The following is a 144,179-nucleotide window of genomic DNA, read 5'->3' on the forward strand; positions in this document are numbered from 1 at the left end:
GTGAAAGGCATATGTAGTTTGATTCTGAATAGAGCTGGTGTCTAAATCTGAGTTTTATCAAGATCTATCAAGTATTCTGAGTGTTGGATATTATTTAGACACATAGGAAGAAAATATGACTTCTCAGAAATGAAATGTGATTCTGAGACTGTCTTTAAACATATCAAGTGGAGAATTGAGATATTTGCCCTAATAAATTTGGCCAAGTTGTGATGCATGATGTATATATGTGTGTATGATGCATATCTACTGTAATGTTTATGCATACACAGTATGATGTAAAATAATAAAGACTAACTTTATTCAGCAATAATTGCATGCCAGATATGATTTTATAGGCTTTATAAGAATTTTATAACAACCCATGGAGCCTGTGCCATTATTATCTCCTTTCACATAGTGCAAATTGAGGCAGAAAGAGTTATTTTACCAAAAGCCAAACTAAGAAGTGGTGCACCTACAATTGAAAAACACACAGTTTGGCTCTAGAACCAATGCTCTTAACCACCATACCACATTTGCGGAACTGGCTGTCAATCAATGCTGAAGAACAGCCCAATACACCTGTCCATGCAAAATGAAGCAAAGAATGCAAAGCATTCAAGTAGCAAATCAGCTGCTGTTTCAGTCTGCATGTCATAAGGAAAATCATGACTTAGCTAAATGTAATAGGGCAAATGCTCCAATTCTCCACTTGATATGTTTAAACATAGCCTCAGAATCACTCTTCATTTCTGGGAAGCCATATTTTCTTCCTACGTATCTAAATGCCATCCAACACTCCCAGAATTCTTGATAGATCCGAGAAGTAAATAAAAACAATAATACTGGTGATTGAGACCTTACAGGAAGCTCACTTAAATGAAGACTGAAGCTGGGGGGTCTACTAGATAGCTAAGCTGATATCTACCTTTAATAAAGCAGCACAGCAGGAATTCTTTGATGCTTCATCAGAGACTTAGAAAGGAAGTAGGCACACTCTGAAGTTTGCTCAGAATATTGGTCATTATGTCCTGGGCTGACCCAAGGTAGAATTATAAAGCGAGATGAAGCCTTAACTCCTCCACCCTCTCTGTCACTGTTGTCTTCCCTCTCATTTTGTGCATTTGAAACTCTTCCTGCTATGGAAGCCTACTTTTAAGAAAGTAACTAGCATCAGGTTGCACAGAGAAGCAGTATAAGGCGGTGGATACATGTCCATGTTCTAGGTCAGACATTGCATTTAGATCCTGGTTCTACTGGTCCTCAGCTGTGTGACTGTGGGCAAGTTATTTACCTCTCTGTGCTCAATGTTTTCCTCTAAAAATGCAAAGAAAAAGAATCTTTAGTTACTTTTGGTTTGGTATACTGTTTAAATGAGATTATATACATAAAAATCTTAGAACAGCACCAGGTACACAGCAAGGGCTCAAAAAATGTTGGTTAACATAGTTACATAGTTACCAGTCATTTTCAATCGATGGTAAATTTAAGTTACTGTGTTTCTCACCCAGAAGTATATTTGCATACATTTTCTCTCTTTGAGATTAACCTGAGATTAACCTTGTTAATCTTATCTGTCCTTGAGATTTCGGTTTTTGTAAAAGGAATATCCAACATGAGGGGGAAGGTGTGAGAGCTATTTCGAGGGGATAGGAGCAACAGGCCAAGGTGTGTGACATCCCCCTCAAACTGGGAAGCTGTCTGCCTCATTACTTAAGGCCAGTTCAGTTTGTACCTCTACTCCAAGGACCAGCCCTGCTGGCAGTTGGCCCTGTTGACTTCTCCTGGGTCTTCTTGGATCACACGTTAGCAATGTGTGCTCAGAGGCTAGGATAGGAACTTGCCATCCAGCCTCAGCTACTGGCTGGACTGTCAGATAGCCCTGGGATAGCTGTAGATTCATCTGCAGATTCTTCATGGATTGAAAATGAAAATCCAGGCCAGCAGTGGCTTTCAATGGATGAATTAGGAAAGGGAATAGGTGACCACCTATGTTAATCCTTTTGCAGTTGCCTTGATGGAAAAAGTATTAGGTTCCCATGAAACATGGAAGGCACCCATTTTTCTTCCTCACCTTCCAGCAGCCTATCTGGAATGGTTGAACCAGATCATTTCCAGGGCTTTCAGCTTTGCTGTTAGTGCCATAAATGAGAGTCAATCAGTGAGGGGGGACAGAGAAAGGAAGGAGCTATCCCAGTGAGTATGCCTCAGAAATGTATGCCTGCCTGTGGATGTGCTAGGCACACTTGTAAACCAGTCTCTGAGACAAGTCTCAATCAACTTAGAAGTTTATTTTGCCAAAGTTAAGAACAAGCCTGGAAGAAAGGAACACAGAATCACAGAGACAGTCTGTGGTCTGTGTCTTTCTGCAAAGATATTTTGAGGGATTCAGTATTTAAAGGGAAAAAGTGGAGACGAAAGAGGGAGGATATGGTCACATCGCTGAATCTATGCCTTGTAGGAGAAAAGGAGCAGCTAGGGGAACAGCCAGTGATCTATTCATCTCAGTAAATTGGCACTTTACATAAAAGGTGAACCTAGTGTAGCCATCTGTGGAGATATCTGGCCTTTCATCTGATAGCTATTTGCTTAGCAACAGAAGGAAAAAGCTGTTTCTTGCTTGACTCAGCTTCCATCTTAATTTTTTTCCTTTTTGCATAGTGAATTGGGGGCCCGAAATTTCCTTCGCCTTTCACACACTGAAACCACGTGTGTGAAACTCCCTCCACATTCCTACGTGGCTTTCTGACTACCCTTTCCTCTGCAAGGATCATAATATAAAAGTATTAGGAGGCGGGAGTGAAAGAGATTTTTTTCATTCCTGGTTTCTGTTATCCACTATGCCTTGACCTTCGCTCTGTCCATGTGATCACACTACTTCCTGAACGTAGCTCATTGGGCGCGTCATCCGCGGGACTGATTCGGCCTCCCACGCGCTTCCTGAGGCCGGACCGCAGCGGGGACACCTCCTTTCAAGTCCACCAGGGGGCGCGCGAGCCTCAGGAGACGCAGGCGGTGGTTGCGGAGCTGCGGTGCTGGAGGCCAGCTGTCACTCCAGCCCAGCTGGAGATTCCTGTCGGGAATGCTTGGGATAGGACAGCTGTGAGGGAGCCCCTGGGGCATGGGAAAACCCTCGCAGTTCCAGGAAAAAATAAATAAATAAAACAGAAAACGCGTGCACAGTTTTTCTCGGTTAATCAAAGTCAAATTCCTCTTCCCACAATTGCTGCGGTGCCGGCTGGCTGGCAGGATGGAAGACTCAGGATGGCACCAATCAAAATCCGAAAAAGGCAGGGCCCAAAGTCATTCCTGGGTTTTGTTGTTTAATGTCATCAGAAGTGGGCCGTGACAGCAATCTGCCCACCACTTGCCCAATCAGGTCCTCTTGCCTTTCATGCTGAGAATAAAGCCATTTCCCCCTGCCCAGGATCCTGAGTTTGTTCTGTTTAGGCTTCAATAGTCACTGGCATCCTTCACTTGGCTCTGCATGAGAGAATAAAAACCCTGGGGTGGGAACAGGCTCATGTATCTCCTAACCATGCCCGATGTGTGCGGAGGGACCTGTTGTGGACACTGGTGGCTTTTCAACGTCGTCTCAAAGTTTACAGGTTAAAAGAGAAGGATGCGTGTGTATAAAATCATTTAAGAATAGACAGGACGGCTGTGTCTGAATCGTAGGACACCACGACCAAGGCCCCCACGCCCACCCCTAACACATACAGATGGTATTTGGAGATAAGAACTGGTATCTGGCACAGAGCGGGCTTCGGGAGTTGTCCCATCTCCCTTCTTTTCTTCTTCTGTCCACTCCATATTCACTAAGAGTGGGAAACTTGGTTTCCATCTAGAATGTGCTAGAGGATAAATAGAGCCCTCACATCCTGTATATTCATCTGTAGGAAATGACGGCTCTATTTTCAGCTGTCAATGAAAATTCCAAGCCATCCACACACAAATGTTGGAACAGGCATCTCTTTGTTTGCCAGACAATTTGTTTCTGAAAACTTTACTTCAAGGACCCTTGTTTAAACCTTCTATAACGTGCTGGATCTTTGCACACGGCTTGGAAGTGCAGATGGTGTGAGGGAAGCCATCAGCCCTGCCAGCCAGTTGAGTTCAGCAGCGAGCTGCTGGCCTCCTCCATGCCTGGAAGATGGAAAGGATCGTTTGCTGTTTGGAAAATGAAGCTGCATTCTGGGTGACATGCAGAAGACTGAGCAGGGCAGCACCGCATTGCAAGAAGGCACATAAATTACTACAAAGATAGCTCATGAGAGCTCATTAGATATTTCATTGTTATAGTATGGAAAGGAAGCATAGCTGTGTGCTGGCATACATGTTGCAATTTTAAATCCCAAGTCATAATTTTAGAAACCAATAGAACCTAATATTAACGCTAAACTACCGGGCTCTTGAAATGAGGAAACACTATTCCGATTGCCCTTTTAAAAACACAATCAGAAGGTATGTTCCTGGTAAGTTCCACCTTCATTTTGGACACTTGAAGAATCAGACTTTTACTGGCCTGGGTCACTGGGTTTCCTCTTTGAGGTGAGGAGGCCTTATTTGACTTCACTATCACATGACACAATATAAATGCATTCCACCTACCTGGCATTTCTAGGACCACCTATTTCTTTTTGTCTTCAAATGATTGTGATTTCCTTTCACAAATATTGTGCTCCATTCACCTCAATAACTTGCCCACACCTCCTTTCTATATGTACTAATTGCTGTAATCTTTCTCATCTCCATATAACTTTTTTTTCTGAAGCATTCCAACACGGATCTTTTTGAAATTATCTATACAAACCACAAAAGGCTGTGACTTCCCACAGTTTTTCTTAATTTCTGACCTTAGCAACCTACATCCTGAAAACCCCACAGACATTTATTTAACTGTTTCCCCATGCAAATAATAAGAAATGGGGGAGGAGGATGGCAGACATCTGGCTTACTCAAGAAATGATGTGTTAGTCTGGACTTAGAATATTCCCAGAGAATATTCCTGTAATCTGTATTAACTGCTCATTTGTGAATGTTCTAACCTCACAGACTCTGACACATTAGGACAAAGCCATTTGCAAGAAACTGACTTAATGGAAAGCTTCTAATGCAAGAAAGTTTAGGCCCAGGGAATGGACTTTATACACTGAGAGATGTCAGAAACACAGGGAAGCACTGGGCACCTTACAAACAAAGCAGATCGCACAACTCAATGTGCCTTCATGCTCAGAAATCTGCTACTAATAGCCTTGTAATCATTGCTGATTGAGAGATGGCAACCTCAGGGCCGAGCAAGGTTCCTGCATTCATAAAATTCTCAGCTTCTTAGCTGCTCTTCCACAATTTTGAATTCTACTGTTCATTTTAGGGTGTTCTTGGGAAAGGGTAGTGGATGGGCTAATGCGTATTGCAGTGGGCAGAAAACCAGCAAGTGTTTCTCCAATTATTTGCTTTCATAGCTTTTCTGGAATTTGGACCCAGTGCTGTGGCTTGAAAGGGTGAAAGCACATGCATGTATGTATGTGTGTATTTGTGTGTGCTGGGGATAAGGGAATATGCCCCAGTTAACGAGAGGAGCAGTGGGGCAGATCCACATCCTGTGTAACTCCCACAGGCTCCTGCTATAATGAAAGTTCCCTTCAGAGGGTTGAACACAGTGATTCCCCGAGGGATCTTGGCTGAAGTGGGTGGAAGTTCAGCGTTTCTTGTCCCACTGAATTTTTGAGCATGACAACCACATCCTGCTCCCAATACTGTGTGCTTTCCTTGATTGATCATGTCAAGATAGCCCTGCTAACATTGCGCTCCAAGCCTGGCTCGATTCTTCTTGATATAACTCCAGGAACCAAATCAGTCAAAGGCCTTCTTTCTCTAATTCTAATTCTAATTCAAGGGATTTCTCCCAACCCAACCTCTGTCTCCATCTTCTTAGTACCAAGCTCTGCCCAAAGTTGATCATTCCTGAAGAATGTGGCATGCACTTACAGCATAACAATGATTTCCTTTAGGGACTTTTGGTAATGCACCATTCATTTGGGACAGGGATGTGACAATTCTCAGGCAAATGTGGGAGTAGATGTCTATGTCATTTGTGAATATGTAGAAATAAAGAATTCATTTACGTTAACTGTCCCACCTCTGCCCCATGCCTCTCCTTCTCCATGAAGAAAAGAGAGGCAGAAGCAGAATTTAAGTAGAATTTAAAATTAAAAATAAAAAGAAGATATGTTAAAGGGTTAAAATATTAAAAGAAAACTCCTTTGAACCTCAATAAAGAAATGGCTGTTGAATCTCAGCCTCTTTTGCCCCATCTTCCTAATGGCTGTGCCCATTTATGTTGCCACACAGTCCACATATCCTGAGTAGTCCCACATCTCTATTTTTGTCTCATTTTCCTTTTGGGATAGGACTTCTATTTGCAATGTAGGGTTGCTGTATCAATAGCACATGGTTATTCACTCTAATATGGATGCTATTAACTCTAATATGAGTTAACTCTAATATGGATGCTATTTTCATAAATATTTATATTTTGTAATGAAATACATACACACCAAAAAAAAGCACACATGCAGATAATTCACAATCAAATCCTTGGGAAAGCTTCCGCCATTTGTTCAACAAGGTCAAGTGTCATTAGGAGCACAGAACAGCCAAATGTAAAATTTCTTTCCAGGAGCTTTCTGAGTGGTTGGAATAAACACAACTTAGACCATGCAAAGTTCTTAATGTATATTGGTCTGGGAACTTAAAGATGGAAACAGAGAATACATAGGGAGCTATATAACACACCAAGGGCCATTATCCACAGTAACAATAACAGTGACAACAGCAATAATAATGTACAATGCTATAAGATTATTAAAATCTATACTGCACAGAGAAGTACCTGCTTAAAGCCATTAAATATATGACAGGGTCTGTCTTCAGTGCAATATATCAAATTTGGCAATTGAAGGGTATATAAAAAATATATTTTTTGCTTTCAAAATGTGGAACAAATATATAAGGCTTTTCTGATAAACTATAAAAATTTAATCTGCACTTGGATCTAATGACATATCTTTATAATACTTCCTCTGCAGATACATTCACTTAGTTCAAACCTTAACATACAAAGTATATATGCATGTGTTTAGCCTCAGGAGAATCATATTTCCTTCCATTCATTTCTTATAAATATTATTATCCACTTGAAGTGGTTCTGATGAAGGAATTTCCTCCCTATTTTTTCAGCCTTTTCTCCCTCCTCTTAGCTAAGAAGACATCAGGAAGACACTGCCCAAAGCATTCATTCCCTGTGGCTGACTTTCAGTTTCCATTTTTGAGCCATTAAAAAAATTCTCAATGTTGCACTATCTGAGTGATTATATTAGATCATTAACATGGAAATCTTAAAATGTGGCCCTTAATGTTGTCTTTATTTGTTCCTATTTTCATCTTTCTCTTTTTCTTCTTTTTCCCTTTCTCCCTCTTTCCCTCCCTTCCTTCCTTCCTTTCTTCCTTCCTTCCTTCTTATAATTCACTGAAGTATTTTCTAGGTAGCCTTTTACTTACTACGTTCATCAAAGCTTATCTTTGTGCCCAATGTGTAAAAAGTGAAAATGTCTCTTTGAAATTCTATATTACAATATAGACAGAGAAGTTGGGCCTTGGGGGGCTTGAGTTTCACTTAAATACTATACACATGTGGTATCACACAAGGGGGAGGGGGAGGGGGAGGGAACAAACATAAACATAACAGCTACTTTTAGTCTGTCTTTACAAAAGAAAGCCTCTTCTCTCTGAAAAAGTCTTTTTGGCATCTGCTCCCGGAAACCTGCCCCAAGAACACGTTCCCCATTGCTTTGCAAGGATCTCTTTTTAAAAGCACATCCACTGTCCCCAGGAGGTCACGTAGGTTGGATTATCCTGTTCTTAGTTGAGCAACGAATAAGCACTGGATGAGTTTTCCAGGGATGAGCTGGTTGTTTCTGGGGTGGAAACATTATACGTTCCTGAAAAACAGAGCAGCAACTCAGCCTTGGAGACAAGCTGTCATGAACTTTGGGCTGTGAACATCTCCTAAGGGACCCAGGGGAGCAGTGGTCCAGGCACCAGGTAAGCTCAGCCATGCCTGGAAACCAACCCATACCTGCCCTCCTCCCAAGACCCAGAAATGCCAGAGAACTAACAGAGCTGTCGTTCTCATGCATGCGTGGCAGCCAACAAGCAGTCACTACTTCACATCACACCAGCAGCCAGGTTTCTACAGAGGACAGGAAGATCTCAAGGTGGGAAGCCCTCCACATGCCATCACATGCATGGTCTGGGAACATCTGCATGATGGAATCTTCCTGGTCCACTTGGGTTGTGGTGACTTGGGGAAGCTCTTGGGAGGGACCTGGACACTCTACCAAAGGTGGAGGTTTGTATAGAGAGTAAAGGGAAAGAAAAGAGAAAATTATAGGGGGAGAAAAGGCAGGACCAGAAACGAAGCAGGAGTCAGGAGTGTCAACAGAACTGCTGAGAGTCAGCGCAGCAAGGAAGGCAGCCCCGGAGCAAGTGCACAGGCTTGTGTCTGCTGGGAGGTGGGGACTGTGCACAGGGAGTGGGTGGAGAGTGGGTGTCGGGCGAGAGAAGGGTTGAAGTGCCCACCCTACCATCAGATTGCTGAACTGCCACCGCTAACAAGGTTTCCATCATGGCCTGGGGGGATCTTAGAGGCTGCTGACAACATAAACCAAAGTGACGGTGCTTACGGAGCCCCCAAACAGGGCCCATTGGGACTTTCATAATCAGAAGTGAAGGTCCACTAGTTTCATGAGTAATTCATCAGACTGAAGCGGAAAAAAACCCAAGTCCTCTGGAGTTTTATAGGCATTCACAAAATTTGCTTGTATATGAAAAGCCTTCATCTGGAATATTGACACATTTCTCAACTCTGCAATTGTGAAATCTGTTCAGTTTCAAAAAGCTAGAAGAAATCCTGGGGCTGATTTTCCTGCGGGGGAGGGATGGTGGCATGGGACAGGGGTTTCAATTTCCTAGAATAGCTGAGATCTGTTGCCCAAAGTTATTAATTCATTCATTTCATATCTCCAAGGTAGAAATTTAACCATGAATATTTCTAATAGAATAGCTAACTTGGGTGATCCCTTATGTAACACATGCACAGTTCTATGCTTCAATGTTTAACACAAGCCCACTTTATAAAAAGAACAAAAAAGGAAAACAAACCTACATAGTGAGATCCTGTAAGATTTTCTAAATGTATTATTTCCTGCCCCATAACCCTGAAACATGACCTATCTACTCTCATTTAACCTAATTTGAGAAGAACTCTGTGTTTGACAAGGTCAGCAATTTTCAGTTCTCATCTGATGGATGAAATTTTGACAGACAGCTCTCCAAATCATTGTCTAGATTCTCCAAATCTTATTCCTTATGAGTTATTAAAAGTTGCCCAACAAAGGCAGCTGCCCTCTACACCCACTTTTTGGTGATTTGTGAAAAGGTAAGTTCCTCTATTTAACTTCTACCCCAAAAGAGGACATTTCAGGTAAATGCCATGAGCTGGGTGAAGGAGTAGGGGTGTTGAGGCTCCCCATTTGAGCAAATGTGTTCTGGGTGAGCAGGGAGAACCTAGAGGCCACTACTCACCTGTTTTACCAAACAAATTGTTAAATCTCCTTGATATTGGAGAACTCATAGAAAACACAGGTGTGGATGAACCCAAGGATGTTGACTAGAAGAGAGAAAAAGAGGGACAATCACAAAGCAAATTTGTGGGACCAAAGTTGTTTCCATCTCTAGGAGGATTGATTTTCCACCCTCTATGGTCACTGCCGGCATCTCTAGTCCCACTCCCAGAGGTCACATTAAAATACTGGAATCTTATCATCTGTATTAGAAAAATAACTGTCAAATACAAGTTTTATTGTTTGTTAGGCTTCTAGGATTTTCTGACATGTGAAAAACAGTCAAATACATCCAAAGACAATAGTTGTGTTCCAAAATGAACTATAGAAAATTCTATCCATTATTATTCTTCAACTTGTTTTCTCTAATACCTTGAATCCCCCCAGAAGATTGCTTCTCATTGAACACTTGATTTCAACTTTAAGTTTATATCATGTATTATTTTAAACCCTATTTAAATATGTGGAGTAGCATCTCAACAACAGCTCTATGGCTCTGTTTAATAGGCAGAATGACTTGAGAAGCAAAAACAATGGAATGGTCTATGCCAAACATAGCTGTTGAGGGAGACGGGTTTGAGGATGCAATATATTTAGCCTAATTGATCAAAATCCCAAAGAAATAATTTAGTGCTCTATACTTCATAATGCTAGTGGAATACATGAGGTTACAAAATGAAAAGTCTCTGCAGAGAAAAGGTATACCTTTGAGTGCTGTGAAGACCATCTTGACAATGAAAACTTATTCAGCAAAGCTTCCTGTACCTGCAATGTTTAAAAGAAGCTATCGTAACTTCAACATGCCACAAGCACTTCAGGCTTTTCTAGAAACAAGAAACTGTCATTGCTCTTACCTTCAGATCCCAGAGGCATCCAAAGAGTAAAATGAATAATCCCTGAGAAAAAAAGATTTTAAAAAAAGTACATTTTAATTATAGTCTATTGTCCAGCAAAAGAGAAAGTACTGTTAACCTAGTGTTAAATTTGTACTACTTCTTTTTCCATCTGAGTTCATGGAATGAGTCCAGTGCATGATACTGTTCAAAGAGTTGGTTCATACCAAAGGACTCTAAATGTTATGATGTTAGGAGGATATTTTCTATTTTCCCATTTTCCTTTAGTTGAGAACTGGAGGTCCTGTTGGTTATGCTATTAGTACACCTCTTATGTCTACAATATTCCTCACATAGTTATTGTAAGAATCTGGGCTGTGGGGTGGGATAACTAGTTCCTTCCAAATGAGGCATATCATGAAGGTCATTACATATGAACTTTATAGCATGGAGACACAGCCCCAGTAGCAGAAATCAAGGTTCATATGTTCTTGGCACAAGCATCCTGAAAGCAGTATCTCGAATGCACCTCCAGCCTCTGCCTCTTCACAAGCTCACACTGGCCTCAATCCTTGGGCAGGTTTTTTCCTATCCTTACCACCTCTCCAATGGGTGAAACAGAATTAATCACTTCTTTCCTTGTCCTTTAAAGGCTTGCTAACTATACCTCTGTTATAGTTCTTCTATCAAACTGGCCTGTATTATAATTAGTTATGTGTTGCACGAGAGCAAAGAAGATGTTTTTTCATTATAGTATAATCAAGCAGATTGTGCATTCACAGGACATTCATTCTTTGGTTTTTGATGTTTCCAGAGAAGCTGCTATGTAATACACAGGATTTATTTCATTAAAATGATTATTGAGAACCTACTCTGTACCAAGGTCTCTATCAGGCATACGGGTATAGTGATGAATAAGAAAGGGGCAATCCCTGTCCTCACAAAGACAGGATTTTCATCTAGGAGATAATAGACTGCATCAAGATAATCTTAGACAAATGGGGATTTTCCTTTTACTAGTGTAATCAGGGTGTCTAGCAGAGACTGGCAAATGACACTAGGTTATAATGTAGGAGATAAAAAGCATGAGGTTCCATAGGATCAGAAGAATGTGTCCTTTCCATCTCATTGAGTTCTCATTATTACTGCTCTTTAGGGTTGAGGCTTCCTCTGGACTGAAATCCTTCCCCATTCCTACTCTTGTTTGTGTTTCTATCATTAATTTGTCCTACAGGAATAAAATCTTCCTGAAAGCGCAGCACTGTAAAACTCACCTGGAAGACATTGAGGATGGCAAATATGATATGGAACACAAGGTTGGTCCCTGGGAACACAGTGGTGAGACCAAAACCCCAAGTAAGGCCCAAGAGTGGCGTGAGAACCCCAATGCTCTTGCTGATCTGAAACAGGCTGCTCTTCTCCTGCTTGCATGGCTTGTCTCCAATGGAAGGCCTCAGGATCTTGGTGATGACCACAATAGTGATGGTTATGTTCACCACCACGATGATTAGTGCTGGGATGGCGAAAGCCAGCAGGGCCTTGGTGTCCTCCCAGTTGAGCCAACAGACATTCTTCCTCGTGTAGACTTCTCGGGGCTGGGTGGCTCCCAGCGTGATGACTGAGATGGCAAGCGGGCAACCATAGCCAAGACAGAAGGCAATGGCTTTCTGAGTGGACCTGCTTGTTTCGTGCAGAATGAAAACCAGGCGATAGAACAGCATGAGGCCCAGTGTCAGCATCCAGAAGAAGACGCTGAGGTAGAAGAAGTGGATGAAGAAGGTGGCAGCCACACAGGCTGTCTTACAGAGTATGTAGTGATTGTCCTGGATGGCAGCGACCACAATGAACCAGGTGTTGGCGATCAGAAGGGAGGCAGCAATATTCACTATGCAGGTGTGGCGCATATAGGAAGTCCGGTTCTTGGTCACTGACTTCCACACCACAGCTTCCACAACTAGACAGGCCGCCAAGCTCAAGATGGAAAAGCCCACCCCGACATAAGAAATAATATCCAGTAGTATTCCCAGGAGAGAACTAGGGTCTGGGGAGTCAGGAGACATGAGGATGGAGAATGACGTTAGGTGGTCACAGATACAGGTGACATTGTCCCCATCACCTTCTTCAACATAGCACCCATTGCTGTCCCACCCTCCTGTGTTGTCGGCAAGCCGGAAGTTCCAGAAGACACACTGTGTTTTGCCACCTGAAGGGCTGTTGTTCTTAAAAGTCATTGAAATCCTGAATGGCATAGTCATATTGTGGTTGACAGTGGTCGTCATCACTAAGCTATCTGCAAAGTTATTTTCCTGGATATCCTGGGCAAGGATGGCTTGGAGAGTTGGGAAAGCCATGGTGACAACAGATGAATCCGACTGTAACTTTTCTAGATAGCTCTTGTCAATGACCACATTGCCCCAGAGGTCAAAGTGTGGGAAAACAAACCTCTGTTGATAGGTTTTTGGGTGGCTGGACTTGATCACCATGCTGCTCATCTGCACATTAGTTCGGAAGAAGGACAAAGGAGGGCTATCTCCTGACTGCAATGCCTGGGAAAATCTTTCCACTGAATGTAGTAGCTGTGAACTCTGATTGGTCCATCGCTGTTGTAAAACCTTCCATGTGTTCAAGACAGGCTTTCCAAGGATGACATTAACCGTAGAGAGCACGTGCTGAAAGTGAAATGGTATAGGGTCAAACTAATCAAATTCTTTCAATCATAAAAAAGAAAAAAACAACACCTTCCTAAAAACTGACTGTATAAAGGTAAGAGGAAAAGAGAAGACAAAAATGAGACATCACAGGTGGTGGGGATTTATGACCTTCTTATGACAGACTTTAGCAGAGGATGGGTCCCCAAGACTGAAAGATGTCAGTAAATGTTTAGCAATGGTGACAGTGAGAGTCACAACCACTACACACCCTACTCTGTAAGGTCAATTCAGCAGGCTGGCAGGGATATTTACTATTGTATTTTATTTTAAATCTTAAGTTTGTATTTTTAGTAGAGATGGGGTTTCATCATGTTGGCCAGGCTGGTCTTGAACTCCTGACCTCAGGTGATCCATCAGCTTCGGCCTCCCAAAGTGCCTGTAATCCCAGCTACTTGGGAGGCTGTAGCAGGAGAATCGCTTGAACCTGGGAGGCAGAGATACATTTTTCCTGGTGCTCACTGCTCTCCCCGCTCCAGTCCCCTTTCTCCTCAGCACATGTCTGGTTATAGCTCTGGCCTTCCAAGACTATAGCTCCTGCTGACTGGTCCCACCTCTAAGGCTTCAGCTCTCACTGGGCTCTGTTTGCACTATTTCCTCTTTTACCTAAGGGGTGATAATGGCTTCTAAATGTTGCTGGTCTCTGAGTGCTTCACCACCCCTTGTTTATTTGTTTGTTTGTTAACCCTGTCTTTACCTCTGTAGGTATCCCTTCATTAAAGCCTCTACATTTGAACTCTTGTGGGTGAATTCTCTATCCTCCTAGAACTGCTACACTTCCAGAACCTATCCTCCCACGATTGCTTTAAAGTTCACATTTAGTGCTAGACCTTCGAGAATCTCATCTTGTATATTCTGAAAACATTTAATTCCTAGTTTTTCTGGAAAGCAAGTACAAATTTATTCCATTTTAATGAAGAAAATAAAGCAGAGATTCACTAAGAAATATTCCTAAGGTCGCAAAATGAATACTGGAAACATTTCCTAATATCCTAAAAGTTGTAGCTGGCAGAACTATCCTGAGCATTGCTCTGGAAAAGACAGAGAAGCTGCAATGGGGAGGAATTATGTTTCTTGAACACAAATTCTGAGGGGTGAAAAGGTAAGACCCAAAACTCCTGCAAAGGTTAGGCAAACTCACCATCATCGTTTCTGAATTTACTTCGGTTGGAACTGTCGAGAGCAGATCAAGGATGTTAATAATGGCTCCCAGACTCGCAGGAGAAGAGCTGATTTCATGTTCCGCTTTGTCTATGCTAATAGAAAGATCCTTCAGGTATGTAGGCAGCTTCTCATCCTGAGAGGGGCTCTTGATCAAAGTCTAGTAAAACAAAAGGCAACACAAAAAAATTTACCAGTCAGTTTAGCTATCGAATCCCACTGATCCACCCCTGGCAAAATCTCTCACATCTGTAGTTTCCTTTTTGCTCCATTTCCATCAATATGTCCTGTAAGATGATGCGCTTATCTCTGAAGCACTCCATGCACGCTCTTCAGAACAGAATATGACATAAGGCCACACACAGAAGGGGAACAAACATATGTCAACCTGATAGCTAACTGAAACAAAAAAGGGAAGCTAGATGTGATTGCTAGAGAAGTAGGTTAAGGTTGAGTGCAACGGTCACTTGGATAGTTGGCATGGAAGCACAGTTGCCACTCTTTGGTTTTCCTCATATCGGTTACCCTGCCGGCCATTAAAGTGACTGACCCTTCCAATTTTCCAGGGACTTGTCTGGTTTATACCTTTTCTGCTAGTGTAATTATTAAGAGTGCCCTCTTATATTCTCAAAATGTGTCCCGACTTGGATGATAGATTATATGGTCACCCTACCTATAATGATTACACTTCTGCTTTCTAACTCTCTCTTCCTTATATGCATAGAATAGCTCAAATTCTGTCTTTTATGAAAAGCATTTATTGAAAGTTTCAACCCAGGAAAGTTCCTTCCTCTGAATGTATAAGTATTGGTTTTATATAACATACTTTCATTTGTGGCATCTCTAGTAGTGTCATCTTGTGTTCTAATTTCAATATGGCTCTAATTAAATTATAAGCTCCTTAACAACATGAACCATGTGCTACATTTCTTTGCATTCTTCTCATTCCCATAATTCCTAACATAGTACAAGTCATATATCTCAGCACACAGTAAGTACCCAGTAAGTATATGCTGAATGGATAAATCAAAAGAAGCATGATAGAGCAGCATGATCCTTTTCCATTGAAAATGTGTGTAGGTATCTAGAATTGGGACTTGGGCTGACATCGAGTTCAGATTACAATTTCTATCTTTCTTCATTGGGAGAATTTATAGCCCTCATGCCTCATCCATCAAGGTCCAGCTCAGATGCCTTTTTTTCTTTTCAAGCAGATCTTCTTAATGTATCTTAGCCAAATTAATGTGTATGTAACTACCCAATTCGATTATATTCTTTATCAAATCAGAGACCAAGATCTGATTTGGCCCATTTACCTTGACAGCACCTATAATCATGCTTTGCACATAGTAGATATTTTAATAAATTTGGTGTGAGATAAGAGGCGAGATAGAAGTTAATTAGACAAAACACAAATAAGTATTACCCTTTTTTTTTCAATTATTTTCCTAGTGGTGAGAGGATTTGGAATTGGTTGTCTGAAGATGTCATCATTGGCTATAACATCACCAGTTGTATCACCAGAATTTTTTAAATGTAATTCATGGAATTTTAGGAGTCTAACAGCAAATCAAGTGTGGAGGTACCATTTATTTATGTTGACGGAAGGAAAGGAACTTCTCCCCTGTTACATAGCGGTAACCTCTATAGTAGGTAAGAGAGGCAGGGTAGTTGCTTCTTCAAAAGTACAAGTTATTTCCAAGTAGTGAGAAAATCTCATACCTGTAAGAGCATCAAGTCCAGCTATTTTTTTTTTTAAGAAATTGATGAAGTTTGTTTTTTTATATTGCTCCTTTTCCTGAAAGGATTATAGCAATTTTCTTGATACCAAAATTACCCAAAGGAGAGCAATAAGAGAGAGGATAATACTGCTGCCCCCTGGAGGTATGGAACACGTGGTACTGAGAAGTCAAGGTTAAGGTATCTAGCAGGTCTGAGAGCAGAACACATACTTAGTTGTCTTAGTATTTGAATCGAGGCATTTTGTTGTGTGTGTGTGCATTTCTAGGGTTACATCTCCTTTGGAAATACACAAATAAATGTAGTTTTGGAGCAACACAAAGCAGCACCAAACCCATTTTCCTAAGTGCTGAGAAATATGATCAGCCAGACAGATTGCCCCACCAAGAGCTCAGAGTGGAAGCTTTAAGGATCACCTTAGCCATCTGGAGCAGACTGTTTACTGGGGCAAAGATGCAGTCATTTCTCTTCTCCTCCCACTGGGAGCCTACACATTTGTAAGTGATGATCCCACCAATAGGACTGTCAGGGCTGCTGGGAATGTTCGAGAACCGGCATAGCTTCTGGATGACTTTCCCGGGCTCTCCGACACCTATTATGGGATCTTGGCATGTGATGTTTTCCCCTGTGTTGGAAACATTGAAATAAAAGGGATAATTGCAAGGAAGAGACAAGATAGTAGAAATACGGTCAGGCCAAGGTCGATTTTTGATGTTTGAATTCATATTTCTCTTTACTTTCAGTTACCTTTTCAGAGCCACCCAATTTCTTAATTTTGCCCCTGATTTTCCAAAGCCCCTCTCTGCTTTCCACGTGAACCTGACTTCTCTAATCTGAATTTGCTTTTCCTAATAGAATTTTATACCTTAATCTGGAGATTCTCAACTGTGTCATATTAGAATCAGTGGGGGAGCTTTTGAAAACACCAGTGTCCGGGCTAAGTAAATCAGAATCGTCAAGGCTGGGATTTAGGCATCAGCAGGTTTTTAAGCCTCCCTGGTGATTCCAGTGTGCTGTCAAAGTTGAGAATCACTGCCATAATCCAAAGACATAATTGGTAGTAGGAACACCAGGTACCCATAACCTGAATATTCTAATCTATATGTTTAAGCATTTGTTCCTTCTGGTTTCCCTTAAAGGTGATTCTATTTCATCTCTTTTTATGACCAGGCAAGGATGGGGAAATGACACTTGCTGTGGAATCTCTCACGTCCAGTGGACCCCATGTGGAATATCTCATGTCCAGTGGACCCTGACACTGATGAGACCCCTCCCTCGCCAACTTTTTTTTTTTTTAACATTAATTAAGATCTTAACCACTCTACATAAATCTTAAATAAGTAATGTTCTACAAGGAAAAAGAAGCAAAACCATATCTGGTATATAGAAAGAGGAGAAGAACAAAGATAAGTGAGTAAAATGTGTTGGCTAAGATGAGTGAGGGGGAAAAGAAGAGGTGACCTTTGTTGCACCCTGGAGGGGCTGTACTTGTGCGAGGCAAGGTCGGGGGATAGTGACTCTAAATGGTTTCCTGTTTTGGTGTCCAGGGGATAGTTGCCAACATATGAGAATGACCACAAACCATTCAGCAAACTCAAACAAGCTTGGTGATAATGATCCTTTGTCTATCACAAGTCCTATTACTGGGATGATTTAGGAGCATGAGGAGTTGCTTATGGTAGAAGCCCAGGAACATCATTTATCCCTTGCCTTAACATAAGATCCTCCCTGAAGATGACCTTATATTAAGATGATCTATCCCTCTCTGCTGCTGAGGGGAGCTCCCCAGCATGGGCTAGCATAGCAATGACTCCATAAATCATGACCTTTCACCTCAAAGATACTATGCGATGTCAAGTTGACACAGTGGTGGCAAAGGATGGGAAAGGCAGTTGCCTATTCTTGAGATCAATAGTTTTTATGTAGCCCTGTCTCAGAAATAAAAGAAAAGAAAATAAGCCATGTCCCCTGACCTCAAGTTGACACCTTCCCTTTACTGAAACTTCAGAGGATCTCAACCATGTCCAGATACTGTCCACTGCTATCTGCCTGGTGAACTCCTTAGCCTCCTGACTCAGCTGAAGTCTCATTTCACCTGCAAGGCTTTCCTGATCACTTCTTCCCCACCTGCCTTCAGCAGAGTTAAGCCACCCACAACATTTATATTTAGCTTTTACCATATTACATGTAAGAATATATATATATATATATAGAGAGAGAGAGAGAGAGACAAAATCTCTCTGTCGCCCAGGCTGGAGTGCAGTGGCACGATCTTGGCTCACTGTAACCTCCACCTCTTGGGTTCAAGCGATTCTCCTGCCTCAGCCTCCCGAGCAGCTGGGACCACAGATGCATGCTACCATGCCTGGCTAATTTTTTGTAGTTTTAGTAGAGACGAGGTTTCACCATATTAGCCAGGATGGTCTTGATCTCCTGACCTCGTGATCTGCCCATCTTGGCCTCCCAAAGTGCTGGGATTATAGGCGTGAGCCACAGCACCCAGCCAATAACATTTTTTATCACATAGATTTCTCCCCCAGGCTTGAGGTCAGGGGACATGGCTTATTTCTTTTCTTTTAAATACCCCCATGGTGAGCCTAGGGCCTACCACAGTGAGGGTATTTAACATGTTTATTGAATGGGGATGAATGAGGGAGTGAATAAATAAATAAATCCCTGCCCTGACTATAACATCTTAAAGTAATTTAAAACGTTCTTACCAGGAACCAGATTCAGCTTCATAGATGGGCTCCAGACTGAATTATTAGCAGCATTGGTAAAGTGACAATACACATCAACAGTTTTTGAACACCAGGAAACTGAGTTTGCGCTGAAATTGTGTTTGTAGCACACTTGTTTTTTGTTAACTTCTTTTTCTAAAGACAGAATTATTGAAAGAATTAAGTCACAACATGAGTCTCTAATGCACAAATTGTGTTAAGATAACCTAATATGAATAAACCTGTCCAAGCTTTCCCCAGGAATGTGCCACATTCATTTTTAACAGGTTTTACCTCTGACTCTTAGAAGTATGTAAGCCCACCTTTGCATGTGTGCTAGCCAAAACTTATCTACTCTTCATGACTCCAAGTCACACATTTTTGACATTCAGAATGACTTTTCAGCATCCCACAAATCCTTCTTTCTATCTAAATTTCATCATGCTCTGAGTATTTATCCTATTCTGCCTTTACCATATTGGTACATAGTCACCTATTCGTGAGTTTGTCTTCTCTACTTGACCACAAGCTCCTGGAGAGCAAATACCTTGTCATATTTATCTTTCCATCTCCTGGTGCTCAGCTCAGTATCTGACACATAGAAAGCACTGAATGTATGCATATTAAACACAGAATGTTGAAATGTTGCATATGTCAAAATCCAGATTGATTATATCCCTCTACCATGCAGCCTTCTTTAAAGACTACAGTGTTTATTGAGTCCCCACTTTTCTGAACTTCCACTGTTTTTTCAGTCTGTATTATTCTGTTTGGATATTTTATATTATATGCGTTGCCTTTTATGGCATGGGCCCTTCTAGATATTAAAATATGTGCCCCACTTCTTTTTTCTCCCTTTCATTGCCTACTATGGTGTCTTGCATTGAGTAACTCCTCCAGAATAGTTATTGAAAGAATGAATGAGCTTGTAAATCCCTCATAAAGTTGTCTGTGTTTTGAGATTTTGGGTTGTGAGCTCATACTGGTTGACCTTAATCTCTGGGAATCCCTGGGGATCTGGATTAAGGTCTCCATCTACCAGAGAGACTTTGATTTTTTTTTTCTTCTTTAGCTAGTTGACATAGAGTGCTACCAATGGACAACTTTAAACTTAGGTTGGCACTCATGAACCACATAGGAAATATAAATTCAAAGCCCAAACCCGGGTGATGGCAGGACAACTATATTTCTAGGGGGAAACCTTTTGTCCACCCAGAGATGAGGCCAAGGTCTCAACTCTGGCAGATGAATTTTGTTTTCCTAGCTTAGTCTTTTACTGAACATGTCATTTTTGAAGGTCTTGACATTGTGTCAATGGGGTGGGAGTGCCCAGGTGCTGTTTAGGGAGCACAGTCTTTATTTTTATGCCCTCTGGAGCCTTAAAATCCAAGGTTCTGGGTTTCTGACATTGGCAAATGCCCACAGGGAAGCTCCAGCATTAAAGCATCATTTCTATTTTATTTTCCTTTACTTTTTTGGCACTTGGTTATTTCTCATACTTTCCTACATGCTCAATTATGCCTTTAAAAGGATTTTCATGGCAGTTTTGTGGCATGCAACTTTACAGCATGGAGGAAAAGATTGTCAGAATATCTAGTCTGCCATATTCCTTAGAAGGTATCTCAATACTTTTTTCAACTTCTCCCAGTTAAAAAAAAAAAGGGTGGGGGGGGGCTCCACCATTGCAAACTCCCAAGACTGTACTACAAACCAATGAACCACCAGCCACATAGCAAAATAGAAGATAACAAAGACTCATGGGATTCTACTCTGTTAATTCTATCTCTGATACAGTCATATGTCTCTTGATCCCTATTTTAAGAGTAAATTTTTAGACTCCACATATGTGAAATAATATACTCTAACAATTCAGCAATCAGCATCTTACCAGCAGGAAGGGACAAGGAACCCATATGGAAAGTAACTTTGTAGTCTCCATCCTCCTCTATGCAGCACTTGATGTGATGGGAACCACTGCATAAAACTGTAGCTTCCAAAGGATCAACCATGATGTTCAGATCCAGAGGCAGCGGGTGAACAACGACGTCTTTGGTTGCAATACTGTATGAATTCTTATATCTAAATATGCAGTGATAGGTTCCTGAGTAGAAGACAGCAAAAATGAGACGGAATGAAATAATCGCCCTTCAGGCGATTTGCTGGGAAGGTTAAGAAGAGCCTTAATTTTCCCTCTCAAGCTTTAGTAAAGGAATACCACACCTTCCTGGACACTGGAGGAAAAAATGCTTGATTGACTCCTCTGCTGGATTCTCCATGCATTTGAAGGACTAACCAATGACCACATAAATATGCACTTACTTTCAAATAAAATTAAGCAGCTTATTCAAGGCCAAACAGACTGTTAGCGGCAAAATTGGATTTCAAACCAGGTTTTCAATTACTGCTCTAAGGCTTTTCTACCAACCGAAGGAATAAATGGGAGTTTTGGTGTGTGCAGGGGTGGGGACTTTTTTGAAAGTAATTGTTAACCTGATGGAACACTGTGGTGTTATGACGCCCCTATCTCCCATCTCTAAGTGAGCAGGCCCCTGCTCATCATGGCCCCAGAGGACAAGTCATCATTTGGGCAGCTGCCATGGAGACACACAGCAAGATTACAGGGCACCTACAGTTAAGTAAGACCCTTCAATTTTCTTTACATTGCTTCCCTTTGCCCCAGCTCTGGAAAAGTCAGAAGCAGCAGCTAACCAGAAGGCGAACAAGGAAAGAAAGGAAACTCCTTTTAATTTCTGCTGGGAGGAAGAGGGAATTTCAACTGAATATAAAATGACAGTATAGTAGATTTAGAAGAGAATATGACTTTTCAGTAACTGATTGTGGGATTGTTTAATAGATCAATGTGACTGGAAAAACTAAAATTCTTCGTGGGTTATTGGCTTTTAGTAGGAAAGAGTAATTGGACAGAGCAGGATTGAGTCAGTCTGAAAGAAAAGTACTTCCATTTCCTGACTGTATACTATACTATCAAGTCCAGCCCAAACAATAACTAGCTATTTCTACAATGTTGCCTCGGCCTTATATGAAAATATAAAGAAGACACAGGACTCACGGAATCTAGACTGATTAATCTCATAGTTAATGAAAGGCTTCAGAGTGGAGTGGCTGAGTTGGCCGCTGGAGCTAGTCAATCTGAGTTTTCATCCTGGCTCTGCCACTTGCCAGATGTATAACCTTGGGTAATTTACTTAACTTTACTGAATCCCAGTTTCCTTACCTGTAAAATGGGGTTAATAATAACAGTATCCTCTAGGTTTATTGTTCCACATGAATTAACACATTTAAATACTTTGCATAGTGCCTATCACATAGTTAAGCGCTCAATAAATATGAGCTATTATTGTAGCAGTTTTGTCTACCAATTTCTCTTTGCTTTCAAAGATTTGCATTTCCTCACAAAACAAACAGTGGATAGAGGTAAACACGAAATTAAAATGTGTTCCTTTTTTGGGAACCAGACTTATAAAATCTTTACCTAGCCATCCTAAAGCACAGTTGGGTCAAACACTCACAGGTGTCTAGTGAAAGTACTTTTAAAAACAATCCTCATAACTTCATGGCAAGAGCACAGGGTCTGGAATTAGAGACACTAGTTCCATTCCTGGCTCTACAACTTAAGTTGTTTGAGCATATTTACTTCATCTGTAAATATGGAAATAATGGCATCTTCCCTCAAAGGACAGTTGCATTAAGTGTGAAGACATATTGAATTTAAAGTGACTGGCATAGGCATGTCTCAGAGCAGACCACACACAGATGGTAACTATTATTGCGTGTTTCCAAGAGCCCAGGCAGCACAATACGGTTTCCGGCCTTCCACTCACCATTCCACTCCCTGGTCGAGGTCTTGACTGTCAGTACTGATTCTGCTCCATCAGGATACCTCCTCGTGGTATAAAATCTTTGGTATATTTTAATTCCAGCAGAAGTATTCCAATAAACCTCATCATAGTTACTCACATCACTGATGCATTTTATAGAAAAGTTTTGTCCCTCAGAAACAGAAATTGTGTCCGGGGTCATTGTTAGATTGGCTAAAAAAAGGCAAACAATACAGACAAAAGAACACTGACAACAAGTTCAATGTGTAGTATCTCTGGGGACATTAACACATGAGTGAAACTTCAGAGAGGGACAGAAAAAAAAAAAAAAAAAATGAACCATCCTGACTGTACTCATGTCAAGGTAGGATTGGTACCTTGCTGTTCCTGGGCTTTACTTGTTTCTAGGCTGTTCCTGGTGGTGCTCTGCACTGTACTCATTTCCATCACATGCCTTAGGACCTCGTGCACTTCACTTTTGTGGCTGGAATTATCTCCTGATGATTAGCAGGGTAAAAGGTTGCAAACTTAGGAGTGTCGCCTTATCCCAAGCTTCCCTCCAAGCTCCTCTGTAACATCTCAAGGGAGAACAAATGGCCAGGTTCCTCTAATAATCTCAACCTCTACTCTTTTAAAATACTTTTTAATAATACCACATTGTGTATTATTTTCTCTCTTTTAATATCTCTCCTCCATAAAAATGTGAGCCCTCAAGGGCAGACCTGTAGCCTCTGTGTCTTTGCATCTCCAGTACTCAATACTGGGTCTAGTACACAGTCAGTGCTTAATAAGTGAAAGAGTGGGCCGGGCGCGGTGGCTCACGCCTGTAATCCCAGCACTTTGGGAGGCTGAGGTGGGCGGATCACGAGGTCAGGAGATCGAGACCATCCTGGCTAACACGGTGAAATCCTGTCTCTACTAAAAACAAAAAAATTAGCCGGGCGTGTGGCGGATGCCTGTAGTCCCAGCTACTTGGGAGACTGAGGCAGGAGAATGGCGTGAATCCGGGAGGTGGAGCTTGCAGTGAGCGGAGATCGGATATCACGCCACTGGACTCCAGCCTGGGCAACAGGGCGAGACTCCGTCTCAAAAAAAAAAAAAAAAAAAAGTGAAAGAGTGAATTCTAGAACTACATTTTAAGTACAAGAATCATAGAGCGTATTGCCCAAATATAAGTTGGTTGAAAAGTAATGGCTAAGAACACAATTACTTTTGCACTAACCTAATAATTACACCTGCACTGTCTCAGGTAAACTGGGATGTATGGGTATGTTAATTGTAACTATAACTACAGTAACATAAGTCTTTATATGTAATTAATTTCACTATATATATACTCCTCTAAGAAGCTTCTCACAGGTTCATGGAAAATTACTAATCAAAAATATTAATAAGACTATTACAAACATAAAACCTTATATGAGCCTCCCACTATTTTAGTCTAACTGTCCACTTCTCTTTGAGTATATCTTTACATGGTTGATATTTCAAAACACCATTCACTTCAGTCTTCTGTAAGTCAAAAGCTTCATTTTGTGAGCCCACTGATGCTGGCCTACTTTCCCAGTCAGTGTGAAATCTTATTATTAAGAATATTATTATTATTTTCTTTTTTGAGACAGGGTCTCATTCTGTCACCCAGGTTGGCACAATCATGGCTCACTGTAGTCTCAACCTTCTGGGCTTAATTGATCCTCCTGCTTCAGCCTTCCAAGAAGCTGGGACTACAGGCACACACCACCATGCCTGGCTAATTTTATTTTTATTTATCGTTGTAGCCTCAACCTTCTGGGCTTAATTGATCCTCCTGCTTCAGCCTTCCAAGAAGCTGGGACTACAGGCACACACCACCATGCCTGGCTAATTTTATTTTTATTTTTTATTGGTAGAGACAGGGCTTTGCCATGTTGCTAGGGTTAATCTCAAACTCCTAGGCTTAAGCCATCTGCTCACCTTGGCCTCCCAAAGTGCTGGGATTACAGGCACCATGACTGGCCTAAAAATCTTATTCTTAATCATAATCCAATGACATCAGGGCTTTTCACAGTTACCATTAGAAGCTGGGATTCAAATGTTCAGACACAGCCCAAAGCCACTCAAAGAAGGTGTAATGTGTCCCTGCATTGCCCTTCCCAGCCATAGGCATCTTGAGATGGCTCTCTAAGGCTTAGCTATTTCTGTGAGTAAAAAGAAGAAGGCTCATGGAACCATGAATTTGGTCCTCTTGACTCTCTGATGAGATTCCAAATGACCAGACCAGTGATTTTCAGCAAAGGCTTAACATGTCCCTAAGACAGGTCCCAGTTTTGCGGTTAGAGGTAAAGTTATGTTAAATAATTTGGAGAAAGATTAGTTTTATCTGAAAGCATTATTTCCCTAGAAGAGCTCATGAGTATTTTGAGCAATTTGCAGTTTTCTATAGTGAGAACAGTTTTGACTATTTGAACATAACACAACTCTTTGTGTTAAAACTAGGAATGCAAAACTGTTCTACCTGTAGATATATGATTATTATATAGCTATATATTATATATTATAGATATATATTAGATAGATAGATAATGCCCACATAAACATAATCTTGATCTTTGTAAAAATGCTAAGTCACAATAGCAGAAAACAGTTAAGTATTGCTTATATCAGCCCTTTCTCTAAACTTCTTCAAAAAGGGCCTAATGATTAATCTAAATCGTTGATTTTTGTAAGACAGGTGGAAAAACAAGTTTGAATGTCCTCTTTTTACACATGGGGTGAAATCATAATGCTTTATGATATAAGGAGAAATGACAATTTTAAGAAGCCTACCTAAACAATTAATTGAGAGACTAACAAATCACTCATTCCAACGGCAAAATAACCAGAAAGAATCAGATTACTATCCCAGCACTTTGGGAGGCCGAGGTGGGCGGATCACGAGGTCAGGAGATCGAGACCATCCTGGCTAACACGGTGAAATCCCGTCTCTACTAAAAACAAAAAAATTAGCCGGGCGTGGCAGCGGGCGCCTGTAGTCCCAGCTACTCAGTAGGCTGAGGCAGGAGAATGGCGTGAACCCTGGAGGCGGAGCTTGCAGTGAGCCGAGATCGCACCACTGCACTCCAGCCTGGGCGACAGAGCGAGACTCTGTCTCAAAAAAAAAAAAAAAACAAAAACAAAAACAAAAAAAGAATCAGATTACTAAGGCTTTCTGCAGCATTGTCTCTGGAACAGGTGAAATGGGAGAGGAGGAATGAGGGAGGGTGTTGAGGGGTAGCGGGGGAGTGAGCCAGGATGTTGGAATTTAAGAATGGGAGAACCAGGTAATGAGGGAAAAGGGGAAAATTAGAGACATTATCTTCCTTACACATTCAATGATAATAGGGATAACCTGAGTGGGAAACCCTACTTCCCACTCCACCTCCTGCCTTACTCAGAGAATGCCCTGGGGTTCCTTCCTGGGAACCACTGTGTCCTACCACAACCATCCCCAATTGTTAAAACACTCCCTCTGAATTTAAATGGCAGAGAGGGAAATCCTTTTCTATCTCCCATTGTGTGATTTGCCCTAACCACACTCCCTCTCTGTCCATTATTTTACTCATAGATATTTCCATAGCTCATAGTTCATTGGCAGCACTTATTTAAGGTGGGACTTTTTCGTGGCTAAAAATTCTAGGGAGAGTCCTTACCCACAGAGATGAATGTCACTTTTATGTTTGCACTGCCTCTGGCTCCGTAGGCACTGATGAACTCGCAAGTGTAGACGACTGTTGTTCCAGACGACCCGCTTGGGCATTGGGTTCCATCAGCCTTGAGGGTGTATCTGCTGCAGCTAGAATCTATGTCTGTCTCAGGGGTTCCTGTAATGAGAAGCAAATTGTTGCCATCCCAGCTGGCTAACTCCTTTATTTAGTAGCAAAGAGGTCAAATCATTTTTTTCACAAAAGGAGTTACTATTTAAATAGATTTCTTCTCTGAATGGAGAGGAGGGGTTTATGGTGATTAGGTCTGCAGACCCTGTATCCAGGTTGCCTGGCTTCAGATTCCAAACTCCATCACTTACTAGCAAGATATTGTTGAGACAGTCACTTAACCACCTTGTGCTTCAGTTCTCCAGATATAAAATGAGGATTAATAATAGCAGTTACTTCCCAGGACCACTGTAAGGTTAAATGAGATAATATACATAAACTCTTAGAAAAGTACCTGACTGAGTCCCGCTGTAACAAAGACCATGAGTAATGGTTTTTAGAATGTGAACCATAAAAAAGAGAAGCAAGCTGTTTGGGTGTGATTTAACTGGAAGAACACATGACAGATTATTTAGAGTACTATGATCATTAAAAAGAGGAAGAAGCAATACTGGGGCACCTGATATTCACCTTATTTGAGCTTTTTTCACAGCATGTTCCCTGTTTAAATCTCTATGTTTTAGTGAAATCTTCAACTTCAACTTCATGCATTCTCAGTTACCAGCAGTTTCCCCTTCAAAATAGCTCCCTTTCCATACCCTCCTTTCCTTTCCCAGAAATACCATGCCCTCCATGCCATCTTTCCTCTTGCCTCGGGTTCTACAACACCTTGTGGCTGATTTTTCCTACTCTAGTCCCTTTACTCTCCCTCCTCCCACCTTGCCTGCAGTCATGCACTCCTAAGGCAATCTTCAAACACTATCAATTCTTCTGACAATGAAGGAAAAAGAATAAGCCTTTTGATTAGTTCCAACGTAAATGTGTCTTTTTCAGCCCTGGCTGATCAATTATATTTGACATATTTTGATCAACATGTAACTAGCTTTTCTCCCTAGACCCCAGAAAGGTTGTTTGAAACACCAAACTGATTTCCCTCTTTACTATCTTGACTAAAGTACCTCCTAGCTCACAGACACGAGTGTCTGTGCCCATCTCTAAGGCTCATCCCTCCACTTATCTTTTGAAAATCCACTTCTTCCAATTCTTCCAGGACATCCCTTCATCCTTTGCCCTTCCTCACCCTGTGTCTTTAATCTTTCCTCCCAGATTTCCTCCACTTCAACCCCCAGATACACGCAAGTCTCCCTTCCTGAAATGTTCTTTCCCCAGTCTGAATGCTCCCTAGCCACCACTGCATTTCTTCCTCTCTTCATACCACGATGCTTCTGCATTTTCCACCTCCAATTTTTCACTCCCACTTCTCATCAAGTCTTTGCAATTGGCCTTCTTCACCCTCTCCTCTACCAAAAGTGTTCCTTTAAGGCCAACAGTGGCCTCCCCTCATGCTACTTTGACTGCAGCATCCCATTCTGCTGACCCCTTCTCTCTGATTTGGCGTGCTTGAGTCCTAGATGTCTCCTGCCCCTCTTTTCTCCTCATCCCTCCTTCTGGGTCTCCCTCTCAGGCTCTTTTCCTTCATCCCCTTCTTAAGGTTGCCCCTTTCCTCATCTTTTTCTCTACCGTCTCTCCAGGCAATCTCATCTATACCTATTGCTTCTAGAATAGCCCAAATTTGGATGACTCCTACTCTATTTCTAAGAGCAGCACTCTTGTTGGAAACTTTAGAAGCAAATTCCCAAGTGTTGCTCTGACATCTGAGGTACCTTCAACTCAGTTGGTCCATTTAAGAACTCATCTTTTTTCTCCCCAGATAAAACCTGTACATCTTCCAACGTGTCCTTTCTTTGCTCTTGGCATTTTCCCAAATAAAAATTTTAAATTACTTGCATGCACTCACCTTTTACCCCTACTCAATTGTAAGAAACTTTTAGATTACTCTTCTGAAATATCTCACTATTGTCTTACCCACTCCTACCCACGGTAACTTGCTCAGGCCCCATTATCTGTTGTCTGCCCATTGCACATGATTGTAGCTGGGTCTCTATTTTCAGTTATTTGCCCCTGCAATCTATTGGCTATAAGACCTTAAAACTTATTTTTCCTAAGTTCAGCTCTCACCATCTGATGTCCTCTACTTTTGAAACCTTACCATTGCCTACAGAATACAGTAAAATCCCTCTTTGCCTGGTATATTCAATTATTCACAGTGTGATTCCAATCTGCTTCTCTTCTCTTTATCTTCTTCTATAGCTGTCTCTGAAAAATTAGATCATCTCCTGGGCCTTGAACATGCCCTGTAGCTTTGTGCCTCTATACCTGTATTCACACCTGAAATATTCTCCTTCCCTCTTCCTCCTGCTGACTCTTACTGATCCTTAAAGACCCATCTATCTCACCAAACTAATGTGCAGGACAATGATCTGTGCAAGAAGGAGTGTATAAAGAGATGTACAGAAATAATGATAGTGTGCAGTGGGTAGGTTCCATAAGAGAGAAGTCAATATATTATGTAGATTAAAGGAGGGATGTTTTAGTTGAGAGATTAGGGAAGATTTCAGAGAAGAGGAAGATTTGCTCTAGGCCTTAACAGACATTTAGGATTTTAATACATAGAAATGGGGGCTGTAGTTCTGGTATGTGGTTGTATGTGGGTTATGTGTGAGTAAATCCATACTCCTTGGAAAACTTGGCATTCCATCAAGCTGCTTCAGGGGCTGGGACTGTGTTGGGGGGTGGAAGGATAATAAACTGTGTAGGCTCCAATCCCTTCATCTTCTTCTAACCAGAGCAGCTCCACTTCGGTCTGCTTTACACATTAGATGTGCTGTCAATGACAGGCAATTTTGCCTCCCAGCAGGACATTTGGCAAGGTTTGGAGACATTTTTGGTTGTTGCAACTGAAGATGTTACTGGCATCTTGTAGGTATAGGCCAGGGATACTGCTAAATATCCTACAATGCACAGAACAGTTCCACCAGCAAAGAATTATCTGACCCAAAATGTCAATAGTGCTGAGTTGAGAAGACTTGCATTAGACAGCTATGCAAGATTCTGCTTGAAAAATGGATTCTATTGTTAACTCAGAAAACCACTGCTATAAGCAAAAACACAGAAGCAGCAGCATACAGGTCTTGTTCAGAGAACAGTAACTACTTCTGTTACGCTGAGATTCAGAGAAAGAGTGGAGAAAGGCTCCAAAGAGATGGTAAACTCAGAAAACACAAGCAGGACTTCCAAATTGGCATCATTCACATCGTGTTTCCTACAACACCCTGGGGCTCTGCAACCAGGGGCCCTGCATGGGAGGTACTGAATATAGCTAATAAGTTGGCACTTTGCTTTCTGGAGAAGAGAAGGTATGCAATTACAATTCTGTTGTTCAAAGTTAGATGACATCCCAGACCTTCCTCTATAACATGGTGGTGATGGTACCTACTTTGCAAGACTTTGGGTGGGGAGTGGAGAAAAACCAAGATGATAAATGTAAACATTGAAAACAGAGTTGAGGCCAGGTGTGGGGGCTCACACCTGTAATCCCAGCACTTTAGGAGGCCAAGATGGGTGGAGGTCAGGGGTTCGAGACCAGCTGGGCCAACATGGTGAAACCCCATCTCTACTAAAAATATAAAAATTAGCCGGGTATGGTGGCAGGCACCTATAATCCCAGCTACTCAGGAGGCTGAGACAGGAGAATCTCCTGAACCCCGGGAGTGGAGGTTGCAGTGAGTCGAGATCGTGCCACTGCACTCCAGCCTGGGTGACAAAAGCAGGGCTTTGTCTCAAAAAACAAACACACAAACAAAAAACAAAACAAAACAAAATAAAAAACAGAGTTTAATACATTGAATCTGCCACAATAACTATTTTGTGATCATGGTGATACCCTTAAAGAATACTCCTTCGCTTTTTTCCCATGTGGGAGGAAATCTTCACTGAATTTTAGTCTCTTAAAGTTAGAAATTCTGCCATTGTTGATTATTTCCTTTCTGTGTCATCCTTTTCCAGAGTGCTTTGAATATGCAACGATTTCTGAGAGGTCATTCATTCAGTTCCAAATGCTTTGGGTAAATTCTTTTGCTTGGTTGTGTTCCACAGACCTGGAAAAATGGTTGTTAGTAGAACTTGTGGAATTTGGAGAAGATAGTTGCAGAGAGGAAGCAGCAAGGGCAGGAGAAAGAAGGGCAGGGTGCCAGGGCAGAGGCTAAATTCATCAGAGAAGCCAGGTCCCCAGGCGGCCAGCCCTGAGGCAGGAAATCCATTGTTCTGCAGTCATTCATCCCGCTCTAAGCATCTGCGCCACAGACTTCCTGGTTCCTTTGCCAGAAGGCCAGGTTTTTCACCTTTCGGGGTTGAAAGCTTCTGAGCCAGTACCACAGGAATTATGCAAGGTCTTTCTTCCATCTGGCAGTTCCTTCAGGATACCTACACCTCCTCTTCCTTAGAAATCAGGGAAGTGACTGCATGTATCATGGGTTAATATTTTCAACAGTTACCACGTGCCTTTCTTCTGAGTACTTTAAAATCGAATACAAATGCTTGCAGGTGAAACTCCTTTGGAAATTACATGTGCTTAGGAAAATTTGCCTGTAAATTGATAGTTTTGTTGTTGTTGTTGTTGCTGTTGTTGTTTGAGACAGTCTCACTCTGTCACCCAGACTGTAGTGCAGTGCCATGATCTCCACTCACTGCAACGTCGGCTTCTCGGGTTCAAGTGATTCTCCTGCCTCAGCCTCCCGAGTAGCTGGGACTACAGGTGCACACCACCACACCTAGCTAATTTTTTGTATTTTTAGTAGAGATGGGGTTTCACCGTGTTAGCCAGGCTCGTCTCGAATGCTCAACCTCAGATGATCCATCTGCTTTGGCCTCTGAAAGTGCTGGGATTACAGGCGTGAGCCACCACCCCTGTTCTGATAATTTTTAAAAAATAATTTAATCTATTTAAATAGCTAAGGCTTTGTAAAATGAAGGTTCCCCACACTAATGTATTTCATGGGTAAAGCTACATTTTACATTAAAGACTTTTTCTTTACAGATAAGCACGTTATACTGTTGCTTCTTAAGAGAAGAGTTGGATCTTGCTCTATGCAGTTTCCAGGCAGAACACTGTGCAAACTCTGCCTGACTAGCTCATTCCAGTGCTGGCCCACCAGGCATGCATAATATAGTTTGGCCAAGACGACACTGGTTTTGTGAAACAAGACCTTTGGTGAGTTCTAATTCTTTCTTTCTTCTTCTTCTTTTTTTTTTTTTTTCATATTTTGACAACCTTGGATAAGTCATATAATCTGAACCTCAATTTCCTTATTTGAAAATTGGAAGTAAAATGCTTCAAATTTGTGGTCAAGCATTTAAAAAGCAGTAACATATTTTTTAAAGGGTTAATCATAAACTGTTATACAAAACAGAGTGAGTATTGCTGTTTTAATTTATTACCATTATTATTATTCATCAATATAAACTGGAGGGTAGGGAACTTTAGGTAAGACTTCAGATTGAAAACAAAAGCTAATGGGATCAGAAATCGTATGAAATGACTGAGAGACAAACAGATCTGCAGAGAGAAAGGGATAAAGCTGGAGGCACAGAGAAAATATTGAGGCATGCATAGATACAAAGGCAGAGAAGTGAGAAGGACCAGACACCAGGAGAAGACACACAGAAAGGAGAAGCTCCAAGTCAGACCTCAGTGACAAGTGACCTCATCCTTAGCTCTTCACTGAAGATGAAAGGAAAGTGAGCACAAGCTTTTCTTGTCTTTTTTTTTTTTTTTTTTTTAAGATCCAAAATGCCAGGATCCTTCTGTCTTGGGTCTTCTGCTGCTGGGATCTCATCTACAACCAAAGCATGACACTTGCGTGCATATGTTTTTGGAGTCTTGCTCTAGAGTGGCTAAGCTGGAACTGGCATCAAACTTAATGCCTTTTCACAGTCTGAAATCCAGAAAATAGCAGCCATCTGACATTTCCCCTTCCACACACCACATCTCCCATTTCTACTTGGCCAAGAGGCAAAAACCTATTTACAAAAGGGCTTATCTAACATTCTCACCTGGAATACTTATTTTTCCTTCCTGCTTCCATTCTACTTTGCTCCAATTAACATTACTCTGACTGCAGCAGTTCAAAGATACAGGATTGTTGTCACACATCACCTTCATTTCTTCATTTGCCAAAATTTGGATGGGCATAACATCTATTTTCTTCTTGCCCTCATATTCAAAAATGTCTAGTATCAGTTTGCAAACATATTCACCTGCATAAAATACATGAAATCATGCATTATTACAACATATGTATATTTTCTTAGAGGAATGGTACCCTAATCTCATGGATCATGACAGTAATGACAGTTCTTGATGAAGCATCATTTTCAAAAGCATCTGAGACTTACTCTAAAAATGCCTAAATAACCATTCAGGAATTCAGGAAGTACAGATATTTCTGATGCCACAAAGTGGCATTCTAAGGAAATAGTAGAAATCTTAGGGACTTTGCTAATCAGGAAAAAAGTATAACAATAGAAGTAGGAAAGAAAAATTGAAAAGCCTTGGAGAATTAGAAGAAGATAGATAATATTGCCATAGTATTTAACCATGTGGTAAATCAAAATCAACAACTACGTGATAGGAGCCATATGTCTATAGCCCACCTCATCATGTAGAGAAAAGGAGATGGCCCCATTGGCATCTGAGTTACAATGCAGTTATTACATTCCAGAATATGTCAGGTACCCCACTAGTCTTAGGGAAGAATTAAGCCTTATGCTTGCTTTTGTAGTTGCTTGGGGTGGGCAAGAAGACAGGAGAAAGCTGAAGGGAGGGATAATAGTGGAGAACCAGAAAATTTGGTGAGGGCAGGGAGAATGATGGATATGTTCACTCTCCTGACTGTAGTAATGATTTCACAGCTGTACATGGGTCAAGACTTTTTAAATATGTACAGTTTCTTATATATCAATTCCTTCCTCAACAAAGCTATTTTAATTTTTTTTTAAATCAATGGAAAATTAAATTAATAATAAATATTATATACTAAAACAAAATAATGAAAATAATTATATACTAAAATAAAACAAATAATGAAAATAATTAACTTTAAAATTAATTAACAATTAATACCATGGTGATATGGTTTGGCTCTGTGTCCCCTCCCAAATCTCATGTCGAATTGTAATCCCCACGTGTTCAGGGAGGGCCCTGGTGGTAGGTGATTCTCTCATGGGGGCAGTTCCCCCATGCTGTTCTCATGATAGGGAGTGAGTTCTCATGAGATCTGATGGTTTAAAATCAGATGTTTGACAATTCCCTAGACTCTCTCTCCCTCTCCTGCTGCCATGTAAGATGTGCCTTGCTTCCCCTTTGCCTTCTGCCATGAGTGTAAGTTTCCTAAGGCCTCCCCAACCATGCAGAACTGTGAGTCAATTAAACCTTTTTTCTTCATAAATTACTCAATCTCAGGTAGTTCTTTATAGCAGTATAAAAACGGACTAATACACATGGGATTAATTTTCAGTTTTGAAAGGTTGAACCAGGAGACTTCTTTGGGAAGAGAAAAACACTATCTACACGTCTACATAAAACACTATTACATATTTGCTTCTTTACAAGCTCTTCATTCCATTCCTCACACAAGTTATTGAATGGAGACCTACCTGCATCACCTGGAGTGATGTTGCGGATGATGAGCTTGGACACCGAAGTCATGTTGTTGAACACAGCAGTGTAAATCGAGAATTTACTGCTGTTCTGGATTTCCAACTGCTGTTCTTCATAGCGCCAAGACACATTGGAGGACAAAAGTTCGTTTTCACACACCAGACTGACTGTGTCCCCTTCAAAGATGATTTCTGGTGTGACAGAGAACTTAGTTTCATCTGGAAACCCGAAGAAAAGGTAATAAGATCCCAAAGCGAATAAATGTCATTGATGCTACTCACCAGACACAACTACCACAAAGCTCTCGGAGGTCTTGACAACATCTGTGGTGCTGAACTGGCTGAGGCAATGTGTCTCCTCACTCCATCCCCATGCAGCTGGTGTCTGAGCCCTGAGGAAGTGTGTCCTGCCACATACCAGGGACAGGGTTTCCTGATTGGGGTCTTTGCCCTGTGGCTCCTTAATGGCAGTAATGGAAATTTTAAAGCTATTTTCAATATTTCAAACAGTGTGGTAGAAAATTGCACATTTACTTATGAAAAAAAAAACACTAACTTAAATACCAAGTTTCTGTGCTACAGACTGGAATCATATCAACTGCTTCTTATCAATAACTGATATCTCATGCTTATTGAAAGCTCTGACCTAAGTCTTGAATGATTTAGAAATGTAAAAACAAATTAATTAATTATAATAAAGTCTGCTTGAGAAATAAGAATGTCCTAATACTCATGGACCTCTGTAGGAGTGGGAGCTTCATAGATAGTAAGTTTGGATTTGAATCCTTGTTCTGTCCCAACTGTAACTGTGTGGCCCTGAGGAACTTGCTTAGACTGGCTGAGCCTTAGTTCCCCTGTCTGGAAAACAGGAGCAGTGAGAGTTACATTTGGGAGGCAACTTGGAGAAACTGTAGCTATTATTATTGTTTTGGCAGTAAAAATCCATGGGATCACTGCCTTATCATTTCACAAATAAAAATAAAAACACAGCCAGGCATGGTGACTCATGCCTATAATCCCAACACTTTGGAAGGCTAGGTGGGAGGATTGCTTGGGGCCAGGAGTATGAGACCAGCCTGGGTGACGTAGTGAGATCCCATCTCTAAAAAAATAAATAAATAAAAAGTAAAAAATGTTAGCCGGGTATGGAGGTGTGCACCTGTGGCTCCAGCTACCCCAGAGGCTGAAGCAGGAGGATCACTTGAGCAAGGAAAATAGAGGCTGCAGAGAGCCATGATTATACTACTGCACTCCAGCCTGGATGACAGAGGGCTACACTCTGAGGCCTACTGCTCTAAAATGATGGCCCTCTATTTCTTATTGGTGCATTTTATGAATATTTAAACCTCCACTGCAATATTAGTTTTACTTTTTTAACTTAGTTTTGGATCTGTTAATTTAGAAAATACACAAACCCAGATGGCTCTGTGACCCCCTTGTGCCCCTCTTCCACACACCCCAGGTACAGTGGCATTAGTCAGATTGGGAGGCGCTGGCATAAGAGGAGGAGGTGGTACAGAACCCCCTGTGCCAGGAAGTGGAGTGTATAGCTTCCCAGAGGACATTGTAACATAAGCTAATTTCCTAGGTTTACGCATAACCGTAAATAACATGATCATATCTAAACAATTTCACTTACTGCTAGTAAGTGCTTGAAAGGAGTTGTCATCCATTTTGTAGGTCTGATTGAGGCTCTGTACAACTTGTTCATTGGCTTTATGTATTAACTCAAGTGATGGTGCTGTAGTCTTGACTTCATATGTCACAACCACACTTCCAGACCTGGACGGAGAACACTCAGTTCAGTAAAACAATAACTGACCTGGAAGAGTCTAGATATTTATGGCTTATTTGCTTAGGAAACAAAATGGCACAAACTGCCTGTTGCAGCATGAAAATCTACGGTCCTCATTGGCCAGCAGGATCTTCCAGTAGAAAGACATCATTGCATGGCATTATTTCATTTCTATATTTCTGAACTGTTTGGACTACAAACTTATCCCTTATCTTTGCTTGCAAAATTTTTGCACATGTATAGAATGAACACAAGTCTTTTTCTCTTTTTCTTTTAAACAGGTGCATCTGTAAGGGGTGAGATACTTTTTTCTCCTCTACCAAACTGCTCCTGCTGAGAATTCCACATGAACAATGCCTCTCTAGGGGGTTTACCTCCTTCACTACCATACGGATCCCAGCCATAAAGTAGAAATGACCAAATTAAAGTATTCTTACTTGAACCCTGTCACAGTCACGCCCTTGAAGCCTGGTAAAATTCCGTAACCCTTCTGGAACTGAAAAATAAAGCAAGGTGAGTGTCATATATCAAAGTCTAGAAATAGGTGTATCAAAAGATCTGAAGCAGAGTAAAAACCACATATTCCTAATCACAGTAGGTAAAATCATCTTCCATTTTGTTAACTGTAGGCATTATATTTCTGAAGAAATAATTTCTATCTATATCAGTCTGGGTCCTCCAAGAAGTAGACACTAGATGAAATGTGCAAAAAATTTACTCAGGAAAATGCCTAGGAAAGAAAACGTGGAGGGAGCAGGGAAGATAGAGAGAGCCATTAGACCCCCAAATGAAAGAGAGGGAAGGAAGGTTGGATAAAAGCACCCTAGCCCGAACCTGGAAAGGTTCAATAAAGCCTTCCAAGGAGTCCCAGTGTCTGCCAGACACAGATGTGCTGTGCCCCTTCATTGGTAGGGAGCAGCAGTGATGGTCGTGGATTTCAGAAGCAGCAGCTGCAACCCTTGCTCCATTACATGACCTGTACTTGGAGGTCTGGGAGGGGCATCCTCATGGCTGCCATACTGCAGGATTGGTTGGTGTGCCAGGTACCTAGGTGGTTGCTATGTAACTCTCTCTTTCAAAGCATATAATTTAGTGTAGTGTGTGTGTGAGAGGAGGTTCTCCTGCTGTGCAGACATATTAAATGCCAGAAATGTAAATCAAATATCCAAGAGCTCTTCTGAAGCGGCACTTCATCAAGGCACTCATGGGAGATGACAATATTTGGGTGACATGCTGGGATGAGCAGGAGGCTGCTAACAGCCTAAGGCAGGGCTCAGCTGCCAGGAGAAGGGAAGTCATTATCTCAGCCCACCTGTAATAATCTGTGACACATCCATTGGGAAGCTCTGTTCCAAATATGATAACTCCAGCAAAGTGTTTAGGTTTAGATGAGTCAATTCAATGTGAAGCACTTAAGACAGTGACTGGCAGTTAACACTGGTGGAATAGTCTCTATTTTTATGTGAATAAATTTATATCTGTCTTAGGTATGAATGCCTAGCAACCTCTAGTGTAGAGTGGTTTGAAACTCTCTGTGCTCAGCCACAGGTTTGTCTGCCCAAAAGTTAGGAGTTTCATTCATGTGGTATGTGAAGAATAGAAATGCACCAACTGGTGCTTGTAGGCTATAGGTTCTTGGGGCTTTGAATAAGTTTTAGTGAATTGATGCCACCAAATCTTATCTGAAACAGTTCCACACTGGAAAAAATTTATACTTATAGGTCAAGGTGATGCCACAGTGTCCCCTAAACATGATTTGATTTGAGCACATATTAATTCACCATCTCAGATGTAAAAGAATAATAAATCCTCATCCGTAAGTTCTGACAGATCCAAGCCACTGTTCACTGTGAATGCAATAGACTCAGTTCAGTCCAAACACTTTGTTGGTTAAGAGGTTCTTGGGGCCAAAACCTACCGCTGTTTCCAAGTCGGTCTTGTAGGACCTATAGAGGGCAGAGGAAGTGTTCATGAGGTCTTCTTGAAAGCCTACATTTAGTCTGACTCTCATGTTCAGGGTAACATCTGTTGAAAAACACAGGGCAATATTTACAAATATCATGTTAGTGTCTGAGTATATACAAACCAGAAACATTTGTAAGTTGTTTTTGTGTGTTCGTTTGAGATGGAGTCTCCCTCTGTCTCCCAGGCTGGTGTGCAACAGTGCGATCTCAGCTCACTGCAACCTCTGCCTCCCAGGTTCAAGTGATCCTCCTGCCTCAACCTCCCAAGTAGCTGAGACTATAGGCATGCACCACCACACCCAGCTAATTTTTGCATTTTTAGTAGAGGCAGGGTTTCACTGTGCTGGCCAGGCTGCTCTCAAACTCCTGACCTCAAGTGATCCACCCACATCGGACTCTCAAAGTGCTGGGATTATAGGCATGAGCCACCGCACCCAGTTGTAAACTGATGTTGAATAACCACTCAACGTGCATTTAATGAACAGTTACTTACCTTCCTGAAGCAGGCAAAAAGGTCCCTTGGTAGGCAGTTCTTTAAGGCAACTGCAATGGTGCCCTGGGAGGAAGACGTCATGCTCTTGACAAGTGAGACTGTGAAGACACCTTTCCCGAGGCCACCCATAGCCTGTCTCGCAGGAGCACCAGATTTCATTCCCAGCGGGTCTGCAGACTATCATTAACCAGAATAGCAAGGAGAGACAAGGTGGAGAAGGCAGTCACCACATTTGTACTTATAGCCTGCAGGTATTCATTCTTGAAGAAAATCCTAATCTGACTTTATATTACCTTTCTGAGAACTTCAATAGCATAAAATTGATGTTTGCATGTATGCATCACCATGCTATTAGCCATGACAATCTGAAAGATGACTGCTGTGACAGTTGAGTGATGAATGGCTAAGTCCTCTTTTAGATACTCATGCCTAATAGCTAATAGTCACCAGATGTCTATGATGATAAGTATAAGGTAGCCAGCCTCCAAGATGGCCTTTGCCCACCCCTACCACTAGGTATTCAAACCCTTTTGTAGTACCTTCTTATGTTGCACTAGGATTGGTCTATGTAATCAATAGAGTATGGCAGAAGTGATGGTATGGCACTTCTGAGATTAGGTTATTACAAACACTATAGCTTTCCTCTTGGTTGCTCTCTCTCTTTCTCTCTCTCCTCTCACTCTGGGGGTAGTTGACTGCCATGGCATGAAGGCACATCATGGAGAGGTCCACATGGCAAGGAACTGAGGTCTGCAGCCAATAGCTAGTGAGGAACTGGAGCCTGCCAACAACCACATGAGTGAGCTCAGAAATAAATTTTCCAGGCCAGGTACAGTGGCTCACTCCTGTAATCCCAGCACTTGAGAGGCCGAGGTGGGTGGATCACTTGAGCGCAGGAGTTTGAAACCAGCCTGGGCAACATAGCAAAACCCTATCCTACAAAAAATACAAAGACATTAGCTGGGCATGGTAGTGTGTCTCAGCTACTCAGGAGGCTGAGATGGAAGGACTGCTTGAGCCTGGGAGGAAGAGGCTGCAGTGAGCTGAGATTGCAACCACTGCACTCCAGCCTGGGCAACAAAGTGAGACCCTGTCTCAAAAAGAAAAGAAGAGAAAAGAAAAGAATTTTTTTTCTCATATGCCAGTTGAACTTTCATATGATGACAGCACTAGTTGATAGATTACTTACAACCTTACAAGAGACCTTGAGCCAGAACCACCCAGCTAAGCTGCTCTAAGATTTCTGAGCCTCAGAAACTGGGTCTATCTTCTAGTAAGAGAACTAAACTTTTTTTTCCCATTACCATAAAAACCCTACTTGGGACACAAAGACAAAAAGGAAGAAGTGTCTTTTTACATCACTCTCGTGGAGAAAAATAAGAGGCCTTGTCTTGATGGAAACCCCAGTGAGGAAGAATAAGCATTCTCAAATTTCAGTGAGAGCCTCTGGCCTGGGGCTGGTTCATCTCTGGGCCTATGTACCACATAAAAAAAAGGGTCAACCTTGGCATGGCAGTGAGTGACTTTCATGGCTTTAGTGCATTTTCATCTCGCAGAGTGAGCAAAAAGGACCAATGCTTCCTTTCTATGTTAAATGCAGCAGGATGTATGTTAGAGCATACCTCTATTTGTAGACTATTGTAGATATAGTTTATAGGGCAAATAAGTTTATACCTGTATGGAAGTTTATTTTTATGTTACTGTTAGTACCAATACTTGTCAATACTTCCACCTTCTACATCTTAATTCTTAACAAATATAAATACAATGATTAAAAAATCTCTCAGATAATAAATGGTTGTTATTTTATGATGCTAGGTTTTAGACTTTGTTATGCATCAATAGATAACAAATACAGAGTGCAAGTAAATTTGTGCCTTTTACATATCAAGTCAGGTGTGAACAGCCTACATGAACACTGCTCTCATGGGAGACAGTAAGAAATGTTCTGAAATCAGAGTGCTTTGAATCAGTTTCCAAAGCTGGACCAAAGTCACATCTTTGAGAGCTGTTTTTTCTGCAGATGGGTGCCCAGGAAAAGTCCCACAGAGTGACTACCCAAAGGGAAGTTATCAAATAGTTATTTCGGAAATAGGAGGGACAACACGTTCCAGTTAATTCCTTGGATACTGATGCAGCCTGTGTCCCAGCAGTGGGTGGCAGTGGGGCAGGAGAATTAGGAACAGAAGAAACTGGAGTTGCTAACAAAGAAGCTGAGTGCCCACTAGAGGTAATTTGAGGATAGGCAACAGGATCCCAGTTGTTGAAATCTCTCTCTTACTGACATGAAATTCCAGTGCTAAAGCAATTTTGTTGTTGTCTTCTGTTTTGTGAGGGAGCATTATGGGAGGAGTGGTTGAAGAACTTTTGAGTCCCACATAAAATACAAACATGCCTTAGGAGAATGGAAAAAGTTACCACCTCCAGACCACCTGCCATATCCCAGGTATTGTCCGGTGCTTTATGCACATTGTCCGGTTTTAAATATCCTCAGTTTCATTTGCCATTACTAAAAAGGGATCATAAGGCAGACTGCTGGAAAAATGAGGTGAGGGAAGGATGGAAAAAGGAAGATGGTGAAAGTTTAGATGCTTAGTCATTAGTGCCATGGTCAGTAGGCCTAACCTTCATTGCCCTGCTGCATTTAACATAGAACATACATCCTGCTGCATTTAACATAGAAAGGAAGCATTGGTTCTGTTTGCTCACTCTGCGAGATGAAAATGCACTAAAGCCATGAAAGTCACTCACTGCCATGCCAAGGTTGACCCTTCTTTTTATGTGGTACACAGGCCCAGAAATGAACCAGCCCCAGGTCAGAGGCTCTCACTGAAATTTGAGAATGCTTTTCTTCCTCACTGGGGTTTCCATCAAGACAAGGCCTCTTCTTTTTCTCCACGAGAGTGATGTAAAAGGACACTTTTTTCTTTTTGTCTTTGTGTCCTTTGGGTTTTTATGGTAATGGAAAAAAAAAGTTTAGTTCTCTAATTAGAAGATAGACTCAGTTTTTGAGGGTCACCCACCCCATTCACTTCCTCTTTTAGGCCAATTCCTCTTAGCTCTTCCCTGCTGGTCCTGAGGTCCATGAGCCTCAGGCTTCTCTGCCACATTGAAATATTCACTTTTGTCAAACCTGTTTCATAGTTCAGTAGCAGAAAAGATTCACCCCCTCTATGTGTGAATGACCAGTCTTTCTGGAAGGATAAATTAAAATTTCCAAGGTCAATTGCATTTAATTGAGAAGCTTGTTAACCCAAGTTTTTAAGATGGTGAAGCCTCTTGAAGTCATCCCATCTCTAGTAGAAAAAATTAGAGAGAGTATGTTTATATTGAACATATGGAAGGTAAACTCACAACTAAAGCTCAAGTGTCTATAATCATTAGTTGTTCAACAAAAAACTATTTTTGATACTTGGTCAGTTTTGTTTACTGGATTCATTTACTATCACCTACAAAGACACCAAAAGGTTTCTGTTAAAAAATTTGGGAAGCAAAATTGACTGAAATCTATGCAATAATTTATTCTAAAGGCAAAAGATCTGTGCTGGGTGGGAACATAGAAGGGTATTTCCTATGTATTTTCCAAAGTACCCTAGTTTGGTGAGATGTTCTATGGATAAAGAGTGGGAAACACAACAGAAGCTCACTGCTCCTGAAGGACTTATAATGCACATTGGCATCCAACTGGAAAATCACTAACTCAAGAAAATTAGTACTAATGGTAGGAATCAGTGGGAAATGGCATCCAAAAGGAGTGGTAAGGGAGCTATGACTTCGAGTAGCATATATTAAGAATCAAAAATTAAAATGCATGTACCGACATCAGGATGGACTATTTGAAATATGAGAATTCAAAAAGAATTTCAAAAACAAGAATTTTTTTCTTGCTCTCATTTTAGAATAATAAAACCCAACATCTATTAGTGCTTTCCAGTTTAAAAAGCAATTCCCTTTTATCAGATAACTGGGAGCCTTATCTCACAACTTCTACTGTATACCAGCTCTTGGGTGATGGTCTCTGGAGACATAGGGAAGCTAGCATGACATTGAAAAAGAGTTTGCAACCAGAAAGTCCAATCTATGGCCTGAAAGGTTCTACTTAATGCCTTGCTTCTGATGCAGGCATGTACCTCATTCTCGTTTCCTGACCTATAATGCCAAAGAGAAGGGTATCTGGTACTTACTAATATCCTGAACCAGTCCTTTCTATGTTCATTGATATACCAAGGGAAGAGGACACAGGGAAGAGGATCCAGTAGTTTATCTGCCCAAGGGAAGAGGACCCAGTAGTTTATCATGAAGGACCTGGCCATATCTTGGGACCACTTTATGATAAGCATCACACAAACCACCAAGCAAACCTCTGGTCACCATCTAAAATAAGAAACCTCTGGCTGTAGAGTTTACTGATAAAGGCTTCATTCAGGAAGGCTATGAAGTCATAGAATCACACATCAGTCTCGGTGAGTCATTTCACTTGCCTACTAAGTAAAAGATTGCTCTGATAGTCAGGAGCTCAGACAGTCTTTCTCAAGACATCCGATCATTTATTCTGAAGCAATGGGTCTCTTACTCACCTGTTGTCACATTTATGCTCAAAATTTGGTCAGTGTTATTCCCATGAATTGGAAAACTGAGGCTGTTCAAGTAGGCTTTGATAGGATCCAGGAAGGATGCATTTTCAAAACTGATCTCAATATTAACAGTGTATTCTTCAGCTGTAGGACTTTTCGTGGCAACTGCAATGAAAGCACATGAAGGCTGAGAAAACTTACCATGGGAGATGGAGCAAGATCATGATGGATTTTTCAGCAGTTAAAGGTAATGACAGGTACATGTGAACGGTTGGTCTATCAACCCTTGGGAATTTCTAGTGAAACCTTTCAGAGAAAAAGAAGAGTTTATCTACTCACCACCTTGGTGTCCAAGGCCAAGCACTGCTGTGTGAAGTATGGACTGTAATGAGGCAAGAGTGGAAGCAGAGAGAATAGCAGGGAGGGTCTGGAAACCATTCGGGCAAAATATGTCACAGTCAGCACTCAAAGGAGTGAGTCAGTGTTTCATCTGCAGTATGCATCCATCAACAGATGCATACTCTAAAGGTTGAACCATGCATGACTTGAAGACATCCAGGAAAAGTCACCCAGTTAATTCCCTTTGCCCTTAGCCTGTGAAAAGAGCATATATTCTTTGCTCTTCCTCTGAATTTCCAGTGTTCAGAACATGACAGGTGCTCAACAAAATTTGGAAAATTGGAAAGTAAAATAAAATAGATTTTCAGCTCTTCATTGTTTTTCCAAATTGTCTCCAGGTGGTTAACTGGCTGGCATTCAAGATGGATCTGTTCCCCAACACACAGCTACATCAGGCAGGCTAATATATATGTATATGTGTGTGTGTATGTTTATATATATTATATATAGAGTACATATATAGTATATACAGTCTATTTTATAGAACTATATATAGACTACTATGTATACTATATACAGTATATATAGCATATATAGTCTATATACAGTAGTCTATGTAGTCTATATACAGTCTATATATAGAGGCTATATAGTCTCTGTATATAGTCTATATAGAGTAGTTTGTGTATAGTCTATATACAGTACTGTATATAGTAGTCTATATAGTCTATATAGTATATCTAGCATAGTATATATCCTATATATAGTCTATATATAGTATGTTATATATAGTCTAATCTATGTTTATATATAGGCTATATAGTCTACTCTATGTTTACATGGAGACTATATATAGATAGATAGATAAAGTCTACCCTGCCTGATGTAGGTGTGTGTTGAGGAACAGATCCACCTTGACTATAGTAGTCTATATTGACTACTATATATAGAGAGAGAATACACACACACACACACACACACACACACATTCTGGGAATTGTTCTATCATAGTTTTCTATAACACACTGTTTCTGGGCCACTAATTTTAAGCTTCCCAAGAGCAGGAACTGTTTCTTTCATGCTTCTTTCACTTCTCGTAGCCTTACTTACTCCATCTGGCAAAGAGCTTACCATATTATAAATATGTGACCAATCAATTCTTGTTAAACCTGAAACTCTCCGAGTCAAGTCACAAATTCACCTCTCCGTCACTGACAGAACCTTTGGCCTAATCTTGGCTAGAATATATAACCGAAGCCATGGGCACAGTTAATACTTAATAAAGAACCTTCAAGGAATAAGAAGGTTTTACACAGATAGATTGAGAATATTTTTCTTTTTTTTTGGGACAGGGTGTCTCTCTGTCGCCCAGGCTGGAGTGTAGTGGCATGATCTTGGCTCACTGTGACCTCCACTTCCTGGGACCAAGTGATCCTCTGGCTTCAGCCTCCCGAGTAGCTGGGACCACAAGCTCATACCATCATGCCCAGCTAATTTCTGTGCTTTTTGTACAGATAGGGTTTCGCCATGTTGCCCAGGCTTGTGGGCAACATGTGATCAAGTGATCTGCCTGCCTCGGCCTCCCAAAGTGCTGAGATTACAGTCATGAGCTGCTGTGCCCAGCCATTGAAAATATTTTATCTTGTCAGTCAAATAAGGAAAAAAATAGTGAATACTTATAAAATTATTACTTTAATTACCTTGTATCTGAGAAGATGAAGTTTATTATACCATAAAGTTAAAATTCTATGTTAAAAGGGCAAAAAATTTTCCCATAATATTGTAAGATCTAAATATTCCAAGGACTCTTGGTGTGAAATACTAAAATAGAGTAAGTTTATGCTGGGAAGCTCTAACTGTTGAATGTTTATTTCAGAAAGCTGTAACATTTGTCCATTGAGCTTGGTAAACTGTTTGTCTTAGGTCTTTGGTTTTACCCATCAACCTTATTGAGAAGAATTTCATCCTGGCATCATTCAGCTTCTGCAATTAACTCAGCCTATAAAAAAGGTCTGTGCAGATTTTCCTAAAATTATGAATGGATATTAAGGTATATTTCTTATTTATAAAAATCTATTTAACAAATACAATAAAGTGACTTTTATAAGAATGCAGAAACTCAGCCTGTCACGATAGTATGGCATTGCCTAAAATTTCCTATTGACTTTTGATTCTCAAATGGTTCTGTGATGAAAACAAGTTTCCTGGAAGAATGGTTAATCTTATTTTATGTAATTCTAACTATGGACACACTATGCTGTCCACTGGGAATATTTACGAGGAGAAAGGCTGCATAATATTTACAAGTTCTGCCTTAGTGTACATTCTTTTTCCTGAAAAGTAATGCAGCAATGTTTATATCCTCCAGAGGGTTCACTACCTCCAGGATCCTCTTTGCCATGCCAGTCTACTCTCCTCTCATAAATAAAAACAGGATTTCCTGGATGGTAGCTGCCTTTTGGATGGGTGAGGTCAGTAACAAATTCATATCACATCCACTTCATTACTGGCTTTGTTGCATCCCAGGATCTGATCTCGCAAAATATCAATGCCTGCCTGAGGGTCATGTCTGGCCCTGAGCCTACTCCCTGTGCTCTTTTCAGTCACAACTGAAGAACAAGTGTGTGCATAGAAAGCACATGGTGATTCATGGACATCATCACTCCCCATTGAAACTGAGGCAGTTCTGTTCAGATTTTACAAGCAGCCGAGCCAAAGCATGAAGAACTAATAGGAAAGGCTCTTGTGACCTCAGCAAGTTTCAATCTATAGCATTCCTGCAGTTGTTAATGTGAGCACCCAGCTTCTAAGGGCCTCTTTCTTTCCCTTACTTTTTATGTTCTCCAACAGCTTCTAAAAAGAGTTTCAGAATCACCCTCAGCCTGAGTGTCACCTCTCTAGAAACCAGTACGGATGGGGAACCTCTAATAGAGAGGGAAATGCCTTCTCCTTGAAAATACTCATTCGAAACAGGCTCAGAAACACCATTGTAATTTCGCAGGCTGTTGGCTTACTCTTGGAAATCATCTACTCCAGTGATCCCCAAACTTAACTGAGGATTATACACACCTAGGGAATACACACACACACACACACACAGAGAGAGAGAGAGAGAAAGAGAGAGATTTTGGAGGCTCAGCTCATGTGAACCAACGTAAAATATATATGGGTTAGGCCCAGAAGCCTGTATTGCTGTATTTTTTTTTTTTTTCAATTTCTACTGGTGATTTTGATGATCAAGTAGGTTTGAGATCTAGTGTTCCAATCCAAATGAAGAAACCCAGAAGGGAATCTTGGAGAGCCAATATCAGCACCTAAACTTGTGTTTGGCTTTGCTTTTTGTTTTCAGACACCTCCTGCTGCTGCGCCTGTGGAGGCAAACCCTCAGGCGGTCTCCAGACATATTTGTTCACACATATTTTCCCTGTCTTGCCTCAAGGGAACTGATACTTGCTCATTCCCTCTCTTCAATGATACTGGATAAATCAGTGATGATAGTGAAAGTAACAATAATAGCAGCAGTTGCATTTATTTATCATCTATTAGGTTTTAGGGCCATGAGGACAGTATGCATATATCCATTTTGCAGATAGCAAAACTAAGTTTCAAAATGTTGAAGCCACATTGACAGTAAGTGTCAGTGCTGGGACTGGAAACATTTTTCTGACTCCAAAGACCATTTTCTTTTCATCATACCCTGCCACACCTCAGATGGAAGAAGATAATGAATGAGACCACTTTTTTTTTTTTTTTTTAATAATTTAAGTTCTGGGATACATGTGCAGAACATGCAGGTTTGTTACATAGGTAAACACGTGCCATGGTGGTTTGCTGCACCCATCAGCCTGTCATCTACATTAGGTATTTCTCCTAATGCTAACCCTCCCCTAGCCCCGACCCCCTGACTGGCCCCAGCGGGTGATGTTCCCCTCCCTGTGTCCATGTGTTCTCATTGTTCAACTCCTACTTATGAGTGAGAACATGTGGTGTTTGGTTTTCTGTTTCTGTGTTAGTTTGCTGAGAATGATGGTTTCCAGCTTCATCCACGTCCCTGCAAAGTACATGAACTCATTCTTTTTTATGACTGCATAGTATTCCACAGTGTATATGTGCCACATTTTCTTTATCCAGTCTATCATTGCCAAATGGGACCACTTTGTAAACTTTAAAGTACTATTAAAAATATGAGTTATTATTGTTAAATGTGTCTTTAGAACTTGATGTACAATTCCTAAAGTAAATTCTAAAATAGAAATCAAGTTCAAAGGCAAAATGATTAATAATGAATCAAAGAATTGTGTAAACCATTGTTTAATTCTATTCAGCATAATAAATGTCTTAAAAATTCGCATTCGAGGCCAGGCATGGTGGCTCATGCTTGTAATTCCAGCACTTTGGGAGGAAGAGGTGGATGAATCACAAAGTTAGGAGTTCGAGACCTGCCTGGCCAACACAGTGAAACCTCATCTCTACTAAAAATACAAAAATTAGCTGGGTGTGGTGGCAGGCACCTGTAATCCCAGCTACTTGGAAGGCTGAGGCAAGAGAATCACATGAACCCGGGAGGTGGAGGTTGCAGTGAGCTGAGATTGCACCACTGCACTCCAGCCTGAGAGACAGAGCTAGACTCAGTCTCATGGAAAAAAAAAAAAAAAAAAGTTCACATTCAGGAAAAATGCATTGTGATCCATTGTCATTGATACTCATGTATTTTGATATTAAGCTTTGCTCTGCTCATTTGTTTGTTCCTTGATTTAATGATTTACCTGTAATTTTACTATTTATTGAATGCCTGTTTTCTAGGCACTGCACTAGGAGCTGGAGACACAGGGTGAATAAAAGGAGCAAAGCCCTGTCTTTGAGGATCTTTCATCCTTATACTGGAGGCAAAAGATAAGTTTACATTTTAATTTAATAAAGGAAGGCAAGGAAACAGAGTGATTGGGACAACAGGGATGGCTTTTTGTTTGCTTTTATTTTTTTATTTTATTTTTATTTATTTATTTATTGGTAGAATGGTTACAAAAGACCTTTCTCAAGCAGTAAACTTTGAGCAGAGACTCAAATGAAGTAAGGGGTGAACCAGGAAGCTATCTGGAAAATGTCACTCTAGGAAGAGTAAACAGGTGTGAAAGCCATAGATAGCAACGCTCTTGGCTTGGTTTAGGAATAGCAAGAAGACGCCCTCAATCCCCCAGTACGCACTTGAAATTGGGTCATTTCTTCTCATCTGAAGCCTAGAACAGTATCATGCTCTTCTAGGCAAACAGAACGTAGAGGCTGTGGGTGAGCTTTCTTCCCTGTAATGCCCCAGGGCAACAAGATGATCACCTAAGGAGCAGCTTAGATGCTCAGGGATCAGCATGACCCACATAGCAGTGGGGTCAGAGGCTCACTCACCTCACTCCCTCAGAAGGCCCAGTTTAGGGTTAGAAATGCCAAACCCACTTGTCCCGCTCAAGCTGAGGACTTCAGAGCCTGGGAAGTGACATTCCTTGTCCTTCCCCAGACTACCAGGGACCAGGAGGAATGAGGACAGTTCATCAACTTCTGTGTGTGTGTTTTGGATGCACTCCCGTCCTCCTCTGCTCCTCAGGATGTCTGACTCCTGGGAGTTTAATGTGTTTTCTTTGCCCCTGGCATTGTTTGTCTGGATTTTTCTGGCTCACTGCTGCCTTGTGTGGAAGGTAGCCAATTCCAGGTGTCATCAGTGTCACAGACAGAGGCCTATCAGCAGGCCCAGGAGGCACAAGACAACCAGGATTTCCCCTCTCCTTTCCCATAAATCACTGCCAGCCACACAGCACTTATCTTACAGGGACATTTCTGGAAAGTTGGCCACAAACTGCAACCAAGATATTTGGGTCTTAATCACAGCTGTTTAAGCAAACAATTCTACTTTTGCCTGGAAACACTAATGGGAACTATGGTTTGTCAGAGTCAGAGCTTAAGTAGATGCATAAATTAACCTCTTGCCTGATAACTTCACCCAGGAAAAAAGAGATTGGTTGGTGTGGCTTCCTCTTGACTAAACAGACCAATACAATTTTAGCATTGATGGTTTGGCTCTCCTGCTTCTCCCTGTTGGTCTTAGTAAGTAAATATCAAAAGATACCTACTATTTTGCTTGTTTCTTGACATATTCTAGAAGGTGGCAATTTGGCAGCATTGTCTGTATGGTACTGTGTGATTGCTCTGCAGATGCAGTGAAGGGATCTTATTCTCTCTTCAGGTTTCAGAAAGAGTTGTTTACAAAGAAGAAAATCATCAGAATCCAAGGCTATGGGCTACCTGGCAGGTGTAGATGGAGGAGAAAGTGGGCAGCACTGTGTCATCAAACACCGGACTATGAAGTCTGGGGAAGAGAATTCATTCCACTAGCTAGCCACATACCCAGATCATCAAAGTTAGCCCCATCTTACCTAGTAAGATGAAGGCGGATATACCAGTCTTCCTTACTCTATAAAGCTGCTCCAAGAACCATGAAATGGGACTTCATCAGCCAACCAGGAACACAGTTTGAAAACTCTAACTCATAGCTATGAGCATGGACTTTGGAGCCAGGGAGAATCGGGGTCGAATGCCTTCTGACCTGGGCAGGTCATTGAACTCTGTGAGCCACACTTTGCTTATCTGTAAATGGAGGGTAGTATTTTCTCTGCAGGATGATTGGTAAAGAGCTGGAATTGTACATGAAAACCCCTAACAAAGTGTCTGGCATATAGTTGCCAGTAAAATAGTAATTCCGATTATCATAAATATAATGATTATATTCTACGCAGATGTGTGCTGACAGGTCAAGACATGCTAACATTAAGGGCGCGGCGCGGTGGCTCACGCCTGGAATCCCAGCACTTTGGGAGGCCAAGGTGGGTGGATCATGAGGTCAGGAGATCAAGACCATCCTGGCTAACACAGTGAAACCCTGTCTCTACTAAAACTACGAAAAATTAGCTGGGCAGGGTGGTGGGCGCCTGTTGTCCCAGCTACCTGGGAGGCTGAGGCAGGAGAATCGCTTGAACCTGGGAGGCGGAGGTTGCAGTGAGCTGAGATCGTACCATTATACTCCAGCCTAAGCAACAGAGTGAGACTCCATCTCAAACAAAAAAACAAACAAACAAAAAAGAAATGCTAACATTATTCCTATCAGGCTTCACCTTTGGGATAGTTAAACAAACAAACAAAAAAGAAAAACATTAACCAGAAAAATGTTAAAAAAGCAAAACACTCCCAATATTAAATGTCAAGCTTAAAACCAACCCCACACACCAGCCGGAGAGCGCCAGGTCTTTTATCTCACTCTACCACCACTACTGCGGCTCAGAGCACTCAGGGCCGCATGTCATCACCAGAAAGGCTACAACCATGACAACCCAAAAGTCTGTTCCTCAACCTGGGGAGTGTCCGGCATTTCCCGAACCCAGATCTAAAAGGGCCAGCACACCCAGGTTGCTAGGCCTGCAGAAAGGGCAGGATTTCCGTGCTAGCAGCCAGAGACCCAGTCTGGGAGGAACCTTACTCTGACTAAATAGATGTGAAAATGTGAACGCATCCAGGGCAGGGCTTGGACATCCTGAATCCCCCTCTCTCACTGTTTTGCCTCTCATCGGTTATTCCTTTAAAGCCAAAGAATAATCATTGGGGCTCTTCAGCACCAGGCTCCAAGACATACCCCCTTCCCAATTACTGTCAGAAACCTGGAATGGAGAACTTGGCCAGTTGATATTTGTGTTACTGCCAACCAGTAAGTAACATTCACTTTCACTCCCCCATGAAGAGTCCCCGTAAGACTAAATTTGGAGCTTAGCTGCAAACCTCCAGAACAAGCTTTTCCTTCCAACTCTGGTCTCTACCTGGGACCTCCCCAAAGCACCATCTCCCAGGTTTGTACACTCCTGCAGAGTCACAGGGATTATTGCTGTCCTTCATCCCCAAGTCACATCTGTCCAAGACCTTTTGCTGTGGTTTTCAAAATGTCTTTGGCGAGCATTTCCTCTGCTTCGTTCCCATCTTACTCCATGGCAGGGTCGCATGTCTAGACTGCCGAGCCTCCTGGCCGGTCTCCCAGGCACTAATTTCTTCATGTAATTTGTTTAGCCATAACCATCGGGATACTTTTCATTTAAGCGCATTAATCAGTCACCTCTCTGTGCCAGTCACTCAGCTGATCCAGAATCCACTTCCTGATGGAATTGTGACATGACTTGGGATCTTTCCCCCATTCTTATTTCTCTCTGCTCCCTTACAGCCACTCATTGTCCTAACAGGCAGATCCATGCTTTTTCTTACCTCTAGGTTTCATGCAGGCTTCTTTTTCCTGAGAGAATTTTGAAAGAGTTTTCCTAAAATGCTAACTCCTGTATCACAGCCTCTGTGCCCCTGCCTTCAAGTGGTACAGAATACCTTCTCTGGACCGGAGGTGGATCAGGCCCTTTCAAATGCAACACTATTTTATCAATAAATCGATTTTCTTTGTTTTAAATTTCTTTAAAAAACTATTAAAAGAAAAAATAAACACCAGATAATTCAATTAACATTTTAAAAGTAATATTAACATAACATTATTTAATCTTTCTAACAACCCTATAAGGTACTAACTCTGAGAGATATGTGTGTGTGTGTAAATGTGACATACATAGGTGATACATACAAATGTAATACATATATATATGTACTATAATACAGTCAGCCCTCTCTATCTGTGGTTCTGCATCCATGGATTCAACCAATCTCAGAGAGAAAATATTTTTTAAAAATTGTGTCTATACTGAACATGTACAGCCTTTCTTTCTTGTCACTATGACTTAAAAAGTACAGTACAACAATTATTCATATAGCATTTACATTGTACTAGGTATTATAAATAATCTAGAGATAATTTAAAATATATGCAAGGATGTACATAGGTGATATGCAAATTTATACAATTTAATATCAGGGACTTCAGCATATACACATTTTGGTATCTGAGGGGTTCCTGGAACGAATCCCCCATGGATACCAAGGGAAGGCCAACAGTATACACACACACACACACACACATGTATACACATATACACACATATGCATGCATATATATATATATATATATATACACACACACACACACCCAGACATACACATATAAATTCAAGGGGCCAGTTAGGTTATATAACTGACCAGTCACTTGGGTAGAAATTCATGGTGTGCTGAGAATAAATGTAAGTATTGATCCTATCTTTAAAGATGATTCTATTCCAAATGCTAAAGATTTTGCCCAGTGACTCAAAAAAGAAAATTCCTGACCTAATTGTTTTTCTCTTAGAACCTTTGTCTCCTTCTGGCAACCAGGCTTCAGAAAGGGAGAGGTATGTGTATGTGAAAGGGAATAGCACTCTGAAAATCCGAGCCCGGTTCTAACACCTCACTTAACTAACACACCCACCAAGCAGAACACAGACACCTCCAGGTGGCATCCTGCTGAAGGTAACATTTTCTGTTGCTTCCTTTCATCATTTTCCGGAGAGTTGTGTTCTTTTTTCTTTTTTTTTTTTTTTTTTTTCGAGATGGAGTGTTGCTGTGTCACCCAGGCTGGAGTGCAGTGGTGCGATCTCAGCTCACTGCAAGCTCCGCCTCCTGGGTTCGACCGATTCTCTTGCCTCAGCCTCCTGAGTAGCTGGGACTACAGGCGCCCACCACCACGCCCAGCTAATTTTTGTAGTTTTAGTAGAGACAGGTTTTCACCATGTTGGTCAGACTGGTCTCAAACTCCTGACCTCGTGATCTGCCCACCTCGGCCTCCCAAAGTGTTGGGATTACAGGCGTGAGCCACCACGCTGAGTCATATTCTTAATTGCAACTTACATTCTGGATATCTGGGGTCTAGTGCCTAGGTTTTTCTATGGCCATTTCTTACTTCAGCGATTTTGTAAAAGTACCAAGGTCAATCCGTCTTCTGCAGACGATAGGTTGATTCATTAACACTTCCCAAATGACTCTAGAAGCCCAAGAACACAGAGGACCATGTATAATAAATGGAAAACATCTTTTCATGGTGATTTAACATTGTTATGGTTGTTTTTAATGAAAGCACACCTGGAAAAATTTTGGCATGTCAAATCCTTAGATATAGAAACGGTTTCCTCCCCAAGGGCTCTCCCTTCAAACTGTCACCACGGGTCATAAACAGCCTGGCTCAGAAGTGCAGGAAGACATTCCTTTTATAGCTGTAATCACCCACTGCTCCTGAGGAAGCCAGCAGCCTGAGCCCTACAAGAACTTGACAGAAGCCTGGAGCTGGAACTCATTGATTAATCGTCTGAATTTAAAAAGCCAAGGTCTTTCAAAATCCCAGATGAGCACATCTCTGTCTCTGCTCCCGTCATAGGGTGCCGAAAAGTTTAAAGGGTTGTTGGGATGGGGTAGAGGTAATGATACCTGTTTTAGAGCACAGAACGTACAGACTGTGCTATAGGCCACTTCGGGGAAGGAGGGAGAAAGGGAGCGTGGGATCCCACAGGGCTAAGAAAACGAAGGCTGAAACAGAAAAGAAAAGAAAGGGAAGAGAAAAGAAGAGAGGGAAAACCAACAGTTGTATGATCTTCCAATCAGCATTTTTAAGAGCTTAATAAAATGTGGTCAAATTCTCATTTCAAGCACTGGACAACAGTTGAGTCTGGCCACTGCACCGTGAAAGGCTCGAACAGATGCCATCACTCTGACCTTAGGGTAAGCCTGCCCTCTTTGGCAGCCTACCATCTCTTTTAGACTCATTAGATGAAGTCGCACATGCCTGAAAAAATGATCCCATCATAATGTGATAGGGTGAAAAATTTTTCCTTCTAGATATTTGGTACAGCCACTCAGCCAGCAGACCCGTCCTGTTAGGAATTCAGAAAGGCGCTGTAATGTGAACGTGCAAGTGCTTCATCTGTTTGCTCACTGGTTGAGAAAGAAACGGGGCCTGACACCAGGTTACAGAGATGAGGAGAACTCATGAGAGCTCTCCTCTACTGGGGGTGGCAAACAGGAGGTAAAATAATCACAGTGCTTTGGGACAAATGTTGTGAATGGAAATGTATCAAGGGGAACAGGAACGCAGGAAAAGCAGTCCCTGATGCTCTGGGAAATGGATGGAAGGCCTAGCAGGGCAGGAGTTCAATGGCAGTCTTGAGACTTCAGTGGGAGTCTTCCAGATAAACAAAGGAGGATGACGGGCAGGGCGTTGATGACGTGAAAGGGAACAGAAGGAAATCAGGTGGGAAAGGCACGGAAGGCCTGGTGAGTCACGAACAGAGGATTGGCTTTTAGTTCCAAGGCCAAGGGAGCCCATGAAGAGTTCTATGGAGGGAAATGACAAGATCCAATTTGTGCTTTTGAAGGGCTGCTATGCTGGCAGTGGGAGCACCAGGTCCTGGGAACACCCAGCCTGCGGCCCTGCCCTGACACCTGCGCAGGGTCCACTCAGGATGGGATTTGAGGGTCGGTGTGTCAGAATTTGCAACTCTTCACCCACCCCTAACTCTCCAAAGGGCTGAGTCTTGTATTTTTCAGATCACTGCTTTAGAGGTGAGTGGGAAAATTGGAGTGAGAAACACAAGAGGAGGACTTGAGCCTCACGGTTAGATTGCTTCACGAGATAAAGTCCAGAGCGAAAGATGTTTTTCTTTTTTTTCTTTCTTTTTTTTTTACGGCAAAAAGAAAGGTTTCTGGATGGTGGGCAGAGAAGTAGGCCATTTGGTGGTGTGGGAAGGCAGCTGAGGAGAGAGCCACAGAAAAATCCTAGGAACGTGAGGAGCAGTGATGGCACTGGGGAGGGAAGGCGGGTTCTTAAGTGTTGTTATGATCCAGTTACCGTCATTTGGTAGAGAATGGAGTCTCAAAAAAAAAAAAAAAAAAAAAGAGAATGGAGTTTCCTAGTAATTACTTTTGGAAATCACACTGCACTATATGACCCTGATGTAATTGGAAACTGAATTATGTCGACTACAATGTTTTAAAAAATTGCAACACATATCGTTTGAGTAGACTTACAAAAGAGATTGCCAAGCAAGAGTTTACATACCGGCTCGTTTTTGCCTCAGTGCCTCTTCACCAGCTGGTTCATATTCATGAAGACTCTGAAAAGAACATTTGAGAAAGTTGTTAATTAAGGTTAGAGAAGTCTTTTCACTGTGGCTCCCCGCTTAGATACCCCTAAATGTTGGAGCTGAGCTTAAGACTGTGGACTTTGGGTTAGCACCATGTGTCCTGTGGATGCTGGGCACACAGCAACGAAATGGTTTGGAAAATGAAGTGGAGTTGTTACTGCAGTGTGACCTAGGAATTCACTTTTTTTGACCAGTCTCTAGACCAGGAACAGAAGAAATCACCATATCTGACTTTCTCAGAGTTCCTGCAGTTTGAATCCTGTCAAGAAATATAAATTATTATCATGTTCTAAACTTGTACTCTCTGCCTGACTTGAACTGAGTCATCCCAGCGACCTTCGAGACAAGTCTCACGACCTCCTTCTCAACACTCAGCCTGCCCCAACCCCAGTCTTCCTGCTGTATTGGGGCTCTTTAACCACTGTGCACGCTTAGAAATTATTTTTCCTGAGTCTGATCCTTTTTCTCCTGGATGGTTCTATTGCTGGTTGCTGTAGTAGGAACTAAGAGAGTCTGCTCTAGAGTCAGACTGCCTGGTTACAAAACTGTGCCACTCAGTTTGTGGCTTTGTGACCTTGGGGAAGTTACTTATCCTTGCTGAGCTTTAGGGTTTTTTTTTCCTGTACAACGGGAATAATAACAGCATCAACTTCATAGAATTGTTATGAAAACTAAGCAAACTACAGTATGGCATGTAGTAAGTTCTTAATACATTTTAGCTATTATTATACTGTGTGGTGATTAAAAGTAAGGACTCTGCAGACATTGAGTTCAAATCCTAGCTCCATCATTAAATGGATGTATGACCTTGGGCAAATCATTTAACCTTTCTGTGCCTCAGTCCTTACCTATAGAATGGGGATGAATATAGCTTATCTCAGAATGTTGTGGCGAGGATCAAATGATTAGTAAGTGTAAGGCACTGAAAGTAGTTTTGGTTACATGGTAAATATTATTCAGGGAGGGGGCACCAAGATGTTCTGGGGGCATCATGCTGCAACTGCCACCTGCCACCTGGTGCGTTTCTGTGAAGTTCATCTCCTTCATCGTGTAGCTTTTTTGTTAAAGAATAGGCATTGATCAGTTTCACTCATGGGCTCTCCACCAGTTCCGCAGCTGGTAACAGAGCCTACCTCGTACCTTGACCTGACACGGATTTCCTAGCTGGTCCCTGCCTGCCTGCATGTTTTCCTGTGATGTGTTTTCCACCCCAAACTACCTTCACACTCAATAGAAAAGCCCCACCTCTCTGAAGCCTCCCAGATAACCCCGCCCACAGAGATCTGTGCTTTACCCTGACCTGCACGCATCCATGACCGCCACCTGGGGCAGAGCTCATTCTGCCATCGAGGTTGTCTACCACTGTTTTCTAGTTATCTCACATCATCACGATGACAAACATAATACTTCCTAAGATGTATTTAACACCCTGTGCCAGGACAAGGGTAGATGCTGTTATTATCCACATTTCACTAATAAGAAAGCACAGGCACAGAGAGGTCCAGTAACTTGCCTAGGATCATGCAGACTTTAATGGCAGAGCAGGATTCAAACCCAGCCAGCTCCAGAGTCTGCACTTGCCCACACAGGCACTGCATCATCTTATCAGCAGAGACCTGGGAAACTGCCTTTGTCGCAGGGAGTTGGTCTCTCTTCACTCAGAGCCGTTTCTCTTTGTCTGTATAACCTCTTCCAATTCCCTCCTCCTTTCCAGTGAACCATTCCCTTGGCTGGTCTCCCTCCTCTTACTAAGTTACATTTTTAGGAAAAGATCAGATGTCAGCAATTTACCACTCCATGTGAGGTTTACCTGTTCCCCTCACTGATGCCCTTAGGAGGTACTGGTTGAAGAACGTATTAAAGTCAGTAGGAAATGAAACAATGAAAGAACCAAAAATGGAAAGAGGAAGAAAGTACATGAAGTCGTGAAACAAGTATCAAGTACTATCCTGTGTACTTGAGAGTTCATAAATATTCTTGAAGAAATAAAGAGAGGAATGATGAATGATGACTGGAATTTCAAAAGCCCAGTTGCTGCTTTATTTGCAGTGCAGTTATTTTAGGTGTAATTGAATATGCAGGAATGGAAGGTGCAAAGTCAATGTATAGGACTGGTTCCGGCCCAGCTTCCCCTGGAGAATGCTTTGGCTTTCTGCCCAGGCAAAAGGAACATTCTTCATGCTTTCCGGCCTCCATCCTCTCTGGGGTCTGGTGGGGAGGAGGGAGTGGCCACTGGGAGCTTCCTCTGTCCACACTTCAAGGCAGCAGTTAGGGGACCCAGACAGCACACGAGAACTTGACCACCAGTGGTCACCTTTGGGCAGTTCTCCCAGGTCGAGTTTTCGTTCTCTCTGCTTTCCACTAGGACTAAAGCATTGAGGTCTTGCCTCTTTGTCTTGTCAGTTACATGTTAAAATCAAGGTGTATTTCAATTATCTAATGCAACATATTTCAACTCTTTGTGAGAATCAGGATCACTGGTCTCCCCTGCCCCCAATGTGATTCAGTAGGTTGGGGGTGAGGTGCAGAAAACTGCCTTTTCAACCAGCACATCCATTGACATGAGGCAATCTTTTAGAAACACTATTTTCTGAAGATTTTCTGAATCTTTATGGTGACCATCTGGAACGTTCAGGGCATGTCTTTGCAAGTGCTGCTTCCACAGCTCTGTCACCTGCAGCCTCTTTGTTGTCCAGTGAGAGCAACCTACTTCCTATTTTAAGCCCTGCAATCATTGGAAATAATGGAGGAAAAAGCACACTGATGGCAATGAAGCCTCTCAGGAGGTGGGGTGGAGATGGTAAATGCCTTTGACCATCCCCAGATTCAAAGAGGTACAAAGATCTGGCTGCAAAGTCACGGGACCTGGATGTGAATAGAGCAAATGGTCGCACCAAGAAGTGAATCCCACCGTTTCAGAATTTTAGGAGATGTCATTCACTCCCTCGAATCCTCTGTTTCTTACATTATGAAAAATAGTAAGTGCTGAGGCACATCAGATGCTCAGTACAGTCTCTGGTAGTGGCATGTGCCATGTATTCTGCTGGCCTGGGGCTCATTGTGGACCAGCCTTACCGTCCTGAGTCCTCATGTCATCCCAGTTTGGGGAACTGTGGGACTCCACCACTTGCCTTTCCTCTTACCCTTTGGGTGCTGAGTAGAACTCACAAGGGAGCATAGGTTTGCCAGGGCTCCCAGTGCTAGGCAGTGTATTTACTTCAGACAAGAAAACAGATCTTCCAACTGGACCTCCCTCTGCCAGCTCTATCTGTGTAGAGGTCCCCAAGGGACTGTCTGAGCCACAGTGGACAGCGCTGTCCAGAGGGAATTTCCTGAAGGCCAAGCTTCAGCCGGAAAAGACAAGGTCACTAATTCCAGGAAGTGCCCCACCCATCGGACCTGATGACTTCACAAATAATTGTAGTGGGGGCAGAGTGGCCTGGAGTAGGGGTGGGTAGTCAGTCAGGAATGAGAGGTGGCTTTTTGTTCATGAAGAAGAAAATTCCCAGGGAACAGGATGGCAAACGAGGAGGTAAGCAAAGGCTCCTGCTTTCCCAAATCTTACGCCTACTCGCGCCCGAGCCCTGCCACACACGCCTCTTTTTCTTGACCTGAAACCTCCAATTTAACATCTTTGCTTCTGTGTTTGAAAACTGTCTGAGCAAGAATCCTCTAGCAAAGTCTGCTCACATAAGCATATTCAGAGGGGTTTATTTGTATCAAAAGTAATCACAAAAGCTGCAATGACTTTTGCACCAACCTAATACTAGAATATTAAAAATAACTGCAAATGCATAGGCACTTGGGCTCTGTGCTAGTCACCGTGCTGTGGGTTGCATGTAGAACATTGAAGCCTCACAACAAACAGATGAAGGAGATGTGATTTATTCTCATGTAGAGGAAACAGACTCAGGGAAATGAAGAAAGTTGACAAAGTTTCCAAAGCTAATGAGAGTCAGAGCGGGGCTTCCATTCAGACGTGACATCAAAGTGGAGCATGTACAGCCCGTAATTCTAAGATGGTTACTGGAGCAGGATCCAGGGCAGCATGTCTGAAAGCCAACATCCTGGGCCCCACCCAGGCATCCTGAGCTAAAATCTGCATTTGAAGAAGGTCTCTGGGCAGATCCATGCCCACATGAAAGCTTGAGAAGCACTGGGCTACATCATCACCCTTTAAAAGCCTTTCACCCCACGTGTGTATATTCATGTTCATAGGAACATTATTCACAATAGCCAAGAGGTGGAAGCAACTCATGTCCATGGATGGATAAATGGACATACAAAATATAGTACATATGTACAACAGGACATTAAAGCCTTAAAAAGGGGGAAGTGCTGACACAGGCTACAACACAGATAAACCATGAGGACAATATGCTAAGTGAAGTAAGCCACCCGCAAAAAAACAAATACTATATGATTCTACCTACATGAGGTATCTAGAATCACCAAATTAATAGACAGAAATTAAAACAGTAGTAACCAGCAGCTGTCAGTAGAGAAGGAAATGAGGAGTTATTGTCAAGTGGGTATAGAGTTTGAGTTTTGCAAAATGAAAAAATTATGAAAATTAGTTGTACAATAATGTGGATACACTTAATACTACTGAACTGTATGACTAAAAATGGTTTCAAGATGTTAAATTTTACGTTAGGCATAATTACCACAATTCCAAAAACCAAGCCCATCACCAGATGTTGCATACATGTGACATTTAAGATGGTAGAAGGTCAGTCATGGGAACTGGGTGGCAGCTTAGGGCAGTATAAACTGATCAGGCAGGCTCAAGTGCACTTTTCCAATGGAAGTCCTCAGCCTTTGGGTTGCATGAAGACATTATAACTTGAAGGGTGGATCTACCAAGGAAAAGTGGGGTCCTTTGAGGTGAGTGGTAGGAGCTTCCAAGGAGATGGAGTTCACATTCCACCAAGAGCCCTAGGTCAACTTATCCCCTGACCAGCCTTCGCCACCAGGCAGATGAAGGGGCTTTGCCAGGCCATCACTAGGAGGGCAGATGTGGCACAGAGAGAAGGCACTGCTGCAGCCAGAAACACTAAGAAATGCTGGAACAGAGGCAAAGCTAACACTACTGCTGAGATCGTCTCAGGCCCTGGCTTTTACCCCACCTGCCTTACATAGCCAGAGCTCTGCACTGACTATGTGAATTCACAAGAAGCTTAAATGTTTCCCTCCTCTATTTAAATGGGCAGGCTATTGTGTATGAGTGTACAGGTTATACCCTGCACACTGGGGTTTGGAAGAGGAGACACACCATATATGTCCCCCTAGTCATGAGAGAAATAAAGAAAAGACAAAGATAACCTAGGTCAGAAAATGAAAGAACCAAAAATGGAAAGAGGAGGAAAGTACGTGAAGTCTTGAAACAAAATCCTGAAGGTAAGATCAAGCATTTTGAAGATGATATCAAATGGGAACAAAGTACACAAATTTACTTGGTCAAGTTTGGTTTAAAAGAAAAAAAATCAAACACATTGTTTACAAGAGAGTCATAAAACAAAGTGGTATATAAAGACTTAAAACAAAAGGACAAAAATCAGGCAAACACACAAACAAAAGCAGACATGACAATTGGAATAGCAGACAAATAATTAAATTAAAACATACAAAGTAGGACAAAGAGGGACATTTCATAATGCTAAAAATGTACCAGTGAATGTCTAACAACAGTGACTGACAAAAAAAAAGAACTGAAATATGCAAAACAAAAAAGTGGAAAATACTACTACAATAAGAGAAACAATAACAGCAAACAGTTACATAACATTTATTATGTGCCAGACACTGTTCTAGGGCATCTTATAGATATGAACTAATTTAATTTTCATAAGAATAAAAGGAAATCAGTACTACTATTAGCATCGTTATACAGATGAAGAAATTGAGACAGAGAGAATTACATCAGTCTCCAAAGATTCCCAACCAGTAACATGCCCTGTCTCCGGTGTAGGGAGAAGCCTAAGTAAGGAATAACCTGAAAATTCCCATAAAGAATAAGGGGGTACTTATCCCTCCCTTTACTTACGTTAAACTCTCCTTGACTTTCCAAAGACAAAACCACCTGAATAATTTGTCAGCAAAGGTCTTATATGATGTCTATGGTCCCTTCAGCTATATCAGTCTGTGATCATCACACACACACAGATTAATGTCTTTTGGAATGTGTTCTAGCCTGATGTCCCAGTTAAAACAAATCCTCTAAGAACATACATTCTGCTCAATCCTCCAAATCTGCTTTGTTGTTATTGTTGTCAGTTTAACAGAGTGGAAGCCTTAGGCCTAGTGGTTGCAATTTAGAGAAGGAAGGAACCCTGGGAGGTCTCTCTTGAAGCTACATTGATGTTCTCTTGACACCACCACTTATTTCAGAATATAGCAAGTGGTAGCCCAGCAAATACACTGACCTACTGTTTATATTCACCCCTTTTGCTTATATTTACCCTAGGTTTATATTCACCCCTTCTCCTCATTTGCACCATTTTTTCTTATGTGGCAATTATGGGAGGAAGTTTTTTCTCCCTAAACTGTTTGTAGGAACTATTGTCAGTCAGGAAATCATAAGAATGTTGACAAGAAAAATTACAGCACATATGGATATACTCACCAAAGGATGAATAGTAGACTCTAAATTCCAGTTCAGTGTAGCTTTGGAAGAATAAATCACAATAAACATGAGGCACAAAGTGGTTCTCTTTGGTGATTTCATGTCTTACAGTTTGAGTTGGTTGGCCTGAAATGGAAATATGATGGTTTATTTCTGGATTTTATGCTGTATTTTAAATACAGCAATTTATTTCTTAAACAAGGAAAGAACTCGCAAGCCCTGTCTTGAAGGTCATCCTACACAAGAACCTTTTCAATAGAGACAGAAAAGGAAGAAGAAGCATGAAGGAATCAACTGAGCATTCTCTGCCCAGACCTTCGGGTGAAGAAATGGTCACAGTAGGGGAATGGGGGTTGAGAGGCTGAGAATGGTGCCTGAAAATAGGACAAAGGTAGCAGATGTCTGAGTAAGAAATACTTACACATAATTTATGAACAAAAAGACTCAGAGAACACTATTCAGTTTTGCTACATGCAATATACTTCGGTATTTTCAATTCTATCATAGAGTATCTTACCCCATTTTTAATTTAATTCTGATAGTAACCCATTTAATGGACATCATGACCCATATTAATGGACTATGACCCATTAGTATGAAAACTGCTGGACTTGGTTATAAAAATATAAGTTGTATCTTATAGTATTGTTTCATATTATACTGCATAATATAGAATATTAGTATCGTTATATATCCCATCTTATTTATTTATTTATTATAATTTGAGATAGGGTTTCACTCTATTGCCTAGGCTGGTCTTGAATTCCTGGCCTCAAGCAATCCTCCTGCCTCAGCCTCCCAAAGTGCCAGGATTACAGAGGTAAGTCATCATGTCTGGCCTTATGTATTGATTTTTTAAAATTCCCTTTATAATGCTGATGATGAAAATAGCTTTTTGGTGATGAGATGAATAATTTTTGCATTTAAAAAGCAGGGTGTCACGTGGAATAATCTCCACCCTAGAAGGTCTGGAGACCAAGACAATCTACTTTGTGCACACTCCTCTCCTTATGGCTTTTCTATGCCCATGTGTTGCTGTGAAAAGAATGCTAGACTAAGAGACACAAGATATGAGTTAGGATCCAGGATTACTAGAAACTAACTATGTCCTGCGTAAGTAATTTGTCTTCTCTGAGTCCAAGTTTTCCCGTCTGTAAAATGGGAATAATTGTACCTCTCCTAACTCTCTCACAGAGTTTTCCGAGACTCAAATGAGATTAAAAGGCATGAAGAACTCCAGAAATACAGGCTGCAATAATTATTACTCTGATTGTCAACAGAATCCAGAATGCAACCATCCAGAAGGGCAGGCTTTTGGCTGGAGTGTTGCAGGGAGCGCCAGGGAAGTAATGGCCAGGATAACACACTGATGATAGGCAAGATTTACACGCCAGGGAAAATTGTATTTCAATCGCCAGCTGACAACTGCCACCTTTTCCTCTTCCTCAGTAGAAAACTGGAAAGCTGAACCAATTTGCAAATTTGGCAATCAAACACATTTTTTAAATTCTGCAACTCAATGGTTTGGGGGAAATGCTTTGCAATTTAGGTTATAGCAGCTGTTTAACACCAGATGCATCTGCTGTGAAGAAATCATAGCAACGTACTGCTTAATTTTCTATTGGAAGTTTTATCTTCCTTTTTGAAAGACAGTGTGCCCTTGTGGGTATTGAACAGGCTAATATAGAATGAGTCAGGTATTTAGGAGGCAAAGTAGTCTTTTCAGGCCCCAACCTCTGTTGGTTCCCTACTGAGGCAGTTAATCAAGGAGATGAGACTTAGTAACTGAATAGTTAATGAGCTTCCCTTCAAATCTGATAACCAAGGAAGAACTCACATACTAGAAGGACTAGAGCTGGCTCCATATCTTTCTACGATTTCCCAATATTGGCAGTGCATCCTTTTCTTTGGTCAGAGTTATCAAGAATTACAATGTTCCCAAATAGTCATGTCTGGCCCATTTGTATAGGCCATTGAACAATACTGTCCCCATCTTCCCCCACTCCCTGCCTCTGCTGAGATAATTTTTGATAAAGTAACATTCTTATCTATGTTGACTCATTTGTTGACAACAAGATCGCAAGCCAAAAGAAATGGAGATGTAGGAAGGACCCCACCATGGAGAGGCGGGTGTTCTCTGGATGCAGAAGATGATACACAGTCATCAGTTACACAGCAAATGTCAGGGATTCTTCACTCAAAAGAAAGGAGAAAGCCACCACTTTGAAAGAAAGGAAATAGTCAACATATTTGACAAACAGTATGGCATGGACGTGACCAATGGGAACAGGGATACGAGCTGAAATTCACTACAGCTGTCACACTTGGGTAGAGACCTAAAGACAAACTTTTCTGTAACCTGCATCATTAATCGTATAAACCTTCCAGCTCACAGGTGTCCGTACCTGTGAGGAATCAAGCAAAAACTGCTTAACTTGGCCAATGCGGGGAAAAGTCTACATTCATCCAGTTAAAAACATGGAGCAATGTCCCACATTCAAGGCAATTTGTCTTCAGTAGGGCCCCTTTAATCCTAAATTCCCTAAAAGTTTGTATTTCTTCTAAAATTCCTGGAGTAAAGGGCAAACAAAGGCTGAGAGACAAAGAGAGAAACAGAAGCAGAGAGAGAAAGAACATTATCAGATGTCATTCCCAATCTCCTTCTCTTTTTAAATTAAAATCCAGGACACTCTCTACTAAAACTCACCAAAGCTGGGAAATATGACCTAGCCCTCAGTATTAGCCTTGTGGCTCTGAGCAACTTCCTGTTCTCCTCTGACTCTATTTTCCTGTCTGTGAAGTTAGAAGACAGGGAGAGGGAAATAAAGCACAGCCTGACATCATATGCCAGGAATAAGTCATCAAGATTCTCAGCAACCCTGCATCTGGAGGATGAATGGTCTGGGTCCCCTGAAGCCACCATTAATGGCGTTCTCTTGCAAAGTGATTATGCACCGGGAATCTTCACTATGGAACTGGCCTGTTCTTACAACTCTTAGAAACTACCAGTGCTGGCTGGATGTGGTAACATATGCCTGCAATCCCAGCATTTTCAGAGGGCAAGGAGAAAGGATCACTTGAAGCCAGGAGTTCAAGACCAGCCTGAGCAAAAAAGTGAGACTCTGTATTGTATCAAAAAAAAAAAAAAAAAGTATTTTTTGTAATTAGCCAGGTGCAGTGGCACGCACCCATAGTCCTAGCTACTCAGGGGCTGAGGTGGGGAGATGGCTTGAGTCCATGAGCCCTGGAGTTCAAGGCTGCAGTGAGCTATGATTTCATCATTCTAGTCCAACCTCTAACAGAGCAAGACCCTATCTCTCAAAAAAAAAAAAAAAAAAAGAAAGAAATAATAAAGAAACAATCAGTGCTTAAGATCAGCTCTTCTCTTAGAAATCCTTCATCAGCCCTGAGATCAGAAAACTAGGCCTAGAAAGAGTTGAATGTCTCAGAGCTAAGAGGTGGCTAGGAGCTGAGTCAGTCAGAACTCCAAGAGATCTACCAATGATTCTCAAAATTTTCACCAATGACATCCTCCGACAGTTGGAGCAACCATATATGATAGGATTGTGGGTAATAATTGCTGGTGGTTATTAATTATAATTGGTGGGTAATAATTGCTGGTGACAATGACTATAGGAGTCCTGTCCTACTGGGTGCTCACTATGTTCTAGGCCTGTTGCTGAGTTCTCTGCAAGGGTTATGCCCTCTAACCTCTCAAGGAGCCTCTGATACTACTAAATTACTCCTACTTTTCAGATATGGAAACGGAAGATTAGAAGGAAGACTAATTCACTGAGGCCACAAAGCTGATAGACAGTAGTGGCAAAATTATAAACACAGCAGTCTATTCTCCTGAGAACAAGGTGTCATTTGAGCTAAGAGATCTTCTTGGTGGGAAATCAACGAACCAACCAACCAACCAAACAAACAAAAACGGAAAACTTTATAGACACCTGATCAGGCAACTGGAAACAAACTTCTAGCCTCATTTTGCCACTAATTAGCTGTGTGATGGGGGGCAAGTCACTTTATCTCTCTGAGCCTGTTTTCTTATCAGTAAATCCAGGGATTTGACTGCACTCCGTAATTTCAAAATCCGGATGCAAGAGTTGGTCTCTTGAAGTCCTGTTACTATTCTAAGAGTCTAAAATTCTTCACAGTTATTTCAACTCAAATGCAGGCTCACCCAGGTTAACTTCTGGGAATAATCATAACTATCTTGCATTTATCCCCCCACCTCTGACTTATTACACAGTCTAGGCCTTCTCTGCCCCTCATGTACACCATGGCAATGGCTTCCTTTCTTTACTTCTCTGCTCCCTCTCTACAGAGATGCAAGATGGATTTTCCTAAAGCACTCTTCTCACAACATTCCCTGTTCAACTTTCCCGTGCTTTCAGAATAAAGGAAATCACTTTCACTGATCCTCAAGGCTCTCCACAACCTGGACTTTATTTATAAGAGTGAGCATATGTAATAAGCATCTATAATATTTTCACTACCAAAGTCAGTTGCTTTTTCATAAGTTAAAATAGTGCAAGAGATGTTCCAGTGCTCATGCAAAAATAAAAATGCCAAGTCAATCTTTGAGAATTAATTTTGGGGGTAGACAGGAGTAATTACTGCCAAACAATTTCTCTGTGTTTGGCGAAACCAAAATAACCCTGTCATTTATTTGGTTTATTAATCTCCATCTTTTCCTGTCCCTTAACCCCACACAATCACTGCATATTCAGATTCTACCCATCCTTCAATGCCCAGGCAGTAGGACTCCCTCACAGATGAAGGTTTCCTGATCTGTCCAGTTATAAATAGTCTATTTCCCCTGAACACCTACACACACTTAGTCTAGGCCCTTAGCCTTCCTGCTTGTATTATATGTATTGTTATAACTATTGCACAAAGTAAATCTATTTATTCCCTTATCTATTCATTTGTGTATTCCTTTACTGGAAAAAGATTTATTAAGTCCTGTTATATGTTAAGAGTTCTACTGAGTGAAGGGGAAGTAGCAGTAAACAAGACAATGGTCCCTGTCTCCATGAAGCTTAAAGTCTAATGGAGTAGATGAACATTATTAAAGAATAAATTATTCAATTCATTGTTTAACTATGTGAAAGTGCTACTGAGAAGAATAATCATAACATTCATATTTGTTGAGGACTTACTATGTGTCAGGCACTAAACTCAGCACTGACAATATTAAATCACTTAATCTTTACAACCCTAATGGGGTGGTTCCAGTATGATATCTAATTAAAGGGTACAGATCTAGTATGATATAAAATTAACTGAGCCACTGAGTGGTTAAATAACTTGCCTGAGATCACACAGCTAGTAAGTGACAGAGCCAGGATTTGAATCTAGAAAGTCTAACTCGAGAGCCCGTCCCTTTAACCATTGCGCTGAACTGTTTACAAAAGGCTATACCAGAAGGACAGGACCTAGTCTTAGGGATTTGTGGAAGATATTCCAGGGGAAGTATTTAATTGAGCTGAAACCTAAAGGCTAAGTTGGAGGTAGCTAAAAACAACAGGGCACTTTGGAAGAAGGGGAGGAAGATGGTTCTAGGTGGAAAAAAAAGATCATGTGAAAAGGCCCTCAGGTAAAGAAAGAGCATACGCATCTGAGGAGCTGCAAGCAGTCCAGAGTGGCTGGAACATGAAAAGAGAGCAGGTGAAGGGTACGAGGCAGAGCTGGTGAGGTGAGCAGAGGCCAGGCTGGGGAGGACTTGTCATTGCAACAATAGGATTAGGTAAGATTGATTAGGGAGGCAATAAAGAGTAGAGAAGGAGGCCTAGGAACAAGTCCCACAGAATTCTAACAATCAAAGATCCAGTTAAGAAAGATGACAAAGCCGAGATGATTGGAAATTGGGAAGTCCTAATTAGGGAAAAAGAATCAGGCTGGCAGGACCAAGGGACAGCAAAAATAAAAAGCAGATAAGCTATAAGTCTGCCCTTCTTCATGGTCCATGAACACATAGCTTTCCTGTGCAAATAACTCACAATCTTCCTGTGCCCGACTTATGACCAGACCCTTGGCTGATTAAAACAAATGCAAGTTAGCTCACTGCAACCTTGGCATTATCAGTACTACACAAAGCCCTATTCAGCACACAATAGAAGCAACATTCTGTAAAATCCCCAGCAAGACTGTGTCTCGTTACAGTCAGCTCCTTTTTGCTGGCCTGTCGATGGCATCCTTGTAACATATTTTCATATTTTTTCTAAGAAATCTGCCTTTCTTTACCTACAACTGTCTCAGTAAATTCTTCTTAATGCTCCCATCACCAGCTCTACATAGTCGCTAACCACCAAAGACAGGAATGAAACCAGAGAGGCAGGAACAGGAGAGAAACAAGGCTAGTGGAATCAAGGAAACCAGGGAAAGTCAAGTTTTAAGAAGAAGGGGGCCGGGCACGGTGTCTCACATCTATAATCCCAGCACTTTGGAAGGCCAAGAGGGGTGGATCACCAGACGTCTGGAGTATGAGACCAGCCTTGCCTAACATGGTGAAACCCTGTCTCTACTAAAAATACAAAAATCAGCCGGGCATGGTGGTAGACACCTGTAATCTCAGCTACTCAGGAGGCTGAGGCAAGAGAATTGCTTGAACCCAGGAGGCAGAGATTGAAGTGAACTGAGACCACTCCATTGCCCTCTAGCCTGGGCAACAAGAGTGAAACTCCATCTCAAAAAAAAAAAAAAAAAAGAAGCAGCAGCAGCAGGGGGTCAACTATGTCCAGTGGTGCCAAGAAGTCCATTAAGGAGGAGACTGATATTGCTCATTGGATTTGGAGACATGGTATGCTCTTAGCAAAGGAAATCCCATTGGGATGGTTGGATGGAAATTGTATTGGGAAGAGTTATAGAGTGTTTGTGGGGTGAGGACTTGGAGATGGTGAGTACATGAAACCCACGAAATCTGTCTGTAAACTGAAGTAGAGGGTGAAGGTTCTTCCCACATGTAAGCTGCTTAGCTTTCACATCCACACAGTAGGTGATGTTATACACATAGCTTTCTCTTTAAGAAAGGAACTAAGTGTGTTAGTACAATATCAAGGGAAATCATACCTGCTACTAAACCTTGGCCTGTAGCTGGCTAACTAGACACAACATCATAACCTTTGAAAAAAGCTAAGGGCATATACCCTAATGTCCCCCAATCCTTGTGTTCTGGGATACAGACTATGATCAGGCAGCCCTTTTGCAAACATATACTTATCAAAATAGAGACTAAAGGCACCTGAAAATAGATGAGCACATATAACCACATTCTACTACTAAAGAACAGAGTTACTCTTAATGGCGGATGATAGATGGCAATGCCAACTTTCAGGAGGACTATCATTGCAAATTTTATTGTGATTATTACTCTGCTCATCTCCATGAGATACAGAGTTGCAATAAGGATAGAATGTCATCAGTAACCTACTCCCTGAACTGTAGAAGTACAGATTAAAAACCTTTAAGTGTAACTTTAAGAGCCTGCCTTCATAAATCTGTATTTTCAGTTGTAGAGGTGGTAAGACTTATCTTTGCTGACCTTATTTGATTAGATGATTCATCTCTTGCACAAGCAAAAATATAAGCTAAATATTTATTTAACACAAACATGGGACACAATACCAATTAAAGAACTGCCTTGAAGATATTTTTTTTTCCTATTTAATTTTCCATTGCCTTGAAATCAGGACCTGCAGCAGCATTGTGTCAGGGCAGTTCAGTACTATCAGATTACAGGGGAACATTTGTTTGTACACAATGGGATCAAGTTTTCCAAAACACACTGCACATGTGGGTGGCGTTGATAACCTTTTATCCTCTTTTCTTGTTGTTAAGTCACTGTGGGTCTTAGCCTTTAAGCAAAAGATTGCCATCTGTATGAAAACATTGAGTTCCTAACTGCTCTTATCTAGTCTGTCTTGCATTAATTCACCATGTGGAGGGGTTTCCCTGAGCCCTGGCAAAACAATGCCAGGGGTGCATTCCAATAGCAGACAGAGGGAAGCCCTGTGGAATGAGTCAGTTTTGTTGTTGCTTTTTTTTTTTTTTTTTTTTTTTTGAGACGGAATCTCACTGTGACACCCAGGCTGGAGTGCAATGGCATGATCTTGGCTCACTGCAACTTCTGCCTCCGGGTTTCAAGCGATTCTCCTGCCTCAGCCTCCCGAGTAGCTGGGACTACAGGCATATACCACCATGCCTGGCTGATTTGTGTATTTTTAGTAGAGATGGGGTTTCACCATATTGGCCAGGCTGGTCTCGAACTCCTGACCTCAAGTGATACACCCGCCTCGGCCTCCCAAAATGCTGGGGTTACAGGCGTGAACCACTGCACCCAGCCCAGTTTGTTGTATACTCAAATGTTATGGGAGAAAAATTGGCAAAGCTCCTTTCACATTAGGTTGTTCTCAAGCCTCACAGTTCTGTGGTTCTACCATGTATCAGGTAAGATCCAAAATAATACTTGACTATTTTAATAATAATAACAATAATGGACCAATCAGAACAATCTCTGTCCACTGTGCAGGAGCAGGGCCTGGGGGTCTCCTGCTGGGCCAGACTTCAGCAGTGTCGTTGCTGGATCATAGGGAAGTCTGTGGAGGATCCCAGGAAAGTGGGTGGATGGCTAAGGCAGAGGTGGGGAGGCAATCCAGGGGGTGGAGGAAGCAGTTATTCACAATGTGGCTTAAAATATTCCAACATTACAGTAATTGGCAGGGCCATCTTAGGCTTCCACACTTCCTCCCTTTATGGCCTCCATCCATTCCATCTCTCTGAGAAATGGCTTTGCTGTCCTTAGCCCGTGACTTCTCTTCTAAATCTCCATTTCCTTCTCTAGGGATTTTGTTAGATTTTGACCAGATAATGTGTGTACTACTTAGAATGAAAATAAAAAACAAAAAACAAGTATTACTTTATCCCCCCGCCCTCAACCCCAAGAAATACGGTACCCTGAGAAGTCCTTGCTAGTTCAACATTTCCTTACTCTGGACAGTTTGACTTTAGTCCTCACCTCATTATGAAAAGTATTCTGTAGAAGCAAACCCATAACATTTGCCCTAGTCCTCACTCTCCCTGGCCTGCGGTGTGTAAGTGCTCCATTTGTGCATGGCCTCCTCCTCTGCAGGGCTCCCTTTCCCTTTCCTGGTTCTCAAGGCTCCTGAACTTATGCCTTTTCTCCTTCTATGCTCCCATCCTCATCATCCTGCAGCTGCCTCACTGTGCGCCCTGCCAGATACCTCTCCTGGGACTACAGCTCTTCTCTCTTGACACCTTCTCATAGTGAGCTCATCCACTTCCATAGTTTTAATTATCAGTTTATGTGAGAACTCCCAGAACTGTATTTCCAGGCTCTGACCTTTATGGCATATTGCCTCTTTTCTTGTCCCCAAAGATATCTCTTTCCTCTGCATTCCTATTTCCCCTCTTTGCTAGACATTAGCACAGCCTTTTCGACTATACTATTTCCACTTGAGTGTAAATTCAGATCATTGAAAACTGAACTTGTCTCCTCTCCCACTGCTCTCTCCTAAGTCATCCCTTCCCAGATTTGCCAACTGCTGGCTTCATTCTCCAGTTTCCTAGGCTCACAGCTTCACAGGTGTCCTTGGACAAAAGAAGCGGTGCAGGAGTAGAAGCAGCAATTCGACCAGGCACTAAGTCATGTTACCTGCTGCTGATGTGCTCAAAGCCCCTCATTGGTTTGGATATTGTCATCTCACCACACTGGTTTGGACATTGGGCCACCACATTGGTTCGGACATTATCATCTTACATCTAGATGGTTGTAATAATCTCCTGAATGGGCCCCTCCCTCCTTTCTTCCCTGATCAATAATCCAACACAACAGCAGGGAATTTATTTGCCCAGAACACTATTCTTCCTAAATTGTGACTGTGTCATATTTAAATACTTTAAATGTTTGCAAATGCCCAGAGAATATTTAAGCTAATTCACCAGGCAAGCATGATTACCATGACCTAATGTAAAATGAGTTCTATCAACTTTTCTCCCATAACACTTGGGTATAGAACAAACTGACCCACTCCCAGCTTTTATTATACCTTCTTTCGTCATAAATATTAACAGAAAATACTGGTGGAATGCATTGCTACCTTGAAGCTGCTTCTTACACTATTCTTGGCAGCTGAAATAATCTGTTTCTCCTTTCTAAACTTTACTCATCATTTCAGGTCTTGCTTATTCATTCGGTAACAACAATTGCTATCATTTATCAAGCACTTGCTCTGTGCCAGACACTTGCCATATGGCAAGCATTAGGCTAAGCACTACACATGCACTAGACTCATTTAGTCCTTATAATCCTGTGTTATGAGAAGTATCATCATCTTCATTTTACAGATGAAGAAACTGAGCCATTGCTAAACAAACACTGAGCTTTGGCTAAATAAACATACTTGGCAAGTGGCCAAGTTTGTCTCCAAAGTCTGAACTCTGACCTTGATGGCATATTGTCTCTTATCTTGTCTTCCCCAGAGATATATCTTTCCACTGCATGCACTGCATTTCTCTCCTCAGCTCCTCATCTGGTCCTGCCATGTGGATCACTTTTCGGCACTGTGTGTTTTTGTGCCTAGCACAGTAATTAGGCATATGGACTCTGAAGTCAGACTGCCTGAGGTGGAATCCTAACGTGCCTATATTTGCTAGCTTTTTGTCTCAGGTAATTTACTTAACTTTTCTGGATTCCCCCATCTGTAAAATGGGGAGTATGATTTTATCTGAGGCATAGGATTATTGGAACAACTAAATGGGTTAACAATCGTCTTTATAAAACACTGAGTATGGTGCCTGGCACATAGCAAGTACTCGATAAATATTGTTTGTTATTTCTCCTAATGCTATCCCTCCACTAACCCCCACACACAGGCCCCTGTGTGTGATGCTCCCCACCTCGTGTCCATGTGTTCTCATTGTTCAACTCCCACTTATGAGTGAGAACATGCAGTGTTTGGGTTTTTCTTAGAAATACCTAATGTAAATGACGAATTGATGGGCGCATCAAAACAACATGGCACATATATGCCTATGTAACAAATCTGCACATTGTGCACATGTACCCCAGAACGTAAAGTATAACAATTGAAAAAAAAAATCAGTCAAAAAAAGTGTTTGTTATTAAAATTCTCAATGCCTGTAACCTGCTTTCCACTAAGAGTCTAAGCTGATTAAGAAGAGAGGTTCTCTGCCTCTGCAATTCCACGGCACTTAGCAAGTCACTCCAGAGTAGGTGATTCCACTAGGCTGTAATTTTAAAGATTTCACGTTGGCGATTATCTTTTAGGACATAGGGAAGATTCCAATTATTTTAACCATCATGACCAGAGTCATACCATGTGATCTGAAGTGTTGAGCTGATAAGTAACTTGTGAATCATGGTGTGCCCTTAGCTAATATGTATATTTAACTCAATCATCCTTATTAGAGCACCTACTCTGTGCAGAAACTCGTAGGTCCTGGGGAAACTGACATAAATACTGAACAGGCCCTGTAGCCTTCTCTATCAAGGAGACAAACATTGCACTGACGAGAGATGCTAATTTGAACTGTATCAAGAAACGTCAATGGGGAAAAGGCTGTAGGGGAACATGTTATAATTAAAAAACAGCTGTGACTTATTGTCTATTCATATTTAGTGCAATCCAGAAAGCGGCAGCTCATGCAAACGATAATTAGTATTTCTTTTTTCCCCCTTTCTCTTGGGATTGGGATACAACATGGCAAAATGACCTTGAATAAAAACTATGATCCGATAGTCATCTGGCATTAGAAAAACACATCCTGTTTATCTAGAACATTTAATCTGCCTTTGTAAAATCTGCAAGTCTCAGGGAGCCTACGTATCTACAGTGAAGTCAGCAGGGATGTTCCAATTAAAACTGGAAAGTCAGTGCCATTGTTGGAGGTGTCGGAAATCTCCTCTTCACTCTGACGTGCAGCTGTGTCTGCTCCTCCAAAAAACAGCAGCAGCCAGAATTCTAATGATCTGCACTGCTGCTGACACTTTTGGCCCTAATTTCTTGGCTTCATAAACAGCCATTGCTTCTGCTTCTCAGTTTAGCCACTGTATCTCACACAGCCCAGACTCAGTCAATCTCAACCCCAGCTGCCTTATAGAATCACTTTGGAGATTAAAAACAACAAACAAACAAAAAATCTAACCATGCCCTGGCCCCGTCCTCAGAGATTCTGATTCAGTTTCTCTGGCAAAGTGTCTAAACATTGTTTTCTTTTTGTTAAGTTCCTAGGGTGACGCCGACGGACAGCAGGTGATAGAACCTGCTAATATCTGGACAAGGCAATAGTTTAGTCTAACTTCAGATTCCCAGCAAAACATCTACCATGTGGCTACAAAGCTGACAGAATCCAGTCAATCACATTAATTCTCTATTCCACGTGACTTTTATCCTCATAGTACTGACAAAAACAATGGGACTGCAAAGACAGCAATCTGAGTTTCTTCTCATCTCAGTCCTCCAAAAAAATTCATTGTGCCATGTGAGGCAAATAAATTAACCTCTGAACCTCTTGTTTTTGTATTCCATTAGATGAGAATAACTTGCCTGCTTTACCTGTGACATGGAGAAAGAAGAGGCATAAAAGTCTTTTGATAGCTAAAAAGTTGCATATAAATACAAGAGATTGAATGCATAATATTTAGGAGGAGACAGATTAGCCTCATTAATTCGAGGAGGTGGGACCCCATGGGATATTTTTTAACTGCTCCAAAATGCCCCCAAGTACCCCATAGCACAGTAAGTGAGGTTACTATATCACAGTCAATAAACCCACACTCAGTGAGTGAGGCAGTGTTAGTCTACAGGGCCTCAGTGGAGGTCTCTCATGTGGCTAACACCATGCACTAGGAAGAAATGATTCATCAGAGTAGCCAGACATCTGGAGAAGGGACAAAGGCAGGCAAATTTTACAGAATGTCCAAAATCAGCAAGGCCTAGTGGCCCTATAGTTTGGGGTGGAGAAATCCTGTAAAGAACAAGAAAATATGAAATAGCTACGGAAAGTGTTTGTAATTATTCTTGGATTTGACATTGCTTATTTATACCTTTTTCCCAAAGACTCTCTCCATAAGCTGTGCCAACTTGTTCATAGTGATGTTTTCTTTATTTGCCTGTCTCTTAACATTGTTGGTGGGGAAGGGAAGGCCACCCTTTTACAGAAGACTAAAAGAGATGGAAAATGAACCCATCTCTTAAATGCATTTATTATCCACTGAATAAAAGGGCAGTCTCTCCTATCTTTACCTTCTCTGGGCCACTAGTTATTATCTATCTAGTTAATTTCCTGTAATTTTATTTTCTCCCCTTTCATTTCTAGAGTAAGAAACCTCTGATGGCCTTCAAGGGAAAACCCCAAACCACTAATTGGCAAATCTAGAATTTAATCCTTAGGAGGTTGTTATTAACATTATTAATTGTCAAAGCCAAAACCAACACAAAATAGTAATGGTAAACATGAGTAAAACTCTTTTAGACTTTTCTAAGAGTTAAAAGCGCTATTCATGTTTCCCATCCATCATTTTATCCTTTCACTGAGAGGAAGGAGTTTAGGATCATCACATGAACTTGACAATGAGAATTTACTGTACTCCTGTGCCCTGGCTTGTCCTAAGAGCTCAGAAGAACAGAAAATAAAGCCCTTAACTGGTAACACAGAAAACAATTGATAGAGTAATGTTTGGGGAGGGGAAAAGATTGTATATTGGGGGTGCAATTGAAAACTGTTAAGAGAAGACCCGTTGCAGTGGCTCACGCCTGTAATTCCAGCATTTCGGGAGGCCGAGGCGGGTGGATAATCTGAGGTCAGGAGTTCGAGACCAACTTGGCTAACATGGTGAAACCTCATCTCTACTAAAAATACAAAAATTAGCGGGGTGTGGTGGCAGGTGCCTGTAATCCCAGTTACTCAGGAGGCTGAGGCAGGATGATCACTTGAACCCAGGAGGCAGAAATTGTAGTGAACCAAGATTGTGCCACTGCACTCCAACCTGGGTGACAGAGTAAGACTCCATCTCAAAAAAAATAAAAAATAAAACCTATTTAGAGTTATTCTTTTATGATAAGAATATAGTCAAGTATTACTTGTGTAATTCAAAAATAACCTTCATTGAAACACCAACTACATTAGCCCTTTATGAAAGAAAAAATGCTATAGTGAAGTGGCGCGGCTCGCCTTTCTGAAGTATGAGAAAACATGGTGTAAGCAAACTGCACATCATGGAGTTGCTCCTTTAAAAACGAGTCGGCCTGGCCCTGAAGCCCCCGCACTTTTACTGACCTCCTTCCTAACGCTGACTACAAACTCTTTTCCCCTCAGTCCTCGGTGGGAGGCTGCAGCCTACATTTTACATTTTTAAGGTCATCCCTTGCCCTTTGGAACGACTCTCCGGGAGCTGAGCGAATACCCGGGGCTCCTACTGCAACTTCCTTCTTCAGCCCGACCTTCTTCAGCCCGACCACAGCAATGGCCGCCTGGCCCTGAAATGCTCTTGGCAAGAGCAGGGGCTCAGTAGCTCATGAATGCATTGGTTTTTATAGTATTTTCTGGTTTAAGGATGAGAGAACTTGTTTGGAAAAAAAAAAAAAAAAAAGTCTGTTATAAAGAAAATCCTAAAGGATCCCAGCTAGTTGCTCAATACTCCATCTCCTTTAACATAGTCTCATTAACTGGACCAACAGTGTGCACAACAGTCTTGACTGGACGTACTTTACCTTCCCAACATACATATCATAGCTACGCAAAAGAAAAGCAGGCAAAGAGGATCGTAAGTGGAAGATGTCTTAAGAGAAGTGATTTAGGAGCCCCTGAGCTCTTGCTACAAAGGGAGACAGAGTGACAGACCGTAGTAGGAGAAATGTCTGTTACCTGTCCAGCACTGCGGTCCCCCGGCTGGCTCCTGCTCTGATCAGATGCCTAAAAGCTTCCCAGTTTCCACTATGGGGCCATTTGTCTTGCGGCCTCCTGGGCAGGGGGCCTCACGCCCAGTGGAGGGAGAACCAAGCAAGACTCATTTCGCGTTTTCAGACAGGACTAGCAGCTCCGCTCCCACGCTCAGCCTCACTGAGGCCTCCCCCAGCTATGATTCTCCCAGCCTCACAGAGTCATCCCTGAGAGCCGCGCTGCTGTTTTAAAAACAAAAAGTGATTTCCTGGTCCTCTTCCCCGGATGGCGTGTGCGATTTCCCTCACGCCCATGGGAAGTCCTTCAGATCCTTCTTATCTGGAAACCTCTCCACCAAGTGGACAGACTTGTTTAGTCAATGCCCCTAGTTCTCACTTCCCTTTCTCCAAAGAAAAAAATCAGAAAAGCAAAACCAGAGCAAACCAAACATAGGTTAGAGCTAATGAGAGGTACAAGATGCCTGGTTTCAACTTAAAAGATGACCACTAAATTAGATTGTAATTTCAGAGTGAAGGAAAATGAAGACCAGCGATGAATTCTTTGTCTTTAGCAGTGCCAAGAAAGCAGAGAATAAAAGAATCCGCAGAAGAGAAGAGATCTAAAGAAGCTGTTCAGTCCTCCCCCGCGGGAGGGCTGTACCTCAAAAATGCCACATTGGAGGGATGTCCAGTTCTCCTAGGTTTCCAGGGAAACTCCGTGAGTATTTGTGTATCAAACTATAAATTTAGTGGTACTTAAAATACCACTCGGTAACATGGATATTTAAAGATAACGAGATATATGGTAAAGGCCTGTTTGGCAGGCTGCATTCAGGTTGTTGGGTTTAAAGATGAATTATAGTCAGCTCATTTTTGAACTGGAAGTGACCCCTCTGATCCTCATTTTACAAGAGAGGAAACTGAGGCCCAAGGAGAAACCTTCCCAAGGTCAGAACACAGATGGAAAATGCTGTTTGACTCTCTACTCTGGAGCTCTGCCCACAGAAAATTTGATGAATGGCCTGGAATCGGCATTGGAAATAAATGCTTCAGGTGAGTCCCATGCAGGTAGTCCCAAGAGCATCTTCAGAGAATTCTTCATAGTGTCAAAGAAGGGACTCTGGAGTCAGACTGTAGGAATTGACGCTTTAGTCCCACCAATTTTATGTGGCCACGTACACATTACTTGACCCTATTGAGATTCAATATTGTTTTGTTTTTAGACAGAGTCTCACTCTGTCGCCCAGGCTAGAGTCCAGTGGTGCGATCTTGGCACACTGCAACCTCTTCCTCCCGGGTTCAAGCGATTCTTACACATTACTTGACCCTATTGAGATTCAATGTTGTTTTGTTTTTAGATGGAGTCTCGCTCTGTCGCCCAGGCTAGAGTCCAGTGGCGTGATCTTGGCTCACTTCAACCTCTTCCTCCTGGGTTCAAGCAATTCTCTTGCCTCAGCCTTCCAAGTAGCTGGGACTATAGGTGCCTACCAGCACATCTGGCTAATTTCTGTATTTTTAATAGAGATGGGGTCTTTCCATGTTGGCCAGGCTGGTCTCAAACTCCTGACCTCAGGTAATCCCCTGACTCAGCCTCCCAAAGTGCTGGGATTACAGGCATGAGCCACTGCTCCTGGCCCTGAGATTCAGTTTTATAATGTGTGAAAGTGGGATGATAATCGTACTGAGTTTACAGACTCTGCTGAAACTGAAGAGGAAGAGTTTAGTAACTGTTCATTGTTCTCTGGAGCCCTGGGCTCCAGTGCCTCCAAGTTCATCCTCTCTCCCCTCCAGCTGCCTTCCCTTCTTGTCATGCTATCAGACTGGGGCAAGTCAGCAACCACCAGCGGGACTTAGGCTTGAGACCAGAGTATTTGGGCAAGAAGAGGATGAACTTCAAAATGTTATTATTCCACTTCTAGATACTGATTCTCAGCTGTAGTCTATAGCTTGGATTGGATACACCCTGACTTAAGAAACAGCCTGCTGAGGGACACAGTTCCTGGGCAAATGCTGCCTGTTTTCCTGCTTGTGTTTTGGTTGCTGGGTGCAGCAGGCTCTCTAATATGGAATGGGCGTTGTCAAAGTGACTGTCCCTTTCCTTCTCTGAGGAGCAATTCTTCTCGTCCACGGGTCCCTGCTTGTTGTTAGGAACACTGTGTGCTTGCTGCGCACACATTACAATGAAAACAAAAGCAAATAAAAAAGGGAACCACCATATGGCCTCAGCGGCAACCCAGAATGAACTGTGGATGGAGAGACCCTGCCCCGTCGTAGCTACGGCTGGAATTGACTGTCACAGAGGCCGTTTTCCCGAATCCTAAAACGTTGGTGTTGGTGGCTGAACCCAAACTTCTTCAACCAAACTGCAGATGTAGTCAGAATAATTCACCAGTCAGGTTATCTATGTTTCTTAATATGAAATATATCTCATGACTGTAAGGTACAGTCTCATTAGAGACAAAGCTCCTACTTTCTCATGAAGAAATTTCAGCACCAAATAAATACGTATTTTCCAGCATGTTCCCAGCTGTTTCACTCCTGCCCTTCTTTCACTCTACCCTTCTCCTTTCTTCACACAGGTAACATTTAGTCTCCTTTTAAGTTCCAAGTGTTATTTCTTCCAAGGACCCTCCTATTTCTCCCAGCCTGAGCCAAGTATTTCTTTTTCCTGATCCCACACTGCCAGATGCATGTCTTTTTGAAGTTACCACACTGCATTCAAACAAAATCCATTTGTTTGAATGCAGCACCTTGAAGGCAGACACTGGTCTCATTTATGTTATGACCAGCTCCTATTATAGTGCTGGTATATAGTGGGTTATCAGTAAAAGCAAGTGAAATTAAACTCTCCATTTCATTTTCCATTGCTGGTCCTTCCTCTTAACATAAGAATGTCTCATAGCTCAGTCTTTGAAACGCTTCTCTGTTGACACTTATTTCCCAGGTAATCTCTACTAATTTTGGCTTAAATCTTTTTGCTGATGACTTCCAAATGTCTATCTCTATCACAGACCTCTCACCTGAATTCCTGACTCATGTATTCAACTGCCTACTTGATATCTCCATTCAGTTGTTCAGTAGGCCCTCCAACAGAACATGTCCCAAACTAAACTCCTGATCATCCCTCCCAAACTAGCTATACCATCAGTCTCTCCCATATTAGCAAAAGGCATCTCCATCCTTCCAGTTACCCAGATCAGAACCCTGAGAGTCATCTTTGAGTCCTCCCTTGCACACTTTACATTTAATTTGCCATCAAATCTTGTTAGCTCTATTTTCAAAATACATGCATAATCTGGCACTTCTTACCCCTTCTGCTGCTGTCATTCTCATCCAAGCCATCACTATCTCTTGACCGGATAATTACCAGTGTCTTCCCTGTCTCTGTGCATCTCCTCTTGCCCCTTATAGTCTGTTCTGAAAACTGCAGCTAGAATGGTCTTTATAAAATACAAGTTATATAAAGTCCACCTGTGCTCAACTCATCTCCTGCAGTCAGAGCACAAGTCCTTTCAATAGCCAGTGAGACCTACATGATCTGCACCACCTTCTGTTCCCATTGTTCATGCTGCTCCAGGCACACTGGCCTCCTTGCAGACCAGGCAGTCTGCATTTCAGGGTACTTGCTGTTCTCTCTGCCTTCCAGGGATGTTCTTTGTACAGATTTCCTCAAGACTCACTCCGTCGCCTCATTCTCACTTTTGCCCCAACATTGCTGTCTTAGTGAGGCCTTCATTGACAGCCATATCTTACATTTCATCCCTCCACATCCCCCCGACTTGCTTTAGTTTTCCATATCATCTCTGGTACACTATATTACACTTGTATTTTGCTGGATGTATCCACCTTGCATCCCTGCACTAGAAGGTAAGCTCCCAAGTCGAGTGCAGGGGCTCATGCCTGTAATCCCAGCACTTTGGGAGGCTGAGGCAGGTGGATCACTTGAGGTCGGGAGGTCGAAACCAGCCTGGCCAACATGGTGAAACCCTATCTCTACTAAAAAATACAAAAATTAGCAGGGAGTGTTTGCCGGTGCCTGTAATCTCAGCTACTCAGGAGGCTGAGGCAGAAGAATCGCTTGAATCTGAGAGGCAGAGGTTGCAGTGAGCCAAGATTGCGCCATTGCACTCCAGCCTGAGTGACAAGAGCAAAACTCTGTTGCCTGCTTAACTGATTCATTGCAGAGGAGTATTTGAAAGTGTAATGCACAAGTGAAGTTATTAATGCCACAGCCCTGGCCAGCATAGCTAAAGTACATATTAGTTCAACTTGCGAAATTCTCCTACCTCCACATCTTGACAGGGTAAGCCCTGCTTTGATAAATTTTCTCTTATTTTTTAATCCATAACCAGATGTTGGCAACCCTTTTGACCCAAGGTCAGCTCTCTTTTGGTATTTCTACATTGAGGCCAAGAAAGTTCTCCTTTGGCACTGACCTGTCCTTATGCAAGGAAGGAACCGGCAAATAACTGGGCAGTTTCATAGTATACAAATGGTCTTATTCTTATCTCGGGTGTGTATATTTTGGCAGAGCCTCCACTAATGGAATTGGTCATATTTGTGCTTAGCTGCAGCCACTCAGATTTTATTTGCACTGACTGCTACTGCACCCATTCCACCAATAGACGGTGTTATTACACCTTCTTTGTGTATGCGTCTCTCAGATATTGATGTTGTTTTGCTATGGAAGATTGCAAAGTTTCCATCTTTTGAGCCAACTGGACACAGTTGACAGCTGCCTTCCAGCACTTCTTATGACTCCAGTGATGGCCCCAGCTTCTGCCAGAAATCCAAGTCACCCTCCAAGTGGGACTGTTTTCTGGACTCTATTCCTAGCACTACCCCCTCTGCCATCTCCTGGGAGAGGGAGAGACAGCACCTCGGGTGAGGGGGGACAGTGCAGATTTGAGGTATGGTTCATTGAGGTGTCATCCACACTTCTCTCTTGACCCTTATTGATCTATTCTTGGAGAGTGCTGACCACCAATGGCCTGTGAGCCATCCACAGCCTTCACATTCCACTTTCAGTTCTTAGAGATGGCATGCTGTCTATGTAGCAGGAAGTCATTTCTGATCCCCATGGTGTGACATATGTCATCCACATACCTCAGCTGTGATGCACAGAATTTCAGAGTCATCGACTTGTCATTGACTCTTCCTCCCTCAGTCCCCTCCAACCCAGTCCCATGGAGAAGAGCAGGTATTTGAGGACATGGCATTCCTTCTTGTCTTGGCCTAGGAGGGAATCTATTTAGAAGGAAGCAACACTTTTCCTCTCAATGTACACATGTCATTTTGTCCATGCACACTGGGCAGTCACTCCTGTTTTAACCTCTGCTTCTTTACCGTGCATCCTGGGTGCGGGCTCTCTGCACTGGTGGATACCTTATACTGCAGTAACAGCGAGGTTGATCTGCAAACATCAGGCAGAATCCTGGCTTGGGACTGCAAAGTCCTGTCCTCACAACACCATCTCCCATCCAAATTCCATCATTCTATGCTATTTTCAGTGCTTCAGCTTTTCCTTTGACTCCCAAAAAAGTTTCCCTCATTTTTACCTCTGTTTGTAGAGATAATTTCCTCAGAATTTATTAAGGCGATTAGTGAACAGTCATAATGCCAAAACCACTAGACAAATATGTACTAAGAGTCATCCACGCCAGGAGAAAATCAGAATCAAATAATGTTAGAGCAAAGGGTGGGCGGGGGGTATAGCTGGTGATCATTTGTTCCAAATATCTAGTATTAAAGTTGAAAGGCTTAACCAAGGTCACAAGCAGCATTAGTGTCAGAGACAGACTTAGAATTTAGATCTTCTGTCTCTGCATCCCATGCTGTTACCTTATGCTCTGGTGACCCCCAGTCCCCACCAACACATGCATTCCCATCCCCAATTTTCTGGTAGGAGAAATAATGGTTCTAAGTAGAATAAGGACACATGGAGGTAAAGTCCTGTTACACTTCTGTAACGACGAGAACAATAAAAAAATCTGTCAGCATTTATCCCCTCTTTATTTAGTTAACACAAATACACTTCTGATGCAAGCCAGCAACAGAATTTCCTTGTTAACATTATTATCACAGAAGTAGACCAGCAACAGTTAAGCAGTCTCTTTTCCATCCAGAACCCCCAAGTCCCACCCACTCACCTAGGTCCCAGCTTTCATAGAGTACTCAGAACAACATCATAACAGGTGATAAAGGCCTGAAACCTCCTTCTCAGACAATACCCATAAACAAAGCTTTGTCATCAATAAGTCAACAAGCAAGCTTTATTGAAGAAGTTTCTCCACGTTTTACCTCCCTAGGCCAGAATTAAGCTCACATCATGCCAAATAGCTGTATTGCCCTTCTGAGACAGAAGGGTAGTCTATGCTCTGGCTAAAATGCTTCAATTTGGTTTTTACCTAATTTTACCCAGGGAGATACTGAAAAGTGGGGTGAAAACCACAGGAACATTTGAGGGGACAGAAGAACTGACCCAAGTCAGATGAGGGTTTCAGAACGAAGCATAAACCAAATGCCTGCTGTGAATCCTGGTCTATCAAAATTCTAGATAAAATTGCTTTACCCCAGCTTGTGGAAGTTCAGAGCCCACCTCAGGGCGCCTGGGAATTCCTAAGGATGTTTAGATTCTCCTGGCCCGGTCAACCTATAGAACTGCCACACTCCTAGTATGTTGTGTCTGTGTGGCTCTAGGTTGGTACGAAAGAAAAACAGCCCCTTTTTTGAATTTCACCACACACCCAGTAAATGTGAACCTAAAGTTTGGGAGTAAAGGAGTGACTAAAGTCATATTTACAACCAGAAAAATAACCAAGTTGTGATTGGAAGGGTGGATGTTACTATTCTATTGGGATATTTTGACCACCTCTTCGCTGAGCATTCCACAGACTCCCACCTTCTCTAATGCCAGCGACCTACCATCTCGCTGACCTCTCTTCCCTTCTTCCCTGTATTCTCTACTCTTCTCCCATTGGCTCCTCTATCTATGGGGGTAACAAACATATTCCATCCCTCACTTTATGCATGAGACTTCTACTCTCTTAGAGGTCTGAGTCTCAATTGCTTTCTAGGTGTTTATCACAGTATTTTTCTAAAGATAGTTTCTTCCCAAGGAGGACTATTAAGATACTCCTTTCTCTTACCTCTAAATTGGGACAATTTCACAGGTACTGGTTCGGTAGTTATCCATATACCTAATATCTAAGATGAAGTAGTGATTTCTGAGCAGAGAAAGAGGCAATATTAAACTTGGGTTAAACTTGTAGTCTTTACCTTGCGATGTTTGGCTCATGACTTAGAGCAAGAAATGACACTCTAAATAAATTAGCTCAATGTTTCCAGGGCCTATATTCTTCTTATTGTTTTATTATTATTATTATTTACTTATTTATTTTGAGATGGGGTTTCACTCTTGTTGCCTAGGCTGGACTGCAGTAGCACCATTCTGGGTCAGTGCAACCTCTGCTTCCTGGGTTCAAGCGATTCTCCTGTCTCAGCCTGTGGAGTAGCTGGAATTACAGGCACTCACCACTATGCCCAGCTAATTTTTGTATTTTTGGTAGAGATGAGGTTTCACTATGTTGGCCAGGCTGGTCTCGAACTCCTGGCCTCAGGTGATCCACCCACCTCAGCCTCCCAAAGTCCCAGGATTACAGGTGTGAGCCACCGCAGCCAGCCTCCAGGGCCTATATTCTTTCATGGAAGAATGTTAAGTGGTTCTCTTTAACATATTAGAATACAGCTTTTAACTGAAAGTGTAGTGAATGGCACCATAGTATGAAAAATAAGATGCCAGGTGACATCAGAAGCATAAACTGTCACTTCTGTAGCAGGATTTGGAAAGCAACAGAAAAACCTGTTTATCTGCATCTCATTCCTTAAAATTACACTTTTAGAGACAAATTGCTTTAACTGGAGAAACTGCCCCTACTCTGACTCAAATATCTTTGAAATGTTGAGATATTGTTCATTTCCATTTCCAGTGAGTTCCATATTAGTGTGAATTAATTTAAACCAGCAGTTAAAGATGTAACATGAACAGCAGTAGAGATAACAGGAGGACAATGAGGGTAGAAAGAAGTGGGAAATGGTGTGGGGGTGGTATTTCAGACAGCAGTTATTTATAGGCTGGCATGCAGCTTGCATGTAAAAATCATTCTGCCCATTATCAGTGGAACTGTTATGGCCACATAACCTGGCAATCCTATTATTTATGTTAGTTTTCTCACTCCTTGAAAGGGCCATTTCACACCTTCTCTTCTCTCCTCAGTCTTAGCAGTACCCTTGCCTCACATTTCGTTGGAAAAACAGTCAATTAAATGAAACATTTGGCTGGGTGCAGCAGCTCACGCCTGTAATCCCAGCAGTTTGGGAGGCTGAGGCAGGTGGATCCTTGAGCCCAGGAGTTTGAAACCAGCCTGGGCAACACGGTGGGACTCCATCTCTATGAAACAATACAAAAATTAGCCGGTCATAGTGGTGCACACCTGTAGTCCCAGCTACCAGAGAGGCTGAGGTGGGAGGATCACTTAAGCCTGGGAAGTCAAGGCTGCAGTGAGTCATGATCACACCACTGCACCCCAGCACGGGCAACAGAGGGAAACGCTATTTTTTAAAAAATAATAAACATTCATCTACCTACATAAAAACTTTCAATCTTCTTGCACCTGCCCTACCCATTCTGGCCTTCTTTCCAGTTTGAGAGGATGATAAGGCCTGCCCCTTCTTCCACTGGGCTCTGGGTGCTGTCCGCTGTTACTTCCTCAGCATCATCAGCACACAGACATAGAGCATCTCTTTGACATTATGTCTTTCTCTTTCCCCTCATTTACTGCAACATTTTCTGTTCCCCTTCACAGCTCTTAACTAAACAGCCAAATACCTAGATTTCATCTCCACTTCTTTAACCTCCCTCTCCAGCCTCAAAGTCAGTCAAATCCATCTCCCCTCCCCACTTCTGCATCCCAGCTGCTCTCAGGGAGCTCCCCCAGTCTCCAGGTTGCTATAACCAACGGTTCATTAGCTGTTCTCATCTCCCTTAACTCGGCAGCACCATTTGACATAGTTGGCCACTTCTACCTTCTTATAAACCACAAGACATATTCTGTGTCTCCTGTGACATTCACTCTCCTCCTGCTCTGGCAGTTCCTCCTCTCGGTCTCCTTACGTAGGTGTGCCTAAGACTTGGCCCAGGGGCCCACTGTCCTCTTTCGCCTGTGCTTTCTTCCAGGGTATCACACTTGAAAGAACCTTCATGATTGAAGGCAAAATAAAAAACATTTTTAGTCACATGAAGACTGGGAGGGTCTGTATCTCACTGACTCTCACTAAAAGAATGACTAACACCTGTAATCCCAGCTACTCGGGAGGCTGAGGCAGGAGAATTGCTTGAACCTGGGAGGCGGAGGTTGCAGTGAGTTGAGGTCGTGCCATTGCACTCCAGCCTGGGTGACAAAGTAAGACTCCGTCTCAAAAAAAAAAAAAAAAAAAAAGACTAAAACAAAATCATTTTTTTTTTTTTGCCATAAACCTCTTTGTCCATTTGGTGAAGGCTGTGTAAGCCTTCTCAGAATAATGTTTGTAAATACACGAAACAGAATATATAAGGTAACAAATGAAAATAATTGTATTGAAATACAGTTAAAACATAATGTGATTTAGCAGGCATATTTTTTACCACACAAGTTTCTGGATCCCTCTGAATTTTATTCATGTGCAGTACATGAACCTATTTAAGAAAGATCAAATTGAACACTCAAGAATTGATCATTTAAAAACTATTTTTTGACCATGAGTTTTAAAAATTATTAGTTAGAAGTGACTCATGTGGAGGTGAGGTTATAAAAGAAAAGACAAACTAAAATGCTAGGTAACTGCTAAAAGGAACATAGTAGGTGTTCAATTAGTGCTTTTAAAATAAGTAAGTAAATCAAGGACAGATTTTGTTTTACCTCTTATCTCTTTTCACTTGGTAGGATACATACTGTTAGTGGAATCCAGTATACCCCAAAGCAAAGTCACAGCATGGTTGTGGTTGCTACTATATCCACACAAGGGTTTTCTGTGCACATTAATGCCCCCGAAGCCCCTTGTTTGTTAACAGGGGTACAGGATTCCCCCATGCCACAATCTTAGCTACAGTGAAAGTAATTTCTAAGGAAGAGCTAGAAATTCCCAGTACATAACAGATGCTCAATAATTATAACACCTACAATAGAAGGGTGACATCGCTAGGTCAGTATCACCTTCTTGTCAACCAGAGATGAGTCATCCGTGTGGTGAAAATTACCACTCTCAAGCATGCATCCCACCTCCCCACAGAGTCACTACTCCTGGGCTCCTGTTTGATGGCTAATAATCGCGTCCCTATACTAAGACTCCTCGCAATTCCTCTGAGGGATGACGTATTCTTTTTAAAATGCCCTTTCAAGAATACATAATATGTCATGCACAATGACAATGTTTGCTTGAGAAAGAAATCTGAAAAAAAGACTGGGCGACGCCAGTGTCTATGAAAAACAACAATGGCTCTGAAACGCATCGCCAAGAAGGGGCCAAAAATAAGATCACTGAGAAGAAGCACAAAGTTGGAGGCAGCAGTGATGGGAATGGAAAACAAAGCATATATGAAAATTAATCAAACTTTCTGAAGTTCAACTCCTTGGGGAGAAGGAAGAATGTGCCTCTTAAAAACGTAGAGATGTGGAATGCCGCAAAACCACAGAGCTTGTGAGTGAGCTTAGGGGAACTAAATATTAACTTGATAGTTAGCAAGGTCTTGGTATCCAAGAGCACCACTTTTATATTACTTGTAGTGAATCATTTTTAAAGAAAATACAAGGATAAATAATTTCCAGATGCTACACATATCGTTCTGTAAAGTAACTCCTGTTCAAAACAACTTGCTTGTTTTAATACTGGAGAAAAGCACTAGCTATTCACTTCAAGTTGTTTGCCCCTAAATCCACTGAATTCTCTGTCTCCCCAGGTCCAAGTCATGGATATGTCATTACTTTGGTACCCTCTTTATTCACTGGTCTGTTCCGTCTCATACCACAATGGCAAACCCGGAGAGATGGACCAACCTAGTTGGCCTGGTGATCAGGTTGCTACTACTGAAGGTGAGTTGCGCTGCTTTCTAGCCTGAGCTTTCTATTTTAGGAATTTAAAGGGTAAGAGATTGAAGACAAAGGTGTTCGCAGTGGCTGCTACTGCAATTCAAAATGGTCTAGCATTGTACAGATTGTCATCGGGACTCATGGAAATTGCTCAGCCCTCCACAGCTCCCATGGCCCAGCTCAGCACAATGAGGGTGTCCACATTTCCAAGTTCAAGACCTTTCATAACTACATCACCTTCTATTTATCAGAGTCTGCCTCTCAGGACCACTAAACTATTTTTGGATCTGAAGCACAGTACACAAAACATAGCTACATATCAACAATTACACAATTATTCCAGACCCAGAGCCCTTGATTTTGCCTCGTCTGACCTGGAATATTAAGGGAGGGAAAACCACATCTATTTTTAGTTTCTTCCGGAATTCCTCAAATTGTTCACTTTTCCATTTTGTTGAAAGCCATTAAGATCTAGACTTTGTGTTTTACCCAGCAGTATGTGAACACTTTATGGCACATCTTTGTCTGGGACTCTTCATTTGAACCTTCTGGGCTCTCACTAAATATGGGCAATCTTATGAGTGACCTCTTGCCCCTGAGTCACCTGAATCCACTAATGTCTCTCTCTCTGTCTCTCAAAAACACACATACACACACATGCATGCACACTCTTATGCCACATACACACTCACACTTCTGTACGTAAAATTAGAGAGCAGCCAGCACACACAATTCTGGACCATGGAGATATCTAGCAGAGTTGACACTTGAACTAGATCTTTTATGAACTTTCCCCTTCTTTATATGAGGACATTATTTTCCGCAATAAGCCTTATTTGCTTGATGAATTCTTTCGGTTTAAAGCAATTGACTAAAAAAGGAAATATTCTACTTTATGCTACTACTAAAATTCAGTGAAATGTTTAAGTGTGAACTAAAATTCGTACATGCCAAATAATAATAGTATGCCTTGAAGATTGCACTCTGCACTGTTTTAAATTTTAAACAAAAATAAAAACTCTGTAGGGTCCCATAGAATGACAGAATTGAAGCTACACGTGTTCAGTTTCTTTACAACCACCATGCTAACATTGCGTGTTTTTAATCTACTGTTCAAATGCAGGGATGTGTTATTCTGCAGAGGCTGGAGAGACTTCAGGCAAACTCAAACAGTCCCAAACCCTTAGAAACTTACTCTTGGAACAAACAAGTATAGCTGACTTCCTCTGTGTCAGGAGCTGCTATATAAACGAGAGTTTTCTGAATTACCTTCTCTGTAGAACACTATTTATTAAAAGGTAAGTAATAAAAGTACATTAATTAGCAGCTTATATTACTGAAACTCACCGGTAATGGTAGCAATTGTTAAGAACTTAGACCTTCAATAGATTTTTTAGGAAAAATACTTTATCACGGACATTGTTTGGGATCACCACCATATGGTGATAGTTCTTTTTTTTTTTTTGAGACGGAGTCTTGTTGTGTCGCCCAGGCTGGAATGCAGTAGTGTGATCTCGGCTCACTGCAACCTCTGCCTCCCAGGTTCAAGCGATTATTCCGCTTCAGCCTCCTGAGTAGCTGGGACTATGGGCACGTGCCACAATGCCTGGCTAATTTTTTGTATCTTTAGTAGAGACCGGGTTTCACTGTATTAGCCAGGATGGTCTTGATCTCCTGACCTCGTGATCCGCCCGCCTCGACCTCCCAAAGTGCTGAGATTACAGGAGTGAGCCACTGAGCCCGACCGATAATCCTTAAAAATGCTTTAGTCAGTTTTATTGTTGATTTCAAATTCTCTACAGACAATGCACCACCTTATTGCCTGCACTTGAGGGAAACCCCCCACTACTCCACCCTGATGTCACGGATTCCAGAGTGTCTCTTGTGAGCTCTTCATGCAAGCACAGGAGACCTTCATTCAGAGGTGCCTCATTCTCTCTTCATTAGCCTAATTTATTTTATCTGAGAGCAGTACCTGTAGGGGTACAGACCCAAAGAGGGTAGAGGAAGAATTTGCCACTACCAAATAAAAGTGGAGAGAGAGCTCATATTAAAGGATGGCCACATGAATCCGATTCACTAAGGCATTTCCCAGCTTCTCCAGAGGAAGCTAATCTTGCCTTTCTCCTTTTCTCCAAGTCCCTCACCTGCTCCTGAATTCAACTCCATCTGGAAATACCTCCCTGACCCAGAGGAAGGAAGGGCTGCACGGATGTCTGTCAGTGCGGTTCCAAGCCCCCAGGGCCACCTGTAAAAAACAAGTGTGTTGTGTGGTGCTGACCTGGAGTGAGAAGGAAAACAAGCTTTGACTCCACTGACCCTGAAGGAAGGAAGCAGGAAGCCTTGTAGGGGGACGGGGTGAAGCCATCCGGAACGAGGTGTCCTATTACCGCCTGACCCTCTCCCTAATCAGGAATGCAGAATGAATGACTCCAGCCCAGAAAGCAGAGCAACTGCAGCAGTTTCCACACCTATCTCAAAATTAGAGAACTTGCCTTGCACAGGAAACAATCCTTATGGCTCCTACTGTTTACACCACCCTAGGTACAGTGTGTTGGGTCCTGCTCAGTCTTCACAACACCGCATTCTGTCCTTATCCCCATTTTACAGATGAGGAAAATCAGTCTCAGAGGGGTCGAGTTGGTCAGGATGGAACCCAGAGCTGCACCATGCCCAAGGCCTTCCTCCCTGGGATGGGGGCTGGCTGGGGCTTGAACGCTCCCGTGCCTCTATCACCTGTAGATCTAAAGCATTAACCTTCAGACTTTGTGGTTTTGCTGTTGGTCATATGGTGCTGAGGTCCTTGCCGTATCTTCTCTATCTTTTCTTCCAGATCTGCCTGCCATAGCTGCCTTCCTCAAAATATCCCTTCATGGGAAAGCATTATGAGAAAGGGTAAATCTAACTGTCTGCTATAATAGTGGCAGTAGGTGGGTTTACATCACACACGCTAGGAAACTGCTTTAATCTTTCGACATCTCTCTCTTTCCAAATCATGCACACCTTCATTCCATCATCAAACATTTATTGAAAATCTACATGCCAGACACTGTTTTAGGCCCTGGGGATAAGAAGTAACGAAAACAACTGTCCCCTAGGAGTCTGCACTCTAGTTGCGGGAGGTGCCGGCTAGCCTCTCTTTACCCTCCAGGTCCATCTTCGCCCTTCTCTGTGCCCCAGGAGGCTAACCCCGCACTCTGCTGTGCCTTGTCTTCTGGGAGGGTGATGGAAGGTAGGGAGAGTGGGAGATCCCAGCGGGATGTTGTAGTATGGAAGCACAGGAGAACCTGGCATTTTCTCCCCCCAACTCCTGGCAGGCAGCAGTTTTGGCAGTGATTGTATTCCTCCCCTCTAGCCACAGATCCTGGGGGATTCCCCTCTCCCACAGTCACAGATCTTGGCAGGTTCCTCTGACACCTCCCTTACCTCCCCACCCTTCTTGACCCTTTTTGCTTAATGAGATGCAACCCATGGCTGCTCGATGCTGCCAGTTCTATGTTGACTTAACTGCTCTTACCTCTTCTGTTACCCTTTGAAAATGTCACTTCTTTTCTGCCAGGACCTTGACTGATACAGAAATACAGACAATAAACAAACAAGTGAGTTATATGTCTGATGAGCAAAAATGCTATGAAGAACATGAAGCAAGGTACAGGAAATAAGGACTCTGTGTGTGTGTGTCTGTGTGTCTGTGTGTGTGTGTGTGTGTTGATGGGGTGGCATCAAGCCCATCTTTCTCCCGTGTCACTGAAATTGCCCTTATGATGCTTACCTCATGTTTTCCCAGCCCCTCACTGTCTCAGATTTCATGCTATTGGGTTTTCTACTAAATCTTTTATTTTCTTATCTTAGTAAGCAGAGCAGTTCAGGTCAATTGTGGCTCCTTCCTTAAAATGTGTACCTCAGTTCTCCCAACCATTCATCACCATTCTAGTTGCAAGGCAACACAGTGGTCCCCCATTATCTGAGGGGGATACGTTCCAAGGCCCCCAGTGGATGTCTGAAATCATCGATAGTACTAAACCCCATATACACCATGTTTTTTATATGCATGCATACCTATGATAAAGTTTAATTTATAAATTAGGCACAGTTAAGAGATTAACAACAATAACTAACAATGAAATAGAGCAGTTATATAATATGCTAGCATCACTAATCTTGTGCTTTGGGGTGATTGTTAAGTCAGATAAAAGTCACTTGAACACAGGTGCTGCGATACATACCCTGATAGTAGATTTGATAACTGAGAAAGCTACTAAGTGACTAATGGACAGAAATATGCTGGACAAAATGATGATTCATGTTCCAGGTAAGGCAGAATGAACAGCGTGAGATTTCATCATGCTATTCAGAATGGCATGTAATTTAAAACTTCTATATTGTTTTTTTCTGGAATGTTCCATTTAATATTTACAGACCCCAGTTGGCCATGAGTGGCTGAAACCACAGAAAGCAAGACTGCTAATAAGTTGGGGATTGGGGACTACTGATTCAGAGTTATCAATACCAGAAATGTTTCTTATTACATGTAACTTGTGAATAAACATGATTTATAGTTTAATTTTAGTGTTTGGGGAAAATGTACATTCTTTAATTCTGGAAAGCCTGTAGAACGAATTCCAGTGTTCATTCTGAAAAGTCTTTGCTAGAAAAATAACATTCTGGGCGCCTTCTACAGCAGTATCCTCCCTTTCCCTTCCTTTCTGCTGGCCTCAGACACTACCATCTGCCATCTCATAAGCAGCAAATCAGAGCTGAATGTGGTGTCTTCCTCCTAAACTCTTTAACCCTTGATAAACACTGTTGACTGACAAATAGCACTTGTCTATTTCTGTATTTTTTGGCTCTGACAATCATCGTGGAAGTCAATGAGAAGGAGAAATTTGGGGCTGCTGTGAAAAAACCAACAGATTCTGGTAGGTGAGGCCACTGGAAGTGAGTGGTCTTCTGAGCCAGTGATAAAATCTTGGAGTCCACCCCCTTATCCCACTAGATGAAGGAGCATCTTGGTGGGTGGAGATCAGCACCTTAATGATCACTGCACTAGGTTGCAGTGATCCACATGGGTAGGGTGCTTAATAACCCTTTGGGTGTCCCCTGACCAGGACTTCTGGGTTCCTCCTGTGAGTTCCCCCACCTAGAGTCTCAAGGTACAGCCCTAAGATCTTCATCATTAACAAACTCTCCAGGTAACTCTTGTGCAAACCAAATTCTGAAAACCGCAAATCTAGAGATGACCACACATGTTCTACCACAGAGTCCTTCACAAAGCCTCTCCCCAAAACTAGCCTTATTTTTCATTCTTTCTACTTTTCTGATTTTTTTTCTTTTTTTAATGAAGTCTCACTCTGTCACCAGGCTGGAGTGCAGTGGCGCAATCTCAGCTCACTGCAACCTCTGCCTCCCGGGTTCAAGCGATTCTCCTGCCTCAGCCTCCCAAATAGCTGGAACTACAGGTGCGTGCCACCACACTCAGCTAATTTTTGTATTTTTAGTAGAGACGGGGTTTCACCATGTTGGCCAGGATGGTCTCAATCTCTTGACCTCAGGATCCCCTCAGCTTCAGCTTCCCAAATTGCTGGGATTACAGGCATGAGCCACCATGCCCAGCCCTTTCTGATTATATAAAAGCAAAAGTCCCGGGGACTCATTGCTTGCTCCTTTAACTAGTGGTTCTCTTCTACCTGTGGGGCAGGACTCTTGCTTTAACATGATTCGCTGAGTGGCCAGTTTCAGGGTATCTTGACTGGGGCCAGGCAGGGTTGAAGCTTAAGGTGGGCTCAAGGTGTGGAGGGGCACGGGAAACAGGAGGGCACTGGTTTGAGAAGAGTGTAGAGACTTGTGAAGACACACAGTAAATAAGTATGTAAACAAATTAGTATATGTGACTTCAACTAAAATCCCTGTGTGAAAATTAAACAAATGAAGAGAAAGAGTAAGTTAATTAAAATGTATTGTCTTGGCCACGTGCGGTGCCTCACGCCTGTAATCCCAGCACTTTGGGAGACCAAGGCGGGTGGATCACGAGGTCAGGAGATCGAGACCATACTGGCTAACATGGTGAAACCCCATCTGTAACAAAAATACAAAAAATTAGCCAGGTATGGTGGCAGGCGCCTGTAGTCCCAGCTACTCAGGAGGCTGAGGCAGGAGAATTGCTTGAACCTGGGAGGCAGAGGTTGCAGGGAGCCGAGATCACGCCATTGCACTCCAGCCTAGGCGACAGAAGGAGACTCCATCTCACACACACACACAAAAAAAGTATTGTCTCTTGGGTCCAATAAAAGTAATTTTCTGTTTATTTCCTTTACAATCAATGTTAATTTCAATTATTTTTAGTAACTTCCCTTTGAACTCATTGTTTCAAAATCCAAAAGTGACTTTCATTAAAGGTTGAATTTTGTTTGTGAGGACATGGAATGGGAAGCTTCAATTAATTAATTTTACTGACATACTAAAGGTGAAAACTTATGTAGTGCTGAAAAACCTTCAAACATATATTTAGCCCATTTTTTCTGTATGTAATAGAGATTGTCAATGGAATTGAACCCACTTTCGATGAATGAGGATTTCCAGCTACTTCCAGATATTCTCAATGGCATTTACATTTTAGTACTATAGATGGAGGAGTTTAGACTACTAGAATGATTATAAAATGCTCACGATAACTTATTTCTTATGATTTTAAATTACAGTTGTCCCTTGAATAACAGGAGTTTGAATTTCAAGGACCCAGTTTTATGTGGATATTTTTTTTCAATACATACAGTTGGTATTTGTAGTTCTGTATCTGAAACCAAACACGGATTGAAAAATATGGTTTTCCTTAGATGCTAAACCAACCATACTAATGGTTGACTTTTACTTTTCCCATATGTGAGGTTCTGCAGGACTTACTTTGGGACTGAATGTGCACAGATTTTGGTGTAACCTGGGGTAAAGGGGTTCAACTCTTGATTCTTCACTCATGTTAAAGATTAATTCAGCCACTTGCTATTATATTTTCCATGTCTATCTTTTTCTTCTAAATATTTGTTTTGAGAAATTTAGTTTGTGACCATGACATTAGAGAAGATAGTTGCTTTTTGTTGGATTTTGGTAAGCAAAGGGGAAAATAAGCACATAGGACCTCTTCTTCCCTATCCATCCTTCCAATTCTCCTTCATTCAAGGGAATTTTTGATTTTCCAGCCTCCTCCTGCCTTATCTACAATGGAGGAAATAAAGACGTTAGGATATATTTCAGCCTTAGCCAGTTGGCAACACTTAGAGACACAGATCTCACATTTCCGCCTGTATAACCCATTCTGTAAAGACTCAGATTCACACCATTCTAAAATGTAGAGAAATGTGCCAAGAAGCCACAGCTCTGAAGCCCTCTAACGAGGCAAACGGTTGACTCAAGTGTTTGCTCTCGGCAACAAGTGACTTCCTGCTTTGCAAAGAGAAATTTCAAAGGACTGATTTTTACAATTCCAAAGAACCCTAAAAGTCCTTATATTTTGACCCCTTACAGACCAAAATGGACCAAAATATCAGGAATATTTGGGTTGGATTTTCGTAAACTACAGAAATAATTAAAAGTTAAAGGAGCACTTACAACAAAGAAGATAAGAGATTTAGTAATTCTTCCTCCTAAGAATTTTCAAATTTTAGTGCAACCTAAGAATCACTCAAATAGCTTTGGCTAAGTTCTTGGCTTCACACTCAGGGTCTGCTCAGTACACAGAGCAGTGGGTCAAAAATGTGGGCCCCCAACATTCTGGGATCTTGAAGGAAATGCAAATTCTAGGCCTGCTCAGTGACTCACATCTCTAATCCTAGCACTTTGGAAGGTCGAGGTGTGAGGAGCCCTTGAAGCCAGGAGTTTCAGACCAGCCTAGGCAACATAGCAAGACCCTGTCTCTACAAATGATAAAAAGCCAGGCATGCTGGCAAGCGCCTGTAATCCTAGCTCCTTGTGGGGCTGAGGTGGGAGGATCACTTGAGCCCAAGAATTTGGGGCTTCAGTGAGCTATGATTGTGACACTGCACTCCAACCTGGGTGACAGAGAGAGACCTTGTCTCGAAGGAAAGAAGGAAAGAAAGAAAGAAAGAAAGAAAGAAAGAAAGAAAGAAAGAGAGAGAGAGAGAGAAAGTTGTGGGGGGGGAGAGAAAGGGGGGAAGAGAAAGAAAGAAACAAAGAAAGAAAAGAAAAGAAAAGAAAAGAAAAGAAAAGAAAGGCAGGCAGGCAAATTCTAGAGCCCACCCCAGACTTCCAGAATCTAATACTCTGGAAGTGAGGCCCAGTCACCAGTGTTTTAACAAGCTATCAAGTTGTCCAGGTGATTCTGATGTGCACAAATGTTTAATAATCACTGAGATAGAGCATGGTTATTTTTATTTTATTTTATTTTTTTACCATTGTGGTTCTCACTTTGAGAAACTATTGATGTCTGGTTCCCAGGCCTGTGTCAGCTGTATCAGAACCTCTGCATACATTTAGAGAAACACTGGCAGATAGATGGGCTGCTAGGTTCATCTGTGGGCCATCTCTTCTCTCCCAACACATAATTATCTTCAGCCAAGATGCTTCATTGTCAGGACTTCTGCCTAAAGAGCCAGCTTCACCTCTTCCTACTCCTTCCTTTTTCCTCTTCAGCTTTACTGAGGTAAAATTGACAAATAAAAAGTATATCTATGGTGCACTACATGCTTTTTTGCTATATGTATACATTGTGAAAGGACCACAGTCAAGCTAATTACTCCTTTTTTCTCATCTTACTTTACCTTTCTGAACCTACTTAGCACCCTGAAAGCTCTGTGTTCTCTAGTCTGCCAACTCTCACTGTCCTTCACGGCCCAGGTCAAGGTCATTCCCTGCAGGAAGCCTCCCTTTGACTCCCTCTAGTTGTGTGTACACCTCCCATCACCTCCTCCCCTGTCAAAGCACCTACTGAACTGTGTTACAATGCTCTATTTACGGGCTCCTCCACTGTCCTGTGATACTACCACCTCGCACACCACCCCAGGGTAGGATCTCATTTACCCACTGTTCTGTGTCTAGCACTTAGCGCAGTATCTGGCACAGAGTAGTCAGGTGCTTAATCCATGTTTGTTATGAATGAATCCCTAAGGCGGCACACTATTAGAGCTGCTTAAGAGGGTAAAGCATGGGCTATGGCACCAGGCTGTTGGGTTGAAGTACTAGTTCTACCACTTCCAGCTATTGAAATTTGGGTAAGTTACTTAATCTCTCTGATCCTCAGTTTTCTTATCTTTAAAACAGAGACAGTGCAATTTTCTCATATTAAATGAAGTATTCCGAATTAAGTACTTAGAGCAGAGCTTGGTGAGTATTAAGTCCCCCATGCTAGGAAGAAAATGGACCAGAAGATCCTAAGATGCTTCTGTCATGAGAAGCCTGCACATAGGACACGTTTTATTTATAGTCACTCTATTTCTCTTTCGTCTCCTTTCTTTCTCTAAATATGGTTATCTTATCTCTAGACTGCTAATATTTCTTTCTTCCTTTTCCTCTTTCTTTGACATAATATTTACAAGTCCACAGCTCAGATCCCACATGCATAACCATTAGAGATGTGTGCGTGTGTCTGCGTGTGTGCATGCATGCACTCATGCATGTGTGTGCATTTGGTTTGGTGGTTTGAGAATTGGGTTTAAAAATGGAACTAGGGCATATCAGTAAATAGGCTATAGGCACTGACCAATTCATCAGTTATAACTCTTGTTTTTGAAGGATAATCCATTACAATAAATAAAGTCTGCATGTTCCTGAAAATTGTCACAGGAAATTGTTGGCTAAAGGTGAGTCTCAAGTCAAAAGAGGAAAAAAATCCTGAATATAGAAATTTACATCAGATATAAAACTTACACATACAAAAAAAAAAAAAAAAAAAAAAAAAAACAAGCATAACTGCCTGCTAAAGTAAGTAAGGGGAACTTATAGACTATCTCTGAGAAAATGGATGAATTTTGCAGAAAGGTGCTGTTTTATCAAGTGCAGCTGAAGTTCGATCTATAGTCACACATCAGGTTGTGTTGGCAGTTTGGTTACATATTTTTATTTTTGAAATCCTATCCTTTTCCCAGTATATGTATTCATATTCACAAATAGGATATTCATTCACTGGACAAATGTTTCTGGGTACCTACTTTGTGCAGAATACTATCTTAATGCTGGGAAACTCGTGGATGATTTCTTTCTTACAGCAAGTTTATTGTTGTTGCTGCTGATGATGATACTATTGCTATTTTTAATTGCTATCTCTTATTGAGAAACACCTCCATCACAGGGTCTCTGCTGAGTGTTTTTTAACAAGCTTTTTTTTTTTTTGAGACGGAGTCTCCCTTTGTCGCCCAGGCTAGAGTGCAGTGGCACGATCTCGGCTCACTGCAAGCTCTGCCTCCCGGGTTCACACCATTCTCCTACCTCAGCCTCCTGAGTAGCTGGGACTACAGGCGCCCGCCACCACGCCCAGCTAATTTTTTGTATTTTTAGTAGAGACGGGGTTTCACCGTGTTAGCCAGGATGGTCTCGATCTCCTGACCTCGTGATCCGCCCACCTTGGCCTCCCAAAGTGCTAGGATTACAGGCGTGAGCCACCGCGCCCGGCCTTTAACAAGCTTTTTAAATGCACAATGTCATTTAATTTTCACGACACTCCATGAACTAGTTAGCTACTCCCATTTTAGAGAAGGAGGCTCAGAAAGGTTAAACAACTGGCCAAACCTGGTTTAAAATCTACATAGATTGAAAGTCTGGCAAATTGAAGAATTTGAGGCAGACTCTGAATCCCAAACCCAGTTCTTGTCACTATACTATATTATGCTTCAAGATAAGCTGCTGAAACATAAACAAATGAAAGGTTAAACATACGATGGTTCGAAGGATGGTACAAAGTGATACAGAATTCTGTTCCAAACCTGTAGTCCCAACAAAGGGTACAATGCAGCAGGAAGAATGTTCCTGCAAACATGAGCCTGGACTGCAAAATCATTAACCTACCCAGAGAAATACAGGGAGGGATCCTCCTGCCACCAGTGTAAACACTTTTCTAAAAAGCTAGTAGATATTTTCTAAACATTGTTTTTATGCCTGACTAAATGTGCATCATACTTTGGAAGTACTTCTAAGGCAGTGATCTCATCCTCTTTGGCACCAGGGACTGGTTTCATGGAAGACAAGTTTTCTAGAAGACCAGGAGAAGCGAGAACAGTGGGGGGATGGTTTCAGGATAAAACCATTCAGATTATCAGCCATTAGATTCTCATAAGGAGCATGCAACCTAGATCCCTCGCATGCACAGTTCACAATAGGGTTCAAGTTCCCATGAGAATCGAATGCCACCACTGATTCAAAAAGAGGTGGAGCTCAGGCGATAACGCTGGCTCTCCCATGGCTCACATCCTGCTGTGTCGCCAGGTTCCTAACAGGCCATCGACCAGCACTGGTCCATGGCCCACAAGTTGGGGACTCCTGTTCTAAGGTGCTGGTTGAAAAATGCATATTTTGCAGCATTGCTCCCTGTCCTGCTCCTACCCCCATCTTCCTACACAGACAGGTTTCAATTTAGTAAGTTCAGGTAGAACCCAGAGGTATGCATTTTGATCAGCATCCAGCCAGTTTATCAAGTACTGGTCTCTAGACCACACTTGCACAAACTGTGCTTTGCATCTCCATGTAAATAACATATTCTATATGTCATTTACAGTTCTCTTATACTAATATATTATACATCTATTATTACAAAAACCCAAAATAGAGATTTTTAAAGGGATAAGATCTTTCAAAATAAAGAGCAGGGCACATACTTTCTCTTCATAGTCCAACAGAAGGTGTAGCATACCATCTGCCACCCAGAGTTGAGTGAACCTCTGGCCTTGTACCCTAAGATACATCCCTGTCTTATGAACTTCTGGGAGACAGGAGGCTGGGTGGAATCTGTACTGGCTTGGTGCTTAGGCTCATTCTCTGTGGCCACCATTGTTCACCTTCAGACAGGTCAGTAAATCAATCTCCATGGCTTTGAAAGAAGAGTAGACAAATTCTGCCGGTGAGCTGTGGAAAATTTATGCAACACCAGCATCCGCAGTGAAGAGATGATCTTGAAAAATATTAGTTATGCTATACCATGGCAACCCCACCTCAGGTGCATGAATATGCAGTGTCACTCATGACACACTTGGAAATTCTCCCTGAGTGATGATTTAAATAAAATGTGAATGAAGTCCAAGTGTCATTCATTTCTGCTTTTAAACGGGAATTAAAAACTCATATAGGAAGTATTAATAATTGTGATTTTGATTTTAAGAAAAAGGTAAAAGTTTGTTAGTAGCCTAAATGTGAGCAAAGTTTCAAAAATTATACTAAAATTAAAATTTATGAACAATCCATCCTGAAAGTAGAAGATGTTATTTTACTTAAAGAAGAGATAAATCACTTAAGTGACACTTTTGCATTCCTAACTCTACATGAAATGCTGAATGTGCCAGGTACTGTGCTAGGGGAGAGGAGTAAAAAGATGAATAAGATGGCATCCCTATGTCCTAGGAAAGAAGTGCATGTGAACAATTACTGAGATTTCAAACACGAAAGGCACAGTAAAACAGGCTTGGGACAGTGCTGCAAAGCACTTAGCAGGGAGCTCAGTTCTGCACAAGGATGCTGTGACCTGTAAAAAAGAAGTAATTTGGTGACATTTAAAATGGACTTAGGAGGATAGTTTACTTGACGGATGTGTTAGTCTGTTATCACGCCACTAATAAAGACATATCTGAGACTGGATAATTTAAAAAGGAAAGAGGTTTAATGGACTCACAGTTTCACATGGCTGGGGAGGCCTCACAATCATGGTGGAAGGTGAGGAGGAGCAAAGTCATGTCTTACTTACATGGTGGCAGGAAAGGGAGCTTGTGCAGGGGAACTCCCATTTATTAAACCATCAGATCTCATGAGATGTATTCACTACCATGAGAACAGTATGAAGGAAGCCGCCCTCACGATTCAATGATCTCCACCTGGCACCACCCTTGACACGTGGGATTATTGCAACTCAAGGCGAGATTTGGGCGGGGACACAGTCATACTATATCAACAGAAAAGGCAGGAAAGAGAAATCTAGGCAGAGGAATGAACCACAGCAGGGAGACAGAATGAATGGAGAAGAGGTGGCCCTGGTTATAGCCACTGGGAAGTTGAGGAAATGGCAGAGGGAAAGGAACCTGTAAAAGAAAAACTGAGAAGCTGCACCAGAGAAGAAGGAGGAAGGCCAGGAGCATTGGTGTCCTGGAAGGCAGGGACAAGACTAGAGGAAGTGGAGAGCAGTGTGAAGTCCTGCTGACAGTAAATGAGTTGGATTTGAGGATACAAAGGTCTTAGAGAATTTTGGCAAAAGCATTTGCTGAGGTGCATTGGGGTAGCGTAGACAGAACACAATGTGAATGGTTGGTGATGATATGAAGACATGAATAGCCATAATCCTTTCAAGAATTTTGTGGTGAGGGGAAATGAAGATGGAAGCACAGTTGAGGAAAAATATGGGATGAGAAGAGCTTCTGCTCCTATTGTTTTAAGATGAGAAGGACCTGAGCGTAATTCAATGATAACAGGAAAGGACCAATAAGAGGGGAGCCTAGTGAGGCTATGGGAATAGAGGGCAGGAGTGTGGGAGAGCTGAGCTCTGGATGCAGGGAAGCGTCCCTCTTCTCTTGGGACAAAAAAAGAGGGCAAAAGAGATGGGTATTGAGGCTGATCCTGGCATAGAGTTGGTGGTGAGAAGGCCAATGGCATTATTTCCTCCAAGAAGGCACAGCTGTTTCCTGAGAGCAGGCTGTGTGTGCATGTGTGTACATGTGTATGTGCATGGTGCACACACTTGGCCACGCTGGTGCTTGGAGATTTAAGGACAATGAAGACACCATAAAGATGTCTCTGGGGATAATTGAAGAGTTCCAGGCTGGATGAGGGCCCATGTCCGTCTTCTAATCTTTCCTGGCCTTAGACCATACAAATATTTGGCTTCTTTGCACTCTCACTTGCAAGACATTGAGTTTGTGTGTTTGTATATATGTATAAATACATGCTCTTGACCGGGCGCGGTGGCTCATGCCTGTACTCCCAGCACTTTGGGAGGCCGAGGCGGGCGGATCACCTGAGGTCAGGAGTTCAAGACCAGCCTGACCAACATGGAGAAACCTCGTCTCTACTAAAAATACAAAATTAGCCCGGTGCGGTGGCGGGTGCCTGTAATCCCAGCTACTCGGGAGGCTGAGGCAGGAGAATCACTTTAACCCGGAAGGCGGAGGTTGCAGTGAGCCAAAATCACGCCACTGCACTCCAGCCTGGGCAACAAGAGTGAAACGCCGTCTCAAAAAAAAAAAAAGAAATACATGGTCTTGAATTTTCCTGTAGGCAGAATCTCTGGTTTCTCCTAATACCTAGTAGAGTTCAGACACATAGAATATATTCAATAAATAATTCTTGGTTGGTTGAAATATCTTTCAACTCATTATACCCCAGCTGTTAGCCAATAAGTAGACTGCAAAGGTGAAAAGTAACTGTAATTCTAAGACGGCCCTTCCCTAGAGACAGGGAACTGAAATTGAGTCACTATTTTTAGCAGGAATGCATATTACCATAAAGAAAGTTTTCTCTGATCTGACCAATGATGGGTGCATGTCATAACACTGAATGAAAACCTCTTAAAATGAAATACGTTTTGTGCTTTACCTATTTCCTCTCCATTAACACACAAACATATGCACACTCATGCACACAAATGCACACATACGTGCACATCTGCGGGTGCACACCACAACCAAAACCCAAACATCTTTTTGATCCTTAGATGGCTGGTAGCGTGAATTTTCTGTAATGTAAACGAAGAAGCAGTGGGCAGGATAAAGGGTTAAGTAAGGATCTCTAGTAATGCTTCAACTTGTTCTTTGAGGAGTAACAAAGAGAGGAAGAAGCACAGGCTTTGTGGAAGGAAATTCCCAGGCCCCACTTCGGACATTCGCAACCTGCCCTGTGAACCCCTGAGGGGTGTCTGATAATAAACACTTGCAAACAAAACAATCCTAAAAGGCATTTTTACTAACATTCTCACATTCTCACCAAAGAGCTACAACACGTTTTCCTGAATCTCCGGACCTTGGGGTCGGGATATCCACCTGCCAGCAGAGGCCAACAACCCAGTCCCTGCTCAGGCTGGTGTTTGTACGTGCAGGTCCCCCTTGCTCCTTGAGCCTTTGATTGGGCAGGGGTGGTGATGGAGCTGTGGAATGCAGATCACAGACTCAACACCAGACAGGATGGGTGTGGACTGCTGTGTGCAGACCTGAGACCCACCTCTTCATCTTCCCCAGAGACCCCCAGACATAGCCCTGAGCATTGCAGCTTTGAGTAATAATGCAGTGACCTTCCCTAGGAGTAGAAAGAACTTGACAAAGGCATGAAAAGCTCTGCTTGTAAAGTGTGCCAATTAAGTAACAAATTGGTCTTCTTTTCCTGTAGTAGCAAGACAAACAAATAAAACCCCTGGAGACTTGACAGTAAATATTTGTGCAGAAGTTTGTTGTAAGAAGCTCAAAACATGTTAGGATCAAGATGCGAAAACTTAAGCAAAAGTCTAGTTTGGGTGAGATTGTTTGTAATATTATACCTTATTTATCCCCAAACTAATAGGATGTGAGATCTGTTATGCCCATTTCATCAATGACTACATGAAGGATCAGAAACTGGCCTAGAATAATAGTAAAGTTCTGGGCGATCCAGGTATCCGATACTTGCTCTAGTGAGTATGTGTGTGTGTGTGTGTGTGTATGTGTGTGTTTATTGGGGCTGTGTGTACACAGATTTATGACTTTTTTTAACTAAAATATGCTTAAAATACCTTTATTAATTGCAATTCAAGCCAAGATCCTCAAATGGCATCACTGTCTCAGGTCTAGACCAGAATTCACTTCACAGTGCAGGTGAGATTTACATCCTTGACTACAAAAAGAAAGCTGACCCTTTACTTTGAATTGCCGTCACTGGTCTCTGGAATATTTTTGGATGACTACTCATTTGCATCTGTCCAGAGTTGGCAGGCAATCTCCCTCTTGACCCCGGCCCTCAAGACCACATTGATCCAACTGAGGTGATGACAGGCTCCAGATTTTACTCTAGGTGGGGTTAACATGAACCTCTACTCAGGCCTCCTTCTGTCCTTTGTGCTGTAACAATGGGCGGAAACACAGCCTTGTTAGAGGAAATTCCCAGGGCCATGCTTTGGACATTAGACAGTGGCTTTGCTATGCTGGGTAGGCTGATGTGCATCTAAAAATAAATACACTGGTCTGCAAGGGTTTCTATGATTTTGTTCTGCACAGTTGATTACATTTCAAAGGATTTTTTTTAAATTAGTGTTTTTAAGAAAGCTAATTTAGGTAAGCCTTGAGAATAAAATATATCATGGCTTTGTTTCGGTTTGAAAATATATAGCATTTGCTTATAACTGAAAGGACTGCTGCTTTTTTCCCCCAGAATCTCAAAGTGAGATTGAAGAAAGCAAAGTCATGCTGAGATGCTGCCCAAGCACGGTGAGAAACATGCAAGGGTCCAGAACTGCATGTTCTTTGAGTCCACAAAGGATAAAGTATTAACAGAAAGCTCTGGGGCTGCCTGGAGTGGTTGGTGATGTGTATAGGGCCTACCTAAGCCTAAGTCTCACTTCTCTAAAAGTTTCCATGTCCTTACTTCGCAGAGAGACTGCTCTTCTGGTGGTTCATGTAGCAGAAAAGGAAAGATGGGTAGAAGGCAGTGGTCAAAGAACTTGACTCACAGCAGGCGGACAGTTCCAGCCAGCTCTCTTCTCTCCCCAAAAGTCAAATATTCCATTCACAGTCCTTGCAATTTAGAAGATGGTAGAATCAGTTTCTTTTTCACATTTTAAAATTAGATCTCTGAATGGCTAGGAACCCATATCCATGTAGTCGTGTTTCCGTTTTGGCTAGAGGAGAAATCAGAGCCAAAGCTCTGAGTCTTGCTGTTATTTGCCTGACTCTACTTGAGCTGAAAACGTCCAGAAATGCGGCAGTTTTCCATCAAATAGGAATGTGTTTGCAGCACAAGAAGTAACCCACAATTTAGTTAAAGAGTAACCCAAGAAGAGTGGTTTACAGTGAACTTTTCCCTCCTCATTGTTCTCATTTCTTTTTTGCTCTTTCCTGGAAGTCCAGCCTACTCCATTGTTACTAAGACCCTATTTTAAACTTACTGCAGCAGGTAGGTAGGGCTAGCTTATGGAAAGTCAGCTATCCTCACTCTAGCCTGATGACTTATTTTGCAGACCTTCTTGGTGGCTTGGATCGCTGCACTGACATCACGAGACTCTTGATAGCTTTGAGCGGGAAGGGATCTTCGAGGTCATCACCCGGACTCCACCCAGTGTGGGCATCCCTTTGGGAACACCCTGGCCACTAGTCCGTCTTCCAGGGTGCTGGAACATTGCCTGGGACAAGGCGTTCACCACACCACAAGGCAGCTCACTCATTTTTAGATGATTCTGATGGTGGGTAAATCCTTCCACATATTGAACTGAAATCTGTTACGCTATAATTTCCACTCATTGATCTTCTGTTGACCTTCCCTTTTCCCACACAGAGCAACCGTTCGATATTTAAAAGCAACCCTCATGTGCTACAAGATGTACTTCTTACTTTTAATTGTCCCGTGAATGTTCCTTCAACTATTCTGTGAATGACAGTTTTCTCATTTTCACAGTCTTGGCCAACCTCCTCTTTTAAGACTTGGTGTTTTTTGTTTTTTGTTTTTTGTTTTGTTTTGTTTTGAGACACAGTCTTGCTCTGTCGCCAGGCTGGAGTGCAGTGGTACAATCTCAGCTCACTGCAACCTCTGCCTCCGGGGTTCAAGCAATTCTCCTGCCTCAGCCTCCTGAGTAGCTGGGACTACAGGCAAGCGCCACCACGCCCAGCTAATTTTTGTATTTTTAGTAGAGACAGGGTTTCTCCAGGTTTGCCAGGAAGGTCTCAATCTCTTGACCTCGTGATCTGCCCACCTCGGCCTCCCAAAGTGCTGGGATTACAGGCAGGAGCCACCGTGCCAGGCCGACCTGGTGTTTTTTTAAAGGAACCTATTTGGCACTTTAGATAATTAATCTTCTTACAACTTTGTGCACTAAGTATTAGTTCATATTTTCAGAAACAAAACAAAGACTTGGCAAGATACAATTACTTGTTCAACACAGGAGATTAAAAACCAGGTCTGCCTCTTTCTAGCCCACAACATGCCTCTCATTAAAAAAGAAATATTGAGCCAGATATAGTCCAGGCTGATTTCAAATACATCCTGAGATCTGTGGCAGGCCACAGGAAACCTCTCATGCAGGTTAACCTCCCTTTTGTGGTTACAACGTGTGTTTATTGACAGAGATTAAAGTGAACTTGAGTGGGTAAGAAATTACCAACAGAAAACATTCAGCTATTGAAAGGCAGCTATAGACAAGGTGGGCATGGAGGGGGCCTGGAGGCAGAAAGGCATAGGAACAACAGTAAGCAAGAAGGGATTCCAGAGGTGCAGGAGGCATGTCATTTGGAAGATCTGGACAATGGAGGAGGAAGAGAAGAAGGCTGGAAGAGAGAAACAGCGGTCCCTTGGGAGCATCTCAGCAGTTTGCTTTAGCCTAAACCTGGTGGTTGTGTCTATTTGCTTTCTCCCAAGTGTCCATGTGCTCTATGGGAGGGCAAAGCGTGGGGGACAATGATACTATGTTCTTCTCCAGCATTTGATTCTAGGTGAAATATGGCTAAGACACAAATCTTTGGGTGGAAAAAGGAGAATACCACATGTAGTCTGAAAGGGAATCCTTTTAGCTGTGCTACAGTGAGGGATGATGTCAGGAACTGGCTATATGTCTACCTGCTTCTAGATTTTTCCTGCACCACTTGGTACAGCTACTTCCTTCTCTTTTCCTGGCTGCTTTCCTAAAGCACGGATTGCTTAGTGGAGGCCCTTCCTCCCTCCTCATCTAACCTGCTTCAGAGCAGCACTATACCCAATGATGAATGCCTCATAGATTCCTCTGAGTTGCAGGACACTGCTCCCCAGGAGTCACGGGCAACTGTGCTCTTGGGGAAGTACCAAAGCACAATGTTAATGTCAGTGGCTGAACACATGGGCATAGTAATAAAATGGCTCTCTTAAGATCTCTTCGAGCTGGCTTGACTCAGAGAAATACAGAACTCTGTCTTGTTCATCACTTGAAAAATTCAAGGTTCAGAGAAAAGTTGTGGACCCACCCAAGGGTCACATGGCAAGAGAGTTGCAGGTACAGGACTAAATCTGGGGCCCCAAAGCACAGTTCAGCTTTCTTTCTACTGAACCACACTGACTTCAAGCTTCAAGTTCTCAAGGCCTTTACTTGGATGTGCCAGCATTTGTTAGAGATCAGACTTATTTCAGTTTTCCTTAATACTTCCATAAAAGAGAAGTAGCACAGAGGATGACAAAAAGTAAGTCCTCCAGATGAGAGCTGCATGGAGGCAGGACTCACATCTGTATTGTTTGCCATCACATCCCTAGCACATAGCACACTGCCTGCCCTGTGAAAGGGACTGAGTGAGTCCTTGACTTAGAGTGGCAGAGAATGAGGGGCACCGATAGGGAAACACCTAATGAAAGAGGCTGTCACAAAGACATAAAGAAATAGATTCTAAAAGGCATGGCACATGGAAAGTACTCAAAATATTTGGTGAGTAAATGAATCCAGCAACATTTCAGAAAGAAGAGTGTGGGAAAATGCTATAAGGATTAAAAATATTGTTTGGAAGATTCAAACTATAGATCTCTATCTCATAATTAATTAGGGTTTTTCAGACAATGTACACATTCATTTGCTCATTCATTCATTCATTCATTTATTCAACAAAATTGATTGAGCAGAAGCTATGTGCCCAAAACTGTGCCAAGTGCTATGGGTTTAGGCATAGAAGACCAATAACTCCTCAAGAGTGAAAATAAATATAGCAACTATTATTTAATGTGCTTAGGGATATGTCAAAACATTCCACCAAGTACCAGAAAAATCACAGACCTGAGAATCACTTAGTAAAAGAGGGATGAAGGGGAATGAAGGTGTACAAACCAGGCCTTAATGGGCAATTGGGTGGGGAAGATGAATAGAGGTATCCCAGGCAGGGAGGACAGCACACACAGAAATAGGAAGGCGTTAGAGTATTCACATATTAGGGAAATGCAAGGTACTTAGTTTAGTTGCAAAGACAGATGCTGAGAGGGTGAGGCTGGCAGGACAATATGGAGCCGACTGATTTTTCTACCCTCCTTAAGTGAATGCTTCTCAAACTTTAATGTGCATATGCATCACCCAGGGATTAAAATGCAGATTCAGAAGTCTGGGGAGGGACTAAAGAATGTGTTCCCAAGTGATCATTTCCAGCTGATGCCTGATGCAGCTGGTCATTGGACTACACTTTAGGTAGCAAGCCTGTAAGCAACAGAGTACAACAGAAATATTTCACTGAGGTCAGGCACCTTGGCTCCCACCTGTAATCCCAGCACTTTGGGAGGCCAAAGTGGGCGAATCACCTGAGGTCAGGAGTTCGAGACCAGCCTGGGCAACATGGTGAAACCCCATCTCCACTAAAAATACAAAATTTAGCTGGGCGTGGGGGTGCGCGCCTGTAGTCCCAGCTACTTGGGAGGCTGAGGCACGAGAATCATTTGAACCTGAGAGGCAGAGGTTGCAGTGAGCCGAGATTGCACCACTGTACTCCAGACTGGGCAACAGAGCAAGACACAGTCTCAGAAAAAAAAAAATTATATATATATCACTGAGAGTGGTTTAGAACTGCATATTCCCAAGAGCCCTGTAGCAGGGTATGGAAGATAGAATGGAGGGAGACTGTATTGATGTAAAATACGTAAGTGGTAAGAAATTATGAGCATTAGAGCTAAATAAACTAGAAAAGAATAGTAAATGTTCAATAAATAGGTATGAATTGTTTGATATTCCATGAAGTCTGTATAAATTATTTCTCTTACAGTAAAGGCTGGTTGTGAAGACAAAATGAAACAATAAAAACATAAGATGCCAAAAAAAAAATCCAGAGAAATACGTAGTGGTACTTAAATAAGACCTGGCTCTTCTCTGAGTCTCAGTGACGTACCATCTTGAGCCTTAACAGTGACCAAAAAGAGCACCCAGCTAAGGAGTGACTACCATCCCTACAGACAACCACCACCACAGCCTCTGAGCCATCCCTGGATATTGGTTGTCGCTGCTTGTATTGAATTTCAGGAAACTTCTGGAATAACAACTGTTTCACCACAAATTCTAGAAAATAATGTGGAAGTCCACCAAGTCCACCAGATCCCTGAACAAAGTACTCTTTTTTTTTTTTTTTTTTTTTACTTACAGCACATAGGCACTTTAAATTAGGAACACTTGTTCCTATTTCTGTTAGCAAATTCTCTGTCAAATCTAGTATTTCTTTAACTGAAAACCTCAGAAAGGAATAACAAAGAAATCATGGTAGAGGTCTATACTATTAAAAAGAAAAGGCAGTTAGTAAAAATTACCCCGTATGCAGAAACCAAAAAAAACAAACTACTTCTAATGAGATGTGCACTCCAAAGAAAATAAGAATTGCCGCCATGATCTGTATACTGACTGGCATTCTTTATCCAAAGCTGTACAGATTTGAAAAATCCATATGTCATATCCCCTCTTTAGTCCTCACAGTCTTGTACATCAGTAAATCTCCACACGACACACAGGTTGAGAGCATGCAGCCAACTAGAAAAGCCACGTGGAAATGCACATCTATTCCAGAGCAGCTGGATTCACATTTAACATGACAAATCAAAACGATACAGGTACCTACCTTTCTCTTCTGGGGTTTGCAGGCTCCTAAAATTTAATACCTTACTGCTGATCTGCCCCAAAACCTCTCAGGTGAGGTGAACCTTGAGGGTATCCCATTCAATTACACAGCCAGAGGAGGGTGGGGTTTCACAAGACCAGACTTCAAATGCTGGGGATCTTGCGGGTTCCCAGGCTGTCGGGAGCAGAGGTGAACTGCCTTCTGTTCTCTGCTGCAGGAAGAAGCCGGGAGACACTGAGTGACTGGAGGTAGGGGGCGGGGGCTTGGGGGAGGGAAGTAATACGGGGACTGTAATAAATAAGAGATCCTCGCCACATGATTTCCTGTATTTGGTGGCTGATGCCTCTCTCCAGGCTCCCTAGAGGAAACAAGAAACTTGTCCTCTGGCCATTGGAAAGAAGAGAATAAACACACTGAGAACTGTGAAAAGAAGCAGCAGGACCCCAGGCAAGGAGCTGATGGGCCAGCCAGCTTTACCTTTTACCAAGTGCTTTCTTCCTGAAGTTCCTCTAAGTGTTTAACTCTGCAAAAGTCAATGATGTCCTCATCCTCTCCCACTGTGCTGAAGCATATTCTGGCCTCAGGCCAGATGTCATGTTACAGAGCGGCTGGTGAGAGGCAGGTTAGAATAGGCCCCGGAAGACTCCATTCCCAGCCTCAGAAAAGACCCTCTAAGCTCTGTCTTTGGAAAGTCTGATCTTTCTTAATCTTGGACTGACTCCAAAGCCCTCAGGCCATTTTGCCCTAGAGTTTAAAGAATTATCAGGTGGCCACCATCCATGGATTGCGAGAAGTAGGACCCTCTACATTATTTATGGGGTTCCATGTGAAACAAAAATGTGACACCCGGCGACAACAGAACATTAAAGCAAGTATGGGGACTCTCTGGAGCACAGGGCTCTATGCAACCGTACCAGGTCGTAGACTCACCAACCCAATTCTGGCTGTAGAAAGAAGGTGGGAACCTCGGGCTGTGTGGATTTTCACACGCTGAGCTGTTGAGAGGCCTGGACAACCCCCATTGTGTTCAGTGGGGTGACAGTCAGTCCTCGAACAGCAGTACACTTGGAAGCTGCTGCAAGGTGGCAGACAGGGAGAAGGGTGGATGCTGGGTTGTGGATGTGAGCAGACAAAGACCACAAACATATCACTGAGTTAAAATCACACAGTGGTCTCCTTGCCCATCTTTTCCCTCACTTCCTATCCATTCTCCTCCCAGCAACCAGGGCAATGTCTTTCAAATGCCATCTTCATGATGGGATTCCCATACTTAAAATGTTTCAGGAGCTTAAGGATATAGGCCAAACCCTTAGATGCGCAATGGCCAATCTCTCCTACTTTCCCTCAAAGCCCACTTTCACCTGAACTCTCCTCATGCCCTTTCTCATTCCCTCCTTCCCCACTTCTCTCCACTCAGTGAAGCATGTCCTCCCCTCCAAGACCCAATTCCTTGAATCTCACATCCTTCAGAATGCATTTTCCAATTTCTGGGCCCCTTTGGCGTTCTTCCAAGCAAACCATGCTTGTCTCTCTCGTAACACTAAAGCAAGGAAGCCTGCCTACTTGTCTCTCTGTCTCCTTCTTGGCTGTCCCTCTGTGAGGTCGAGGACTGTGTCTGCTTCACCGTTATATCCCTAGTATTCAGGATCCAGCAGTGTCTGGTTTGTGTGGGTTTAACGTTAGGAGGAGGAGCGTCATCAACTGCAGTTACTGTTGGGTGTGACGGTGCGCACCTGTACAAGTCCCAGGTACTCGCGTGGCTGAGGCAGGAGAACTGCTGGAGCCCAGGAGTTTGAGACCAGCCTGGGTGAGACCCTGTCTTTACAAAATAAAATTAAATAAATTACAGTTATTACATGTTAGGGAAAGGAGAATATATGACTTAGAGGAAAACACAAGACTGTTGTTACAGTTTTAAAAAGTGGAGCAATTTCATGAGTGGTATTGCAGAGCTAGTGTTGAATATTATTAAAATGCTGCAGTTTGTAATATGCTGTGTATTGCAGCCTCGCAGAGATTATTGTAAGTAGGCAACAACCTCTATTCCATAAGTGAAGTCTTAGATAGGCTCACAAGAAGGAGGACTAAAGCTAGCAAGGGTGAAGGAAATGGGAGTCTGTTGGAGGTGAGGGGAGAGAGAGGAAGAAAGAAGGGGCAGTGGAAAGGAAAGAGGAAAACAGGAGGGAGGGATATGGGAGGAGGGATAAAGACATGAGAGGTGGGAAGAATCACATGAATGGAACAAAGCTTAGAAAACAGTGAGGTGGTGGGGAGGGGAGGAAAACCCCGGTGAAGTCAGCATTTATCTGGAAGCAGTGCACCACGGGCAGGCTCTGTGCACCCTGCCTGACTCCCCTGCACTTTCTCAGGCTCCCTGATGAATCAAGCCTGTTTTTCAACAAGTCAAAAGGCAAAAGGGGGTCTGGGGACATGGCACTACAGCTCTTAAAACACAACAGTTAGCTTCTCCTTTTTGTTTGGACTTTGAAACATTATTAAACCACATAGTCACTTTTATATTTCATGATTTTGAATACTTCCATGACAATATTACATCTGGAATTTCTAAGCATATATTCTGGTTACTTTTCGCTGTTCCTCTGAATCAAGAGGTCACTTTGTGTGATGATGAGGGCTGCACATGAGTGAGAAGCCCCAGGTGAGGCTAGATGATTGGAGTACAAGCTAGAGTAACAAGACCCATACTCTAGCATCTATAAAGGTCATCAAAACATAGGTGATTCTGGTTTTGTGCATTTAATTATGCATCTATCTAGAATAGAGCAAAGATATTTATTAAGCCAATCATTTGAACTTTATGAAGTCTTAATTTGGTTCCTAATTAATGAATATTACTTCCATTGGAAATGGAAGTGTCAGAGAAAATAGTGAAAGGCTTTCAAATAGGAAAAGATGACTGGGTGTCCTGTCAACAGAGTGTTGAGAGTTTTCTAGCAAACAACATACCGCTGGGGAGCTGAATCTATAGGGGTCTCTACATTTGATCATCTTTGACTGGAGGTTTAATAATTCTGAAGGACGTAGAAACTAATAGTAATACAAATGATTTTTGACCATAGAAATGCACATTAGTTTTGTCCAGTAGAGATATAATTGCCTTCCACCCTATAGAAATGGTTATTTCAAACATTAAATTTTAGTGCATGTTAGGATATTAGCCAGTGTTTGTAGTTATTAGCAAATTCAATTCAGCATTCCTTATTGTCTCTATATAAATATATCTGCTCTTGAGATTTCCCTTTGAACAAGTCCTAATGTTTTACCACTCCTTCATTAATTAATGAGTTAAATAAAATCTCTTTTGCATGTTCATTTTATATTTGTTTGAATCAGGATTTCACCTTTTGAAAATGATCTTTTAACAGAAGGGTAGGTGATAGTGCTTACAGCAGGTTGTATCAGGAATTTGCAATGGCAAAACTGTTTTCTTAAATATTTGGCCTAGTTTTATACATTCTTTGAGTATGTAAAATAAAAACAGGGAATAAACTAAGTGTGTTGATTATGAAAGTAAATGACAAAGCTTATAAGCTGAACAATAGGTGGGTACAGAGTTTCAGTTAGGGCAAGAGTACAGGCAAAGCCCAAAGCAGAAGTATGTAAAACAATAACTGGATCCGGGTTTACTAAATATGGTGAAAGTGGCCTAGGTTTGGACTCACTAAAACCAGTACCTTGGAGGAAAGAAAACCTTGATAAGCAAAGGGCATACATTTCAGGTGTTCAGTATTTTTTAAGACAGTATTTTTAGGAATTCTTGCCATATAGGCAATTATTCAGAAATGTCCTACTATTAATCAGCTATAGCAAACCCTTCAACATAGGAGACAATGACATTTTGAAAGGAAGAAATCAGAAAACACAAATATATTTGTGTGGTTTGGCTTCTCTTTAATTTTTATATTTGTTGTATTTTTAGTGTATGTGACTTACAATCTATATTTTTAAAATCAAAGATACAAAATAATTTATCTTTAAGGATCAGTCTGGCCAATCAGTTTGGTTTGACTCACTAAAGCTCTTAGTGCCAGATCGGCAGCTAAACACGAGACCTTTTTGTTTTGTTTTGTTTAATTTTTATTTTCAAAATGAATTTGCCATTAATTTTGTAATTTAGAGTGGGGGAAATGACTTATCAAACAGCTCAGTGTGGAAGTTTGGATATTTTCATGAGAACAGTGGTTCTTGATTTTGGAGTAATCATGAGAACTATAAATGATCAATAGCAAGTAATAGAACAAATGTGATCTACTAGATGCTTAAAGATCACTTCCCACAAACGCACGACTCTTTCTGCAAGAACCATGAGTAGACTTGTGAAGGGAGACTCCGTCACAGACTGACACACCAGCTTTGTCTTCACCCGCATTAGAAGTGAGGCTCTCTCTCCTTTCATTGTCAGTTTTTCTCTGCCAACTACTAGCATCACATTTGTCATTGAAGACGGAGCTCTTAAGAGGGGACTATTAAGGAGCTCTATAACTTTCATTGTTTCACTGAAAAATAAAAAGGAAGTATGGACACTATAATATTAAACCCATCAAAGAAGGAATATACATGTAAAACATCAGTAGCATTGTTCTTGAGGAAAAAGGAATGTTGGCCTGAAGAAAGGCAACTGACCACTATCATATGTTTCCCTTAAAAATAAAGGTGTTAGGAAAAGAGAGAGAGAGAGAAGGAAGAAAGAGAGAGGGAAAGAGCGAGGGAGAGGGACAGAGGATGGAGAGAGGAAGGGAGGGAGGAAGGAAGAAGGGAAGGAAGGAAGGAAGAAAAGAAGGAAGGAAGGGAGGGAGGGAGGGAAAGAGAAAAAGAAGGGAAAGAAAGAGAGAAAGAGAAAAAGAAAGAAAGAAGAAAGGAAAGAAGGAAGGAAGGAAGGAAGACAAGGGGAGGGAGGGAGGGAAGAAAGGAGGAAAGAAAGAGGGAGGGAGGAAGGGGAGAGAGAAAAAAGAAAATGAAGGAGGGAGGGAGAGCGGGAAAGGAGGGAGAGCTGGAAGGAAGGAAGAAAGAAAGGAAAGAAGGAAGGAAGGAAGGAAAGAAGGAAGGAAGGAAGGAGGGAAGGAGAGGGGAGGAGAGGAGAGGAGGGAGTGAAGATGAGGGAGGGAGGGAAGAAAGGAGGGAGGAAAGGAGGAAGAGAAGGAGGGAAGGAGGGAGAGAGGGAAGGAAGAGAGGAAGGGAGGGAGAGAGGGGCCATACATATGTACATAGATTAAACCAAGTGTTTCAGGGAACTAGAGATTCTCAAATCCTGCTTTAGTGTTTTGGGAAGAATTATACTCACACTGCTTGGTGAGTTTAATTCAGTAAACCACTTTGGAGAGCAGTTTCACAGTGTCCAAGATAGTTCAAATTTCTAGTCACATCATGTATTCTAGAAAATTCTTGCCTATATATACAAGGAGAAACACAAGAGAGTTCAACTGCAACACTCTTTAAAATAATTATAATACAAAAATATATACATGCATCATAGAAACATTGATAGAAAATTTTTGATATTATTACAGAAATAATAAATTAAGTCTGTATGTATCAACATGGATGGGGAAAAATACATGTAAAAGTTTTTTAAAAAGCCAGCAGGAAAAAGGTCAGTTGTAGAAAAAAATACATATACAATGCTATATATTGAAAAACTACACAAATATAGTCTAGGAGGAAGAAGGCATGAAATAGGACTAAGCAGGGAATAAAGAGGTTTTTCATTGTATTCCATGTCTTTGAAATAAAGAAGAAACAAAAAATGTCAAAATACCAATGTTTAATTCTGCATGGTGTGTAACACAGGTGCTTGTTTTTCTCTGTAAGTTGTCTTTTGAAGAAAGAAAAAGAAGTCACTGAAGTATTATTTTGAAAAACAGACTCATTTTGAGTTATATAGTAGACACGTTCTTTTTCACTCTTTACTTACAACTGAGGTAGAACAAATTTCTAAGAAAAGAAGCCTAGGAACAATCATAATTATCTTCAGTCCTTGATGAAATGGCAGTACTGTCCTTGGCTCCATCTCAGATTCACTCACTCTTTCCACGTGAAATGAAACCTTGTGTCCTTAGAGTTAAGGACAAACATCCTGCTTGTTAGGGAAGCTGGTCGCTGCATTTACTGACAGCTTGGGTTGTCTGCTCCATATACCCTTTACTATTCAACACACAGTGATTTACTGAAGTAGAACAAAAGTCATTGGCATTGGGGAGCTCAAGGAAGTGAGAAATATCTTAAAAGGGAGGATGTTCACGAGAGAATGTGCAAAATCTCGATAACTACACCTAAGCATTTCCCAAAGACGACTTGCTTTAAAAATCTGTGTATCTTTGGAAGTTTGAACTGGATATGATTGTATTTAGATGATGTAAAGAGGACTTGTCTTTAACAACTAAACTTAGGTATTCTGCATCAGAGTATAAACCCTGTTTGTTTTGTTTGGGTGGTTGGTTTGGTTGGTGGAGTTCAACAACAAACCAACGTGGATGGGGAATACACCAAAACCCTTTTTTTTTCCTTTTTGTTATAGGGCTAGAGGAGGAAGCTGTGGCTTTGTGAAAAATGTCCTAAATTTCTCTAACCTCTGACTTTCATATTAGGCAAGGGATGGCCCTGGTCTCAGCTTCACACCGAACTTTGCCATTCGGTGACTCAGATGGAGAAGTCAAACAAGAAGAGGCCATGTCTCTTTAAAGATGTGACTGTGGGAAATCACCTCACCACCCAAAAGACATTACAGTAATAATGTCAAAGCCCCTGGTCATGTAGGTCTCCCTGGGTCTCTGCACCCTGAATTGCTTCCTCTTGAGACATTTCTGTGCCCCATCGGCTTGCACAATGCAGAATGAGTTCAAGGCTTCCTTCCCTTTCGGAGCCTCTATCTTCAGATCCCGGAGCCTCTATCTTCAGATTCCCTTCCATCTTCTTGGGTGTCACTCTGGTCACCGTGCCTGCCCTGTGAGGCACGAATTCTTTCCCTTCCTTGTCAGCCCTCCATTCCTTTCATTCTTATCCACCATCCTGGCTCTTCCACTGTTCCCTGCATACTGGCACCTGGCTCACACTTTTACTCCTCACTCTGCAATTGCTGTCTGTCATTTCTGCATCCTGCCTTTTAAGATGTTTTCACTTCCTTGAGCTCCCCAATGCCAATGACTTTTGTCCTACTTTAGTAAATGACCGCGTGTTCTGATTGCTGCGTCCCAGACTGCTATAATTTCAAAATAGATGATGAAGTTTGAATTTGTGGGGGCGATGGGGAGGGGATATACTTTGTTACCATCCTTCCTCACTTCCACAGAACCTCTGCCTTTACTGAAAGCCCCAGTTCTTCTATACCTGCTTCATAGCCTTCCCACTACTGCAAGCTACCCTCATCTTCCTGCGAAACCCAGATGCCATGGATAGCTATTTAAATACACTCTTTGCCAACTTTTTATTATATCTTTCTTTCTTGACATTCTGCCGTGCTACCGGCAAACTCCAGTCCTGGGGCACCTAGCAATCCATCTGCCCTGCTCTCTCTGTGACCAGTGGAGAAAGACACCAAATGTTACAGGAAAGCAAGCCACATCCGGGTTCTCACAGCTACTTAACAAAGATTTCCAGGGCTCAGTAGCCTAGCTCTTGAGATTTGACCCCCTCATTATTCCTCAATTCCTTTGCCTGAAAATATGTCTATATCTCTGATTCCAAAATCTTCACCAACAAACCTTACATAATATTTCCTACTCTTGGATCACCTTCCTAACTTTTCCCTTTCAGTTTGCCTCCAAACTTCTTAAAAAGCTGATTGGTAATCACCCAGACTCTTCCTCTTCTCTTCAAAGCTCTGCTAAACTTCTCTCTCCCTAAGCCACCCTCTTTAAATGACTTCTGGCTAAACAAAGTTTCTCTAAGTTCTCATCTTTCTCATCCTGAAACTTTTATGTGTCAGTCAATTTTTTCTTGGAACTCTTCTCTCATTTTCTTTGCATCTGCCCCACCTAAAGTCTCTCCCCTCTACCCATCTTCTCCCTCTTCATTGGGCTATTCTTCTTCATTCCTCTTTAAATGACAGCATTTCCCAAAGTATGTGATACCTCTTGTCCTGTTTTTGATACGCACCATTCTTCTAGTTAGCAGATTCAAATCTAAAGTGTGATAACTAGCTTTACTTTCTCCTTTATTTTCCCAGCCCCACATCCTTTCCCCAGGCCCAAGTTAGTCTCCAGGATCTGCTGATCCTCACTCTGGCAGATCTTTTCCATATATGTCTTTATTTACATATCCACTACCACCACTCCATGCCAACATGTATCTCTTCTTGCCTAAACTACTAACGAATTATCCTCCATCTTTCCTAATCCTGAACTCCCTTCTCCCAGTCATATAACCAGGTTAATTTACTGGTTTATTACTAGGTTAATTTCCTTAAAGGACTGTTATTATTTTTATACTCTCTCCTCAAAAATCCTTCCATGATACCTGTGCTACACTCACACGCTGCCTATTGAATGCCTATTGTCATCCAAAGCTGTCCCAGTCTAAGCCTAGTTTACATGTTCAATGCAACTTCCTCTGTTCTATTCAGCCTTGGCTGCAGATCCAAATGAGCCTCCTTCTCTCTCTCCAAAAAGCCTTGTCCTTTCCTTTTCTGCAAGGAGCTAGAGTTGTTCATCAGAGCCTCAAACAGGTCCACATGGCCAGCATGAAGTCCATCTCCTCCACAAATCCTTCTGTCGTAAACGATGCCAGAAGTAATCTCTCCCATCATTAATATCCTAGAGCACGTATTGTCTATATCACTTTAGTAGCCCTTCTCAGTCTTATATGCTATCTATTTATGACTTGATAATCCAGCTACTCAAATAATAATAGAAATAATAATAATATCAAAAACACATTGAGTACTTACTATACGCCCAGCCCTTGACACGGACTAACTTATTTAATTCTCTCCCCAAAAAACAACCCTATGGATGCTTACAGCCTTTCCTTCAATATAGAAAAAAAGAATGGCTGGATCTCCCTTCCATGTATTGTGGGAAATCCACAAAAGCCCAACCCTCCCACGCTCCATTCCTATGGGATTCTTAGAGAAGGTTGTGTGGGGGAGAGTTGCATTCTTCTGAGCCATTCTTGTTGGAGGTCTCACTGGAACTGGCCCTGAGTGATTCACCACCCAGCCATCACTCTTGGTTTCTGTAGTTGAACCCCACGCCCTCCATTTCCACAAAGCCCTGTTAACACTGGCTGGTAAGTAGAACAGATTTTATGGAAGTTCTGAGAGGGACAGTTACATCACAGAGCTGAAAACCACTTACATTGTTCCCAGGTCATTACTGTCCTAAAGTCCCTCTCCCACCACTCCATAGCGAAGTTTTCTGACCAACGTTCTCCTTCAGTCTCCATCTACATCATATTGTGTAGGCTCCTCTTCCTTTTCAGAAGCTCCTGGCACTGCGCTCCTTCTCTTTCTCTTCTGGGTCCTATACTTTCACGGCTATGCAAATTGTTAATTTCTCTTGCTTCATAATGTAGAGTAATTCAGCTCTCTTCTTGTTTTGCTCCCACCAGTCCAAATGCCCAGGGAGTTTCAGCTTTCACCTCCAAATGACCCAATTAGGATATCTTCTAAAACAAGCATCCATCTGTATGCTATTCCCTTAGAAGGCTAGATACTTTTATCCATTTAAATGGCAACATTTTATTTTTCTTCCGGAGCTTTTGTATAGCTTGTCTTCCTGGCATCTATGTATCTTCTCTTTCAAACCGTTTTTTTAAGCATGCTGACTGCATCTTAACCAGATTTGTATGCTTCTTTGTGCCACATACTTGTTGGGTAAATAAATTAATAAGAAAGAGGATGATAGGAGGCATGAAGACAGTGAGCATTTAGGATGGACAAAGAGAAGGGAACACCAATTTCTATCAATGACTGGAAAAACCTGGAAGGCTTCTTTTTGCAGATGACCCAAACCTGGGAGATAGAAAAGGACACAGAAGTCGAATTTGACAAGGTCTTTAAAGTTCTGTACTTTTTCCAGAATGCACTGTCTCTTTACTTGGGTCTAGATTACTAAATGTATTCTGTAAATACTGAACACGTTAGGGAACAATGTGAGGTATCTCCTCTGACCCTTCTTTTCTGGAATGTGAAGTACAGACAGAATAAGCTGCCTTCACAGTCCCTCTGGGCTGAACCTCATGCCAGGGCGTGGGCAGCACTGGGATGGAAACCACTTCCTCTGGCTTATCATTGTCAAATGATCCTGAAGCTGTTTCAGTTCACTCCCAGGGGATGACTTCCACTCTCTCTGCCTCAATAAACTGTCATTTCTTTTCATAGAAACAGTGATTTTCCCAGCTATTAATTCTTCACATCCACTGGGATTTACAAAAACACGCCCTTCATTGCTCTCTGAGAATCACGAGGACTCTTTATCTAAGATGGCTTGTTCCTAATTATTCCCAGCACCCGAGACAGAAAACCTGCCAACAGCACCAAGAATTTGACAAGTCTCTTCCATCCTTGGTCCCAGGTTTTATGCCAGCACTAGGGGCAAATGAGACACATTCCGAACCCAAGCAGCTCACGGTCCAAACAATTTCCCAATTTCATAACTCTCTAAATTTAGAAGCACTTTAACTCCAGAGTGTTGACCTCTTTGAGATTCTGAATACAACTTTAAGGTCATTTGGAAAGAATTACTACCTGCTGTTTTCTCAACAGCCCTCCCCAAATTTTCATATCTGACAGAAATTAGGATAAGGCAATTTAGAAGTCACCAAAAATTCAAATCCAAAATGCAGTCATTTATTTGGGAATGCATTTTTAAGAAAAACAAAATTTCTAAAATAATAGCAACAATAATAATTTCTGTTATTATTAATAAGGTCTTGTTCTTATTGAGTACATATCCTGTACAAGGTACTATGCTGGGTCGAATGATTTTATTTCACTCAATTCTGATAACAATTCTGAAAAGTGGATTGAGGATTTCCTATCTTTGATAGGAAACTAAAATTCAGAGAGATAATGTAACTTGCTCATGGTCACTTAGCTGTGCTTTAAGAATATATAGAGTGATTTTGGCTCTCCTAGTAAGTATTGAGTAAATAAATGAAGAAATTAATGACTAAATTTATAAATCAGTGATTTCCTGAAACAATGTATACAGCCTATTTAATTGTCTATGTGCAAAAACACACACACACACACACAAAACATAATCTTAGTCATAAAATTATACAGAAAATCAACAAATTTGAATTTAAAAAGATTTTTACATTGAGTTCTGATGTTTAAGAGGCACCAGTCTAAGTGAATGAAGGAGATTAACATTTTTGGGAAACAATTTTAGTCACTTTGAATTTGGCCCTAATTCCACTCCAACACTTTTGGCTTTACTTTTCCTTATACTTGTGTATCTCCTCGCTACTTTCATTTTCACCACATGGCAAGTTTCCTTTGGGCTGTCAAAATGGAACAAAATAAAATATCTCTAATAATAGCTGGCAGAAGTTCAAGAGCAATCATTCTCCACATTTTCTATGTTATGATCCTTCAGTTATCATTAGAGACTCTGGATCAAATCCTAATACAAACAAAAGTTCCAACCCTCCTCCTTCCATCCCCCAGTCCTTCACTCCCACTAAGGAGAGCGATATGTTCCTAGATACTGGTTAATACTGATCTTCATTGATCTTACATTTTAAAGGTAAACAAAGCAAATATTATTGTTGCCAGTAAACGTCATTGCCATGGCTCAAAAAATAATAAATCTTTGTGTCATAGTATGGAAAAAGTGTATTATTTTTTATTAAAACACAAGAGAAATTTCCTTTAAGTTATTAGAATGTAGACTAATGATGTTTAAGGTGTATGTGGAGTTTGAGGAAATATTAATTTAGCAATGTTACTCAATATCCTTAGCTAACTTAGACTGTTTCTGTAATTCCTTCACTCCACTGTTCTCAGGGAATCCATGAGGGACTAAGACTCAGAAGCTAGAGGCACAGCACTGGTTGGAAAAAAGTGCAGATTCGTTACCTGATTTAAAAAATAGGAATTGCGAGGGCATAGATATGAGAAACCAGGTCCAAGGCCATCAAGCATTCAAAAACTGAATAACTGAGGAGAACAGTGATAGGTGAGTAGTCAAAGCCCTGGCAAAGACCCAGGAACTAAGGGAGCAGCGGGGCAAGGCAATGAGACGAGCGGGCACCCTGCACCTACCATGCAGAGAGGAATGGGTGAGAAAGAAGTCCCTAAGAAGTACCTAATCTACAAGCGTGGGATGAAAGATAAAAGAAGTAGAAGTGTGTGGATGGACAAGAAGTCATTAGCTTATGAGCCAATATATGGAGGCCAGAAAAGAGCTTAAGGTATGTTGATTTTTCAATGCAATGGTCAATATCCTACTAGTGGGGGAATAGAAAAAAAAAGAACAGTTACTTAAAGCAGGTGGTAAGGAAAGAAAAAAGGAAGATATTTGAGGTCAAATTTAAGGGAGACATCTTGGGAGGAGAAGTTTCTTGGCTCCAGGCCTGCCCCAGAAACATCTGGGAAAGTACGCTTGGAGAGACACATACCCTATGTCTTAATATCTAACAATTGTAAATTAAGCTAACTGTGTCAGTCAGGGTTCCACCAGAGAAACAGAACCGGTAGAAGAAATACATTAAGAGATATATTGCAAAGAATTGGCATGCATATGTAGTTGTGGGGGCTGGCTAGGTGGCTATGGTTTGAATGTTTGTGCCACCTCCAAAATTGATGTTGAAACTAAATCCCAAATGGAAGAATGTTAAGACGTGGAGGTTTTAAGAGACAGTTAGGTAGGGCCCTCTTGGATGGGTTTAGTGCCTCATAAAATGGCTACAGGGAACTAGCCAGGCCCCTTGCACCTTTTCCACCATCTGAAGATAGAGCATGTAAGGCACCATCAGGCGAGGCCCTCACCAGACAGTGAATCTGCCTGCACTCTGATCTTAGACATCTCAGCCTCTGGAATGGCAAGAAATAAATTTCTATTCTTTATAAATCACCCAGTCTCAGGTATTCTGCTATAGCAGCACAAATGAACTGAGACCCTAGGCAAGTTGAAAATCTAATAACAGGCAGTCAGGAAGGGAAGGCTGAATTCCTAGGCACAACCTGACCCTGCAGTCCAAGATGAATTCTTCTTCCTCAGGAAACCTCAGTTCTGCTCTAAAGAACTTTCAGCTGATAGAATCAGGCCCAGTCATATTATCTAGGTAATCATCTTTAATCAACTGAATATAGAGTAAATGACAACTACAAGATACTTTCAAAGCAAACCCTAAATTAGGTTTCAATTGAATAACTGTGGACTATAGACAAGCCAAATTCACTTATAAAACTGACCGTTGTATTAATAAACTGTTAAAATATGTTACAACTACCTACCTTGACACATATACCATCATGACAACAATATCAAAAAGTATGCATTAAGCAGTGGTTAACTAAATGACTTATAAATTGGCAAAATATCAGAGATGGCTTACACTGATTATTAATTGACCATTTCTGCTTGTTCTCTTGATGAACCAGGGAAGTTTGGACGATTAATAAACTGAAGACAGACATAATTTATAAAGTATACATTGATTCGTAAAATTTATTTTTCTTGCTTGAATTTTAACAGAATTACTAATGATGCTATTACAATCAAGACCTTGTTCTTTTGATAGAATGCCAATTTAAAAAGCCTTCCTTGTGTCATTATAGAATTAAAATGACACAAGAAATTATAATGACAATTATAGAATCATCAGTAAATGCTCTAAAACAATATTTAAACTCAGAAATAACCATAAATGTTACACATCTTGTATAAATATTATAATAGAATAACATGATAAATTAGCATTATGAAAAATACTGTAATTTTACCATGTAATTGCTCTCACATATCGTGATTTTAACTATCTCTTAAAGCAAAGTTTAGATGCATGGTAATATTTTAAAAATGTCTTTTGATTTTTTTGAAGCTGGAATAGTATAAAGAATACTGAAAATAGGGGGGAGGGAGGAGGGATTGCATTGGGAGTTATACCTGATGTAAATGACGAGTTGATGGGTGCTGACGAGTTGATGGGTGCAGCACAGCAACATGGCACAAGTATACATATGTAACAAACCTGCACGTTATGCACATGTACCCTAGAACTTAAAGTATAATAATAAAAAATAAATTAAAAAAAAAAGAATACTGAAAATAGCACTATATTGCAGCATACGTTGATCTACAATGACCAGAAAACAATCCTTACCAAAATTTCTTTCAGGATTATTTGTGCATGGATCTTCCTTTTATCCATGTACATATTTTTGTTTCTTATTCTAATTAACTTATATTTTATTGGAATGTTATTTCATTGCACATATCACATGCAGTTTCTTTTGATTTAGAAAAATGTTTTAAAAAATTAAAAACATTTGTAACCTTTTTATAAGTAAAAAGACACAACTCAGATTTTTATTTTTGTAAGATTTTGTCAAAAAAACAATGCATTCCAAATAACAAAATAACATGAGCCACTCATGTTCAAAATTAATTTGATTTTCTGTTGAAGACCATAATTTCCTGTTTATTTGAAGCTCCTCTGTTGTTTTACTTAAGTCTCCAGTATATCTGATATCTTGCCTAAATTCAATCTAATTGCCTCAACAGCATTCAGTCAGCATTGCCATGAAGTGTCAAAGGATGTTTGGGTGGCCAAAGTTGACATTAGTTTCTTTAGTTTTTCATCTTTTGGCAGATAAAGACAATATCATACATAAGACTTCGAAGTGTTCCACAGAATACCATAGTTATGTAGAAGTTAAGGGTTTGTCTCCTGGTAACAAATTCAAACTATGTTGAGTAATCGGACTTACTGGTTTTTTCTTCACAACCACCTGAGCACAATTGTTGACAAACTTTCAAATTAATGCCTAAAATTGAAAGTTATTTCTTCATCTTTTCATGAGTCGAAACTCTTACTTTTTACAACAGATGTAAAAACTAATGAAACATTTGGAATTTTTAACTTCCTCCTTTCTTCATCTAGTAGTTTTGAATACTTTGTATGATAAATGTTGGTGTATAATGTGTCTTTTATCACTCGTATAATCTAGGTGACCTTTAAAATTTTTATGTGTTAAATATTTTATTACTCATTATTAACAATTTCTTTAAAAATTCTTCGTTCTAGATAGTGATCATTTATTTCACTTTCTTTTTATCTGTCTTGTGTGTTTGGTCATTGTAACATCAAATTTCAAAAGCATTTCTACTTAACCTAGAAATTTTCCATTGTTTACTGTAAATATCATTCTGCTATTGCCACAGAAAACATCATTATGCTTGGGTACATACTGCACACAATATTATTCTTTTGAAAAAATCTCACCTAATGCCCCATGTTCTATTTCAGTGTTTGAATACTATTGACTGTTTTTCGTTTATTCAGCTTTATTTCAGTTCTAATAAAAATCACTATTTTTTTTTTTAATGCATCTTGTTTGCTCTTCTTATTGACAGCCAAGAGTTTCCAGTCACAGGTATCTTCATTGGTCAACACTGATCCTGAAAATAGATTTTAAAATATACACCAGTAGTAACAAAACATCTTGTCTTTGATTTAAAATATAAAAACCAATTTATTAGTTGAAGCTTTATTTGCTTTGTTAAAACATTCAGGCTGGGCACGATGGCTCACACCTATAATCCCAGCATTTTGGGAGGCTGTGGTGGGAGGATCACTTGAGGTCAGGAGTTCGAGACCAGCCCGGCCAACATGGGGAAATCTCGTCTCTACTAAAAATACAAAAATTAGCTGGGTGTGGTGGTGAGTGCCTGTAATCCCAGCTACTCAGGAGGTTGAGGCAGGAGAATCCCTTGAATGCAAGAGGCAAGAGGTTGCAGTGAGCCAAGATGGTGCCACTACACTCCAGCCTGGGTGACAGAGCAAGACTCAGTCTCCAAGAATTAAAAAAAAAAAAAAATCCAGAAACTTCCATGCAGAGATCCTGCAAATTAAAATGTTTTAATGGGCATCTTTAATTAGATGCCTTGGGATCGAGTCTGATATTTATATTTGTAAATAAATGTATTCAGAAGACAAAGGCCATTTTATCATATTATTCGAATTATCAAGAAGGATGAAGGCAAAAGTTATAAGCCTTTGCAGTGGTGGATCTATTTATTTACAAAAAACTAAAGTTCTATTTCTAAAATATTTTGCCCAAGATGCTGGAATTTTAGCCTGTTCCAAATGCGTTAATGAAGCCACCTTCTTTGTTCAGCCCTTCCATTAATAGCATAGCCATTCCTCTAGTCTCTTGGGCTAGAGCTGCAGTGCAGTCTTTGACTCATTCTTCTCTTTTTCCTCATAATGGTGCCAGTTACCACGTCCTGACAATCTGACCTCAGCAATGCCTCTCCTAATCTGATCTCCATTTTCCAGTTTCTAATATGTCTCTAGTTTGGGCCATCAATACTTCACATCTATACTTTTAAATGGGCTTCTCAATTAAATGGATTTCTCTCTTCTTTCATGTCAAAACACTCACTGGTACCACATCTATTCTCCAAAATCTCAGCCTGATTTTCAATCCTGCATACCCTATGCACTCTCCAAAGTCAAGCTCAGTCATTTCCTTTTCTGTGAAGCTTTACCTGATCCTCCCAACCAGAGAATATCTCCCTGTTTGAGTCTCCTACTCTTCGCTGGAAAAATGTTCTTGTTTTGTTGTTGTCTCATTATTTCTTTTATTTCCTTTACTAGACTGTGAGCTTCTCGAAGTTAAAGTCTTGGTCTCTCTATTCTTTGTCTTTCCTGTATCCTTCACATGATACTATGTTCAGAGACAGTAACACTACACATTTGCTTGATTTAAGTAAACAGCGATTTATGGAAGCCTCCTCTTCTAAATGAATCAATTTTAATGTTTATTCAGACTGAATTTTTCACTAAAATTTGCATTTCATCTCGAATATCACAAAATTTGTGACTCTGATAGAACCTGCCCTGAGGAACTAAAGGCATTATCTTAAGAGTTCCATGTTGTATGAGTAACAATTCGAATTCCAGGTCAGTGGGCACACTCTTTCTCGTCTAATGCATTAGGATGACTCTACAGGTTACGAAGCATCAGAAAGCAAAAAAATGACTTTAAGTTGTCTTTCAACTTTTCATTTCAACTTTTTCATTACAAAAAAAAAGAAAAGAAGCTGAAATAAAATATTACTAATTCACCCTGAAAGGGCTCCTCAGTTCTCTAAATGTAGGGGCATTTACAATATAACAGTAATATTTTTTAATTCAATCTCATTTAAGATCTCCCAAAGAATTTTCATATGTTTATGTTGCCCAGAGCATCCATGAGTTAATTGAGTCAGATATTAAGCTAATTTTCAGGGGGCGAAATAGATTAGTAAATAGAAAAATGATAATTCTATTCATCTACCCATTGAGCTAGTATGTTTCGATTGCCTGCACTCTGGATACTATTCCTTGAATTAACCTGTAAAAAACACTCAAAATTTTCCAAAGAGTTACTCTGTTATCACAAAAGATAGGATCCCAGACTAGAAAGTCCCCTTAGATATTATCTAGCCTTGGAGTAATAAATGGTTATGTCTTAAGCACACCAAGTCTACTTAATTGGTAGCAGCTGCCTATAGCATTTAATTATGGCTTGTAATTCCAAGTCAAGCCTAAATGGGAAAGAGATCAGTGGCGGTGGATTAGCTATGTCTGCCACGGATGTGGGATTGGAAGGGACAGCAAGTGTGCAGTATAGGCTTTATCTAGTTCAACTGTCTTGTTTTATAAGTGAGGAAACTGGAAAACAGAGAATGGAAATTACTAATTTTAAGAGATCACTCACTAAGGACAGAAACTGGACTAGAATCCAAAACTTTGGATGTATAGAGAACTTCTACTTCTACTTCATGGTGCTCATATTCATATGCACAGTTATGCCTGATGACATCGACAATTAGAATCTCCAGTTTGGGGAGAAAATGACTTCTGAAGAACACAGACTGGGGTCACAATTTAAATGCTGATTCAGAGAAAGACCTGTCAATTTTCATGGGAGTGAACACACCTGTAGGAAGAGGAATGACTACTGCTTTGCAGGGGTGGGAGGTTGTGAAATACATTTGTTTTCAAAACTTCTGTTTGAAAACTCTCAACTGGCACCAGCATCAAACAGGAGAAACTCTCTTTAAGCACGTTTGTTCCTGTTTGTTTAAAAGGGAATATTCTAAAATATTTGGCTATGCAGCCTGCTTGCTTCTATGCTGAGGGAAATTCTGTGCTCTGGAAGAAGAAAGAAAATCACACAGCTTGAGCCTGGGAAAAGTGGAAGTAATCTTTTTCCCTAAAGCTAATCTCCTTGCAGAGCTGTAAATATGACATGTTGTTAATGGAGGATAATTAATTCACTCTTCAGAAATATCGCTTGTATTTTAACATGGTTGATGTTTTCTATAAAGTTCTTATTGGCACCCCAAAGTACAGATCACTCCAGATAAGTTGTGGATCAGATAAGGGAACTGAGAAGTCCCTACATCAAGAAAGCAAACATTTTGAAATTTACCAGGCCAATTCCTACTGAAGGCAAATGATACGTGTATTTCAACACTTTGTTCCTATTCCTCTGAAACAGTAAGGCAAATATTTACCCAGCTCATCAGGAAATATGACTGTGACCGACACAAAATTGATTTTTTGCCTACATATTAGTCTCAGAAAGGTAAGTTATAAAAGAGTAGATTAATAGGTACATTGGGAACTTGGTAAACATTTGGAATGGAAAGCTATTTTCTTATATGAAGGAAGCTATTTTCTCTAAGTTTGAGGGAATGGAGCTTTCATAGAGCATGGTATATAATTTTAAATATTAAGTAAAAAGATTAAATGTCTACAGCCAGTTATTATCTTGTGTGATTTATGCCTGACTCCACCACATAAAGTTCTGACATAATACAAAATATTTGCAGAAACAACAGTATAACACACCTGTAAAGGGCAATAGAACAAAGAGTGTTATGACCTTGAACTGTTCTTTAGTCCTTGACCAACTTGGGAACTTCCAGTCTTCACCTTGCTTTGAGAGCCTTTGACTTAAACTATACCGGACTTCCTACTTTCATCTCCAAGGTCCTTCTCTGAACTGGTGGTTGAAGTGAGAATAAACAGGAGGGGGCCCATGTGAGAAATATTTAGGAGGTAAAAGGAATGTGTTAGTAGATGGTCAGGAGACAGTGTGGTGAGAGGAAGTGATTGAAGACAATGCCCAGGATGGCTGGACGGACTGAGGAGATCAATGATGGAGACATCTCCTGAAACAAGGAAAATAAGAGGAAGATCCTGCTTGTTGTTTAATACCAGGAGAGAATCACAGATGCCTGCACTCACTAACCAAGGCTTCCACCAGAGGGTGTGAATGGAAGACATTAGCACAGAACCTGGAGGTAAGCAGAGATCCTCAGCTGTCCCCATCAGACTTTGGAAGGCTCCTTGCACCTCACACTTCGTGCATACACACTTGTTGTGCTCTCAGCTTGCCAGATGGGTAACCACAACACATTCAACTATTAAAGGTAAACTGAATCAATTATACACCATCAGCACAGGAACAAAAAGCAAGAAATATTTTCAAAAGCTCAGGGGATTCTGCTGCCACCCCATATAATCAACATAGGCGTCCTACTAAGTCAGAGATGGGCAAGACCATCTCTAGATCTGAGCAGGGCAGCCTGCCCACTCCTGGCCCCTTCCTGCACCATAAGAGGCCTCATGTGTAGGGGTATGGACACCTAGGTCAGCACGTCTAAAATCTACCCAAACACCTGGAAACAACCACACTATTGGTCATCCCTTAGGGCTAAGAGTATACACAATAACAGTATAGTCCATTCCAGAAAAAATGCCTACACAGGCCCGAAAAACTAGATTGGGATCTTAGCCAGGGAGTTTCAAGGTCCTGGATTGCTGGGGTGAGGTATGGAGAGTGTGAGAAATTGGCCCTAGGAGGAGGGGTGTGGTTGGATGGTGACCTCTCTGCACTGCCACATTCTGACACAGAACTCCAAGGAATCTGAAAATTTCCCATTTAAATTTGGCCATTCAGGCTATTATAAGAGTCTATTAGTCAAAAAAGAATTCTTAAATACTTTCTAACAGTTCGTTCACTTGATTTATAGCTTCAGAGTTTATAGATGTGTTATGTGACCCCTATTTGTATTCTTGTCCCAACTTCCACAAATATTAGGAGTAAGTTCTGGAGAAGAGAGACTTGACTCAGCTATTTCCTCTGATCGGTTCAGTTCCCATGTTCCTCTTGCACTAAGGGGGACTTGACGCACTGAGTGTGCTCCTAGGATCAAAAGATACACATCACTCATGTCACATAGGCCTTAAATGCAAGTCAGCTACTTCATCTGATACCAACTAGGACAGCCATCATTTCCAACCTTGAGAAAATGCTGGCCCTCATGGGCTTATTGAGTGACAGTGTGTCATGCCAGTCTCCAATCTGGCCTGGAAATAGGGGCATTTACACTGCTATCTAAGTATTATTATGGGATTAGCCACGGGTAATCTTAACTGTATTTTATTTTTGCTCTATTTACACTTACATGCTGATCCAAATGATTATCAGGCATTATGGCAAAGGTGCTCATCTTTGAAGTGGAAAGGGGAAAAACAGAAGTGGGATAATTTGGGCATGATTTCAAATGGGAGAAAAATAAAAGATGAGGAATAATTTAGACATTTTGCTCATCTGCTGGCTCTAAGACAATGGGATGGCAACAGACTCTCTTGAGAATGAGGAAGGCATCCAATATCAACCCTCTCATTTATCTAATTCTAAATAGGTTGATTAGAGCAGAGAGGGGAATACTTCAAGGATAGGGTGAATAATTCTATTTATAAAGAAAGGAGAAAAACAATAAAAGGTTGACTTCTAAAATCCCACTATAAGAATTGAAATCTCTGCTGTTTGATAAAAAGTCCAAGTAAGCCTTGGCACCCACCTTAAGCCCAGTAATAACAGCTCCCATGCCTTGAATTGAAGGCATCAACTGAAAGCCAGGCCACTTTTTGCTAAAACTGGTTTATTTTGATGCCTCGAAGCATTCAGTGTGGTGCCAAGCAAGTGTCCTGGAAACAAACTGATGGAGAGAAAGACAGTGGTTACTGAATCTGCAAGGGCTAATTTTCAAGGCCCGGGAAAAGCAAAATTGCTTCAAGAAAGAAACACTGCTGATAATTGAGTTCATCCAAGGAAGGTTTGAAAAGATGGGCAGTACACACTCAAAGAGAACTAAATCTTCACTTTAGAGCTGGTTGCCTGCTGTCGAAAACATAAGGATTGTCCAGGGCAGTCTTAACTTGACTATTGTTAATATTATATTTATTAATTACTTTCTTAGTAGACTGAGAGACATATTTAGATTTTGTGGAGCACACTAGGTTTCCTGCAGCCTAGAATAGGATAATTTTGGACATAAGTGGAAAACTCATGCTCCATGTATACTTTTAACAATAATTATTACAGTTATGATGGTTATACTATATTGTGTACCAGACACTGTGATACGCATTTCATGTAGACTGCCTTATTTTATTTAATGCTCATAAATATTTTTCAATATGAGTGTGAATATGTACATTTTAACTGAGGCTTGGAGAAGTTAAATACTTGCCCAAAGCCACACAGTTAGTAAGTGATGAAGCTGGTATTTGAGTGGTACTGTCATGTTCATGCAGACTCAGAACCACAGGTTACGCTGCTTTCTTGTACAATACAGTTTTATTCTGCATCCAGCTCTCATATACCTATCACTTCTTAATCCTTTGAATTATAATCAAAAGCAACCTTCAGTATATCAAAGCGATACCTGCACCCCCATGTTAATTGCAGCAGTATTCACAATGGCCAAGATATGGAAGCAACCTAAGTGCCCATCAATTGATGAATGGAAAAAGAAAATGTTGTATATATACAGAATGGAATGCTATTTGTATTTGACCATTAAAAAAAAGAATGAAATCCTATCATTTTCAGCAACATGTATGGCACTGGAAGACATTATGTTAAGTGAAATCCTATCATTTGCAGTATGGCACTGGAGAACTAAGAGGCCCCAAACAAGCCTGGGTGTGGTGGTTCACACCTGTAATCCCAGGACTTTGGGAGGCCAAGGCAGGTGGTTCTCTTGAGTTCAGGAATTTAAAACCAGCCTAGGCAACATGGTGAAACCTCATCTCTACAAAAAATATATAAAAATTGGCCGAGTGTGGTGACATGCACTTGTGGTCCCAGCTACTTGAGGGGCTGAGGTGGACCCAAGGAGGTCAAGGTTGCAGTGAGCCAAGACCACACCACTGCACTCCAGCCTGGGCAACAGAGAGAGAGAGAGAAAAAAAAAAAAAAAAAAAAAAAAAAAGAACGGGAAGGGAAGGCAGACCTAGATAACCACAGAGTGAAAATTACTCAGATATTAAGAGACAGTACAGAGAAGAGGCTAAAACAAAGTCCTTAGTAGATTTTGAATTAAGTGTTAATGGGCATAACGAAAACTGTTTTGGTAAGATGCTATGTATTCCCATTGATTATATTCTTCAGTGCTACATAAACTTTGAAATGCTTATCAGTTTAACCAATGTTGACAGCTTCTCAGTTGCCCTTGTCAGTTGCTCTTTCAGGAGCCTCTGGAGGATCCATTACTCAGTAGGAGGCAGCACCTGATGCATAATTTATAGGACACAATACAAAATGAAAATGTGGGCCCTTTGTTGAAAAATTATTAAGAATTTCAGGACAGTGAGAGTTGAGCATTAAGCATGGTCATTCTGAATGTGAGAGCCTGTGTGACTCACAGGTCACACAACCATGAAGCTGGCCTTGATAAGGGCACTCAGAAAGAATTATGTCCTGGGCTACAATGGCAGTGACCAAGGCCCTATCGGAAAGCCATACATCTGTTTCTCATCTCTTTCTAGGCCCACTGAGCACCTTCTCTCAAAATACAGTAATTTCCATCCATTTTCCCAAAAATCTAGAAAAGAAACCTTGGAAAGCTCACAATATTTGAACACTTTACACTTTCAGAAGGTGTATAGTTCCTATAATCCTAGGCCTAGAATTTGGGTAATTGCTTCCATCTATGCATTCATCCATTTATTCTTCGGCATAATATTTATCAAGTACCTACTATGTGCAAGAGCTTAGCATTGTAGGTAGGGAGCTAGCTGGAAGTCTCCACTAAAAGTGTTAAGATACTTTCATGACAAGGTTTTAGAACTGTTTTCTTACCATTATTTTTCAGAAGAAAAAATTTTGCATAAGAACTTTAAAATATTTGAGACCATAGTAAGTATTCTTATATTAAAAAGGCTCTAAGACCGGGAACGGTGACTCATGCCTGTAATCCCAGCACTTTGGGAGGCCGAGGTGGGTGGATCACGAGGTCAGGAGATCGAGACCATCCTGGCTAACAAGGTGAAACGCCGTCTCTACTAAAAAAAATACTAAAAAATTAGCCGGGCATGGTGGCGGGTGCCTGTAGTCCCAGCTACTTGGGAGGCTGAGGCAGGAGAATGGAGTGAACCCGGGAGACAGAGCTTGCAGTGAGCCGAGATCCGACCACTGCACTCCAGAGCCTGGACGACGAGTGAACTCTGTTTCAAAAAAAAAAAAAAAAAAAAAAAACCTCTGAGTCTAGACTCAGTCCATATGACACATCATCTGTTTGCTACCTATTTCCTCTAGATGCTCTGGCATTATTAACTTTTAAAAACAACCTGTTATAGGAGCTCTAGCTCCCTCAGATCCTTTGTGGAATGGGAATCAGTGACAACTAAGCCTCTTAGAAGGCCTGAGAGCCTCAATACCTCCTGTCTTGCAGACTGCCAAGCATCCTGGATGATTTAATTGTCAAATGGGATTTACTTTCTTAGTCCTCTTGAGTACTTGATTGCCCAAACTTTTATTTTATTCGGCCCAGATCATTTTCTCACTGACCTCCAAAAGAATCTTGTGCTCTCCTACCTCTGTGCATTTGCCTGTTCTGGTCCGCCCACCGGAAAGGCTCTTTCCTCACTCCCCATAAGGCTACGCATCTGAATGCTTCACATTCTTCAAGCTTGATGACCAGGACTTTTAACCCATTAATCCCACTTTTGTGAATCTAATGAAAGAAAATGATCAAGAAAACACACACACACACACACACACACACACACACATATTATATGTTACTGTATGATTTACATTACAAAATCAAAGCAATTTGTCATGATTTCTTAATCTTAAGAGTCACACTTTAACTCATCTTTCTAATGCATATTACAAGTGATGTATACTTAAAGTAATCCTTTTCTTCATTCTAAAAAATGCTATTTTTAAACCCATGTTTCACTTAAAAATCACTGATGACTTAGAATAAAGGGAAATATCACTAATGCCCCTAAAAAGTAAGCAAGTGTGGTCCACAAAACCACCCGCATTTTTTATGACAATTACAGGGTGGCAGGATTCTCAAGACCACTCTCAGTTTCAATAATTCTCTGGAAGGAATCACAGAGCTCATTGAAAGCTGTTATACTAATGGAAAGAATAGAGGATAAAATCAGCTAAGGTAAGATGCACACAGGGCAGAATACAAGAACGGTCCCAGCATAGAATTTCCATTGGTGCTCACCTATAAGAGTAAGGAATGTGACTCCTCTGGCAATGATGCATGCCAATATGCACAGATTATTGTCAGCCAGAGAAGGTTACTTGATTTTTGGGAGTCCAGGTTTTTTATTGGGTTTTGATCATGTAGACATCATTGATTGTCTATGAGACTGACCTTTAGTCTTCAGCCCTTCCAGAGACTGAACTGATAACTTTTGTCTCCAGCCCCTCTGGGGGTAGAATTGATACCACATGGTCCACAGCCCCCTCCATAAATCACATTGTTAGGCTGTTCAACATGGCCCAAAACCCCAGGAAAGCAAAGATAATTTTGTCAGGAAGGACATTCCAAGGGTCTAGAAATCATCTCCCAGTAGCCAAGGGCAATGACCAGATCTTTCTTTGGGTAAGATTAATTATTTACTATATCACCTCCAAATGAGGGATTGGTTAAATTAAATATAGTACCATAATATTATGGGATAACATGCAGCTTATTAAAATTATGTTTTGAAATGTACTCATGACGTGGGGAAATTTGTAGAGCATAGTCTTGTGTATATTTAATTTGAATTGTGTGTGTGTGTGTATGTGTGTTGTCTTTAAGATACCAATAATATATTTACATTCTTCTGCTTTAGTGATTTTTTCAATTGCCCACATTTAGTCTCCATGTAATGTGTGTGTGTGTTTTTTTCTCCTCCCCATTCAGGTTCTGTATCTTTTTTTTACAGAATAACAGAGACTTTTCCTTTCTTCCTATTACCTTTAGTCCCACTAAATATTGCCAGGCTTTGGAAACATTTAAAGTCAAAGAACGACGAAGTCTTCCTTAGAAAGTCCTCCTTGGAAAGTCAGTTGTAGAGACAAGACAGTTTCTCAGCAAGAATTCTCTGTTTCTCTGCCTATTAAATTTATTCCTTCATTCCTTCGTTTATTGAACAAATCTTACAGTATTTATGCTAAGACTGGGGCTGGCTATACAGATGAGTAGAGCCATAGAGTCTTCCACTTAATGGACTTGGAACCTGGTAACAGAAAGGAACACGTAAAGGATAAACTACCATATATGACAAAAGTGTCCTCTTCCTCCATAGAAACCCAAAGTGGTCCAGCATATTCCAATTTGGAAACTGAGAAATTCAGTGAGGTCACCCTAGCTGAAGCCATAGAGGGTGGAGGCATTTGTAGTACACCTTCCTTCCTCTATAGGTTCTGTACCGTCCATGCTACAGACAGATCTTAGAATGTGGTGTTAGGATGGAGGCTTAGACATCTGCTACCTTACGGATCCAGCATTCTGATCATTTTTATTTTCTTCTCTTTATTTTGGAATTTGACTGTTTGCTTTCCTTTTAATCCTCAAACTAAAAGGACACACCACGTTGCTATTCAAGACATTAAAATGGCAGACCAGGTGTCAGAATGAAGTGCCCTAAATGACTCCAAGTTTTCGACACTTTAATGATTTCACGGTAATCTACCTGGCACCATTTTTGATTTTACCAATTGTTGTAGAGCAAAACAAACAAAGAAAACAATAGCAAAATATGAATCACCAGTTTATTTTTCATAAAAATAAGTGATTAATTGAATAAAAGTATGTTATTCATATAGTTTAATAACAAGTATACACACATGCATACAAAGGGAAAAGTACCGTGATAACTCAGAACAAAGACTATAGAAGTGTAGAAACAAAATCACCATATTCTACCTAGAGAAATAAGATGTCACTCCCCCGTCTTCTCATGCACAGAATCTGCCTCAATCCCCAATGTTAGTTGGTCCTAGGACCCCTAAGATTGCCTTTGGTTCCATTTCTAATGATAGCCTCATGCCATGTATCTAAATCAGCTGCTTTTGACCCAATGTTAAATATCTTCTTAAGTCAGTATTGTTATTACCAACTTAAAAATTAAGCTCCATCTTTTCTGCTCCATTCAAAACCCAGGGGTGTGGGAGAAATCTGCTTGACTGCAAGCCAGGCAGGGAACACACAAGAACACACACACATGCACATGTTCACAAACCAAACAACCACCGAAAAGGAAATGCATCTCATTTTGGCCTGTCCAGAGGGCTTGGTAAACAATGGAGAAGAGTGAGGTGGAAAAAATACCAAAAAAACTACCTGAAAGCCCTTGTTTATGTGCTTAAAAAATAACAGGGAGATGTGAGTGGCTCTCAATTATGGTGTGTTGAGGTGGATATAGAGTCATGTTAAATGAATGAGCCTTACTTTCCTCATTCCCTCTGGCTATATTTTCCCTATTACATCCAGAGCTACTTTTTTCTTACACCAGATTTAAAAATGAATAATATCAAAGGCAAAATTGTTTTGACCAAAGTGATTCCTGTGTTTCAGGTTGCATGAAGAGGGAAAACCTGTGAACAACTTATTCACTGGGTCTAGTTCATGGGTTAGTTGGTTAGTGCTGAGAAAAACACAGGTCCATCATCCAGTGGGTTCTTCTTTGTATTTTGAACATCTGGATGACTTAACTGACTCTTAGCTTTTATCCAATCACCTAACTTTCCTGTAGACAATTTTAGCATAATATAAAAGTTCTCTAAAATAGGTTAAGGTTGACCTTTTCTCTTACAAACAAATATAATACACATCACACACACAGTCGTGAATGCAAACACACACATATATACACACACACAAGCAATTTCTGGTAACAGAAATCAAGAATTACAACACAGAGCTATTTTTTATTTGAAATTTCTTGAATTGTTTCTTGGCCTGTCTCTGCTCATTCAGGAAAACATGAGTCCCTCAGGAGCATATATTGTGTTTCCAACATCCTTTCTATCCCCCATGGCACCACATCATTTTGGACATCATAGGAGCTCAGAAAATGTTAAATGACTATGTATATGAATGACTTGGAACACAACTCAATGATTGAAAGTTTTTAATTAGAAAATTTCTGAAAAGATAACTATTGGTTACTGGGTTTCATTCCTGGGTGATGAAATAATCTTTACAACAGACCCTCGTGACATGAGTTTACCTGTGTAACAAACCTTCCCATGTAACCCTGAACCTAAAATAAAATATTAACTAAAAAAAAGTCAAATGCAGGCAATTCATATTACAGTCTCATGTCAATTAGTTAATTACCATCAAGAATAAAGTAGTCTTCAGTTGCAAGGAGTGCATAATCTATCTAGTGAGACAAGATTAATAGAGGTGAACAACAGCAAAAGATACAGAAAGCGTGCAGTAAACACCCCACTGTAACATCTTGATGACTATCTGAGTACTACAAAGTTCAGAGGAGAGGGGAGTTGATGGAGGCAGGAGCAGAGAGGGCTGTCTTCACGCAGGATACTGGGTGCCATCTGAAACTGGAAGGGCAGTGACGTTTGCAAAGGTGAAAGAGAGACTGGGTAGTTTTGCTAGGTGAGTGAAATAACATAGTGAGTGACAACTTTTCCTTTTGGGACTAGAACATAAAAAGCAGATGAGTATCAACTCATTTGTTCTTGGAGCCTGTGTACCCCAAATCAATAAAAAATAACACCTTGCAAGATACCTGAGATTAGGAGAAAACTAGGAGACTGGCCAGACGAGCGTAAGGCCTGTGATGGGTTTGCGGCCACGTGAGAATACATAATGGGTGATAGACACCCAGGTTCCCTAAAGCAGGAACCTAGTAGGCCTTGTTCATTTTGTTCACAACTGTATCTCCAATGCTTAGAATGGTGCCTGGCCCTAGGTAGGCACTTAAATGATTTTTGTGAAACGCAAGAATGAATCTTGAAATATTGTTTTTGAGACTGAGTTTGAGGCCCAGTTTATACAAACCAAAGCAGAACCATTTCAGAGACCAAGAGAGTGAGTGCTGTGTTTGTTTTCCTGGATGGGTTGGCCTCCAGTGGTGTTTGCTGAAAATACAAGTCCATTTCCCCATTAGAGTAAAGGTGAAAGAACTCAAGGAATGCTCTCTTCCCTTCAGAAGTGTGTGAAGGTAAATGTCTTTTTGTAAGCTAGTCTGCTTCCTGCCCACGCCTAGAAGCATGAAATTTGATTACTCATTCCAAAGTATGCATGACTACCAATGTTAATAAAGCTCATAAAAGTGCTTAGCCCTTTACAAACAAATCCATCATTTACTTTGCCTGTCTCATCTGTGCACTCTGATAATAGAGTATGTGTGGTAGAGCTTGTTGTGAAAAATGGCTTCAAATCTAGTCAAATCCCCTGATTTAGTTTCAACTAAATGCAGAAAATGGATCTGTCCCAAGATTAATAGATTATATTTAAAAGGAGGAGATACCCAACTAGGAAAATAAGGACTTGAGATGGAATTTTATAAGATAAAAATAAAAAGATCATGTTTTGTTTCTTATCCTAGAACTAAGAGGTGCCTTCTGATATTGATCACATTCTACCTTGGTTAATGTTTTCTATCACGCTGTTAGTTTCACGCTACCAAGAAATGTCAGTGCTCAGCCACTAAAACGCTGGCCATGAAATTCGTGGTTATATGTAAACTGTGATATTTCCATTTTTTTCTGAAAATGACATTTTTCTCTCATGCTTTTCACTATTCCACCTTGAGGTTTTGCTTTTGACAAATAGAAGAAATTAAAGAGATTCTTCCCAATACGCACCTCTTTTTCCTATGTGATCTCATAAGCCTTCAGGGAAAGATGAGTGCCAGTGTCTTACAGACGGCAATCCTTAGTGTCTGTACTTTGTTTTCCTTCTAGGGATATCAAACCGTTGTAACTTCCCTACAGCCTACTCACAGTGGCAGCAGGAATAGAAATGATATCTGTTTCTCTTCATGTTGTGTCTCCTCCAGTTGCCCTCATGCTTTCCAACATTCAACAAAGAGTTTTTGTTGTTACTGTTTTTGTTGTTGTTACAGAGTCTTGCTCTGTTGCCCAGGCTGGAATGCAGTGGTGTGATCTCGGCTCACTGCACACTCCGCCTCCCAGGTTCAAGTGATTCTCCTGTCTCAGTCTCCCAAGTAGCTGAGATTACAGGTGTGCACCACCATGTCTGGAAGAGACGGGGTTTCACCATGTTGGCCAGGCTGATCTCGAACTCCCTACCGCAGGTGATCAGCCCACCTTGGCCTCCCAAAGTGCTGGCATAAGCCACTATACCCGCCCTGACAAAGGGTTTTTTGTTTCTTTTTGTCTGTTGGAAAGGCCTCCTTGCCCCACATCTCTCCCAGAGCTGAGCTGAGAGTGAAAGTGGAGAATTTCCTGGGGGCTTCTCAAGTGACCCACCCTTTGTATATTTCTACTGCAGAGAGAAGGAACACATTTTCTTCCCATCGAAAAATGCAACCTGGAAGCCTGGCTTCCTGAGGGTGTGACCTTGTGCTCTGGGGAAGTTAGTCATCCATCTTGGCAGGCTTGCCTGTGGCAGGCTTATGGGAGTTAAGGTTGGAGCTTCTGACCCCTCAAAAGTCTGCACAGCCTGTGAAAAATGTAGGAGGCCCAGCAATTGAACCCTCAGCCATGAACTCCATGGCCAATATTTTCTCGGGTTGTGTATTCTTTTGAGGGATCAGAAGCTCCAACCCTTGCTTCCCCAGCCTCATTTCCACAATCTGTGGATAGACAAACATGCCAAGAAGGATGAATAACTTCCTGAGAGACCAAGGACCCATCCTCAGGAATAGGCTTCCAGGCTATTCCTTCTCCCACCCGTGGAGAAGTACAAAGGACAAGTCCCTGCACCAGTGGTGGCAGGCGCAAAGTGTAGCTGCACCCAGGCAAATATTGAACCAGGAGCCAGAGTTGTGTCTAAAAATGACACACACGGACCCCAACTCCTGGACTCCTCCTCCTGGGAATGTTGTAAGGTTATGGAGCATATGTAGCACCCACATGCTGTAATGTACTTTTATGTAACGAGAAGAAGCATCCAGAAGGGAAAAGCTAGAATTTGGTCACAAAGTCTCAATTCTTGGTCGTAGAAGTTGCTGGCCATGTCTGATATTGAACAAAGTTCCTCCTTGCCCATATCTGTGCCTACTGTACATTGTTGCACATGAAGCTGGGGTTTATTAGCTGCCCTGGAGGGAGAGGCCCAGAGTTACACTTTGATTTGGGGCTTGACAGTGCACTCCTGGGCTGGCAGGGAGCGCGGAGGTGGATGGAGTGGCCAGAACTGGGAGGGTGCAGTGGGGGCATAGTTGATACTCCTCCTGGAGGTACCCTCAGGACTTGCATCACAATCTTCTAGATATCTATTATGGTCACAACATCTGCATCTTTGAGAGGAGTGTAAATTTTTTGAGAAAATAAAATTTATCCAGACCCATGGGTATAAATAACCACGTACAGCAAGGTAGTTCTTATTTTGAAAAATTGGGTGTAACTTGAAAGCTCTGAATACAGAGCTCTAGAGATAGACCTAAAGTCATGAGGTCAGCCGAGTGTGGTGGCTCAGGCCTGTAATCCCAACACTTTTGGGGGCCAACGCAGGAGGATCACTGGAGCCCAGGAGTTTGAGACCAGCCTAGGAAATATAGTGAGACTCTGTCTCTACAAAAAAAAAAAAAAAAAAAAAAAAAAAAAAAAAAAAAAAATTTAATTTAGCCAGGCATGGTGACTCACGCTTGTAATCCCAGCTACTCAGGAGGCTGAGGAGGGAGGACTGCTTGAGCCTGGGAGGTAGAGGCTTCAGTGAACCATGATTGTGCCAATGCACTACAGCCTGGTGACAGAGGGAGAACTTGTCTCAAAACAAAAACAAAATGACATTTTGGACTGGATAATTATAAAAAATAAAAATTAAGTTATGAGATCTATTTTCTTCTGCATTTCAAACCTGGCTCAGTTCTCACAGGAAATTGCCAAATTTCTTTTGTGAGCTTTTGAAAAAAGCATTAAATATGTCTAGAAGGCAGAATACATACATGTGGAAAGTGGGATCCTACTTACGTGGAAGGAGGAAGTCTTGAACAACATATTCCAAACTTTTAACAGTGATTATTTCTTGGTGCGGGGCAAATGGGTGCATAGGGAACTGGAAAGTCGAGTATAATGAGGAAAGAAATGGATACTTTCTGTCTTATAAAAATTTTTACATTTCCAGTAAAATAAAAGCTAATAATACAAGCTAACATATAGTAGGCACATACTCTGTTCCAGGAATTTTGCTAAATACACTATTTCATTTAATTCCCATAAAAACCCTGTAGGCAGGTACCATTACTGTTTTAATTTTACAGTTGGGGAAGTGAGGTTTCGGAGAGACTAAATTACTCACTAGAGGATGCACAGCTGAGTGTGAGAGCTATAATGTAAATGTGGCACCCCAATTCTGTAATTCCGGCCACACCACTGAATCTCCTCAAGTAAGTAAGTAAGTAAGTAAATAAATAAACAAACAAATAGAAGTAAAAATTCCTCTTTGGAAAGCAAGGAGTCAGTCTCACCACCTCATACTCACACCTCCTATACATCTTATGCTTACACTCAAATGTAAACTTTGGTTCATTTAAACAACCCAATGTTCATTTTTGTAACACACAACCCCTCTCAGCACCTGCAACACCAGGATAAGGAAAGTGAATATACATTTGGGGGAGGCAGAGTGGAGAAAAGAAGAGGCCACAAAAAGATATCTGAGGCTGGTGACTAGTCTTCCCTAAAGTAAAAATATAAAAGGTGGAGGGACAGATGGGCTAGTATAAGATTGCAATTTAGGAACCCAAAAGTTCTGTAGACTTGGAAATGTCCTAAGTAAAAGTAATACTAATAGTTTTTTGATATATTTTAAAAGCCTATTTTATATTAACAAGGAAAAAATAATTAGAAGTGTATTTGGGTTTATAGTTCTTCAGTATCATTCTGTTAAAAGCCTTATTTTCCCTGAGCTATTTTTCTTTCTACTTGTCAAGGGTCACTTTCTTCTTCATAAGCCCCTGTAGTCCTTCCCCTTACCTTTAAATGACATTTTCTTTTTTTTTATTGATACATAATAGTTATACATATTTATGGTGCGCATCTGATATTTTGATACATTCATATAATGTGTAATGGTTCCATCAGGGTAATTGGGATATTCATCACCTCGGGCATTTATAATTTCTATTTATTGGGAACATTTCAAATCTTCTTTTCTAGCTGTTTTGAAATACACAGTAAATTATTGTTAACAATCACCTTATTGTGCTACCAAACACTAGAACTTCCATTCCTTCTATCCAACTATATTTTTGTACACATTAACTAACCTTTCTTCATCCCTGTTCCCCCTTCCCAGTCTCTGGTAGCCATCATCCCTCTCCACCTCGATGAGATCAACTTTTTTAAGTATGAGTGAGAACATGCAATCTTTTTCTTTCTGTGCCTGGCATATTTTGCTTGATATAATGTTCTATAGTTCCATCCATATCCCTGCAAATGGCAGAATTTCATTCTTCTGGATCACATAGTAGATTTATTTGAAATTTTTTGAGGAACTTCCACAGTGTTTTCCAGAGTGGCTCTACTAATTTGCATTTCTATCAGCAGTGCACTAACATTCCCCTTTTTCAGCATCCTCACCAGTATTTGTTACTTGTTGTCTTTTTAATAATAGCCATTTTTAACTACGGTCCGATGATATCTCATTGTGGTATTGATTTGCATTTTCCTAATGATTGCTGATAATTAGCAGTTTTTCATATGCCTGTTGGCCATTTGTATGTCTTTTTCTATAAAACTGAACAGGCATTTCCTAAGCCGTCTGGTTAGAATACCCTTTTAGGAATGTTTTGCCTGGAAAATCCATGGCCCACTGACCATACTTTTACAAATTTGGGCTTATTTTTTCTTCTGAAAAAGAGAAAGTAAAAAGAAAATTACCGATTGCCTATCATATTACAGGCACCAAACAAGCTGCTTTACCTTTACCTCCATTTAGGTTTCCAAAGAACCCTGCACGGTAAATGTCATCTTTCTCATTTTACAAATAAAAAGGAGTAAGATGGCCTGTCCGAGGTGGTCAATAACAGAATTGAGGTTTGAACTCTGTCTATTGTCCCCAAAGACTCTGTTTTCCTCTATGCACATTGCTTTTCAGTAGTAATGATGTTCTATAGAATTCATGCTTTATTATTAACATTAGTGTCATTAATGTAAATAACAGCCACCATTTGTTGAATGTTTAGTAAATAGCAGTATCCTAAGAATTTTCAGGCTTCTCTCGTGTACTTTCAACAATAACTTTACAGATGAAGTAACCAAACTTTTGTAATGTAACCAAGTTAATATGGTAAGTGTTGGAAGCAGGCCTCAAACCCATAACTTTCTTAACAGTTCTATTACATTTTCTAGAATGCTACCACCCAGCATTAATCACTTCTCTGCTCACATCATTACCAAGACTTTGTTGCTTACTGATGCTCACGGAAGTGTTGTCCATAGAAAATAAGATGGAAACAAGTCCTCACCCCCACCCCCTACTCTCCAGTATAAGGGAGGCTTCCCAGCCCTGCTGATCCTAATCTCCAGC

The 144,179-nt window shown here is 41.4% G+C and overlaps 1 protein-coding gene across 4 annotated transcripts; it reads right to left on the reverse strand.

Annotated features, from left to right (window-relative positions):
* Positions 1 to 6,495: 6,495 nt before the first annotated feature.
* ADGRF5 (adhesion G protein-coupled receptor F5) lies at positions 6,496 to 110,216 on the reverse strand. 4 transcript variants are annotated; one of them, XM_025382289.1, is made up of 21 exons: positions 109,996 to 110,216; positions 62,035 to 62,160; positions 55,325 to 55,379; positions 42,946 to 43,107; positions 38,369 to 38,545; positions 37,830 to 37,936; positions 36,349 to 36,407; positions 35,756 to 35,898; positions 34,114 to 34,335; positions 32,512 to 32,715; positions 26,338 to 26,508; positions 22,673 to 22,882; positions 20,719 to 20,931; positions 18,831 to 18,986; positions 16,527 to 16,735; positions 14,351 to 14,530; positions 11,776 to 13,170; positions 10,523 to 10,564; positions 10,374 to 10,433; positions 9,631 to 9,715; positions 6,496 to 7,985 (listed from the first exon to the last, which is right to left on the reverse strand). In XM_025382289.1, the coding sequence occupies exons 2-21, from the start codon at positions 62,134 to 62,136 to the stop codon at positions 7,906 to 7,908; spliced, it is 4,032 nt and encodes a 1,343-aa protein (XP_025238074.1). In that variant the 5' UTR covers positions 62,137 to 62,160; positions 109,996 to 110,216; the 3' UTR covers positions 6,496 to 7,905. The 4 variants fall into 4 exon arrangements, with proteins under 4 accessions (XP_025238074.1, XP_025238073.1, XP_025238075.1 ...); XM_025382288.1 differs by lacking the exon at positions 109,996 to 110,216 and adding an exon at positions 76,948 to 77,224; XM_025382290.1 differs by lacking the exon at positions 109,996 to 110,216 and adding an exon at positions 70,316 to 70,358.
* Between the last annotated feature and the right edge of the window lie 33,963 nt (positions 110,217 to 144,179).

The sequence above is a fragment of the Theropithecus gelada genome, chromosome 4 (assembly GCF_003255815.1).
Source record: "Theropithecus gelada isolate Dixy chromosome 4, Tgel_1.0, whole genome shotgun sequence".
In the NCBI taxonomy this organism is placed as follows: domain Eukaryota; kingdom Metazoa; phylum Chordata; class Mammalia; order Primates; family Cercopithecidae; genus Theropithecus; species Theropithecus gelada.

Coding starts and splice junctions, on each gene's coding strand:
- ADGRF5 (XM_025382289.1), bottom strand. CDS start 62,136: ATGAAATCACCAAAGAGAACCACTTTGTGCCTCATGTTTATTGTGATT. Junction 38,546..42,945: donor GAGCATAAATGTGACAACAG/GTGAGTAAGAGA, acceptor GGTTAATGATAG/TCTGCAGACCCGCTGGGAAT. Junction 32,716..34,113: donor CATCACTCCAGGTGATGCAG/GTAGGTCTCCAT, acceptor TATTTTATGCAG/GTGAATATGTTTGCAAACTG.